The sequence below is a fragment of the Poeciliopsis prolifica genome, unplaced genomic scaffold (genome assembly GCF_027474105.1).
Source record: "Poeciliopsis prolifica strain line A6 unplaced genomic scaffold, Auburn_PproV2 SCAFFOLD016, whole genome shotgun sequence".
Lineage (NCBI taxonomy): Eukaryota > Metazoa > Chordata > Actinopteri > Cyprinodontiformes > Poeciliidae > Poeciliopsis > Poeciliopsis prolifica.
The window spans coordinates 8,649,207-8,790,152 of record NW_026562391.1 but is presented as its reverse complement, the minus strand read 5'-3'; the positions used below and the strand labels follow the sequence as shown (position 1 = coordinate 8,790,152).

Below are 140,946 nucleotides of genomic sequence, written 5' to 3'. Positions count from 1 at the left end.
TTTTAGGGGAAATGGCTGCCTCAAACTGATAGAATTAAGTCTCCCCCTGTCTGACTCACAGCTGGCAGAGGATCCATTACCATGGCAACGGAACACAAAGGGGCCAGCTGATTAGGACTACAAAAACGCATCACTGTAGTTCTAACTATGGCAGAACTCAGAGAAAAAGCTGAACTTTAGAACTGATTGTGTTTTGGGCCTTTTATAACTATTTTTAACCAACCATTGTTACACATGGAATTAGTGTGGAAATTTTAAATTAAGCTTTAAAAAAATTCAAAATAAAAGCCTTGACAATTTTTACATTAAATAAGTGCTCTTTTGACCATTATATGTCTGACTTAACCAAATCACTGTTATACATGGGATTACATTGACCATTTAAAATTAAACATTCTGAACATTTCAAAATAAAAGCCTTAAGATTCGGCCGTGGCTAATGCAGCGCCGCAGGCGCTGCAATGATATTAGCTTGCATTATCTTTTCCTCTCAAGTTAGGGCACTGTCTTGCACAGCAAGACAGTGCATTAGCATTAGCACAAACATTAGCATTTCTCTGTTTCCCACCAGTGCACTGCCGTAGGCAGTGCAATAAGATTATCCTGCATGATCCTTTCCACTCAGGTTAGGGCTCTGCCTTGCGCAGCAAGGCAGATCATTAGCATTAGCCTTTTACCTTGCATGAGGTATTAGCTATTTCCCTTACTTATTACCCATATTTACTATACATGCTTGTGACTCTCCACATTGTATTGATGACATTGCAGCTTTCTTTAGCATGGATGCTAATGTTTAGCATCAGAACGCTGGGTCAAAATCGACGGGCACACTTTGGCAGGCCCCGGTTAAATTTCTTCAGGAATTTTCTAGTTGGGGCCTGCCTAGCAATGCATAAGGAGAGCAGTTACTGACTTGCAAAGCAAGTCAGTAACTGCCTCCATGCATTGCATGGCAGGCACCTATTAATCTACACCCAATAGAATGTCTCTTTATTATTATTCTTTATTTTTCTTCCGCCAGCCGGAATGCGGCTCGTACCGCTGCGAGCCCACCCACAAAAGTGGTATCAAAACGTGCGGCTCGTTCCCGGCATTGGAGCTATTACTTTTGGTGGGATTCGGAGTTACGATAAAAAAGTAAAAAGCGAAAAACCATCAAAAATTTTTGTCAGTTAGAAACTCCCCAAACTAGAGTGTAATCAACGATTCGTTAGAGTGTGGGAAGCACTGCAATTCTGACCCCAAATAAATTTTGAAATCGCCGTCACGCCCACAAATATCGCCCTATCGGTATGAAACTCGGTCATAACATAGATACGCATGCCTGCTCCGGTAAAATGTTTTCAAAATTTTTCTAGGGCTTATGGTTTTCTGTCTAGGGCTTCAGAGCAAAGTGATGCGACAGGATTTCGACTCGCTCAGCCAGGTTCACTTCCATGTATTTCTGAAAAATGTCAGACCTCAGCGCACACCATTTTTATCTTGTCGCTGTTATTAATGTGAGTGATGTACAGATATGAATAGCGGGACTATCGGAGACGAAAGATAGCGCTCTCATACGCTTCAAACGGTTTTCCGATACGTATCACGGTTTCCGAACGGGAAGGAGTTGTTCGGACCGCTTTTTTCAGTGAAAACTGACTGGGTGTCTCACAAAGATAGAATTCTTTCTGTCTCACACACATGACAGTTGCAGAGGATTAATTACCATAGCAACGAAGCACAGCAGGGCCGAGCAGCTAATTAGAACTACAAAAACGCATCACTGTAGTTTTTACTATGGCAGAGCTTTGAGGAAGGTGTTGGCCTTTAGAACTACTTGTGTTTTGGGCATTTTATAACTGATTTTAACCAACCTTTGCTACACATGGGATTAGTGTTAATTAAGTTTAATTAATCTTAATGAAATTAAGCTTAATGAAAATTTCTAAATAAAAGCCTTGACAATTTTTATATCAATTGCTGTTTGGAGCATTTTAGAACTGATTTAACACAATCACTGTTACTCATGTGAATAGATTGGGGCCATTTAAACGAGGCTTACTGAAAATTTCAAAATAAAAGCCTTAATATTCCTTTCTGGCTCATGCCTATTTTAGTGAAAATGGCTGCCTCAAACTGATAGAATTATGTCTCCCCCTGTCTGACTCACAGCTGGCAGAGGATCCATTACCATAGCAACGGAGCAGAGCAGGGCCAGTGGTTAGGACTACAAATACGCATCACTGTAGTTTTTACTATGGCAGAGCTTTGAGGAAGGTGTTGGCCTTTAGAACTACTTGTGTTTTGGGCATTTTATAACTGATTTTATCCAACCATTGTTACACACAGGATTAGTGTGGCAATTTTAAATTAAGTTGAATGAAAATTTCAAAATAAAAGCCCTGAAATTCTTTTATATTATGGAATTGCTCTCTTGGGGATTATGTGACTTTTTTATATACACCACTGTTACACTTTAGATTATTTTGGAAAGTTAAAATGAAGCTTACTGAAAATTTCAAAATAAAAGCCTTAAGACTCTTTCTGGCTCATGCCTATTTTAGTGAAAATGGCTGCCTCAAACTGATAGAATTATGTCACCCCCTGTCTGACTCACAGCCTGCAGAGGATCCATTACCATAGCAATGGAACACAGCAGGGCCAGCTGGTTAGGACTACAAAAACGCATCACTGTAGTTCTAACTATTGCAGAACTCGGAGGAAAAGGCTGGACTTTAGAACTGCCTGTGTTTTGGGCCTTTTATAACTCTTTTTAACCAACCATTGTTACACATGGAATTAGTTTGGCAATTTTAAATTAAGCTTTAAACAAATTTCAAAATAAAAGCCTTGACAATTTTTATATTAAGTAAGTGCTTTTTTGACCATTATATGTCTGATTTAACCAAATCACTGTTGTACATGGGATTACATTGACCGTTTAAAATTAAGCATTCTGAAAATTCCAAAATAAAAGCCTTGAGATTCGTCTGTGGCTAATGCAGCGCCGCGGGCGCTGCAATGATATTAGCTTGCATTATCTTTCCTCTCAAGTTAGGGCACTGTCTTGCGCAGCAAGGTAGAGCATTAGCATTAGCCTTTTACCTTGCATGAGGTATTCGCTATTTCCCTTACTTAATGCAGTAAGTCATGCTTGTGACTCTCCACATGGTATTGATGACATTGCAGCTTTCTTTAGCATGGATGCTAATGTTTAGCATCAGAACGCTGGGTCCAAACTGACGGGCACATTTTGGCAGGCCCCGGTTAAATTTCTTCAGGAATTTTCTAGTTGGGGCCTGCCTAGCAATGCATAAGGAGAGCAGTGACTGACTTGCGAAGCAAGTCAGTCACTGCCTCCATGCATTGCATGGCAGGCACCTATTGTTCTTCACCTAATAGAACGCCTCTTTATTATTATAGAACTTTATTTTTCTTCCGTAGACCGGAATGCGGCTCGCACCGCTGCGAGCCCACCCACAAAAGTGGTATCAAAACGTGCGGCTCGTTCCCGGCATTGGAGCTATTACTTTTGGTGGGATTCGGAGTTACGATGAAAAAGTAAAAAGCGAAAAACCATCAAAAAATTCTTGTCAGTTAGAAACTGCCCAAACTAGAGTGTAACTGACGTTTTGTTAGAGTGTGGGAAGCCGTGCGATTCTGACCCCAAATAAATTTTGAAATCGCCATCACGCCCACAAATATCGCCCTATCGGTATCAAACTCGGTCATGACATAGATACGCATGCCTGCTCCGGTAAAATGTTTTCAAAATTTTCCTAGGGCTTACGGTTTTCTGTCTAGGTGCTTCATAGCGAAGTGATGCGACAGGATTTCGACTCGCTCAACCAGGTTCACTTCCATGTATTTCTGAAAAATGTCAGACCTCAGCGCACACCATTTTTATCTCGTCGCTGTTATTAATGTGAGTGATGTACAGATATGAATAGCGGGACTATAGGAGACGAAAGATAGCCCTCTCATACGCTTCAAACGGTTTTCCGATACGTATCACGGTTTCTGAATGGGAAGGAGTTGTTCGGACCGCTTTTTTCAGTCAAAACTGACTGGGTGTCTCACAAAGATAGAATTCTTTCTGTCTCACACACATGACAGTTGCAGAGGATTAATTACCATAGCAACGAAGCACAGCAGGGCCCAGCAGCTGATTAGAACTACAAATACGCATCATTGTAGTTTTTACTATGGCAGAGCTCTGAGGAAGGAGCTGGCCTGTAGAACTACTTGTGTTTTGGGCATTTTATAACTGATTTTAACCAACCTTTGCTACACATGGGATTAGTGTTAATTACGTTTAATTAATCTTAATGAAATTAAGCTTAATGAAACTTTCAAAATAAAAGCCTTGACAATTTTTATATCAATTGCTGTTTGGAGCATTTTAGAACTGATTTAACACAATCACTGTTACTCATGTGAATAGATTGGACATTTAACCGAGGCTTACTGAAAATTTCAAAATAAAAGCCTTAAGATTCCTTTCTGGCTCATGCCTATTTTAGTGAAAATGGCTGCCTCAAACTGATAGAATTCTGTCTCCCCCTGTCTGACTCACAGCTGGCAGAGGATCCATTACCATAGCAACGGAGCACAGCAGGGCCAGTGGTTAGGACTACAAATACGCATCACTGTAGTTTTTATTATGGCAGAGCTTTGAGGAAGGTGTTGGCCTTTAGAACTACTTGTGTTTTGGGCATTTTATAACTGATTTTATCCAACCATTGTTACACACAGGATTAGTGTGGTAATTTTAAATTAAGTTGAATTAAATTTTCAAAATAAAAGCCCTGACATTCTTTTATATTATGGAATTGCTCTCTTGGGGATTATGTGACTTTTTTTAACAAAACCACTGTTACACTTTGGATTATTTTGGACAGTTAAAATGAAGCTTACTGAAAATTTCAAAATAAAAGCCTTAAGACTCTTTCTGGCTCATGCCTATTTTAGTGAAAATGGCTGCCACAAACTGATAGAATTATGTCTCCCCTGTCTGACTCACAGCCTGTAGAGGATCCATTACCATAGCAATGGAACACAGCAGGGCCAGTGGTTAGGACTACAAAAACGCATCACTGTAGTTCTAACTATTGCAGAACTCGGAGGAAAAGGCTGGACTTTAGAACTGCTTGTGTTTTGGGCCTTCTATAACTCTTTTTAACCAACCATTGTTACACATGGAATTAGTGTGAAAATTTTAAATTAAGCTTTAAAAAATTTTCAAAATAAAAGCCTTGACAATTTTCCCATCAATTAAGTGCTCTTTTGACCATTTTATGTCTGATTTTACCAAAAAATCGTTACACATGGGATTACATTGGCCATTTAAAATGAAGCTCACTGAAAATTTCAAAATAAAAGTCCTAAGATTCGTCTGTGGCTAATGCAGCGCCACAGGCGCTGCAATGATATTAGCTTGCTTTATCTTTTCGTCTCAAGTTAGGACAAACATTAGCATTTCACTAGCATTTAAGATTATTAAGAATAAAATTATCCTGCATGATCTTTTTCTCTCAGGTTTTCTCTTAGCATTAGCCTTTTACCTTAGCCTTTTCCTTTACTTATTACCCATGTTCAATAATTCATGCTTGTGACTATCCACGTGCTATTGATGACATTGCAGCTTTCTTTAGCATGGATGCTAATGTTTAGCATCAGAACGCTGGGTCCAAACCGACGGGCACACTTTGGCAGGCCCCGGTTAAATTTCTTCAGGAATTTTCTAGTTATTCTTTATTTTTCTTCCGCCAGCCGGAATGCGGCTCGTACCGCTGCGAGCCCACCCACAAAAGTGGTATCAAAACGTGCGGCTCGTTCCCGGCATTGGAGCTATTACTTTTGGTGGGATTCGGAGTTACGATAAAAAAGTAAAAAGCGAAAAACCATCTAAAATTTTTGTCAGTTAGAAACTGCCCAAACTAGAGTGTAATCAACGTTTCGTTAGAGTGTGGGAAGCAGTGTGATTCTGACCCCAAATAAATTTTGAAATCGCCGTCACGCCCACAAATATCGCCCTATCGGTATGAAACTCGGTCATAACATAGATACGCATGCCTGCTCCGGTAAAATGTTTTCAAAATTTTTCTAGGGCTTATGGTTTTCTGTCTAGGGGCTTCAGAGCAAAGTGATGCGACAGGATTTCGACTCGCTCAGCCAGGATCACTTCCATGTATTTCTGAAAAATGTCAGACCTCAGCGCACACCATTTTTATCTTGTCGCTGTTATTAATGTGAGTGATGTACAGATATGAATAGCGGGACTATCGGAGACGAAAGATAGCGCTCTCATACGCTTCAAACGGTTTTCCGATACATATCACGGTTTCCGAACGGGAAGGAGTTGTTCGGACCGCTTTTTTCAGTCAAAACTGACTGGGTGTCTCACAAAGATAGAATTCTTTCTGTCTCACACACATGACAGTTGCAGAGGATTAATTACCATAGCAACGAAGCACAGCAGGGCCGAGCAGCTAATTAGAACTACAAAAACGCATCACTGTAGTTTTTACTATGGCAGAGCTCTGAGGAAGGAGCTGGCCTTTAGAATTATAAATTAGAACTACAAATACGCATCACTGTAGTTTTTACTGTGGCAGAGCTCTGAGGAAGGAGCTGGCCTTTAGAATTATAAATTAGAACTACAAATACGCATCATTGTAGTTTTTACTATGGCAGAGCTCTGAGGAAGGAGCTGGCCTGTAGAACTACTTGTGTTTTGGGCATTTTATAACTTATTTTAACCAACCATTGCTACACATGGGATTAGTGTTAATTAAGTTTAATTAATCTTAATGAAATTAAGCTTAATGAAAATTTCAAAATAAAAGCCTTGACAATTTTTATATAAATTGCTGTTTGGAGAATTTTAGAACTGATTTAACACAATCACTGTTACTCATGTGAATAGATTGGGGCCATTTAAACGAGGCTTACTGAAAATTTCAAATTAAAAGCCTTAAGATTCCTTTCTGGCTCATGCCTATTTTAGTGAAAATGGCTGCCTCAAACTGATAGAATTCTGTCTCCCCCTGTCTGACTCACAGCTGGCAGAGGATCCATTACCATAGCAACGGAGCACAGCAGGGCCAGTGGTTAGGACTACAAAAACGCATCACTGTAGTTCTAACTATGGCAGAACTCAGAGGAAAAAGCTGGACTTTAGAACTGCCTGTGTTTTGGGCCTTTTATAACTCATTTTAACCAACCATTGTTACACATGGAATTAGTTTGGCAATTTTAAATTAAGCTTTAAACAAATTTCAAAATAAAAGCCTTGACAATTTTTATATTAAGTAAGTGCTTTTTTGACCATTATATGTCTGATTTAACCAAATCACTGTTGTACATGGGATTACATTGACCGTTTAAAATTAAGCATTCTGAAAATTCCAAAATAAAAGCCTTGAGATTCGTCTGTGGCGAATGCAGCGCCGCGGGCGCTGCAATGATATTAGCTTGCATTATCTTTTCCTCTCAAGTTAGGGCACTGTCTTGCGCAGCAAGGTAGAGCATTAGCATTAGCCTTTTACCTTGCATGAGGTATTCGCTATTTCCCTTACTTAATGCAGTAAGTCATGCTTGTGACTCTCCACATGGTATTGATGACATTGCAGCTTTCTTTAGCATGGATGCTAATGTTTAGCATGAGAACGCTGGGTTCAAACTGACGGGCACACTTTGGCAGGCCCCGGTTAAATTTCTTCAGGAATTTTCTAGTTTACATACTATTCCCGTTTTAATTGAGTTGGGACTCCATAGCACCATTTCTGGACCAAAATTTAGATTACATAAACTGATATAACGTGGGCTGAATATTTTACATTGAATAAAGAATATTTTAAAACACTTTAGTAAAATATGGCTAAGCTTTTTTAATTTTTTTTTGGGCATTAGGACCATCTGTATAATTTTCATACATCACAAACTGTATGAAAACGTTTCGCTATCTTTTAAAAGCAGTTGCTCAAAAGTTGTGATATAAAACATTGTTGGGATCACTGCGGGATGTGGGACCAGGGGCTGTGGCCCCCACCTGGTTGGGGCTTTAGTGGCTTTGGAAGGTGACTCTGGTGGGTTACTACAATGTTACTGACCTGGTAGCTTCGCTGCTCCTGGGTGGATCTGAGATGGGTTAGGGAACTGGAGTCCTGGCTGGGCATAGAGGGCTTAGTTTCTGTTGTTATGGTACCAGAGGATTTGAGATTGTACATGCACTAGTGCATCAAAGGCCTGGGGCCTTCAATCCACTGGTGGGCTTTGGGACCGCTTAAGCTAGTGGAGAGGTTTTTTCCCATCTGCAGGTTCTCTCTCCCTTAGGGAGGGCATTCTGAAGGTGGGGTTGTGTGGACAACCTTGGGCTCTGGGGGCTTGATAGTACTGATTCTGTAAATGGGCCAGGGCCTCACTCCCCTGGTGGATTCGGCAAACGGGGATCTGACTCTGTGGGAGGAAATGTTAACTCCCAGGTGCAGTCTGATCAGTGGGTTTGAGTAAACTGGAGGATCAACACTCCCCATCCCTGGATTCCTTTCTCCTGCCGCTTCACCATTACATATGTAGGGCCTTTGGGTGCAGGTACATCTCCACGGTACATAGAAGTTTCTCCATCTCTGTCCCAGGTTTATTGTACAACCAGGCGGTCTGCTTATGTCCACCTCAGAATTAAGTTATAAAAATGTTCTGAAGGTCATATCGTAATTTTCACACAAACTGAAATACAAAGTACACCTTAATCTATATGTCCCACTTTTATTGAACAGAATTTTTTTAAAGATATTTTAGCAGCATGAGAATTATAACATTACCTAGTTCATTTGGCCTGAATTGAATCATCAAAACATGCAGCTGAATTGAATCATCAAAATGAAATAAGTCGAAATTAATCAAATTTGGCTTTTGATATAATAAGTAAAGATGCAAAGCGATGCCTCTCTGTGTGACGGAAAGCAGAAAGAAAAAAAAAACTTCACAGATTTATTCGGCCCTGAAGTTGATTTGGCTCAAACTCAAGAATTTGACACACTTATTACTAAGAAATTATAAACTGGCATCAGATCTGAAGTATAATTTGGAAAGAGAGTACAACTCCCTGGACTTCTTCCCATCAAAGGGACTTTTAATTTGAAAGCTTTTATATGATTTCCCTGTTTCTCTCTGCTCCGAGGCTGTGCTGCTGTTTCTGGATTGTTGCGGGTGAAGCGGAATGTGACAAATGACACTCCATCAGTCGCAAGGTACTTGATGGATGGGGCGAAATCTGCAGGTTGGAACCAATAGCCTGCAGTGCCATTTAACCAACAGGTCTCCAGTTGTAGCTATGGACTCTCCTCTGCTGCAGCAGTAGTGATTGGACGAAGCATTTAACTCAGTCAGGAGGACTTGGCTGTAAGTTATAATCCTCACAGACTTCCAGATAAAACCCAGGATTAGATTTTTCTCAATTAAAATAAAGAAAAGTGTCCCTCAACAACAGAACTGCTGTCTTGGTATATTGTACAGAATAATCAAGATGATACAGTTTAATCACAGAGTAAAATGAAGTGAGATTATTAATCAAGATTACATGATACCAATATTAGATAAGTCCAGGATGTAATATACTTCACATAATTAAAGTAGAAATAAATCTGGCCAAGTTGATGAGATTATAATTGGTTTAAACACGCAGTCTGCATTGGCAGACAGTGAGCAGAATGTTCTTCCTGCACACGAACCTGTCCACATCTATGGATACACATGCCCCCCGTTCATTAACAGTACAAGTCAGGCACTTACAAAATTGTGATTCATGAAACGGAATAAAGAAAATAACTAAAATTGTGCCTAAAATGGCTTCATCTTCAGCCCTGCAGAACAGAGAACTACTAACTCACTCAATGCTATTCATAGATTCGATGAAAGCTATTGACTTTCTTATTGCTTGAGGACACATTGATTTTTCTCTTTGATTGTGTTTTCCACAAACACTCGGCGAGACAAAGCAGCTTCAGAGCGATGCACGGATATATCAGAGTACCTCCCGCATCGAAAGCATCCAAAAACAGATACCTGTCAGGACCATGCAAACGAGCACAGGCAAGAGAGGAGCTGCAGAGCTGGAGCAGTGGCACGAACCTGTTGAGCGACTCTTCCTTCCTCCCGCACAGCTGCTAGGAGGAGGACACTTGTTTCACTGAGAGAGGGTTTTGATCTTTTCGCATTGGCATCCGCTTCCTCCATCTACAAAGACCATGAAAGAGAATGAGTAATTCATCTATCTGTGTTTTTTTTTTTTTTCCGCACTCGCGCGTGCGCCTGCTTGACCTATTTCTGCGGCCCTGACATGGGGTTGGCATTTCTGCATCGCAAGTATTAACGCAGACAGAAAAGAGCTAAAAATTTGAGCTTGTATGAAATCTATATGAAAGACTTGATATGCGCGCTGAGGTGCACATCTTTAATCTGCTCTGTTTACATCCCTTCATGCATGCAACTACTGATGATGTCACTCACAAATATGTAATCTGTGGAGGGTTTTTTTGTCAGGTTTGCCATGTGCTTTTAGTTAAATGTCAACTTAGTTACATTTGTTTTTGTCTTTTTTTCCGTTTGTATTTTCTGTGGCTGAAAACTACAACGTTAGAAAAAAACTCACGTGAATAGAATACAGTTCACCCCAAAATCCTCTTTGGCAGTTTTGAAGTTGGCAATCTTTTAATTCTCCATCATGTTTCCTATGACTGAAAATAATATTTAAGCTTTGATGGACTTGAATCTGGTAGAAAATCTAGGTTGAGATGAGGGATAGTCACAAAGACTTGGAGCTCAGATTCAGATTTATTCGTATCCTAAATGGTCTATTGGTGTTACAGCAAGTATAAAAACTAAAAGACAAAGTATCAAAGATTAAAATTCCCCCCAAATTATCCCCAAAGATAAACCATCAAGCGTCTTGTTTGCTTTTCAAGTGGAAGCAAACAAAAAGCTGCTCAGAAATAATACAAGGGGTTTGATTTCCGTAAGACTAAAGTTTTTCCACTGTTTATTTAAAAGGTTAAAAATCATTTTTGCCTGAACATTTTTAATGAAGTTTAAAAAAATATATACATGATTTTCATGATCAAATTTGAGACTCAGTCTACATTGTTTTATTTTTATTTATTTTTTTGAGCAAGGCAGTTTCAGTTGTAAAAATCTAACCTTTTGGTTACATAAAATTGAGAATTTGAACCAGAATGTCAAGTATGTTGGTGGAAGGTTATATATGTTTGGGGCTTTGCTTTGTAGCTAGTATCTGGCAGGGAGGTGGTTGTAAGCTGCAGAGTATAAACACACTTATTTTCGTCTTTGCTTTAAATTTTCTAATATAAACATTAGCCAGGATAAATATGCTGCATCATGGGATGTACTTTGTCTGAGGATGTATTTATTTAACTTAGTAAATCTCCAAGATAATCTAGCCTCATTTCAGTGTGCACATCTCCCACGTGACAGGGACTCCCAGCAGACAACACACCCAATTTATTTACTTTAGAATTAAGTGCACATAAAGCTATCATTTTTAGTTATGTAGTTTAAAATCTTATGCAACAGGCTCACCGCAGCTACATGGGAGGCCAAACGTATTGACAGGATTCTAAGCCTTTGTATTTGAAGCTAAACAGAAATCTGCTTAACATCTACTCTGATAAAGCAGGTTGGGGGAAGAAAGAGAGAGTGCGGCACAAGGGAGTGAGGAGGAGTAAACGTCAAAAGGGAAACTGGGAAAACAAATCTGATTCACACAAGAATTGACTAAGAACAAAAAATTGATAATAAAAATCTAAAACAACTAGTAAGAGTGAGCGAAAAAAAATTATTTTGACATTTTTTTTATTACAAGATTTCGTCATCGTGGGATGACATGTAGTCAAACATATCGACGCTGATCAAACTGTGCAACAGCCAGAAGAGGAGCACAGAGGAAATTAAAGGCTGCGGTGCAGTTTTTGGATGTTCTCCACCAAAGCAACATATAAGTGACCACCGTCTGACAAAATCAGATTTCGATACAACAGTGCAGTCTTACAGTTCTTACATTGATCCTTAGCCAGCAGTGGGAAAAATTGTGATTTGCCACGAGAAAATGGGAAACAAGCAGATCAGAAACAAAGAAAAAAGATATAAACCCCACATTTCTGAATTAAGTGGGTTTTTTTCAAAACATACTGGTTGAAGTCATGAAGAAGCTACCATGTCTTTAAAACAGCAGTTTTGGGTGTTTTGAAATGGTAAACTTTGATTTAATTCACCCTGTTTACTCAGTAGATCTGAATCTTTTGGGGTACCTAAAAGCTGATTAACATACCAGGCTTTCTTGGCTCTTTCACATTATTTTGTTATTGATTATGGCCAATAAGATAAACGTTTCAAAGAAAAACATGGCTTCTTTGCGTTTCCACCACAGTGCAGTATTTAGACCCACCCCAGTAATGGACTGTTAGATAGAAAACATCCAGGCAAAGATCCGTTCATGTGTCGAAACCTACATGTAGCCCAGATACACTTTGCTACCAAAATGAATGCTTGGAGAGAAGAAATGAGAATTCTCCACATTGTCGTTCAGCATGTGGATGGATTCCTCAGCAGCAGAAAGAGAGAGTCGGTTCATGACAATAACTGGTCGCCAGGAATACTTTCAGTTTCTCATAAATTTACAGAAGCTGATAAAGTTTTTGCATAACAGCAAATAACAATAGGAGCACAGTCATCAACAGGAAGTGTGAAGAAACATTTCACTGCGAATCTCAGCATGTCAGCCGAACCGTTGTAAAATTTCAATAAAAAAGAAAGCACCACTTTTGCTTCTGTCTTTTAAAAAGGCTCCAGGCTCTCCATGAGCAATGAGATGAGAGGGCTACACAACACATACCTTTAAGTAAAAGCATAATCGCTTTCCATCACAATATTGAAGAAAGATAACGGTTAAGAATGGATCCAAACACATGGTTTGGCCATTTCAGTCTTGAAAGCACACACTTGCAGATGTACCCGGTACTTCACCTTGAGAAGAGGAAGGAGGAAGCTTCTATCAAAGCTTTGATGTGAGGCTAGAGACTGAGGGAAGTTCAAAGGGCACATCGGAGAAATACAAGGGAAGAGTGGGAGACATGGAGGAGGCGAGGGAGGGCGACTCGCCAGGCTTCTCCGGGGGTATAGCAAGGAGACTCTTAATAAGGACACCAACTAATGAGGACCAGGGACATTTGATATGCACAAGCATTTCAAATGGGAGCAAATATTCCCATTTTGCCATCAACACCTCAATGACATTTACTTCATGATCTCATAAAACGAACAGGGGTCTGGATCTGATCTAAAAAGAAAATGCTGATGGGAAAAGCAGGACCATGTGGGGAACATGTTGTTGTTGCCATCGCTCAGTTTCCTTTGCAGTGCAGTGTTTTCCAAAACAGGATGCCTTTTGAAATTATTATGCGGGGGATGTTTGCAATTTCATCTGATCAGACAAAAACAATCATGCAAACCCCTCTCACCCCCCAAAAATGTGGAAAACACAGTCGCAAAAAAACACAAATGATTCTGTATTTTAAATGATTAAATATGGAAAGTCTACACAGACAATTGCTCAGTCAGATTTGGCTGCGTTACCCCTCCATATCACCAGATCTGGTGGCAAAATGATCAAAGTGTTTATGATTTCCTAATGACTGAGATTGATTTCTCTATAAATTTCACATTTTTGCCACAAGGGATGAAAAGTTATTAAAGCAGTCCTTGCTGTCTCCTCCTTATCAATCTGGAAAAAAGACCCACGGGGGAAAAGGTGTTGGGTGAGAATGAACATTCATACTTTCATCCAAGTGCAGAGGGAACGACTGGTTTAAATTCATGGTCATTGCCAACCTCGGCTCCGTCAGTGCATCTGAACCGACTTGTGAGAGAACCAGCATGCTGCAGCTGCAGCTGTGGGGCTGTCCGTTTGTTTCTGCATTACAGCTATTGAGTTTTCTTTTTTTTTTGCTTTTTAAGTAAGAAAATGATTTTGAATTAAGACCATCACTCATGTCTTGCTGGGTTGATTTTCCGCTGTAAATACAACAACAATATTTCAAGCACTTCAGATTGATTATCTGCTCTCCCATCAGGTCTCGTATCTTAGAAATCTGGAATGTGTTGTGGGAAAACCAGGAATTTCCCAATCACAAAAGTTTTTTTTTTTTTTTTTTTAACCAACGATGTCAACCTGGCAGTGTTACTGCACTTAATCTTCAGAAGAGTCTAATATGAAAGCGTGATTAATACTGCTTGTGTGTTTCCTTTTTTGTCGCCAGTATATCCAAGCAAAACTACTGGAAGGCAGGTTAATGCTCCCTTTCACCACAGGATGTTTAATTACCTTTTAGTTGATTTCATTTCTGAACTCTATAAAATAGGTGCAAGAGTGAAAGCAGCGAAAGTCAACAAAAATAGAAATGAAAATGGAAGAAAACCGCAGGAAAATCAAAAACCTTGCTAGAGCGTGGAAAATACAAAGTAAGATTTCAGAAAGAGAAAAAAATCCCAAAATGAAGATGCATGCCAGAATGGTGCATTTGATGAATAAAAAATATAATTCAACTCATTATTATAACTACTTTAGAACATCGAGTGGGACAATATCAAACCGTTTTACCTTTAATAATCAGGGGATCACAATATGACAGGATGCTCTCCTATTAAAATTTCAATAAAAAAGAACAATAATAAAAAAAAAACATCAAAATTGTCAAAAGACAACTGTTGTATTTTTGGCTTCGCCATACATTTTACTTACATTCTTTTCACAGGGAGCTCACTGTCAAAATCTGAGCACAGTAGAGCTTCTGCTGGGTGTCATTTCAGCTTTGACATCTCAGTTCCTTGTTGCAGTTCAACTCAGAGTATAACACTATCCAGATTTATTTTTCCTTACAAAAACACATCCACACTGACACCTGTCAAATTGTCTCATGTGTGTCTAGAATGTCAGCAGTTTGAGTACTGCATGCTTTATTCCAAGAGCACACAGCCTTTTCTGTTTTTTTAAAAAAAGGACATGGTTTGCTGAACTGAATGCATTCAGAGACTATGTCTATTTTAAATGTTTCTTAAAAAAAATCATCCTTGAACTTGATGTGAAAAAAAAAAATTAATGCAATTTAATGCAAGACTATTGCATCAATATGACAACGCCACAAATATTGGATGAATGCCCATTTTTGAGTTATAAAAATTAGCTTGTTGTAGCTTCACGATAAACCACAGTTCCACCTTTACTCTGATGTCTCTCATTAAATGTTAGTGCAACCAAACCAAAAGTCAGAACAGCTGTTCTGTGTAGGACTCGAAGTGTTTGTCCAATAGTCTGACAGCAAAAATTTAGCAGTCAAGTAGAACCTAAATTGAACGTTTTAACTTGCTAAACTCTAAATGTCTGCTCAAAAACATACACTGAACATCTCCGAATACTCTGCCCTTACAATAAAACATGGTGGTAGTGTCATCTTGGTGTGGGGATGCTTTTCTTCAAGAGAGTCAGGGAAACTGGTGTGGCTGCGAAGAGCTGAATGCATTGTGATCCTGAAAGAAAACCTGTTGGAGGTTATGAAACACAAACCAGAAGCTCAGCTTTGTTAGAATGACCCAGTCAAAGCCTGGACCTTAAATTCAACTGAAAGACTTTGGCAAAGCTTGGCTTCCCACTGAATCTTACCAAACTTGAGCTGAAATAAATATTTGTAACATTTTCTCTTAATGTTGGGCGTCACGTGAATAGGAGAAAAGGAAAGCGATGTGAGCTTATATGATCACTGATTATTAGCCGGGACAAAACCCGATTTCTTAAAAAGCATCAGAGGAGAGCGAGTTCTGGCTCCAGCGAGTCACGACTTATTCAAGTTGGAAGAGTTTAATAGTAAAGAAAAGGACAGCACAACAGTACGCTCAACCTTTCAATTAGAGCCCGTAATCATAATCCTGGGTTGCGACGTTTGGGATGGCTTCTTCTTCTCTTACTGTGGCTCTAAGCAAACAACTGCTAACTGATGTGTCAAAGTATAAAACAGATGGACTGAATCCTTTGTAGCGTAGCTCCTTGTCATCTTTTGTGAACGTGTCACACAGAAGAGTTGCCATAGCACTTCTCAAATGTGGCCCTCCTGGGGTTGCCGTCGCCTCCGTCTCTTTCAAGTCCAGCTTAATGGTTTTAATGCACTAAGAAACAGAAGAAAGCAACAATAACAGGAAATACAGCCAAGACAGAAAAAAAGATCATCTTTCAAGGCTTCTCTGCGTCATACTTTTTTTCCCTTTGTAATTTTTGGTTTCTCTCATGTTTGACATCAAAGATGTTGAAATTGTTTTGTGTACTCTGTAATTATTAATCTGCTTTGCAAGGGAACTGCCTATGGGGCAGAGTCAGACACAAAAGGCCCCTCTTTAGAGCGCTGGTGTGGAGCAAAACACAAGGAAGAGGAAGAAAAAAGCCAAAAGTTTAAAAAGAAAAGAGTATAAAGCTGCCACCAAGCTCACTGCGAGTCTGCAGAGAACGGTGGTGAACTCTGAACGACAGTCATGGAGAAATATAGGCAGCTTGGAAGGCGGCAGGCAGGAGTGAGGGTGAGGCAAGACTTAAACAGTGTGATGTTGTTATGACTGAGCTGGATGAGGGAATAATGGCTGTATGCTATAATGAGGTGATCGTGCCTTCCAACTCCTTCAGCTGCTACACATCCTTTAACACTCTTCACAAAACCTCAGCAGATGCGGTGACACAACTCTAAGTGACTGCGGGAGCTTTAGACGACTTCCCCTTTACAGTCAGCTGATAATGCCAACTAGCTCTGATTGTCATCTGTCGGTGTGCATCGCTTTTGTGCAGACTTTCACCATCAGTTCAGGCCAAAGGCGGTGTAACCAAGTCTGTTCTCATTAGATTGATAACAAAGGTGGCTAGTAATTAGTTACATTTACTATATTATAAAAAATACTTACTAGGAGTAGTTTACTGTACTCTTTTTCTTTTACTTGTGTAATATTATGAACACCTGATATTTGAGTAGAAAATATATGTTATATTTTTGGTTAAAATGTAAGTATATTTTAAAATTGATTTCGATTTTTATCATTTATATGTATTCATATATTTAAATTCAATTCAAGTTTATAAATACTTTATTAATTCCAAAGGGAAATTAAATGTTTAAACTAATTAATTTAGATTCTTCAAAGAGTTACTGAAGATGATGATCTCCTGTAGCAGTCTGTACTGCACTGAATTTGAAGAAGCCTCTGACTGAAGATGTTCTGGCTTCCCAAGACAGTCTCGTGAAGAGGATGGTCAGGAATGTCCATCATTTTCTTGATCCTATATAGAGTCTGTCTTTGCATAATCATCTCCGGAGGTTCCAGAGTCGTCCGCAGAACGGAACAAGACTTCTTTATCGGGCTTTTGAGCCTTTTTAGGTCCCTGGCTCTTATGTTAGTGTCATGTTAGTGTTCTTTTGTTCTGGTTGCTCAGAATAATTTATATAGAACGTTAAAATCGGCATAAGAATCAACGAAGGAGCAATAATCTGAGTCCACCTTTTGGTTTTCGCCATTCCTGGTTTAGCTTTTGGCTTCACCCTTCAGGACCAACCAACTTGGAATGCAAAGATGCTACAAAAGTTAGCTTTAAAAGTTATTTAAAAAATTAACTGCTTGCACCTTTGCAAAAAAATTCCACCTACCTACTTAACCACCATGCCCTTAACTTCTGACTCACAATTTGCTTTGCTGCGCATGTTCTTCAGTGTTCATTGCATTCTGCACAACATCTGCTACTTTCTATGTCTCAGTGAACCCAAGCCAAGCTGTTTTACCTTGCATGACTGTAAGAAACGCTACGGAGGAGGGAGAGCTGACATGCTGGCTACACTGAAGTGCTGATAGTGAAATCCCATTAGCTGCCCTCCCACTGATGCCACACTGACATCAATTGGAAGAGCCAGAGCAGGTGGGTGGTCTGTCACTCTTTAGCGAACACACTGGTTGGAGCAACCTTGCTTGTACACAAATGCACACACAAGCACACGGTTTACAGAGCGCTAACGCTGCAGTTGTGCTGTACCTGTCACTGATAACGCCTGTGTGGCTGGAGAGGCATTAGTAGTGGCAGTGGGGTTTTCTGAGTGCACATGAGGTCTTCACTTGAAGGTCATGGCCAATAATTCAGACCGGAAATAAATTTGCTTTCTCTGTCAGCCAAGGCAGAGATGGGGAGAGACAGATAGAAATAAAAGAGCCACAGAAATGAACAGACTATTAAAACAGAGGAAAAGGGGAATGCCAGCCTCTACGTGGCTACCAATTTAAACTGGTTTCTGGTCAGGGGAAGTGGCAGGAGTGGATTCCCAAATTAGAGAGGTCCTGGTCGGATCTTAGGAAACCCTGTCATCCTCAGCGTGCCGGCATTCCAGTGAGCAAGGAGCATGGGAGTGAGAGCCACCCGGGCAATGTTTGGTTGAGACGAGATGGGAGGGCCCTTGCTTCGTGGCGGATTTTCCAAGCCTTCAAAACCACAAGGCAGTTGGGAAGACTGGGGCCCAGAGCCTATCGATTATAGTCGGTGCTGTTTGCTGTTTACTGTCAAACCTTCTGGCAGGGAGGTCCCCATGAACGCTAAAGAGTAATCATTGCTCACCGAGGTGAATATAATCTTTGCCATCATAAAGATTATGTTTTTTTTCCCCTAGATTTTGCATGAAAATACTTGAATGGCTTAAATGTTTCAGGGAAGCAGATAATTCCTCTTGAAATTGCAGTTTATTAGCAGCTTTCCTCATTGGGCTCATTTTTTCTGAAACTTTCAAAAGAGGTGTTCAAAATTCACAACAGATTTGAACTTCTCCTTTCTTCAGGCACAGCGCTTCGCCAAGGATTTAGTACAGCTGTCATCAGTTTGCACAATAATCAATAGCACGTGGCTCATATTGCTAACAAACCGGCTTTCATAATTTCAGCCACAGTGCATCAAAATAATTCAATTGGTTGTCGACGTTTTGCATACAAATCAAGTCCATAAAATGTCAGTGACAGAAAAAATATGTAATGTTTATTAAAAAGACAGACAATGGACATCTGGGAACCACTTATTTTTCAAGTGGATAACAGAAAGCTACCCACATCACAATGGACTAATGTTTTTCTAATGTCCTGTGTACAGCATTAACTCATAATAACCTATAAGCTTACAAAATAAATCTCTCTCAAAACATAAAAATCTGCACCTCCTTGCATTGTTATACTGCTTGACTACAAGCTGAATTAATCTGATTTAGTTTTCTCAGCCCTGGACTGATTTAACGCCACAGACATGGATTATATGGTTGACCCAGTGTTGTGGTTCAGGTGACTAATCTGTAATGTGAAAGCGACCAAGTAGTGGTTTGAAAAGTAGAACCCTTTATATTAGTTGTTTTACAACTAACACTAAACAAGACAAAAGAGACACGTGGCAGCCTGTTGATCTGATGTAATATTCTGGTTTTAAATGTCATTTTTATTGGTTGTTACCAGGAAATCACCATGATTACGGGAAATAAAAGTCTTAAATCATCAGTCTTTGTTTAATCTGCATAATATGTTTCAGTTGGTGATACATTTTCTGAAATAAATAAAAGTTGTCCAGGGATTAGATGTAGATGTTAGCATCAGTGCCTGATGATCTATTTTGGCCAATGTGCAACTTCTGTGTACTTGTTGTTCAGTACATTTTGAGTAACGGTGGATGAATAAAGACGGAGTGACATTTTCAAAACCCTTTGAAATGACTGACTCAGTATTTAAATCATCATGTGTGGAGGACGTGTGTAAGCACAACTCCAGAATTGAAATAGGAAACTCTACTTAATAATATGTCAATCCATGTGCAAAACTGTGTCGGATGTGTAATAAATTAGATTGTTGTTTTAATCCTGTACTTTTATTCCAGCCGCTCTTAGGTATGAGGCTACTTGTCAAAAACAGGATCTCAGGTGACTATGAGGCTTAACATGGAGCAAAAGTGGGAGTGAAAATTATTTGGTTTTAAAGGGAAGCACATGAACATATGGAATCTGCTAAGGGAGCAAGATTCCTTCAGTGTGAACTCATAAAGATACCATAACATTTAAATGAAAGCCAGCTCAAAAGCAGCTAAGGAAAAAAAAATAAAAATAAAGAGATGAGATGAAATACAATTCATGCACAGAAAAAAAAACCCTTAAAAACTGGGGGGGGGGATGTGTTTATTGACTTCAAAACATCTTTTCGTTTTTCCACCCCAAGAGACAATACAGGCTACCACTGTATGCTGTGTAAGTCTTTTGTTTTAAGGATCACAGATGCATACATATATGAATGGACTCATTCACCCAATGGCAATCACAGCTACAAACAGGCCTTAAGAACAAAACCCCCTCACAGCCGCTGAACATTATGTGTCTGACAGCAAAGGTCATGAAAATGTGATGCAAACAGAAAGCGATGAGACTGCTCGCCACAGATATTACAAATCGGATGAAAAGCTGGGGAAGGAAAACATCGCTCCTTCTAACGGACCAAATCTGCCTCCACTTGTTTACAGCTGAACAGCCTTGATTTACTGGTGGATGAGGGCTGGTAATGGGAGAGCGCGGCTGAGGCGGGAGGACGGGGGGGGGGGGGAGGCTGAGAGAAAAGGCGGAGGCTGGGGCTTTGTTATCTGTTAGGCTTTGCCTGTCCAGCGCATTACGAGTTCTGCATCGCTCATTTCATGGCAAGTGTACTGGAACAGATTATCGCCGTCTGGAGAGAGTGAGCAAGAGGAACGGGGAAGGTGGTGGGTGTTGCAGGGTTGGGGCTGCCGGGTCTGGTTTTGTAGTCAGAAGATGAGCAGTAGAGTGTGCGGCTTCCAAATCCCCGATTATGCACACCCCGGCAATTGCTACACATTATCCAGCCATTTATTCACTTTATTTATTTACTCTGGCGTTCAGCAGGTTTCTCTCGCTTCCTCTCTCCACTGTTAGATCACTGCTCTGCTCCTCTGCTTTACAGAACTCAGCTCAACTGTGTGAGGTAGCTTACTTTTTATGACATTATCAAAGCAAGACCTGGTTTAGCACTGCCCCACTGTAAGCTCAGTCAAACAGCTGAAAAGCAAAAATAAAGTTCTACTTTTGTTTTTTCATGTGACATAGAGAGGCAGGTAACTGGGTAAAGGCTCCAACAAGCAGGGACGTCAAAGCCAGATAAAGGTTAGCAAGACATTATGAAATAAATAATAATAAAATCACAAGCCTTATAAGTCACAGAACATTTGGAAAATCAGTAAATATATGGCAAAAACTTATTGATGACCTTATTGACATTTTATTTTGATTTTTATGATATTTTAGTATGTTTGTAACTTTTATATTCACGGCGTCTTGTGTTTACCCTGCTTTTATGCAGCTTTGAGTTATATTGATTTACTCAATCACATTAAAGCAAAATATCAGCAGAGACTGAAGATATCCTCCAATAGGAAACTCCTTTGGACATTTTTTTCCGAAAGTGCTCAAAATTTAACGTCCTTCATTGTTTTAAAGTTCACCTAACGTGTTTATTAGACCTGTCACAGCTTTTCTGTCCTAAAATTTATTTTCTAAGCCTTTGCCATGATTTACACAGGTAGAAATAAGTCATCGATTTGCATAGAAAATAAGACAAACACCGTAACTTCTGGAAATGATGTGGTTCATGCAGAAACTCAGAGAACACTAAAGAGACATTTTTCTGAAAGAGATATTTAAGCATTCAAAGAGGAAGTTGAAAACTAAAACCAATTATTTGCTCAGCTAATTTGGGATTGACTCGTATCAGAGTCCTGGTCCAACTCTGAAACCACCATTATGAGAAGATGCGTTGTTTTGAGGTTCAAAAGTTTACAGTTGCCCCCCGTCCCTTGTTGCATCTGTTGATCCCTGTGGATACTTCCTGCCTCTTGTCTCCTATGAAAGTTGAGAGGACTGCAGACCACCGGGTGTGAATGGGCTGTTTTTACCTCACGTGGAGCGAACAACTGGAGTCGTCTGCTGGCCTAAGCTTATCCAGCAGAAGATATACAGCTGCAGAAAGCACAAAAGTCAAGGATGTCCCCTCATATACTTTCACACTGTCTTCTTTTCTGGACACAAAATGACTCACTTGACAGTTTAGGAAATAAAGAGGTTGTGTGCTGTATTATCCAATTATTTCAGTCAGAAGTTGTCAACGTGCTGAAGGCGAAATGATTGATTCAGGACCAGGCTTCTCATGCAACCCCTCCTGCTAAGCAAGCTTGTGGTGACAGTGGACAGGAGTGACTTCCTCTTCACTAAAAACATCCAAGTAGATCTCCTCAGTGAGAGTGACATAGTCCCTGGAAAATAGTGTCATTTTCTAGAAAAATCCAGCAACTATATTGCCTTAAGTTGAGATAAAAATGTTGTGTCTTAAACACAACTTGAAAGAAATTTGACTTTATAATTTGAGACTTTGAAATTGAGCATCTGTCTCTTTAAGAAACTGCTACTTTTCCCAACGCTTTGCATTTTGAAAGTCGTTATAATAATGCTATTCTATTATGACGTTAGCAACTGTTCGATGGAGCTGAGAAGTGGTTTGTATGATGAGTTTGTCTTGTGTGTCTGTGCTGCACTGCGATGGAGTGGTGACCTCAGTGTACGCTGCATCTCGCCTAATGACAGGGGGAGTCAGGCACTGAAAATCAACCAATGATTCAGCTTTAAATCTCCTTGCAGATGGACTACTGTTTTAGTAAAGTGCATATGTGTAAGGAAGAAGCAACTGTTGTCTTCCTGTTTCTCCATTTCTATGGCTCCAACATGTTTGGGTGTTTCAGTGAACGATCTCTTCTATTTCTCGAGAGGAAAATAATTCAAAGAGAAAGAAAGCTTCTCAAATCAGAAGTCTAACACCAAAGTGAATGAATAAAGGAATATTGTCTTTCACAGGGTCATCAGACACTTTTACTGGTTCTAGGTCATAGGACAACCAGTGGGCTGCATATTTGTGCTGCTGTGTGCCCACTTCATAAGTCTCTCCATGCTGAGCGAGGATAGGCACTGTGGAGTAAGTCGCAACGTTGGAATGCCAATGATGCAGAGTGGAAACTGTGACTGTTTTTGATTTAAATGATTTCAGCTGCTCCTTTCTGGAGGTGTGCAGGAAGAAAACAGCTGGTTCCTCTTACCGTTGTTATTTGGTTTGGAGGAGCCACACAGACAGGGCCGAGTCCTCATATATCCAAGACCCCTCTTACTTTCAAGAATGGCATGTAGTCAGGTAGTTATGTGAATATTTTTACTAGTAGATTACTTCTGAAACGACTTCCATGTTTACTTTATAGCTATTCCAGAACTAAAAACTCAGCGTGATGCAAGAGATGACTGAGTTTGAACAGAATGTCTTTCAACTCTTTTTCCTGTATTCTCTGCGATCCTTCTGTCTGTTCTTAATGATGTTCTTAATAATGAGTTCTTAATAACGGACCTGAGGGAGACATGAGAAAGCCTGGAGCCCTGGGAGCACCACAGCCAGCCCCTGACACTTCCTGCCGTCCCCCGTCCTGAACAGGATTAATCAGGTACAGAAGTAAATAGCCTACACATATTTATGTTGGAGCATAATGTGTCTAATCTCAGTACTTTCAACTGAACTGAGCGTTTTAAGAAAACTTTTGTGAATAGGAGAGCGGAAGGCGTTGTGTTGATATCCGTTTCCATTTGAACTGTTCTCATTTCAAACCGCCGGTTTTCCCATTTTCCTGCGACAAAGTAAATTACTTTAAGAAGAGGAACTATTGTTATGTTCCACACACAGGGAGAACATTTGTTTAGGTGAATTTATACCCTCACACACACACACACACACACACACACCCCCCCCCCCCCCCCCCCCCCCCCCCACACACACACACACACACACACACACACACACACACACACACACACGCGCACACACACCCCCCCCCACACACACACACACACACACACACAAAACCATGCAATCCTCCCTTACCTCTCTACCTGCAGACAGTGTGGAGAAGAGATAAGGCTGCATCAAATACACAGCATAGTATTGATTTCCATGCCAACCAATCTCACCCAATCAAAAAAGGTCACGCTGTGTAGAAATCAAAACGGGCCTTCTTTGTTTCAGAATTGCATGCTGGGTAGCCTTCAGGCAGACAGACTCTATGAGTTAGCTAACCACCTAACACAGCAAACAAAACTGGAAAACAATGATGACGTCTGACTAATGTACCTGCTGCCAGTCCATTGGTATGAAGATTTTATTTATTGATGTGGTTTTCTCCCGTGCATGTTGAATGCACATTGTGAAACATTTCTTTTTCTTTAGGTACGTGCCATGTTTTCCAAACTCAGCCTGCAGTCTACGTTTGCTTCTGCATCTCAGGACATAATAAACAAGACAACTATTTAAAGCTTTGACACTGATGTGCAGCCCTCACATTTCTGTATGTGAGGACATTAAATAAGGGGGAGGGAAAGGGGAGGGATTTAAGTTTTTTTAAAAAAAAAGTGTTTATTTAGCTCCATCCCCACATCCAGCTGATGCGTAATTTCAGGTTGATCTTCAGACCTTCTTTCACATTCTGGCCCTGGTGTCTGCCTTTCGATTCTCCCTCCACTTGACCCTGCAGACCACATCATAGATGCAGGCGAAAAGTTTTTGTATCACCAGCAACAACACCGGCCAAAGTTTTATCTGCACAACGAATGCGCACGTGGCCTTGCCCAACTCACTCCCATCAATCACGCATCCCAGAAGATTTCCACTTGACTCACCCTGCGGTTGCAACAAGCAACAAAATAGTTCTGGAAGATGTGAAACAAAAGCTAAAAATGGGGCAAGTTATACTTCTTTTTATTTATGTTTTTTGTAATGAAACTTCTGATCCTTGGATGTTCTTGTGGTTTTTCCCTTTGAAACATTTTTATAAAAACCTGGGATGGAATCCGGACAATGTTTATGTGTCTGCAAAATGCTGTAGTAACATAGTAACATAATAAAAACAAGACAAAAACAAAACAATTGTTTATGCCTTTTTCTCCCCCTAAGTAAACAAAGTGCAAATGATTGTCATTTGAGAGCAAATAAAAATAAAATCTTTTCTGATGTAGCGTTGAGAAACTACAAAGCAAAAATGAAACAAAACTTCTAGGGGAAATATTCAGCTAAATAATGAATATATTTGGTATTACTATTTTAGATCAGACTGGTCACCTATAGTAACCCTACAAAGGGAGCCCAAACTCCCCTTGTATTTAGTGCATACTCCATAGTACACACACATTCAAGAAATGTTCATTTTGGTAATTCAGTTTATCAATGGAAACATTTTATTCAGATTAAATACAGAGAACGGTATTTTCAAGCCTTTGTTTCTGTTTATTACTGGGAATATTAGAATAATTTATCAGACCAATAAAACGTTTAGAACAGAAATGTGGGCCTAATCAAAAGTATGTTTAATACTTGCTTGAAGGCAGTGTTAATCTGAGAAACGAACCTCATCAGAATATATATTCTGAGCTATAGATAATGTCTGTCCTTTTCAGTAGGCTGGTATTTCTGCTTTAGCAATAGATTTTACATACATTCTCTCTTTTCATTAGATGTAATCTGTATTAATCATGATTAAATCATTAAATACACCAATCTCTGTTTTGTTAACCAGTACAATTGGCTATGTTGACATTTTGAGCTGAATTGCTGAAATAAATCATTGATATTCAAATTGATTGGGACAATCTTTAGAAATATTCACATTCACTTGTGTTGACAACATAAAAAGAAAAAATATTTACTTGCTATTGTGCTTTGTTGGATCACAATCTTCCTACGATCGTTTCAGTTTTTCCCCATTTTCCCCACTTGTTTGCCAAGTCCCCTAAAAAAAAAAAAACCCTAAAAAAAATATAAACAACCCATTCTAGTTTTTTGTTCAGGCAGCCAGCCTGGCCTTCCCAAGGCGCAGTCGCTTTCCTCTGCAAGCTCTCCTGTTTCCTGGTATGTTAATTTCCTGTGATGATCAGAAGGACACATGATAAAAGTGCTTTAAACTCTTTGTAGTTGTGTTGTTGCCATAGGAACATAAAACTGAAGGCCAAATCAATGTGGCTTCTCTCATTTGCATGTGGAAACAGAAACCTTACACAGAAACAGAAGGGGGGGGGAAGCGTCAGAATGAAAAGAGGCTCAGAGAGAGGGGGAAACGATTCTCATCCCACTCTGCCGAACATCACACTTTCTTCAGCGTCATTTGTTTCAACAGGAATATCTACTATTTACGGGAACTGCAGTCTAAACGTCCTCCGAGTGAGGCTGTTCATTTCCTAAAAAAAAAAACAAAGAAAAAACAACCCAAATGCATTTTTTCTTATATGGAACCTGTTAGTCGATCTCTGCAACACCGGAGTGTGGCTCCTATTCTGCACTGTTCACTTGATATGCACCCTGCATGCTGCATGCTCCACTTTGAAGTTGTTCACAGGGTTATGGAGCTGTGATTATCATGCCCTGACAACCTTTCCACTCCTGCTCTGCACCGCATGCTGTTGACTGTCGGATCCAGAGAGTTACAGCCCCAGCCTTGTTCAAAACTCCTCCAACCAACCGCAGTCCAAGTCCCATTCCAATTCAACTTGCGAATGCCTAATTAGTTGATAATTAGCTTGGCTCCTCCATACCCCACTCCCTCTATCTCTAACATTTATCAGGTTCCCAGACTGGGCAGCTGTTAATGATTTAATTTATTCTCCCCAATCTGTCGGTTGCATAAAGATCTAGTTTGTGCAAATGAAATATGTTGCTATGCTCCCAGAGCAGCGAGTCTGAGAAGTAAGTGCAGCACTCCCCCTTTTTTCTGCACATCTTTAGTCTAATAATCATTCTTCCTGACTGACTGGAGGTAGTAGTCTCCTCCCATCCATCTAGTTCTACAACCAGCAGATGTTTGGGGAACGTCACATGAGCCTTCATCAATTTTCCTGCTCCACATGCTGCACCGGAGGTGAGAGGGAGTAAAAGGTTAATATCAGAAAGCCATGTTTGTTTACGCTGGACTCACGTTTGATTGCGAGAGCTTTCACCAGATTTCCTGTCTGACATCTGAATGATCGTAAATGAAATCTGTTGGTGTTGTATTTACCGTGTGGCTGTACAAAGCACAGGACCAAACCTGGAATAGCTATAATTTGTGTTAGTGTCATATGTGGGTCCATGTGAACCAGGCATTAGGTGTTCGAAAATGAAATAAAAAAAAACAAAACATTTTGTTCAGGCTGTTTCTTTGAAACAGAGCTGCTTTGTTTTGTCCCGATGAGTCAATTTCTTTCAAGGCAAATGTTGTGCTAGGAAACTATTTGAAAATCTCAACGGATCTGTCTACAGACTCCAGAGAAGACGCACATACATATTTAGAGTTTTCAGTGTTCAAGTCAATGTTGTTAGCTTAAGCAAATTAATCAATATACTGATTCTATCAAGTTTCAACTTTTCATGGTGCCCTTCGCTTGGATCAGCAGATTGTGAGGCAGTTGAAAACTTTACCTAGTTTGAACAAGTCAAATGTCAGAGAAAACAAAGTAATTCTGGGAATTCTGAGCCTTATTCATACTCAAAGAAAAAAAAAAGTTTGATCACATTACCTCAGCACAAGGTCAACAGGTTGGGCTTTACCATCGAGCATAAATGGAGAGATGCCTGAAATTCATAACTCACGTCAAAATCTTTAGGATGTTGAAAGAAAACATTTAATGATTCAAAACTGGCAGCAGCTACATCAATTCCTCCATCAGCTCCCACCCAGTGGGATACAGCCAAGGGTCAAGGTAGTTTACAAGGAAAAACTAAATCAGGTTTGGCTACATCCCTCGGAAGCACAGTGTTTGCAACCCTGACATATAATTACCTCCCACCAGCCCCCTGTTTCTGCTTGACACAGCACAGAGACATAGGAGACATCTAATGTGCTGCAGCCGTTAATTACATCACCTCCTAAATTGTTTTTCCACCTCCATGTAGCAACGAGTGTTCCCGGAAACGAATCTTCATTCTGAATCTGGAGTCGGGACAAAATCACGCACCTTCCCAGATTGTGAAAGTCATCACTTTCAAGGGAGAAACTCAAGGAATTTTGTCGAAGCAAAGTCAGAAGATTTTGTGGCACAGCAAAGTCTGGGAGTGGAATTCAACGCAGAAAGCCAGAACCTCTTGCCATACTTCACACAAGGGGCCAAATTACTTATGATGCAGTCATTGTTTTCCAAGGCCAAACAGATTATCCTTAAAAGAGGTCCTGGCTGTGGAATCCGCTCGCCAGGCATCTGGATCCACGTGGTAGCTTTGTGTGATATCTCTCAGCCAGGAGTGGAGTAAACATGGAGCAAACACCGACGTCATCTGAGGGAGCTGAGCAGCAGTGACATCAGTGGGAAACGGAGCAGAGCACAGCTTTATGGGAGATGTTCACCCTGAGATGCAGACATGTTTGCATTGATGCAGGGCCTTGCAAAAGTATGAATTTTTCTTAAACTAATCACCGAGCTTATACATATCACTGCAAATTACTTTGGTCATTTATAACAAAATTTGGGCATTCGTCTGGTAATCCAGTGTGTTTCTTGATGTGTCATCTTTCTGTCTGTCTGTCTGTCATGCTGTTATCTTACATGTTATGGTACAAGAAAGGGCTGAGATGAGGCAATAGCTGAACTGTCTGAGAAAAGACTCCTTAAAAACCGTTTTCTGATTGCTTCAGGTCATGTGGGTGTTAAGCTGCATGGTCACCATTGTCTCATCACTGTCTTGCTATGATAGTCATCAGCGTGATTTGACACCACAGAGACTGGGTGTCCCGATGTACACTTTCAAAAAGTACAGCATCAGAGTCTATGACTGAAGAAATCTCTCTTTGTCTACCTGCCATGTGGTTTCATTTTCTTTGTGCGGGGCTTGAAAACGTCATCATCGACTGGGCTCTGCATATTTCGCACTGATCTAACAAGTAAACAAGTTTTACCAAGCAATCACACTTTACAATGACTATTATCACAGTTTCAGAGAGCGCTGCTGCTGCTGCTGTTCTCCATGTGGGGGGTGAGCAGCTGAAACTCTAGACATTACAAACTGTGGCGTTAAAAGCAAAGAGCATGGTTTACTTAATTGGATAAGGACTTTTCTGCAAGTCTGGTCCACACACAGTAAACTGAAGCAAACCGATCTCGAGTCAAACATGACCATCATGGCCAAACACAAATAAGTGAAAGACTGAGATCAGTGTGGACAAAAACATCCAAATCTATCTTTAAGATAGATTTAAAATCTATCTTAAATCTTAAATGTTTTACTTTGACTTTTGCTTGCACTATAAGCAAGCGAAACAAGTGGGTTGTTTGGTTTCTTGATTTAAGCTGCATGTTAATCAAATCCAATTTAATAAAATACAACTTCACACTTACTTACCAGATCTCTTCAATCAGCTGTACTAGAGCAGAGAGGAGGCAGAGCAGGCCTCCCTATTCAAGTGAAATGGCAGGTGTTCCTGCAAGCACAGACACATTTACACACACTCCTCAGTTATAGCCTAATTGACGCTGCTTTTCTGGACATTGACCAGGTGTTACCTTCATCTTGTTCACATACCTGTCCCCCCAGCCACCTGACTTTAGAGAATAAAAGCCTTAGTTAATTTAGGCTGTGGCTTCCTCTTTCAAACTGCCTGCTGCTCTCTTTGATCTGCTGGCAGTGCATTTGATCTTTACTGAGGCTGTTAACAGCGCCAATGAATTAGGCTATTGGCCCCAGACAAAGTCTGTCCTAATTGCCGTCCCCTCAACTCAAGAAATGGCCCAGGCCTCCAGGCCTTTGCAGTACACGGTCCTAAACCAATGCACACACCTTTACACTGACAACCTGAAATAGAGGCGTCGAAACCTATTTTAAGATTCATATTCATTTCATTCTACTTTACACCATTCTTATACAGATTTAAATACTTCCCTACTCTCTCAGTTTATTTCTGTGAAAAAAAGAAACAACAAAAATAAAAAAAAAATTATAATATTTATAATATTTAAGGAGAACTATCTATTGATTAGCGGTACCTTTTGGTTCTCCAGAAACCCAAAGACAAATTCACAACACATCAAAAACATCTTCATAAATCCCATGATTTGTACACCAATATCAGCTTTTTTAACAGAATCTTCTCTAACCTTTTATTTAGTCCACTTAAAACATTTGCATGTTCCCGCTGGGACCTATGTGAATCATAAACTATGCTCTTCAACAACGAGCATGCTCTGTGAACTACATCTAATCTGATTTATGTTGGAACACGGCCTGTGAGTACGACTGCATAGGCAGATTCCCACAAAACACGATGAGGGCGTTTGAAGAGTCCTGCCCACATCGGCTGTCAAAGACAAAATCCCCCAGATTGCCTTGTTCCTTCATCAACCTGGAGCCACAGAGGTGACAACAACAAGCAATGTACTTTCCCAGAAACAGCTGCAGAAATATGTTATCACCACCAAGTAATAATAATTTGGTGAATGTAGAATTTCAAAATATAACATTTGCTTTCATGCGCCACAAATCTGGAACAAACTTCCAGAACATTGTAAAACAGCCGAAACACAGAGTTCCTTTAAATCAAAAAAGAGTTGCCTTTAAAACATTAGAAATGAAACATTAATCCACATTTTGATCTGTTACGACGGCGCTTGACAATTACTGACTGTGTTCAACAACTTTGTGATTTGCTGTGTGTGTTTTAAAGACATAAAGCACTTTGAGCTGCCTTGTTGCTGAAATGTGCTATGCAAACAAATCTGATTAATTTTATATCGAAAACACAGAGCCAGAAAAGAGATGTCGCCAAAACCATTAAAATGAAAGACAAGAACAAACATGAATGAATACAAATAAATCACAACTAATACAAATGCATTTATCTTTAACGTACGAGTATTTACTCTGCAATTACTATAAAACTACACACAAACTAATCATTATCCCACAGTTAAGTACGTTGGAGTAAAGTTGATAAAAGATCAGGTTATTTATCACTAAAGCTGCTGTCACTTGTTCTTATCTTCTTGAGCATGTTGGTGTATCAACAACAATTTTATCTTTAATCCAGAGAAACAAAGAATAAAGTGTGTTGGTTTAAAAGTCACGTCCTGACATGAATGTAAAATGTTTGCATCATTCACGATGTGCACCTGGTGCATACGGATTACTGTGTTGTGTGCGGACAAAGTAAAGCATTTTAGGGATGAATTTCCATTTATAACCACATTAATAAATTCTTAATGCTTTATTAACAGCCTATGAGTGATTCCAAGAGGTCAACATTGACTCTTACTTAGTCAATGCCACCACATTTTCCACACTATTTAAATAAATATATAAATCAACTGTCCAAATATATCAGTGCCAGCTACAAAACAAGGGGAAAATATCAGCAGTGAGATAAGAGAAAGATTTCTAAACAATAATCAGAACACGAGAATAAACTAAGGAACTAAACAATGACATTAATGATCACAGAGAAATAAGTTGAAGACAACAAAACTAGCGAATCAAAATTAAGAAAACTGAGAAAACGATCAAAACATACATCAAAAGCAAAACCCAAACATCCCAGGATCACAACAGGCACAGAGTCAAAGAATTACTACCACACTAACATTTTATGTTTCCCCTTCAACGGAGAAAGATGTAAATGAATCTTATACACACTATCTACCATAGAGGCATAAAAACAGGACAACTAAAAACTTTCGTCATTGTTGTCGATCTCATTTCAATGTGTGTGGTTTCTTTTCTTACGAGTCAGCTGGTTTAATTTCTTCCTCTGAGGAAAAATGACGCGCTTGTATGCAGGAATGAAGTTATTACACAGATTGTTCCTGTCAGTCCTGCTTTTGGTTTTATGTTGTGGGAGTCAGAGACGCCTCAGAGCTGTCTGTGTGGGCACTGAGGAATGTCCTGTCTGGACGTATGGATGTGGTTGATATGCAGACACGCTGAGATCAGCAGCACATGCATGAACACGCACACACACGCACACACGCACACACACACACACGCGCACACACACACGCGCACACACGCACACACGCACACACACACGCACACACGCACACACACACACACACACACACACCCCCACACACACACACATATGATAGCTGCTTTATGGAATTTGGAATGTCCAGGGTTTTTACACCTTCTGATGAATAACTCATTTAATTCGATTTAGAGCTAAAGCTCGGGGTTGATGTTAACAGGAAGCCATTTTTAAAAAAAAATCTTTGTATTTATTTTACTGCCTTTATAATAAAGCATTGACCGGCATTAATGTTGCTTCATTGACCCCACACGGGCAGAAACAATGACTTTTGTTTGTCTCCATTTCAGAAAAGTCAAACTCGCCTCAAACATTATCATTAAGACATTATTGACTGAATTCACAGAGTTCAACACCAAATGGTAAATATGGCTAAATTAAAAATAGCTGTAAATGAAGGGCATTTTTTGCAGAACCTGACCAGCCCTGTATCTACATTATACCATAATAATTCACCCACGGAATCACCCAGAGCTCTGCATTCTTTTATGGTTTTCGTCTCATTTTTATTCACAGCAAGGAAAGATAAGAAGAAGGCGCAACAAAACAGCCAGCAAGCAGATGAATACAGAGAGAACTGTGCAAAGGCAGAGAAAGAACAAAAAAATCAAAGCAAGACATCAAACGTAGCATGCAATGGAACGCCATGCCACAGCTCACTTTAATTGACACTTTGACAACCTCAAACTTTGAATGAAAACAGAGAAATATGGAGAAACGGGTGGATGGACAGGGAGAGCAAGGTAGAATGTCAAATGACAGAGAGATTAGTCTAATCTAACAACAATTACGGAACGGCAGAAGGGCTGGAATGGCCAGACAGATGGGACTTTCATCAGATCATGTGCTATGCATTACATCCTGATTAATCATTAAAACGAAAGACAACCTGATCTTCATCTCTGGTTCTCATTTTACAGCCATGAAAATGCTGTTCAGGTGAAAGAGCAAAGCACGCCCTCCTCTTTGAAGAATCCTCACGCGCGATTTTAATTGCGTTGCTTATTCAGTCGAAGCGTCGTGATTCCAAAATTGTGTTTTTGACATTGGCTGAATTTTCGACCAAGTAAATTCATGAAAATACTGCTACTGACCACTTCTAAGGTCAAGGATTCAAAGTGATTGGTATTTGCTGTGAGAAAGCATGTGTAATTTGAAAAAAAAAAAAAAACCTGGTCTGTAACAAATGTTTCATTCACACAAAGAATGAAATTCTTGTTGAAATTTCTTTGAAAGGGCCAGCGGTCGTCATAAAATAGAAAATGTCAAATTTGTTAAAGTCTGCTTGTAAATCTGAATTTGTTGCTAAACTTGGGAAGGATTGTTAACAGAGCTTGAATAGTTTTGGAGGGAAGAATGAGGTAAAATTTCAGTATCCAGATGTGCAAACACAATTCAGACACGTTCACACAGACCCTGTGCAGTAATTGCAGCCAAAGGTGCATCTGACAAACACTGACTTGAAATGTGGAACTTATTTTGTTACATGTTTTTATTTAAATCTGTTCATCTTCTAAAAACCACTTTTTATATCAAAGTTTTTTGAGGGATGTTTTATTTGGGTCATCATTGATTTGTAAAAGCGATAATAGGGTAAAATATTCAAGGGAGTGAAAACATTTTGTTATGACAGCAGTTGTTTTACTTCCCTCTCTGGAGACAAATGAAAGAAAGACAGAAAATTAATACATAACCACCCTAACCTACATCCTATGTCCCCATAATTTGACCAAAGAGCTGAAATAAGCAAATGCAAACAGATCTTCTCAATTTGAGAAGATGCACCTCGAAGCGTTTTGCACCTCGAAGCGTTTTGTCCGAACTCTCGCCTTTTCACAAACCACATTGTCCTAGCAAGTCCAGTCCATGGCCGCTTCTTTCCACAGTAGAGCTGCAGATGATCTAATTACCGCTGTCCTCAGACGTTTGGGTGAGGAGATGAAAAGGAGACAGACATATTTTTTTATCATCCCTAAGTTTTGAAGTGAGAACACATGATGGCACATCCTTATCGGATTTATCTTCCAAATTAGTAAAACTAAATGAACTGAAGCAGATCAAACAAGATGAAGGAGTCATTTAATTGCATTACACACCCACAGTCCACTTCCTGCATCAAGCTGTCCTGTTTTGTCTGCTGGAATTGACATTTCGATGAGGAGATGGATAACGGCGCTCCCGTAGATTATGGATTTTATCGCTCCTCATTTCCCCAGTCATGACTCTATGCGTAATCCCCTAAATGCTTTTTTCTAAGCATCAACCAAACCCAGTCATCGAAACTTGTCTCAAACTTCACCAATTCTGTAAGAAACTCACTTTATTCTCTGCTGAAAGTTGAGAAGTGTGCTGCAAACTCTAAGACAAAAGCGAACACAGATAATGACTCATGCCATCCTTTGAGGGCAACAAAAAGAAGAAGAAAAAAAAACAAGGCAGATTGTGAAATGCCACCTCGTGACTTTTTGGAGGAGCTAATCTATTCCATTTAATGTAGTTCAGAGGGGCTCGGGCTGCGCACTGAAGACACAAGGCAGGATTAGTCGTCATACGGCGGTGGCAAGATGAAAGGAGATAAACCCCTTAGCCTCGTTCTTGGATGACTTTATATATTTATTTCCCTCAAGTCTCTTCCCAACGTTTGAAAAAGGATTTAGCAGCAAAGACACTTAAGTCTCTGGAATTTAATCTTTTTTCCCTCTTTCAAATAAATTTTGTCTGTGTGAGCTTTTGCGTTTTCTGAAGTTCAGTTCAGGCTGGAATGACAGAGTGATGGGTGCTAACTATGCAGCGTCCTGGAAAAGTATTCATACTGCTTGAACTTTCTCACATTTTCCCAGGCCATGACTGCAGGCCAAAACATATTTTATTGGTACAAAGGACTGTGAAACTCCACTCCTTGAGGTGGCGGTGTCCTGCAACCTCTTGACATGTCCCTGGTCCGAAACATCCGAATCAAATGGTTGAACTGTCTCTTCAGTGTTCAGGCTCCAGAGTCCTGCTAACCGTCTAATTATCTCATTCAAATGAGTTGAAGCAGAGACACAAAGAAAAGTGTCAGGACTCCAGCACCAGAGATCTGGAGTCACACACCCCAATACAAAGTGCAGCATATTTGTTATGTGGAAGTTTTCTTAGACATGGTTTTTAAAGTATTTTACCTAAAACATTCTTGATTAGGGTGTCCATTGGTATTCCTTTGTTTCTGATCATCTCAACCAATGAATGGTCTGTTATACAACACCACAGTAAAATGACTCCATAACTTCTTGTGGCTCTAAAATGACACAATATGGAAAAAGACACTTGCAAGAGGACCATTTGTCATTGAAACAGTTATTTTCTTACTTTGAATTAGTTTCAGTATTATTAGCTGTAGAGTCTAACAAGATAGAATTGTAAAATTAGGACTTTGTTGTTCGGAAAGCGCTGTTTATGTCCAGCTTGTCCGTCTGACCGCTCTGTTCTTTGGCGTCTTCTCTGTTGTCTATTGACTCTGCAGACCCCACATTCTGAGATGGGCCTGCTGAGGGGTGCTGACCTGGAGCTTTGGCCTCTGCACATCAAAGGCTCCTTATAGAGGATGTTAATATTTGCTCAGGTGGATCTCACAAGTCTCCCTCTCTGAACAGAAACTGCTCCAAGCTTATAAATATATCAGAGACCACAGGGACGTCTGGTTGCCTTGTCCCTCTCCGACTGTTTGTGTGTGTGTGCTAGAGAACGGAGGGGATGAGGGAGATGACAAAGTGCGCTGTCGCAAAACACTCGCGGTCATACAAACAGACCCCGCCTCGCTTCCAGTCTGTAACCTGCATTTGAACTCGCCTTTTTCCTTTATTCTTGGTGGCGTCCTGACCCGAGGGTGCCCTCTGCTCATGGGGTGGACACGGAGAGGACAGCTGGGGACAACAGGAGCCCTGTCCCGATCAAATGCCATCCTGCCCCCCTGCTTCGTCCATCCCGTGACCCCTCCATCGCCTTTGAACTTCTGTCACCTAATACTGAAGCAAGAGATGTCCCCCTTGTGATGTTGACTTTACCCAACTCTTAACTCTTTTTTGGGAATAAAACGAGTTAAAATGGGTCCAGCGTTTCTTCTGTATGCACCTGGAACATCTGCCCTGGTTCTATCATCGTTTTACTGACATACCAGAAGCCTGAGCCCCGTCTTCCCAGTGATGCTTACAGCTCTGCTCATTGGATGACAGCTTAACTTCACTTGGCAGAGAGCGCTTGTTTACGCTCAGCTCCACGAATGAGATCTAACCCTCAGCTGCTTCCATCGTCAGCCAACACAGATAGTCAGACGAGGAATCTAGAAACTTCAGCGTCACATCAAAGGAGCTGGAAGCCAGTCAGCTCCACATCTGTGGAACAATCTGAGCTCCGAGACTGATCTGTTTCGTAACTCTCTCTATGACAATCTACAGCCTGCTGAAGACCTGCAGGACTGTTTCTGCTGCTGTAGCAACAGTGTAACCAGGCCCCGGTCCAGCATGCAGTGCGTGTCTAGAGATCGGGATCCCAGGCATCAATGGAGCAATGGTACCGTGACAAATTCAAGCACTTTTAAGAAGCAGCTTTTCTTCCTTCTTTTTAATAAAAAAAGCAATCTGGCAAGTTTTTTTTTGGGGGGGGATACAGTTGAAACCCCTTTGCATCTACTGACAAACAAGAACATTTAGTATTTATTCTACAGAAAGGAATTGTTAATGAAACTGATATAATGTCTCACAAAGGGGGGAAAAAAAGCTAATGTGAGTCGCTCGTTTAAACATGTGCAATGAAGAAAATAGCGGGAATACAGCGATAAAACAAAAATTTTACTTTTCTCAGCAAGAAACTTTGCAAACAGGCAAGACGTACTGTCAGGGAACCTCAGTCATTCCTGCATCAAACTGACCCTTTTGTTTTGTAGTTTGCAATTTATCTGAAATCTAGTGCCAGGAAATCTAATACTGCTGTGGGTTTCATTTCACCAGCAATCTGAACATGTAAAAAAAAAAAAAAAGTTTTTCCACGGTGATTTGGTCTGTCAATCTGCATTTGGACAGGGAGAGGAGCGCAGTGCAGAATGCCATGCTTTGATTGTATCTTTTTCTGAAAAGCCTGTGAATGACGATAAGCCAAACGGGACTGATAAATTTCAAAATATTGATCAGTTGTTCTTATCAGTGAAACACAGGACGCCGTCCTTCCTCCTTCTCATTGTCCTTCACACCTGTGATAGTCGCCGCTTTTCTAAAGATAAAGTTTATTTCAGGGCTTATGCTGCGAAAGTGAGGGAGTCATCTGGCATTGCCGTCTAAAGACAATGTGGTATTGGCTCCATGACAGCACAAACCCTCAGCGGATCCTGATGAACACACTGACTTCACGGTAAACAAATAGTAAAACAGAGACAACGGGAGTCGTCTCGTGAGGTCCTCGAAACATTTCCTGTCCCAAAAGTAAACTTCCTCCCATTTTTTGTGGAATGCGAGGAAGTTCTCCAGCATCTGGAACATCAATCAATCACGTGACTGATGTAGTGTCATAATTCTCAAGATTCTTGATTCTTTCATTTTCAGTAATGAAGATATACATTTTTTTAAAAGAAAGAAAGAAGAAGAAGGCAACCAAAAAGCATCCATTTAGGCAACGTTTGCAGCAGTGGTCACTTTTAACCTTCTAGTTGCTCTGAAGACAGAATATATGGGGTTTGTTTGACCTTTAAACCTTTTGTTACTCAGTGCAAAACCCAGAATAACCACCAAATTGAAGGTTGACGTCTTGAAGGGAAGCACACACTGATGTTACATTTGTTACTATAACAATCATAATATTATAATAATAATTATAATCCATAAAATCAAAAATGAATTCAGGTCACCTGTATGTAATTTTTGTCATTAAGTGGATGAACCTACGACAATGCTCCTCCTTTATCCTGATTCTGTTTAAGCACATTAGCCACATGTATCACCTGAATGAAATTAATTTCTGTTCTTTCAGTAACTTAGACGCCGGATGGTCAGAGATGGATCTCCTGTCAAACAAACAGCAATCTGACAGTTTCAATGGTTGGAGCTTCAGTCTTCGGTTGATGTCCTTACATAGAAGGAAAAGTCACAGACACACAGTCAGGTTTTAAGGATGTGGGTATTCATACTAAATATTGACCCTTCGAAAAGCTAAACCGTCTCCGCGGTGGACGCTCACTAACTCAGGTGACACGATTTTGGAAGGGAACACCGCTCAAAATTGTGATCGGTGAAAAGCGTGAAATACTGGGAGGATGTCCAATAGGTTAATCACAGAGTCACAAGGCCAGGCAACATCTCTGTTTTGGTTTTGCTGTCATAACTCTGATAGTAGGTCACAAACATGTTTCAGTGACTGTGATCAAAACAGACTGCCTCAAGGAAATGACAGAAGTGGAGGAGCCATCTGCTCTGCAGGATGGGCATAATTAACTGCTCATGAATGAAACTGACAATACACTGCAAATGAATCCATAACGCATACATATTAGACCTCTCCATTACTAATAGACCTCTGGCTGACTGAGTAAAGAGATTCAGATTACATGTCGAATTCACACAGAAATATTCAGTTTTCTTATTTTTTTTAATCTACATGCTTCAACTTCACTGCTGAATTGCTGCTGCTTTGTGTTCGTCTCTACAATAATGTCCAGATAAAATACCTTCAGGTTGTTGTCGTGTAAAAAAACAAAACAAAACAAAACAAAAAAACTGTCATCCGGGTGATGACACAGTTATGGTCAATATTGGACCAACATTAGTGCCAAATGGTCCCCCTTCCTGAAAGACAAGCATAAATGTAAATCAGCTTGTAAAAGAAGAGGAAAATTAACTAACTGACTAACTGCAGACTGGATGCTTGTCAAATATTCATCACATCCTTCATCCCTTCACTGTTCCAGTCCAGGGTCAGCAGTGGATCAAAAAGAAAACTCAAACTCCCTCCAGGAGGAAACACATAAAGCCTTTCAATCCAAATTCTGTTAGCACTTGTAAAGAATCAGTTAAAAATGTTAAGCTGCTGTTTATTCATTTTTATTCGAACATCTTTTTCCATCCAGGCCAGCGGTATTCAACTCCGGTCCTGCAGGGGCAGTGTCCTGCAGCCTGGTCCAACAAAACTGAATCAAATGGTTGAATTAGCTCCTCAGCTTTCAGACAAGTCCTCCACAGGTCCTGCTAATGATTATTTGACTCAAATGTGTTGAAGCAGGGTTGCGCGTGTGTATGGAGGCTTTGGTCCTCAAAGTGACCATCACTGGATCACTGGATCAAGTCATGGCCCGACTGACCGCTGCCGCATGTCCTCCCCCCCAGATTTCCTGTCTGACTCCTGTCAAATATCATTTTTTTTCTATATATTTAAAACATCTTTGCCACTGAATCATTGTCTCCTTTCTTTGTTGTCTGTGTTTCTGTGCGTCTCAAACTCAACCCTGAGCGCATGTTCACAACAGTGGCCACAGCATCTTAAAATCCTCACTGATTCTCATCTGATATCGTATCATTTCTTCCACACCCGTCTGCCTGCCAGTCAGGTTGTTGGTGCTATAGATCCCTTATGGCTCAGCCAAAGAAACCATTGAAGCTCTGCGATGCAACCTCTTCCCCCTGCGTTTTGCTTATAGGATCCACAGGCAGACCTACAAAGATGTGATTGAAGTGAAAAGAGTCAAGTCAATCTGTGCTTACCCAATGGTGCATTCGTGTACTCACACACACACGCATACAAAAAAAAAACATGTGGGCGTTTCGTCTTGTAACATCTGAGATTCTTCAAATGCGCGTTTGAAAAAAGTTTCACGCCAACCGCATCAGTGGAGGCGAAACTTGTGCAAAGACCTGCCAAGTAAGTCATGAACACACAGGTACTCCACCCTACCTGCAGAAGAACAGCGTCCTCTCTTCTCTCCTTCTCCTCCACTGCTTCATCCTCGATGCGGTTTTATTAAAAAGCGTCAGCCTGTGTAATGCTCGCCTGACATCTGTTCATTGGGAACGTGGTGGAGCCCCAATCGGGGCTCAGTGGAAAGAAGATAAGTCAGTCAGGTGGATGGTTGACAAGGACAGTTTAGCAGATGTTCCACAGAAAGATGAAATGAATTGTGTGCCCATCGATATAAGCACGTGTTTGAACGTTGGTGTGTTGCTGTATGCGTGAGAAAACACACCGAGAGTCCCTGAGGGAACTCTCCTCCGGAGAGGCTGATTTTCCGAGAGGAAAATCTCCGGAGGAGGCATTTCACACCTTCACAGCTAGGAGCCTTAAGATGTGAGCGACTGACAGAAAGATGGGAATATTCGGGCTGAAGCACCACCTTTCTTAAGCAAGAAGTTACCCTCATGTGGATGGATGTCTGACATCTTTCACTAAAGTTGATAGAGGGAGCGCACACATCTGTGTCCATCTGATGTGCAAATCTGGATTTTTGTCGCTGAGAAATGCTGCCTCTCAGCATGAGATCTGAGACGATTTGGTTCAAATTCCGATTCAAAAGCGCAAAGAAAACAGTTGCTCAGGAATGATGTCGATGTGTTTGTCTCCTTCTGTCCCATCATTTCTCCTCGTCGCTGGCAAATTTAAGCGGCTTTTCAAAGCCTGTGCAAAGGTTCTCATTCAAGACTGAGGAGCGAAAACTGCATGTGATTGAAATGTGAAACTTGAGATTTCATTAAAGAAATATTCAGTTTCTCAGACAGTTTGAACATTTTATGAGGCCGCTGTGCTACAAAGATTTTGAATGCAGAAATCTTACGTTTTGATCGACAATCAAAGTGAGCTTGACAGTCATCGAGGAGTCCGACCCTTCACAGTGAAGGTAAGGCACAAAACATGTAAACTGGCTGTTTAGTTTCATGACAAGCTTAGTTATTCATGCTTTTCTTTCCAGAAAACCTCTATGGGGATTTATACTTTTACAAAGATTTGGAATCAGTTCAGATAGCTAAAAGTACTAACACCTACTTTAATGACAATGACAATGGAGTTGAAATGAACAAAAACAAGCAATTGAGATTTGTTATGTCATAAATGTTTGAGCTTCACAATAATGTTATAATTTACAAATAAATAAATAAATAAATAAACACATAAAATGATCTCCTGAATAAGAATTAAAGGATATGTGGCAACCAAGAAACCTGACTGACACGTATGATGCTTAGATGTTGCATAAATTGTTAAATATATATTTTTTCCGATGCAATGACCTGCTAAAACAGACTTCTGACACAATCTCTTTTGGCCTCGTGCCACAATTTCTTGGTTTTCCTCTAGCAGAGGAACATGAAGGGCTTTTTGAAGGCGGGAGACACTCTAGGTTACTGGATGTTTCTCCACCTGCAGCTTGCTGCAGTCGTACAAACACATATACACACACAGAGGCTTTTCACTTTATCCTGTATGTTAAAAGCACAGCTCAGACACAGGAGGAGCTGTTTGGATGTTTCCAAAGGCGCTGCTTTAGAGAGGCAGGAGGAAAGGTGTAGGAAAGGAAAAAATGTGTGGCCTTTGCCCTGGAAAGGAAGTGATTTATACAGGACTGCAAAGGAAGCCCCCAGGACCGGGCTGTGATTTTGGAGCCATGGCTGCAGTCAAAATCAAGGTAGGGAGATGTTCGCAGGCCCAGAAATACATTTCGACTGAAAAAAAAAAGTAAATAAACACAAAGCGCAAAATGTGGTTGTCTATAGAGTTGCACTAAGAAATCCTCTGGCGAAGAAAATAGATTCGGAACTCTTTCTGCTTTCCTGGATTTTATTATCTAATAATAATGATAATAATAATAATAATCTCTTTTCAGTCAGTAAATGCACCATGCTAAACTTTTTTTATAATTGGAGTTGTGATGTTTCTCTCCTGTTTCTTCTCACTCTCCCTTTCTTTTTGTCGGCTGCATTCTGCCTCCCCTGAATCCGAGAATCTTATCGAGAATCTGAACAAGCCCTATTAGGCCTTTATAAGCTCAGCATGATTCAGTGCCGGAGTTTCATCAACAATATTGGCAATCAAGCTCTCTCTCAGAGACTATCGCTTATGTTTCCAGGAAACCTGCATCTCGAGATGTTCAGTGTTTTGTCTTCAAGTAGTTTGAGCATCCATTACTCCGTTACTCCTACTATTTCTCTTTTAGAGTGTCAAAGAGTGTCAAATAAAAGCCTACAAACATGACTGGAGTCATCTTTCTTTAAGTTTACAGTTGTGATCTCTCTATCTAGAGATGGCAGCTCGTTCAGCTTTTTCTTCAAAGAATCATTAGCAGAAGCTAATAATTGTCTTATCATTGCTGAGCAGCATCACTGGATGAAAATGTAAATGTTATTTCCACTCATAAGACAATAAATTAGTCATCACCACTTGGATTTACATTTTAATCCGCCAGGGGTGCGAATAACTTTGTTCTTAACAGTAAATTATCCAATTACAAAAATGTTTAAGATATAAAAATGTTAATTATAAATGTCACCATGCACATCAGGAAAAGAATCAAACTTTTCGCTCTTAAAAATGATCTTTTTCATGTAAAAAATATTTTTTTACATATAAACCCCTTTTTTTTCCTCTTTAAATTAAATTATTTTTTGTGTAAAAAATACTGTTCTTGCACTTCCACTACTAATATTGTGTTTCTTTATTATTGTCACTGCATACTTGTCAGGAAGATCTTGTACAGTGGACAGAAGTTACATGCTTACGCTTGATTTATACATTGATTTATTTTAGTTGTCACAAAAACTATTCATACTTAGTTTTTGAGATAACGAAGTGAAAATGAAAATGAGAACCTAAAACTGCATTTCATGTACTGGCCACTAGAGGGTACTGCTCAGAAAAGTGTTTTGGGGCACAAATGCTTCACACTGAATAAATGTTTGCACAACTTCCAAAGAGTTGATGTTTTCCTGGGGACCGGAGAGGATGTGTGATGCGTAATTGGCTGAAGCAAGTAATTTTTCAAATTATAACTTCAGTTTACAAATATTGCAATTAATTGCAATGAGTTAGAAATGGTCATTGTATCAGTTAGTTGTTATTACATACATGAATGCGAGAATGTATTTGTTTTATCCCACCTCTGAAGTACAAATCATTACATTTCAAGCCATTTAACTCAGACAGAATACTTCAAAAGATGCCGTAAAACGGTGAGAAAAGTCAGATTTGAGAGAAATAAGTCATGGCAAGCTTGAGAACCTTGAGGATAACATACAAGTTTAACATTGGAAACAAATAATTTAAAAAAAGCTATAAAAACTTTTTAAAAAATGGAGTTTTGGAGATAAAATGAGTGCATTTAACCTCAGGGACCTGTTACTTTTCTCAGCGTACTAAAGCGGCAGCAGAGAAATTGGACGCCTGTGTGTGTGAAACCTATTTTCATTCGACTGAATCGAGTTGAGGCATTAAACGTGAGAACTCCGTCGGCCCTGTGTTCATTTCCTGCCTCTGTATCTCTCTCTCCCTCCTTCTTTTTGTGTTCTGCCCTTGAAAGAGAAAAGGACAGACTCAGCCAGCCTGGGAACGGCGAACTACTACAAGATCCGAGCAGCGCGACATCAAAGGCCACCCCATTTGCACAGCAGCTTACGCACACCCACACATACACAAACATCGGCTTACATATTTGGAGGTGGGGGTGGGGGGGCTGCTTTCTCTGAAGTTCATTACGGATGGCAGAGCTATTACCCTTTTTCTGACAGAATGTAAAATACCAGAAGCAAAAGTTTCACTCCAAAACTGCCACAATTAGCCAAAAAGTTGCAAAATTAGAACTTGCAATTCTCTTATTTCGAGTGCAAGCTTGTGAAGGCGTCTCATTCGCAGGTGAAGCCCAAAAAGAAAGTTATGTACAGTAAACAGCTCTTCTACTTCATCCTCCTGGACTGCTGATTTGAGTTAGTGGAACAAAACTCCACGGATCAGAAGTGGATGGATTAGTGGACATCTCCTCCCACCTCCTCTGATCTTCTACTGCAGCCTCACAAGAAGGAAGCTGCTTTCCACAGTCATCCAGTACACTTAATCTGAAGTGGCAACATTAGAACCTTCAGCCGGTGCCAAGACAAATGCAGCCAGTGCGCACGCTCACTGGTTCCTGATGTACCATGTCAGAGGAAGAAAAAAGGGGGGCCTGCAAGAGAGTGAAAGCAAGTGAGGGAGGATTAACGTGAGAACGTCGGAGGAGTGTACGGTGTGTAGGAGGGACAAATGATGGATGCAAGATGTGTGAAGATCCGTAGACAGGATGAAAGAGTTTGAAGAGTCATGATGAGTTACTAGGGCGAAACGTTGAGCAATATGATAACAGGGGACATTGGTGAAGAGGTCGCCGTGACTTCGCTGAGAAGAGCTTTAATGTGTCGTTTTATCTCACAAAGTGGAGGTAGAAGTTGACCTTGGAAACGTTGGAAACGTGTGAAAGAATAAAAGTTTTGAGTCTGACCGGAGCCCGAGGTAACGCCGGAGAGAGCCACCGACTCCGAGTTCAGCTCGCTGCAGAGCATCTGTTGCTGGTTCGGTCCAACTCTTCTCACCGCATGTTGGAACCATTACATGATGTCATGGTGGTGCAATTTCCCACAAACGCCTCCATGTGAGAGAGGAAGCGACGTCACAGGTCCAGACCGAGTCCTGCAGATGGCACTTTGAAAAGCCCAGGGAAGATGCCATCTAGACTTTGACGATGCGCTTCTGTGGGAGGTGGGATTAAAGAGATGCATCAAGAGACTCGCTGTTAAGCTGCTCTGTGTCTAACATGTCCTGAGATCTCAGTGACCGGTGGTTCGATTAAACTCCTCTGACGAGTCTTACATAAACAACAGATCAAATTACTGTGTGTGAAATGTTCAGAAAGAATTTACACATCTGGAAGCGACTCTGAACTAACAGGGAATGAGAAATTGCCGTTTGAGATTACCCGACAATAGTTTTCCGAGAGCTTGTTGATTTAACAACGAATACCGAGTTCAAAAATGAATACTGAGAAACACACCAGTGTAAAAGGTTAAAAAAACAACTATTTTAGATGAGTGAAAATGATTTAAAAAAAAGGGGGGGGGGGAGAAATGCTCTTTGATTGATGTGCAGGGATTTAACTCACTGATTATACAGAAACCAAATCTATGGAGACATCACGAATTGACCATTTCAGCTGCATGTGAACTTAAAATGCTTAAATTTAGAATAGAATAGAATAGAATAGAATAGAATAGAATAGAATAGAATAGAACAGAGATTATTTATTTTGTTTAGGTAAAAGTGGTAAAAGTGATCCTACACCTCGGTAAAATAAAGTGTTTTCCTGCTTACATCATAATGTTTTCAGGAAAATGTAACTGTCCATCACATGGTCGTAACTTCACTTAAAAAACATCCAGCATTTGTCAACAACAAATATCACCCAACATGATATTTTTCCAGTCAGTGAACGCACCATGACGTAGCATGAATAAGTCCCAGAGGCAAGGGCTCTGGATTCTACTACCAAGCGGGGAGAGTTGATGTTAGCTGCTTTCAACATTAGTATGTAAAGTGACATAACAGGAAACACATAAAACACAAAAACTGTCTTTGCTAAGACACATGGACACATGTTCACTCAAGTTGCACGCTCCTCGTCCTCAATAAAATATATTTTTACTTGGTAAAAAGTAAACGCACTTTACTTTGAGCTTTCCAAGCTAGAAGCTGCATAATTATGTCTGTACCATCTTTTTTTAATATAATTTCTATTGCCAGTGATAATTATAGTGGTTGTAGCAGAGAGAAATAACAAGAAAAAATTGTTCTTATATATATTTATTTTTCAGGTATTTATATTTATAGAGTTTTTATTCACATTTAGTGCATAGTAATTAAGTTTTTGTCTATCAGTTCACAAACTACAAGAGCAAGAGAGCAGTATTTTGTTTAATATGTTGTGATCTTCGATAATTATAGTTCATACGGAATACATTAAATAATAAATCATAGTAATTTCTTTATTACTGAATAAGCCAGTTGGTATAAATCCTGACACAGCAGTATGTGCAGTTCTAGAGAGGAACCATTAGGGGCCAATGCCTCTAATCCTGGAAACTAATCCTGGCTCCTCCTATGGGTCCTGTACTGAAAAGATAAAACTACATGCATTTCTTGTAGTCTTAAGGCTTCTTATAGCACAGAAACTGTTACTAATTGGTTCCTTGGACCTATTTAATCTTTTACAATCACAGTGAATTAAAAATCATTAAAAAAGCTTCAGTCGTGTTGAGTTCAGATCACAATAATCTGCCAGATCTGTGGTCTGTAACCTGCAGCTCCGGAGCCACAAGAGACCATTTAGCTCACTTTATATGTTCATTTGATATATTAAACAATGAAATATTAACCCTGTTTTTTTCTTGCATTCTTTTGCAAACTAACAGTCCAAAAACACGACTGTTAGTTTCACTGGTTTCTCTAAATTCTCCCTAAGTGTGAGTGTGCATGGTTGTCTGTCCCGTCTGTCTCTGTGAGACAGACCGGCGACCTGTCCAGCGTGACCGCGCCTCTCGCCCGAAACATTGCACCTCCTGACCCCACTAGGGACAAGGATGTTAGAAAATGGATGGATGATGGAGAAAGAAATGAAAAAGTGCTCGGTAAACCAAAAATATAGGAAAAGGGAAGCCTTCCTGAGGCGTTTTCATTTCTTAGCAACGGAAAATATCGTCTGAATCTTTAATGTGGCGTTTTAGCTTAAACTGCTAAAACACTTCGAGCAACACTTTGACGTTGATAAATTACAACTGCAGTAACAGTTTTCAACGTTGAACCGTGGCCCCAAAGTGATGAGTTTGGAAATATTACTTTAAAAATCTTTGCTGCCTCAGACTCAGGTGTGAAGCCTCCAAAGCTCAGAACTAAAAACTAATTTGTGTCCCTGATCTTTGTGGCTCCTGGGACCTTGAAACCATCACACTGACATTTCCCTCTTTTAACACGCAGAAAAACTAAGTTACGATAATGATGTGATCTATCAAGCAGAAAAGAAAAGAAGGGCCAGCCCCTATGCAAAGTGATACTGTTGTGCTTTAAGCTCCTCGAAACACATCTGCTTGTCTCCACAACACAAGCCCACTTTTGTTAACCAATCATCTCGCTCGAACGAGACCCAAAAAGATTGTTTAGCGCAATTTAGTAGCTCGGGCTGGAGCTCAAATATCCTACTTCAGATTTAACCTTGTTGTTGAAATTGTTTCTGAGAATACGCGTATACACTCATTACATCTCTTGCCATAAAATTACTCCAGGCCAATGAATAGCTGACAACAAACAGGAGCAAATACACTTTAAGTAAGCTGCCAGTTGTCATGGACATGGTACAAACACGTCAACTGCACAAAACCTCCAAAACAAAGAAAGCATTACCATGTGTCACTAGAGGAGAAAGTGGCCAAAGCATTCATAAAGTCCTTCAAACCACATGAAACGGCGGCAGAAGAAACTCCGTCACAGCTTTGCCAGTAAAGAGCTCTTGGTCAGTGTAAACTTTGGCCTGGTTTGAAGCCACATGCACAGATTAAAAGCCTTCCAACATTAAAGGGCTTGACCACCTGTCTCAGTTCTCTGTCTGTCCGGCCTGAATGAGACCACAGGGAGATCTTCTTCTTCCAGTGCACCACCTGCCACCGCCAGCTCCCTTTAAAGTTGGGCGACTCTTTAAAGGTCCCACAATGGCGCTTTGTGAGAGTGCCCATTCTGACATGGAGGCCGCTTTGCGAAGCGACTTCACACTGTGTTCGCACCGCAAAGCAACTTCTAAATTTGATTCTTAAAACGTGACCTGATGCGGTTTTGTTCACGGGATTCACGCTGTTTCCGTGAATGTCATGAAAAAGATACTTAGAAGAAATGAACTTTATTAGTTAATATGTGCACCTTAAAATAATTTTTACTTAGAGATCAAACTTTACGGCAATGGTCAGGCAGGTGGCCACCAAACTCAAACGAGGCAAGTATTTATCGCATGTTTAGCATTTTTTGGTGTGGACTAACTCTTGCGATGTTTTCTTAATGATAAATTTGTCTGATATAACAAATATACAAACTACACACACCCCTGTTAAAATGGTAGGTTTAATTATTGCAAGAAAATCAGTCCTGCAGATCATTTTCCTCCTTTAAAGTGACACTTATCCTTTGAAATTTAATAAAAAAGCAAACTAATAATGTGATTCAACAAAGTACACATGTAAGAAGGTGCAGTTTTTTAAACTATGTAATGTAATAATAAATGTTCTGACTGCTCTGTGTTTGCGCCATAAGAGCGTAGCTTTTCATTCAGGGATGTGCAGATGTTTGAGAGCCACTCTGTGTGATGTAGTTGGAAGATACGAATGAAAACTGAGTTTAAGTAAATCTGGAGTTTAAACAAAAAAACTGAAAAATTGTGAAAAAAACAAAATAGCTAAAAAACATTAAATTAAAAAGTAGTGATATTTGATTTATCACTACAAAGGACCACTGGTATATAAACAGTAGTTTTTTGGTTTATTGGCAATATCCAGCGCATTGTCATATACAAAAACCAGAACATTATAAAGCTTTGAAAAATGTATATCTTTTGCGTTCAGACTTATTAAAAATAAAAAAAATAAATGGAACCTTTAAATGAAAGCATATTAACAATTCATGAGGGGTTTTCGTACAGACAACTTACTGGATATGACGAAGCAAATTCATACGAGTACAAAAAAAGAAAAATGCTATTGCATGAAGAAGAGAAGAGCTGCACAGTGGCACAGTCGGTAGAGTTGTTGCCTCCTAATAAAAAGGTCTTTGGTCTGATTGGGGAGATTTACTAGTTGAAACAACAAACTCTGATCCCCAATTTGTGCTTTCTGTCATTTTCTTTAATTCTCTACCATAAAAAAAAGAAAAGCAACCCAGCCCTCGACTACCCACTGAAATCGACACGCTCAAGTCTTGACAGTGTGAGTCTTACAGTAACCTGATATGTAGTCAGGTCTATTAAAATCAGTCGAGGTCACCTTTGTGGTGTAATGCTGCTTGTGGATAAGTTTTGGATTAAACTCTGCTTTAAAAAGTAGCCCAATCCCTTTGGCTGCAGCTCGAGCATGTAGAAGTTTATCAAACAGAGCGCACAAAGACCTAACGGGGAAAGAAAAACAAGCTTTATGCCAAGTTGGATCTCAGTGTTAAATTTAATGGTATGAGGCAGAAAGGGCTAAGTTACATCAAAGACCGCTTTAAACAGCAGCTGCCATTTTTCAGCTCAAATAAAAGATAAACAGTCATCATCATTAAATTTAACCACAGATTGTTTTTGTCTGCTTTGGACTCAGACAACAAAAAAAGAAGAAGAAGGGGAAAAAAAAGAGTTATTTATCTTGCTTTGCTCCCACAACAATGCAGATCAAAGTCCAAAGCTGACGTTATATATATGTTTGAGGAGGAAAGGCAGAACTGTTTATACTGGCCCACTGGCAACACTGGCACCTGCTGCATGACACTAAGTTTGGTTAAAAATGCAGAAAACGCAATAGTACGTTATAGTGATGCAGATTCCCCGCTGTCACTCTGACATCAAAACTCTGCTGACAAGTTAGAATAAAAAAATTTGTTTTTATGAAAAAACGGAACCAGAATAAAAGTAAATAAAAGTATTCAAATCTTTATATTTCAGTTTCTTATGTTAAATTTGTTTTTCAACTCATGGCAACAAAAGTATTCAAGCTATTACAGAGTCTAGTTCAACTCAACCCATTTTAAGATTTTACCTAAATGCTGTGGCGTTTTAATGTTAACGATCTTTCCCCATTTTTCTAACATTTATCCAGGAATAGGCGGTGGGGGCAGCTGTTATAGTTAAATACACCTCCTTACACTCACCGGTCAATTCATTAGTCTGCTCCTTTTCTCAGTACTGCCAATGTCAAATCAGCCTCACATGGCAGCATGTTCTTCGGCAACATGCCGAAGTTGAAAGTGACCTGAGGGGAGTCCAAGGTTACACACAACTTTCTTTTGGATTTGCAGAGCGGTTCAAAAGGCGCAGAAATAGAGAGGAGAGAAAACCGTCGTGTCAGCAACCCTAAACTAGTCAAAGGCAACAAGAACTCTGTTGCACCACTGCGTTTTCTCTTTTATAGTCTCTGCTTAGAAATCAATGACCTGCAGATCCTCCCGAAATCCCATAATTACAGTTTTTTTGGTATGTGACAAAGTCAGCTGCTGGTTGTGAGGCGTCGCAGTGACACAAGTCATTTGGCTCTAAAACAAACCTGAGTTCAAAAAGGTCGGTGGCAAGTGACTCAATCAAATGTAAAACTAAATGGGTTTTTAGTCGTTTTTATTTACAAGCTGAAGACCAGGAATTGGCTGAAGTATCAATTGATGGAAAAGAATAACAACAGAGGGGGAAATCACTGATATCAACAAAATGCTTGTGCGTTTCTTTGTACTGAGGAGGAAAGGCTGTCTGTCGAAACAGCACAAAGTGGAGTACTCTATTTGTTTTGCTGCAAAGCTCTCGCAAATCTCTTTTGGCTCCATGGTTGGTGGTATGGCATTTCCCGCCGTGCGTGACCTGAGAGCAAATCATCAAAGAACCTGCAGCCTGTTCCCATGCCTCTTCTATGGGTCTTGCTATTAAATATAAGAAGATCGGGTTAAATGATCAAAGACCACTGGTTTCTGGGGTATAAGTTTAACTCAGTTTCATCAAAGGCCATTAGTCTTTTTAACCCACACTACCTTGAGGTAACATAAAACGGACAGGTAATGGAGCTTTGCGTTTCCTGTAAATACTGTGCGTGTCTTCTGCAGTGGGAACCAATGTGAAAAAGGATATAATGACACAAAATGGAAGCTCCATTTCTCACATTCCTGTAGCCTCCAACAACAAAGGCACCTGTCTCTTTTATCTGCCAAATAAACGGCACCAAAAAAAAAAACCAAAAAAAAAAAACAATACAAGCAGACTTCAAAAGCACATCCGACAGACGGTTGGTTTTTCCTCCACCCAAAGTGTTTATCAGGCCACTCCGGGTATTGTGCTCCCAGTCACCCACTTCCTCGTGCCCCTGCTTGATTGTTGCAACATCTGTCCTTCTGAACAGCAGCTTTGGAGCTATCGGCATCGACTTCCTGTTCAACATATTCTCGTGTCACTGTGGCACTTGTTCCAAATGACCAGCAATGAACGGATTGAAACAAAGAAATGAGTGCATGTCAAGCACAGGTTTCATTCATCATCGACATTGAGGGAGCTTCTTTCAAAGCAGCCAGTCCAGTCCGGCTGCTGTTTTACTTTGACTAGGCACAAACTTGAATGCATCGTCGTGGATTTTGTGTTTTGACTGACACAGAGTTACGTGTGCGATGGCGAAGTGGAAAAATGTGACACCTGGTTTCAATTTAAAGCATATGATTGTGTTTGAGCGACATTGAGACTTCAGTCCAACTGGAGACACCGTTCAGTCAGACTGAGCCTGAGCAACTGTTCAAACCAGAACAGGCAAAAATGCCCACTGGTAGAGACGGACCCCAAAAGAGTCACCGCTCCAATCCCAACAAAATATCGTTCAACACTACAGACCCAGGAGAGACTGGATACATTATAAATATTACCGACAAACCACAACATTTAACAAAAGCAGTTTGAGAAATATTCACAACACATTCAAATGATAAGATCTTCAATGTGCATTTGTTTTTTCTTTAATTCCAATTACAAAATAAGGAGGGAAAAAGTCGGCATCTCGGGCTCTTCCTTTTAGACTTGAAGTAAAACTAAAGTGTTTCTGTCTTTGGTTAGTCTTGCTCTCTTGTCTTCATCTTCTAAAGCTTGCATCAAAGAGAGAAGGTTGATAAAAACATAAGGTCCACACATGTTGCGCAGAGACCGCTTTGTGTCCATTGCATGTCTTGCCACATCATCCGCCTGACAAAACTGTTCCTCTCTGTCCTGGTAGGACCTAGCAGTTTGCCTTCACCTTTGTTAAAACAAACAAACGTAGACCCTGCGAAGTAAAGGAATATATCATAGAGCAGTAAAAGGCAGCGTTGGATTTGAACAATCGAGCACGGCCAAACAAACTAATAAAAGAATTTATTTTCTCGATTTTTCACCTTGAAGATTTATGTAAGGTAGAAGACCAGATGAGATAAGTTTGAAACAAAATGAACCTTCTTTTATTTTATGTCTGCCTTGTTTTTTAGTAAAATAATTATCACCGTTACAAGTCTGGCCTGCTGTCAGAGTGGTGATGCCTGTGGGCATGACTTTCAGGGTTCAGGTTCAGTTAAACTTTGGCCACGAAACTTGGCAGAAAACCGAAGCAGTGTGTAGGATTATTGCTCCATTGATGTTCAATTTGGTAGGCTAATTCTCTGTCTGAATTAATGAGCTTACACTGACCAAGGCAGCAACTTGTGTCTCTGACAGCACAGACAGAACGCTTGAAATATAGCTTGTCAGACTTTTGCTGTCAATTGTTTTTCGTTGATATTTTTGCAAGAGCTGATTTATACGACACTGCATCCGAGTGTGTTCAAAGAAACCTTGTTAGCTGAACTAAAAGATCACGGTGATAAATAGATGTAGACGAGAGCATTTTATTGTATTTGCGAAAAAGATCTCATGTGCAAATGAGTGCCTTATTTTCTTTTGAGCCTTTAACGTAAAACATAACTCTCTCTCGGTTTTGGCTGTATCATTTTTACTGGGGCTCTTTTACAATTTCCCTACATCTCCTGCCAGCTGGCTGGAAAGCCAAGCAAACCTTTTAGGCCTCTTTGAGTCAACAGTCCGTGCAATTTTTTGGAAACGTAGCCTGCACAGTGCTAATCAAATGTCTTCAAAAGAGATACGCGTTTAATTTTTCTTTTTTCCAATAATAAATAACACACACTTTGATTCCTTGTGAGACACTGTGTTTTTCCTACTAATCCTTTCCAGTTTGTGCTGTGTAGTGCTGTACGTGCACCGATCCGTCTCCCTCTCCCCATCCATCTCTTTCTCTCGTTCTAATCCTAGACAAAAGGAAGCCGGACGCTCATTCCAAAATGTTGGATTCGTGAACGTTTAAAGCCCCACTTGTAGGACAGAGGAAGAATCAGCATGAAAACACTGACAGAGAAAGTAAGGAAATGAAGTTTTGTACAAATACATAAGGCCCAGAAACAGACACAGAAGGCCTGGACTGTCTATCCTGCTCTTCCTCCATGTTACTGTCATTTTAATGAGATGCTGAGGAAATTTAAGGAGAAACCGGAGAGGTTTCTCAGCTCACTTTCTCACATTTGTGAATTCCATTTATTTTGTTCTTGTATTGACATACTTTATATTTAGTAAATTATTTTGACCAGAAAAGATACTTTTCTCTTTTACAGAAAGGCCTCAACATCTCCAATCATCAGTTCCTGTGTACGTAATCATCAGCTTTAAGACAACATGTTAGAGGCTTATGAAATAGTATTTAGAGAAATCTTTATTTTGTATTGGAGTTTTGGCCATTAGCGTTAGCCTCCAGGTCCAGGAGATTTGGATTCACACCAAACACTTTAAATAAACATTGAAGGCATGTTTTCCACCAATATCTAAAAGTCAATGTTGGCTCGATTTGAGTTTTTCAACAATTATCTCAGATGAATTGTTTTTCATTTGGTTGATAGGAAGACAAAGCATTCATCCCACTTTGGTGTGACAATCAGCAAGCACCATCGCTTCACTTTTCCTACTCAGCAATCTGTTTTTGTGCTGCTGACATGTCCTGTCGCTTCTACAGGAGACGCCAAAAAGGCACCGTGGTACAAACAGGGAGCTGCTGACAAACAATAATGCGGCCCAGTGCCATCTCCAGCTGCTTCCTCTCTACAAAGACTCTGAGTGAAGTGGATTGTGCTTATTTATTCCTCTTTATAAGGCTAACATAAAAGACAGTTATTTATGTGTGTGTGTGTGTGTGTGAGTGTGTGTCTGCTTAGTTTTGGAATAGGGTGAACCCTGTTCATGTTGAATCAAAGAGTTTTTTGCTCACTTGTTGCATCATAAAAAAGCTACAGAAGACCAACTGTTTTTGTAGGTTTGTTAATTTTTTTTACTTTTTTATGAGTGTTGCATGGAACAATTCTGAGTAGTGGGAGCCAAACTCATATAGATCATCTCAGGTAAAACCTTTCACTGAGTAGAGAAGAACTCATTCAGGTTGGATTGCTACCAATTAAGACTAATCAAAGCCAAAACTCTCCAAGTCTTCGGTTCAAACTTTAGATTATGTTTCGTTTTTTTCTTTTAAAGTCTGATTGAATTAAAAATACTTTGCAAAGCAAACTTGAGAAAATATTAAGGATAACTAGAGCACAGATTAAACAAAGAGACAATCAAACGGTTCTGATCAGAGCTCTGATGAGCTGATCAGCAGTAATCAATACCACGCAGGTTTTTGAGTAAAAACAGAAACATTTACACATTTGACTTTTGCAAAAGTAAAAAGGTGCAGGTGGGCCCTGCAAACTTTCCCCTCGGATCAGATTTTCTCCAAACTGTGATTGCTCTATTATCTACTCCAGATAAGACACTGACTTCCCCTGCACACTCCATATGACTCCACTTCTAAAAAATCCCTTTAGCCATAACGTTGCCCAGCTCTGCTGCTTCTTGTCCTATCAAACTCAGAGTATGAAAAGCACGAACAGCAAGTAGCCTATCCTCCCCCTGAAAGTGACAGCGTCTCCGCCGCAACTGCACCAACCAGCTCCACAGTCACTGGGGAAACTTGGCCATTTCCCAGGCACGTCCCATGAAGAATGGCAAAGCCTCACGTCTGCAGCCGATTAGGGAGTGAGATTAAGGTCTGCCGGGAGAAACCGGGCCATGGTGGAGGTGTGGGTACTGAGAGATGGAATGAATAAAAGACAAGTTCAAACCAAAACCAGCCCTGCTGGGCTTATCCACCATCAGCTGCTGAGTGGTTGAGCTTCCTGATAAAGATGCAAGGAACCATGTGGAGGAAAAGAAGACGGAGGGGAGGGAAATGCCCAGCTATTAAGTTTACATAGGTTTCAGACCCCACCACCAGCCGTTCCCATGCCATCCAAAATATATTAGCTCTCCTTTCCTTTTACCTTCATCTCATCTCTCACCCGACGTGATGGCCCCTTTGAACCAGGCTCATGCTGGCGCTCTGAGCTCTTATCCAGTCTGGCCTCATAACAATTTACAGTAGCACACTTCTCTATCTGTGATAACCCTCTGATGGGAGAAAACAGCTTCATCTCTCTCTGTATTAGACACACGGCTTTGGTTTCGATGAGATCTTCATCTGGATCCTTTTCATCTTTATCCTAATGAAGCTTTGCTTTGAAATGTTTGTTGTACTGTTGGAAATCTACGCTGCACATCTGCAACCACTGTTTTAGCTCAGGATTATGAGGGCGAATGATTTCAGACGAGAAATGATTCACGCGATTGCAAAGACAAGTTTGTGAAGTTTAAATTCAAGATAAAACGACTGCCGAGGAGGGTGAAGTTCTCAACTACAGACAAGTGCTTATAGATAACCTTATGATATGAAGCATCATAAACAAACACAACATTATTGTTGTGAACTGTTTGTGACAATGTACTGATAATGCATTGGGTATTGATACATGCTCTTTGTTTGGTTGTGTCCCAAATCTGATGAGGGTGTCTTTCTAACAGACGTCGCCTGTATAGCTGCAATGTACATAACATAAAATATAACCCTTATTATTGTTTACAGCTGTAAAATAATAAATCAGCACACAGCATGTTACACCAGAATGTGTTTTATAAGGCAGAGCGTTTTTAACAAGTTCAACATGCTTGTGGGTTTAGTGAGAGTCTGAGCTTGTCACTACGTGTTCATTCAGTTAATTTAAATGCCATGCAGTGTTGAATGTTTTTATGTCTTCTCATATCACCAAAAATAACTTCAATATATGCATAGTCATTTCATATAGGCGACCAACACAAAGTAATAATTGTTATGAATTAGAAGGAAAAATATGAGGTTCACCCATTTTGCAGAATAGCTCAAGCAAATGCAGGAGAGACTCTGAACAGCAAGTTTTGGCTCAGATTATGAACATAAATAACATAAATATGCTTAAAATGACAGAATTTTATTTAGAAGTGCCAGATTGAAAGAGTGCAAGATTTCTTTTTGTATAGTTTATGGGTGCTTCAAAGAGGAAACGCTTAAAAACATAATATACATTTTTTTGTAAACCAATAGAAACTGAACCAATTCAAAAGCAGTGAAACTGAAATAAATGGTTCAGTTCATTAAATGTGGCTGCAGCTGTGAACCCGACTTTGGCCTCTGGAACCTATTGCAGGTGTGGATACTGTAAGCTGCTGTTTAGTTTTCTTATGTGTGTTTACTTCCAATAGGCTTGGATTTCATCAAAAGGAGATATTTGCTTCTAAATATATACGTGTCATTGTGTTTCCTAAGATTTGGAAAGGTTCCAAATTTTTCATTTGTTAATTTTCAAGGATAAATCTGTTGCCTCCGTTTGTTTTGGCTCACCAACTCTTTGCCCACATGTTGTAATAAATATATTTCTCCTTCCTACACTCTTCCTGTAATCAGGAGTAGCTCCACCATCTAGTGGTTGTGTCAGAAATACATCCGCTGTCAAAAACATACCCCGATGGCAGTGAAGCACTTTTTGATGCAGTATGTAAAAGACTGTGCATGTTGCTTCAGTCGCAACACAAACAACTCCGAGCCAGTCATCTGAAGTTCATCCATATTAGGATAATGATGCTAATAAGGCTAATGACAAAAAGAGGATGATCTTCTTTTCTTTCATGCTAGCAATGACACAAGAACAACATCTCTGTTCCTTAGGACAGTGCTGAATGGATTGTGGCTTCAGAGGGTGGCTCGTCCGCTTTGAAAATCTTTTTTTCTTTTTTTATTCACATAAGAAAGGAGGCGACTGGAGCTCGTACGAGAAAGCAGGCAAAGGATTGTTTGGAGTCAGAAACACATTTCAAAGGCTTCCCCCAAAACCAGACTGCAAAATCTGAGATGAAACCAGCTAATAAAGCGCCACACAGTGATAAATAATGCAACAAGAGGAAACAACATGAAAGATCTTTTCATCTCCGTACAGAGAGGAAACTGGAAGAAGAAAAGATGAGAATGTGTGTACACTGTTCTGCGGTTATTGGAGTTGTTTGTTGGAGCCGCTTTAAAAGTTTCGGTCTCGAGGAGAAAGGCATCTCTTTTTAACATTCTTGAAGACATAACTTCTTTAAGGTTTACAGAAAGAATGACCAAAGGAAAAGGATATTCTTATTTATTTTGAGCCAAACCCAAAGACCTCCAGCATTTGGCCTCAGTCTCTTCACTTGTATTGACTAAACGTTAGAACTCTTGTGTTCTGGGCTCTGATCTAAGATTCAGATTCATCCATTAAGGGAGCTTTGCTTATGTTTTTTTTAATCAAAGTTCCATCTTGTAGATGATTTTCAAACCATAACTTCCCTGCCCTTATTAGTAGAAGAGTGGAGCTGAATCTTATGACTCAGGGCACTCAAAAAGGCAAAAAAAAAAAAAAAGTCCCCTTGCACCCGCCCAAAATAGTTGTGTCCACCATCTAATGGCCAAGGACGGAGATCAAACCAACCTCAAAGCAGGGGGGGGGTCGAGACAAGAGCAACAAAAGAGTTTCCTCCCCGTTAAAATAGAGCAGACTTCAGTTGGATTGTGGGCTTTGTACAAAGAAGATCAAGTGATGAGTGGAAGCGGGGTTATGATGTTGTTATTGTTATTGAAGGCTGCATAAAGGACTTACAGATCTTAATGCTGCCTGTGAAGGCTGTGTTTGTGTGCTGGTGGAAGAAATTTAGACAAGACAGAAGCAAAATTACAGAAAGTGAAAGAGAATTTGTACAACGCTGACATCTTGCGGTCATAAGTGTGAACATTTTCACAACTAGATTAGAAAAGCGACACTTGTGAATTTTACTTAACAAAATCAAGTAAGATCAAATGGAAATCAATTGAGCTGCTTCATGGAGTTTGAAATAGAGAAATGAGAAAAAAAAAACCTGATGATAGAAGAAAGTAAGGGACAAAAGGAAAGAACCACAGAAGGGCCATCCAAAACTAAAAGCAATTAAACCAAAGTTACTGGAAAACCAGACATTCTTCAAATTACTTGAGGACTTTGCACAAATAATGTATAGGTGTCTCGATCCATGTTTCCTCCTCTGGCTGTTTGTTTACATTTACAGTCGTTTTCAGTCCACTAACAAGCCATTTTCTTTTGGTTGTTTGTTAGACCTCTTTAGACTGGCCTCCAAAGATTTTAGAGACAAAAATGATTCCAAAGCACAAAGGTTCATAAGGCATTATTACTATTGCATTTGCACTGGACAGAGTCATTCAAACCGCTGGCAGGCTTAGGTTTGATCGAAACTTCTACCTGTTAATTATCTTTTGTTCAATCTGGGGTTGGGTTGCCGACCCAGCCATCTCGGCAGAGAGGCCCAGACGTCTTTCTCCCCTGCCACTTGGGGCTTCCGACGGAATCCCAAAGCATTCCCAAGCCAGTTCAGAAACATTTTCCCTCCTGGTGGTTATTCCTCTGGGTCTTCTCCCAGTGGGATGTGCCGAGTCACCTCGGCTGGCTCCTCTCGATGTTGAGAAGCAGCTGCTCTTCTCTGAGTCCCTCCTGGATGTCGGACGTCCTCATCCTCTCGAAGGGAGATCCCAGACATCCTGTGGAGGAAACTCATGTCAGCCACTGGTGTCCATCATCTTTTTCTTTTGGTTTCCACCCAAAGCTTGTGACCATAGATGCGTGCAGGACTGTAGGTCAACCCGTAAATCAAGAGCCAGCCTTATGCTTAAATATGGTGTTCTCTATCCTTGATAAACATAAAAGTAAAAAAAAAAAACTGCTTATGTTCACCTGCAAATCATCTGCAGAAGATGAGCCAGCTGCCAGAACCAAAGATCTGTCCTAACTGGCTGGCAAATCGACCGACATCCATCGTTTAAAAGTGTTTTTTTTTTTTTTGTTTTTAAGTAAATAAGATTCAACATGCCTTTTTATTAAAGCACAAATACAAATTGATGAATCATTTTCAAGATTGATACTTCCTTAAAACGTTTGATTATCCTGTTAGAAATTGCTTTAGAATTCAAATCTGCCAGGGATTTGGATCATTTTGGGTTGAACTAACTTCTAGGCTTGAATGAATCCGGAAATAAACAACTTCAAGTGCGTAGCAGTGAAGAACTATCTCCAGCAGGGGGCGACAAATACCTACTTTCAGTCAGTGAAGCGTTGTGCCATGATGTTATTTTGTGCGAGCGAATCAAGTTGCGTCATTAAACTCAGTTTTCAAAACATGTGTATATTAAACGGCATCGCCTGTTTATAACTCCGACTTTGAACAGACCTCATATATTCAACGCAGACTCCAAAATGTGTGCTCCGCTTGTGTCGTTTTAATGCAAACTTTAACCGGGTTTTGCTTGACAGGGAGATGGAGCGAACAGGAAGAGAGAGAGAGAGAGAAAGACAGAGAGAGCGCGCGAGGCGGAGAGGAGAGATGGGATTGTTGATTGAGAAGATTATCGACGCTTAAGCGCCTCGCCGCGTCCCTTCGCGTCACCTGCCCCGGGACCGACGTGCGGACTACCGGACGCTCCCTCTGATTTCCGCCGGAGGATGTGGCGCTCTGAAACCCGCAGGTGACATGGATTAACCGGCTCCTTCGCTGACTGAGGAAGGTGCGGCTCTTTTGCGGCGCTTCTCCAAGTTGTTCGCCGTTACTGCGGCCGGTCGGGACGGCCCGCCCTGCGCCCAGGAGGGGATTATCGGACAGGAACAGCCGCTGCTCGGTAAGGTCTTTAACCCTTGTTGTTGCACAGCCAATTGGACCCACTGTCCACAAGACAGAAAGTGTCTGAAATAGATTATGATGGACCGCGATTGTGTTGGTTTCCTTTCAGCGCATCTCAGTAAGGGAAATGACTAAAAAAAAAAAAAAAAAAAAATTAAGAGTAAAGACTACATTTAAGTTCCCAATAAGCTTCCGCCGTTGGTTTGCTGGGTTGCACGGTGATTCAGGTGATGGCGATGTTTCCTCGCAGCGAGAAGGTCCTGGGTTCGAATCCCGTCCTGGAGTCTCTCTGTATGGAGTTAACATGCGTGGGTTCTCTCCGGGTACTCCAGCCTTCTCCCACAATTAAAAAAAAAACAAAAAAACATCAACAATAGTTTGCAAGGATAAACAGTAGATGTTGTTCTGCTTATCAAAAATGTGACTAGGCGTTTATTGTGAGATGTATATGTGCATTAAATGACAAAACCTTTCATAGAGTCTCCCTGTATGCCACTCTTTTATAAACCGAAAAGTGCTATGTTGACTTTTCATACTGAGGAACTATCTGACCGGTCAAACTATTCAGTTCAGTTTATATAGTACCAATGTGCAAACGAATGTCTTGAGATAACAGGTCCAGTATAAATTAATTTACATACGGTATACACAGGGGTCCTAATTGAATGATACCAATTTATTCCATCATATTGTCAAATTTGAGTGCATTTTCCTAAACAAAAGTGAAAATAAAAATTATAATTTGAGATCAACTGAAAACAGTTATATTTTTGAGATGGAGTTTAAAAAATACTAAATAAAAATAAAGTAAAATTTCAAGAGAGAATTTGAAACTAAAGCACTGAAGTTGTATTTCACCTCCCTAGTATCTGACACTGACTTCATATTGATATTATCAATATTTTGAATTTATCCACCCACCTGTAGTATTAGACACCCAAAGGCAAATGCGCCACTCACTCCTTAACCAAATCTAAGTAAAAACTTACTTTTAGTCTTTATGCAGCTCCTCCAGGTTTCTGATGTACCTTCAACCAGAAACAAAGAAACCTGAAAAGCATGTGATGCTACAAAATCCCATGGATGCCCTCCAAATCCAGCTGCTGTTATTTAGTCCCGTCAACTCTAGCAAAACGAGAACACTCTGAGGTGGCAATACCTAGCTTGTCTTAAGAGATAAAACCCACCTACCATGTAAAGAAAACATGATCAAATCAGCTTGCTTCCTAATAATCATCTAATCAAATCAAACTAGCCAGAGGAACTGCTGTGCATCATGCAACATCTTAGCTGCATTAGTCAATTTTTTTCACCTCACAGTTCAACTCGCAAGAGTTGAATTGACACAACAATGTCTGATGAAAAACAGACAATAAAGTAGAGAATAATTAAACTGGATCTCAACATCCATTAAACGTGTTTTTATTAGATTTAATATAGAATGGTGCAAACAAGCCTACAAACAAATCCAGGACTGGACGCTCACATGATCACAACTGGGCCCTTGTCAATATCTTTATCCATTTTCTAAGAACACAATGCTAACTTAATCAGTGTTAGTCACGTGTCAGGGGTCATAATGTCATGCCTAATTGATATAGTTGTATAAAAAAACACTAGAAGTCATCATGAGGGTAGATCTGCATCAGTCATTAGATACAAAGACACTCAGACCACCACTGGCGGCTCTCGCAGCAAGCGAGTCAGTCATTTCACCGTGTGCCACCACTGCTGAAGAATTGATGAACAGAGTCATAGTACATACATACTCTGTGTGAAATGCGTTTTACTAATGCATTGCCGTGCATTCTCACACACTCACCTACAAGCACACGCGTCTTATGATCACATTGTTTTTGCTTCATCATGCTGGAATACGCTGCGTTGTTTCCACTGTGTTATGATAAGAAACGTGATCTCATGCTCTGCATGAATAGCTCGACTCCATCTATACACTGGCTGTACGTCCCAACCTCAGAGGAGGTGTTACCATCCGGTGCTTTGTGCAGGGATGTTAATGAAAGCTGAGTCCTGACACTCAAGAGATGGAAACAGAAGAGCGAGGAGACAAGGCTGCGTTCTGACGGCCCTTCCTGCTCGGCTTTTACTCATTTATGATGTTATTTTTAGATTGGGCTACATTTTTGATGCTTCTTATTTGTCAAGTTTAATACTGAGCAATAACTGGATGTGTGCACATCAGACCCTTTGTTCCTCTGTGCACAAGCGTTCTTGTGCTTACCCATCATCAAAATGCATTTTTGCATATTTTATCTGTCTTTTGCCAGCATGTTGTTGTTCATGGTTACGTTTATATCTGTGACTGTATTAAAAAGCTGTTGGACTTGTAGCATTAGGCTGTGCATTAAAAGTAGAAACATTCTAATCTTGAGTCTTGCCAATTTGCATTTCCCCCCTTCTGTTCCCTCTGCAAACTGAGTCTGGCTCCTCAGGTGAGTCCTGGGTGGTCCGTTCAAGACCCCCATCCAATCAGAGGTCAAAACTCCAGATTAACACCAACCTGCATTCTGATCCTATTTGCAGTTGCTTTGGATGTCCTTCACTTGTAGATTTGTTTTCCATACAGTGAAATGGATAAATTCAGGTTCTCCAAAGACTTCTTTAAGTCTCTATCCAGGCTCATAACCTGCTCCAATCCTCCCTCTGAAAGCTTCAGACAACTCTTTTGATCTCACCATGGTGTTCACTCTCACTGCAACAGTCCAGAGCACACCGACTGCTGAAATGGTTGTTAAATATCTGTATGGCTGAATATGTTAGAACACACAGACTTTTCCTGGAGCTTTTATTTTCACATGACTGCATGAAGAAAACCTTGTTTTGAAATCTGACTTTTTGGGATGCCTTAAAAAAAATCTATGTTGAAAAACTGGAATGTGGGCTTAATGAAAAGCATGTTTAATGCCTGCTTAATGGCATGTTATTTCCAAATCTGGCAGCCAAGCCTTATTGGGATGTGTAATTCTAATTTATTGAATATGACTACTTTGAGCATGCCTGGAGACGAACCTTTCATTCGCCTCTGTGAGGCTAATTCAAGAATAAACACGCAGTTCACAGTGTGTACCGAACAAAGAACAGTTAAGTGCTGGAAAGATAAAAAAAGAAATCAGTGTCATTAATGGACTGGAATTAAAAGAGCCAGTCTAATCGCCCACATGTTTGTGAGTCTACACTGAGCTATTATTCGTGAAAAAGTCAGAGGCGTTTTGGCTAGGAAAACCTTTACTGGAAGTAGTTTACAGAGCCATTTGTGAGTTGAATAAATAATAAAACAGTTTGCAACACTGCTAAGCTGAAAAGGCTGTGACTGGATTTATAACGTTTCTGAATATGCAGATATTTTTACAGATTAAAAGTGTATCTAGCTGTGGCCTTTAAATTGAACTCACAATCTTTTCCATATATATATTTTTTCATTAAGTAAACTAAATAGTCAGCAAACAGCAGGAGGTACAATGGAACAGCTCAGACTACACCGTGTTCCAAATTACCTTCTGTAGCAAAACCATCTTCATGCATGACAATGACTACCACTGTGTCATTGGCTGCTATTGGCATTAAAGGGGAGAAACTCATGGTGAGGTCACCGTCCTCCTCTTACCTCTGACCCTATTGAAAACCTTTGGAGTTTCCTCAAGCAGAAGATCTGAGGGAGGAATGCAGTTCATATCAAAACAGCAGCTCTGGGAAGGTATTATGATATCCTGCAAAGAAATTCAAGCAGAAACTTTCCACAAACTCACAAGTTCAATGGATGAAAGAATTGTGCAGGAGACATCGAAGAAGGGGTCCTATGTTAACATGTAACTCAGTCTGTTAAGATGTTTTTGATTGAAATAGGTTTTTTATTTTAGTACACGTGATCACTCTATGCTGCACATTCAAAGAATGACCGTTTGCAGTTGTTTATAATTCATAAAATGTTTAGAAAATCTGCTGTGCATAATAATTTGGAAAAGTGTATTTTGAGTTTTTTTATTTTTGAAAAAAAAATATACTGATCTCATGGGGAGCTTTGTTCAGTAAAATTGTATTGTAATAGTTCATGACTTGAAAATTATACTGACCATCATTTGCATTGACCATTTAAGAAAATCTGAGAAAAATATCACTTGCATAATAATTTGGAACATGCTGTTCAAGATTCTGGTCAGAGTAAACCAGAATCTTGAAAGTTTATGTCTAACCTGACTGAGCAAGTATTAAAAATTTCAGTCGGTAGATGTACAAAGTTGATTCCCCAAAACATTTCAAAATATATTTGCAGAAATTATTACTTCCACCAGGTAGTGGGGCTGAATGCAAAAGCACTCAGCAGTTTTTATTGTTTACATAATAAAAAATTATCTTTTTATTTCACATTTACAGTATGTGCTGACTTGCCAAGTAAAACCTCAATAAAAAACACTTTGAAGTCTGTAGTTATAGCATGAATGTAAACATGTTAAAGCATTTTGAATCACATGTGATGGTCACGTGTCTGCAAAATAATCAATCTGGCGAAATAAATAGCTCAGTTTTTGTGCACTAGTTTCTTTAAAATCTATGTATTTCAGCAAGGTTAGGACAAACATACTGAGACAGAGAATTAGTTTCTCTATGCATTCTGCTGTGTTTGGTTGGCGGATGAGCACCAGCCAAAATCCAGAGCCGATTATTTTCTGTATATTTGTTGTTCAAAACCGTAAGACAAAAAAAAAATTGTTTTGTGGCATAGTTTTGTAGCTTGTTCTGTTTTTCCCCTGATTCTTGCTATTGTAGCAGTGAAATGTGGAAGTTGAGGGCCACACAGGCGTTGGCATCTTCAAATGATCGCGAGCTCAGTATTTACTGGAGTCTTCCACCAGTAAATGTCATTAGGTGACATGGATTGTGTGTGTTTGTTTGTGTGTCCAAATGGTGATCTCCTAATCGGATTGCTACCTCTAAAGATGAACATAGTCAAGGTGCAGTCAGAGGTCAGGGGTAGACCTGTGTGTTGATTGCGGCAGGTGCCCTGAGTTGGCTTTTGTTGTCCACTTGTACCACATAGTTCATTTGTATGGGACTCTTGCAATCATGTGGAAATGTGGCGTGTGATAAAACAAACAAAAAAAAAACAAATTAAGATTGTTGAAGTCCAAGTAAAATCTGAATTGCATTATAATTTGCCTCACGTTTTAACCATTTTCTCGTCACGCATTGCATTTTTCCCATTTCCCCATCTCATCTTTCCATTTTTTTATTTATTTTTTTGCTGCCTCATGTGTCTCCTCTCTCTCCCCCTCCGCGTCTCCGTCTGTGTGCATCGGTATGCCTGTGAGTTGTCGGTACAGCGAAGCGGTTGCATTATCTGCATACATTATTGATGTGAGCGGCACACTGACTAACGCACACAAGCTCCAGCCGCTAACCGGGATGATAAAAAAGATACTCTCACTCCGGACATTAAACACACAGTGTTGCACGCACATCATCAAATGAAGCAAAATAAATAAATAAACTATTTATTTTTATATGTTACTGTACATCAGAAATAGAAACAAAAAGTAGCAGGCATTCATCCTGTTTGTTGATTTCTCAGGAAGCAGATGAATTTATCCATCTCTGAGGGTTAGGGCTTTGTTGGCAGCTCAAGTGCCTGAACGTATATCAAACCATTAACTTCGAACAAGAGGGTAAAATAAGTTCTTAAAGAAAGGAGTACTGAGATGAGGGTAACTGAGAGGATGAAGGCGGAGAAGGGAGAGAGGGGATATATAAGAGTTCCCAGCATCTCTTTTCCCAGGGCTTTGTAAGGGGCTCGTTAATAATGCATGGTGTTTAGAGCAGAGCAGGGAGAAGTGGGACTCCACAAACAGCTCAGCCCGACCTACCCCGCCGTGATGATGGAGTCCCACTATATTTTTTGACGCTTTTATTCCCCCGTCCTTCTTCTTCCCCTTCCACTCCCTCCCCATTTTCCTGCATTGTCTCCCTTTTCATATTTCTGCTTGTTTATGAAATATCATTTTGCACTCTGCCTCTAATCCTTGCTTAGCGCGTTGTCTCACACTGAGCGTTGCCTTTTCCTGCTTGTGAAAAGTACTTAATCGTTGCATTTTGTTTGCTGAACAGCGGAGCTTTTAATGTTCATTTCCTTTCACCTCTTTCAGAAGAAAAGATTAGAATATTAAATAGATGTAAATAAATGCATTGCTTTTAATATTTTCACATTCTTTCACCTTAGAATCAAAAAGTCCATTGTGTTTTGTTGGGATTTTAACTGAAAAACTAACTAAAAGGAGTACACAGTTGTGAAGTAAAAGGAAGCTGATGATTTCAAAAATGTTTACCAAACAAAAACTTAAATGTTTGGCACATTTTTAGTCTGTCCCCTTTACTCTTAAAGAAATGATGAGATCATCATCATCATATGGAGTTCACCTGCATGTCATCAAGTTGGACAGAGAATGTCTTCAAACATCAGTTTTCATGTGTTGCCACAGATTCTAAATTGTACTGAGTCTAGACTTTGATTAGGCCATTATGACAAAAGACTTTGATATAACCATGTCATTGTAGCTTTGGCTGTATGACCTGCTTCAGTCTCGAGTCTTTTGCAGCTCCTGGCAGGTTTTCTTCCAGGATTGGAGTGAATGTCGCTTCCCTTCAAAGGTTTCCCTTTACTTGGCGTAGAGCAGCGACTCCACAGTATGATTCACCGTAGAAACAATGTGCTCAGGGTTATGTGCAGATGTAGCTTTCTCTCTCACACACAGCTCTTTGCATATTGGTGACAAAGTTTCATTTGAACGACTTTTGCCATGTTTTTGCTGTGTCGCCTGCACGGCCTTTGTAAACTAAGAATGAACCGTTTCTGGTTTTTCTTTACTCAGTAGCTTTCTTCTTGCGACTCTTCCGTAAAGCCCAGATAAGTTGCATGCACGACTAATAATAAACATGTTGACAGACTCTCCCTCTCGAACTGTGAAGCTCCGCAGCTGTTTTAGGGTTGCACTGGGCCTCTTGGAGGCTTCTCTGAACAATACCCCGTTTTTTTGGTAAGACAGTCAGCTTGGCGTGACTCCCATCTGTTAGTAATTTTGGAGTTACGCCACATGATTTAAATTTAAGCTCACTAATGTTCTTTAGCAAGCCTCTTTAACCTTCAGAGTACAGCTGGATTAAGTTCCACAAAATTACTAATTAGGTGGCATCTGAAGAGAGCTGGGTGCGTTGTTTTTATTCAGTGTTATACCAATGCAATCCTCACTTTTCAGACCCATCCATGTGAAAGAAAATTGGAAAAAAAACATCATCCTTTTCCTTACATGTCACAATTCAGCACTACTTTGTCACATACAATTTATGTAACGTAAATATAGATGTTTATGTGTATAACAACATGTGAAATGGGTGTAGATACTTTTGCAGGCTCTGTGTGTTGCCACAGTACTCTACATTTGTCTAAAGCCTCCCTTGTCTTGTCCTTATTATGTCGTGCATATCCCCAGGAGATGAAGGTACGTCATCCGGCTCCCCTTCAGCCAGATGATGGACGAACCGAACGTGCAGCGTGACTGCTACCAGCGCCTTCAGGGAGCCCTGGCAGAGGGGGTGGCGAGCAGGTGACTGTTTGCTATTTCAGGCAGATTTGTTTGCACATGTGATGAGTACGTTTAGAGAAAATAAAGGTGATGATATTAGAGGATCAGAAAAAGTGAGGGATAAAAGTGAAAGTGAGACAAACGGGGAGACTGAGTTGCAGCTTTGCAGTTTGTCTTGTAGGGTTGGACTGAAGCTCAGTTTAATCTGGCTCAGCAGGAGTGACGCACAAACTCCCTGCCACAGGCTCCAGACACACTTTCTAATCCCATTTGCCTGCGCTGTTCATGTCTCAGTGTGTTATGCAAAAGTTGGACGTAATCTGTGTCTCACTGTACCAGGATGTTGAATTCACAAAATAAATAAACTAGATTAACACTAGGTTTCACTTTTCCAAGCTGTAGAAAATTAATTCATCCATCCATCTGCTATGCCCACTTTTCAAGAGGTGGGGGGCGGCATTGATACCCTTTTATGGAGTCACATTGCTGCCAAAAAACTCTGAGGAGCATATCAATCACATTAGTGCATATGTTAATCAAGAGATCATAGCCATTCCATGTTTTCGTAGGCCCATGAACGCATCACAGAAAATGATAGATGCTGGTTGGCATATTTTTCCGTTTAGGTACCTTTGGTGACTGATGTGACTGGACAAACCAACATGAACTCATACCTTCACTTCTAAGCTCAACCCACTTAATTAATGTACATGTATATTTCTAGACTATGAAATAAAATCATCTGGTAAAAACTCGCGCATTAATGGGGAGAACATACAAAATCATAGTCATCCAAGACTTTACTGCTGCAAGGCAACAAACATGCAGCCCGGTTGAAAAGTCATGTTTTGTCTTGTAAACTTCATCCTTCATGTCTTTTAGTGCCATTTAAATAGAACACTGGGTGGAAATTGTTCCATTTTGTTATTCGATTCCCTTTTATTCTTCTTTGTCTTTGTAAGTTTGCATTTTGATTGGCGTTGGAAATCACCTGAAACAACAACTCTGAGGTCTCTTTTTGGACCCTATAGGTTTGAAAACATTTCATTCACTCGTTCACCCAGCATCGAGCGCAGTTATCTCCTACTGTAACTTTTCATCCTATTGTATTAATTTCTTCTTCTGATGTTTTTCAACCACATTTGTTCCTAAATTGCATATTTTTGAATCTATGCAGTGTCTGAAAGTTGAAAAAATCTTAGTCTGAATTAAAACTTAATGAGCTTTCACAGTTTAATCATTTTATTTATCCACATCTCTCTCTCTGGGTGCTGCTTTATAGAGGCTCCTTTACTCAAGTGCTCACATTAAAATTATGTGATTAAATATAGACAAAGAAATTATACGACAAAAGGAACATATGAATCTTAATATTAATCGTTACTATAGATGTACACAAATAAAGTGTTTAAAGTGGAAAATAAACTGCAAGTGCTGCTGCAGCCCCATTAGTCAACTGTGAGAGTGTGTGTGTTTTTTTTTTCTGCAGCAGTTGTTATACTGCCCGGCTCCTGTCTCAGCAATAAACAAAAAGCCAACCTTTCTGCCTGAGATGACTCTTTCCTGCAGCAGTTGTAGCAGGATCAACTTCCACACTGCAATATTTGTATTAGGCATTAAAAATCATCCTTTTTAAACAAATGCTTTATTAAAGGGAAAAGCAAATTTTGATCATGTTGTACATTTAGAGGATTCTTATAAATGAAGTTTTAGGATCTGTTCTGTCTGGACTGGGAAACCTTTCTTAATCAGCCTCCCCACAGGAAACATGCTTCATAACATCAGACAGGCCGCTTGAGTCCACTCAGATTATATACAGTATTCTTGTTTTGTTTATTGCCTCACACACACTCAGCTGATAGCAGCTGGAATGCATTACAATCACGATCCAGACAAGCAGAGTTTTACTGTCATCCCTTTGAGAAAATGTTACATTATCCACCCAGAAGCACATGGTAGAACATTTCTCCCTGGTCATTCTTTTCTTTTAAAGTTTTAATATATGTTTTTCTTTTCTATATTAGTCTACATTTTCTTTAAATAATCAATCTGTTTCACAGAAATAGGAAACCACTCAAGCTTTATCTGCTGTTACTTTACCCGTCTGTTGGCCAAGCTAAAGCTACACATAGAGGTGGGAAGAGAAGTTAAAATAATGATATGGACCTGGATGGTAGGGGTAGAGAACTTTTCATTTATTAGTTTTCTTTACTCAGGCAGGACAGATTAAAACTGATTTCACCAGACCTCTTGAGAAAAAGGAGCTACAACAGCAAAGAAAAAAAATCTAATAATTATATACACTACAAGTACAATTTCATTTAGCTTTGACACGGAGAAAAAAAAAATAATGCTGCGATAAAAAAAAAAAAACATTTCCCAAGATGCTAAACAACTACTAACTTTTTACTCTTACTTGTTTTCTTGTGACTCTGTTGTATTCAGATCCCACTCTGTATCATCCAGGTGTTTGTAACAATGTCTTAATGTTGCCAGCCTAATTTGTCAAAGCATTTATATTTGGGAATCCTGGCCTCTGATTGGTCGTTATAAGCAGCATTGCTAACTGTAGAGACACAGGCTCGTTCAGGCAGGATTTACAGACACCAGCCAGTAATATAAAAAGGACAAAGCTGCAAGCTATGTCAATAAATTCAGATGCAAACATCAATTGTGACTGAAGCTGTACGTCTGCATTGATCCACCCCTGCTGTTTGATGAGTGGTAATAAAACAAACGGCGTGAGAATAAGAGACAGGTGTTTTTTTTTTCCTGTGGTAATCTGGTGTTTCCTATGATGAAGCTCTGCGTTTTTATTCTTCTGTTTTCAATAAAGACTAAACATAACTTTTAATTATTAATCAAGATTCATAACTCCAATTGGTCTCCAGTCCCACCAGTCACGTGAAGTTTTTGGTTCTGCCACAGCAAAGGGTTTCAGTCTGAATGGGTTTTAGGCTAGCATTGGTCTCGATTTAAAAGTGGATGTGTTGAGTGTGTGGGCGCAGACCTGATGATGCAGCTGTGATATATCTACATTTTCACCAAGCGGTGATTAATCTCGCATTTATTTCCTGATTCGACAAGAATCCGTCTGAAAACGTCAGGGAGTGTGTAAGATTTCCTCCAGTGCTATTATTACACCTGTTCAGAAAATAAGCTGACATTTCCTCTCTGATCCCTAATCGTGAATGCTGCCACTGCAGAACAGGAACTGCAATGCTGCTGTGGCTGATTTGATTTGCTGGGCTTGAACTTCATCTGAGTACTCAATCAAAGCCATTCTGGAAGGAAACACACGTATAAAGGGGGCAGGTTGTAAAGGAGCACTTTGTCCCAATATTTTTATTGACTGAAAAGTGCAGACATTTGGCTTCAAATCAATCTGTTCTGGAGTATCTGATTTCGTAGAAAGTAACCTCGGAGGAAGAGTGTAAGTGAAGAGATTGTATCTATGATTTTGGCAGCCTTCCGTTTAGTAGTAAGGTGGCACGAATATCATGGCTCTAAAAAAGTCACACTTTGCATTGTTTTAATAGAATATGAGAAGTGCTTGAAGGGAGCTGCAGCAAGTGAATATGAAGAACGAGATGGGTTAAAGGAAGTATTGCAGGGCTAATATGAGGAAAGGAACGACAGAGAGGATCAGGAGAGGGGTATGTGCTGCCAGATGGATGGATAATGTGCTTATAATCAAAGATCCCACAGGAGACGCTGCTGTCTGCCTGCGTCACTCAACACGCCTCCGCCTTTCTCAACTTTTATCACACTTGTCGTCTGTCATCACCTCCCTCAGTTGGCTGTTTTTATCACCTATTTGCTCTTTATCTCTGCTTTTTCTCCCCTTTTCTTCTGTCAGCAATTTGCTTCCTGTAATGGACGGTGCTAATGTTCAGCTTCTGTCTGGAGGGAGATTCCTTCCTGTTGCTGCTCACTGAGGGACACATCAGACCAGCTGAGATCATTCACTCATTCATTTAATCGATTCCAGTGCTGTTTCTCAGTAGAGCATTACAGCCGAAGCCTCTCATTCATCTCTTTATTCTTGTATTCAGTGATTAGTCAGCAGTGAATTAGTATATTAATTCAGTCTGCACAAGTCTGGAATTTGATTCCAGCATATTTGAAATCTGGATTTTTTTCCATCCATCTGTCCGTGAATCACTTTGGATTTCTCTAAAACAAAAAAAAGAGCTAGAAAAGGGAGATGGAAACATATGTGGCTAATGGGTTCGAATCATCGACCTCACATGATTGATGAAGTGTTGCTTTGCTGTCCTTTCTCCAGTCTTCGTGTAATTTTGTCAGTATTAGTCGACATAACAGAAGAATTACAACTTGCCCGACAGTAACACATTGTGAAATTACACTTTGCGTCGCGGGTTGGTTTGCTCCAAACCAGTAGAAGGAAACAAAACGTATTTTCTGTTGAAGACAAATGTGGAATATCTCCTTTTGTGAAACTAGCCGGCCACTCAGTTATCCTCATCCAGCCACAGTCTGTACATTTTTAATAAGCATGTTTTCTTGTAAGCTGATATGTCGCTGTCTAAAATGTTGCCCAGCTCCTCAATGCACCATTAACCAAACCCTGTAGACGCCAAGTTGGCCCATTATGTCCTTCCCACCAACCACCACAGGCTTTCAGCGTTCTCATTTGTGACAACTACGTGCTTCACAGATACACAGCAGGGACTCGTTGTAAGGAAAGTGCGTCATTGTTTAAAATGATGAACTACTTTTATTGATTGCTATTGAGACTTGTGGGCAATATTGCATCAGGTGGTTCATAAATCAGGCTGAGAGACCATTAGGCGACACGATGCCAAACCCGACGCCATTGTTGGGCTGGGGGCAACGTAAAATCCAAAAATGTCACAAAGGATCTTTGGACCTCACCAAACAATATCAGCTCATTTGAAAGCATCGTCCAAAAAAGCAAAAGGAAGATTTTTCCAGTTTTAGCTTTTTTTATTTCTTTATTGTATTAAAATTGTTTTGTGTCCGTCCAGTGCTTTTGTTTTAGGATGGTGGCGCTTACACCATAGGTGTGGTTGGGCTCTTACATTAATACACATGTAGGAAACAAAAGCATCGCCCCTACGCTCATCACAGAACTGTTCTGTTTAACAGCTTGCATTTCCTAATTTAGGACTAACATTGATGTCAGTGGAAAAGAGCATTTCTGGACTCTTGTTTACCGGATTTGTGTATCATCTGTGTCTTTTGTTGGGCCAAAACACCCAATATTACTATGTGTTTAAATTCTTGCCCTGTTCATTGATTTGCTGTAAATTAAATTTAGCTTGCATTAAAATACATCTCTTGTAAATATTGTAATGATGTAAGTACATTTTCCTTTAATGACAGGTAAATGGAGTCTCAGGACAGGAGTCGCTCCCCGTCCCGCAGAACCAGCCGAGTGGAACAGGTGGTGGGACGATGGCTGAGACGGTCCAGAGATCTGGGCAGCCGGTCTCACTCTCTGGGCAGGTAAACTCAGAGAGGGAGGCCTGCTCACTCTCTGTTTTCATTTAGATGCAGTTGTTAGGTAATCAAATTTCTCTGACTTGACTGTCTTTTGATGTGGAAACTGACCTGTTCAACATCAAGACCTTGAATCATCTGAATTTTGTCCTTGGAGTTCTCAAACAAGATCAAAACAACTTCAAACAAATCAATCAAATCAGAGTTTGGCAATTAAATATTATGTGACCAAGAAAAAAAGTTTAAATATAATGAAAGACTTAAAAAAAGATTAACAGCTAAGACCGTTTCTTCAAAATAAAATTTCTTCATAAAAAAAATAAACGAAGCCGACACAGCTATCATCTGAAGCTCCGAGTTTAATTAAGATGGAACGATGTGAATTCTTTCTTCTAGTCTAATAAGTCAAAAATCAGAAAATCACTTCAGTAATTACTGTGACCATGAGGTTAATAGGGGCTTGTTGTCAGAACTTAAAAACTAACATCTGTATTGGTAACAGAGATTGGAGGCATTGTCATGGTTTGCGGTTTGAAACAGTGAGGAAGATGCAATAAACCAACGTTGTTGAGTGAAAACGATGAATTAATGGTGAAAAATCCAAAGTCCAGGCAGCACAGAACGAGCAGAAGGCAACAAACAACTGATGGCAGAACAGACAGACGGCTTGATGAGACAACTAGACGAGGACCCAACAAGGAATACAGGTGGGATTAAATACACAGAGGGTAATCAGGGAAACGAGACACAGCTGGGAACAATCAGGGAGACTCAATAGACACAGAAACCGAAACAGGAAAAAAACAAAACCTTACAGGCACAGCGGCTCACATGGCAGAGATGACCTGCTTCATGCTGCTTGACCTCTCCAGGTTTTAGAACAAGAAGTGTTGCAAACATTAGTCATTTTATTTTTAAATCCTTGTATTCTTGTTTCGCTTAAGTTTTGGAAATTACAATTTTTGAAACAAAATCACAAAAATTTCACATAGAATCTCCAGCGACATGGTAAGACGTCCTCCTGATGCTTTGCAGAGATCGTGCCGCAGTGGATGGGAGAACAGGAGAGTCCGGTAGCTCCGATCAGAGAAATTACCCGTTCCGATTCAACGTTCAGATCCAAAAGGACCCTGACCTCAACTCCCATGGCCTCACGCTTTCCAGCCAGATCCCCATCCTGGTGCAGGAAGTCACTGCAGGTAGGACAATTTCCTCAACGGCAACATTAATTATAATTTTGACAGGAAATAGAGTGCAAAACTTAATGTCTGTTAAATAGAAGCATCACAAAGTTTCATCATTAGTTTGTATCAGATATTTCACATAATTATGCTCATCTGGGATGTGCATAATTATTTCTCCACCAGGTCACAACATCCTATGCCAAGGGGTAAATTTCTACAAGGAGCTGCAGTATTTTAGTTTGCTGAATAGATGCCTTCTGCCCCAGCACAATGTTCCCTGTAATGAGCAAACTCTTGGGTGTAAGTTAAAAAGCACCTATATCTGTACCCTTCTCAGGTATTCTGACAGAACAGAAAAAAAAACACTTACACTTGGTTTCTTATTTAAAATATGTTCAAATTTAGAAGGATATTCTTTGGGTTTCCTGCGCTTTCAATTGCAGAAATATCTAAATTGCTACATGTGCAAAATTTTTGTTATACGTTTTCCAAATAATCAACTTTTCATTATGAAATAGATTTATTTTGCAGTAAACCAAGATCCCTGCTGCAAAACACTGATTAATAGTTCTTGTTATCTTTTGGCAAATACTGTCGTATTAAAGAGAAAGCGTTTGTCAGCCTTTTTTCACTGTAGTCTCCGGTACGCTGTTTGCAATTTGCATAACAAATGTCTTCCCAGCAAATTAAAGCGCGAACCTGCGCCAGACCTCTGCAGACCTTTGGTCGGTACAAACTGACAAAGTAAAACCTCCAGCTGGGGCTGCTGCTGTATGCTGATGCTGCAGAGATGCACACAAAATTACATTAACGGAAGGAAGTGCTGCACGGCGCTAATGTCTTTGTTTGTGTTTGCGCATGCATTTGTGCCTGTTGTGAAGATGCGAGATAATGTACATACAAACAGCCAAAGGTATGCCTGAGCACCTCAACTCAGTGCAAGCACTTCCTCCTGACTGAATTATTTAGCACAGACATGTGTCAGAAGAAGTGTAAATGCAGCTGAGTTTGTAAGTACTGCAAGGGAGATTTTGTGACCATACTAACCATGTAATTATTAATTTACATTTATTAACAGTGCTACGATAATCTTTAGAGTTCTTTCGATGAAATTTCATTTGACAAACCATCACAGAAGTAATGCAAATTGGTGAAGTATAAGGAAAACCTTTTAAAAGTTTTTTTTTTCTTCAAATAGAAATCTGAAAACATGTGAGACCCAATTCATTATTCTTTTTAAATTGACATTTGATTGGTTTTATTTTTTTTAGGTAAAAAAAAATTCCTTTTTGAACTTTCATATGTGCATTCATTTATTCACTCGTATTTTGAGGCTTTGTGGGTAAAGGGTTAATACAATGAGAAAAATGCTGATATTAATGAGGATTAAATAAATCCCAAAAGGGCAATAAATGAAGCTGCAAAAATGTGTTCTCTTTCAGAAAATAGAACTGTATCTCAATATGACTTGATGTGAAATCTCAGCATGCAATATAAGTCTGAAAATCATCGTCTGCAGTGGTCTTTCAATATTAGGTGCTAAATACAAATGCATGCTACATTTTGTTTAGATTTCCATTGGTAAAATATGTTAAAAACCAAGAGTATTTTTATACTCTATTTTGAGTTGCATTTATCTCCTAAAATACCAATAACATGCACTAAAGTTTGTTGTGAAATGCCAAAATATTTGAAGGTTATGAATACTTTTGCAAGGTTCTGTGTATTTTTGTGTATTTTTGCAAAATAGTTAAAAACTCTAAAAACTCCAGTTTTTAACTCTAGTTAAAAACTGGAGTTTGCATGTTGGAAACTAACAAACTGGATCCCTAAAAAGGGATTAAATACTGTAAGTCATCCTTCCACAAAGATGCTAGAACATGGAAAATCACCTAATGACACAGAAAACATTTTAGTACCGAGCTGTGAAATGTTTTTATTGAGGAGCTGAAAGTGCAGAGGAACACAGATCTGAATCCCTCTGAGGTTCAGGGGCACATCACTGAAACTTTTCACTCTCGCGTCTGCCTCAAGTTCGTTCTGTCACCATCTGTTTCTACCCATGACTCTCACACAGACACATACACACACACACACACACACACACACACACACACACACACACACACACACACACACACACACACACACACACACACACACACACACACACACACACACACACACACACACTGGTCCTCACACCACTAGTGGCCCCTCTGAGTCTTGGCTCAGTTTCACTACCCTCTGTCTCTTTGTATCTGGCAGGTGCTGCAGCATCTTGACAGTGAAATATGAATCCTTTATTCAAAAGCATTTTCAGACCTATCAGTGTCACCGGCTGCTGCCCACATTGTTTTTAAAGACAATATCAAGTGATGTCTCGTGTCTGAGAGCTACCTGATATTGCACGCTGAAGAAAGGCAAAGTGGACAAAGCACAAACTGGAGGAAAGCCTTGATACCCATGGTCAATTTATATATGTATTTTGTTCATAAACAGACCCACATAATTTCCTTTGATTTATATTTTAAAAACTCTTTTATTACTTATTCACATAATATAAATTCAGACCATTTCTTTATGTATTCAGCGTGATAGCAGACCACAGTTTTGGCATCTCTAAGCCTTCATCTTATCTAATAAGAGCCAAGTTCATTCAAAATGTCAGCTTGTTCATTTGTTTCACTGAACGCGCTGCATAATGCTTTGTGTAACAGCTTGAGTACAGGACAGAAAGACGTGTCCAACAAGGTGGCAACCAGGAGAAGTATCTGTAATCAATTCACAACTCTAAGAGCTGCTAGAAAACCTATCAATTAAGCAGCCAGTCGATTTTAAAAACAGCCATGGAGACAAAAATGTGAGTCTGGATGATGGTCTTGAGGAAGGAGAGAAAGATTCCTGTTGCCGTTTTGAAAAGATTTAATTTTGTTCTTCGAACAGCGCGTTGCAAAAGTGTTAATGCATATGGGCCCTCTGACCAACACCAGCAAGCAGGACAGGTGAAGTGTCTTGTCTAAGGACACAATAGAGACGGGCAGAGTGGGGGCTTGGACTGGGTTGCCAGTTCAAGCAACCCAGTTTGCTTGTTTGTCTCTTGCATTCAGCAGAGAGATACGCAGTGCAGTGGCTCTGGCTCGCCATGCAGGTGTGGGGCTTCATGCAGAATAAAGTTAGGGACCCCTCTTCCTGCAGAGAACATCACCACCACTAGACACGATATGCTCCAGGTATATGAGAAAAGTTAGAAAATATTTGTGACCAGATGATCATCAGTGGGTTTTCTTAAAGATAAACATCTAAATGTTGTTGAACATCAATACAGAAATAATCAGAGCGAGATTAGAAGCAATAATATTCACTTACCGTTCCGATTTCTCCTTGTCTTTATTGTAAGTTGAAACTTTGTGCAGACTAAATTAGCTGATAAATTACAACAAACATCCAAAAATCATCTCAGGTATTAAAATTGGGAGATGGGAGATTTCTGTCGGCGACTGTAAAACACTAAAGAACAATTAATTGACTGCTAATATTCATGTTGTGGGACAGCGAGCTCTTTAGAGAGCAGGGTGGAAAATATTGCATTGGAGTCAGATGAAAGGAAATGACTAGAACACAAGCTGCTGCCTGTCATCAGCACTCATGAGCCGTTTGAGCTCAGACCAATTGGAGGCCCCTCAGGAATGACGACACAAGGACGTTTTGTGTGTCCAGGTGGTCCTGCAGATGGCCGGCTCGTCCCTGGCGACCAGCTTGTGAAAATCAATAACGTGGCTGTCGATGACCTGACCCCAGAGCAAGCTGCTGAAATAATCAGGTCTGCACATGCAAACACAGGCTGACATATCTGAATGTTGTTGCTTTCAGTGTATTTAGTCTGTTTGTGACAGGTGTGACCATAACAACCAGACCTTTTGTGTTTTTTAGGGAGTGTCAAGACACGCTGACCATGACTGTCCTCCGAATCATGCATGTGAGTCTGCTGGTGACCACTGAATGTGGGGGCTGAGTTGGACTGGTTGGACCAATTAACCTACCAGTCATGTTTTTTGTACTTTGGGAGAAAGGTGGAGGACCTGGAGAGAATCCACGAATGCACTAGGAGAACATGCGATCGCCATGCAGAAAGAGCAGCCCTAAATGTTACACTGACGGAAAAAAATGCAGCTTGCCCTCATTTCCTAGTGTTTGGGTATAAAATATTAATGGACACAAAAATCTTTGCAGGAGAATAAAACACTCTTACTGCACAGTTCAGTGGAACTCCCTGTAAAACATTTTCTTGTGTTTGCAGGTGCTATCATCCTGACAGTTTCATAGAAAGGTTTTATACTGCTTCCTTCCGTCCTTCCTTCCTTCATTCTTTGCAGACAATAGTTCTTATTTTATCGACACTGATGCAAAATGTTGTATAAAAATGACACCATGGAGCTGCCTTAGTTAACTGTAACTGTGTTGTTTAACATGGTCTGTTTCTCCACTTGTTTATCATTTTTAATTGATTTTATTCATGTCTAAGCCGTTGAAAGCTCTTGGATTCCTGAACAATTTTTGTCTTCAATATTTACCTCCCCAAACAGGATTTAAAATAGAGCCGAGGATCAATATCCAGGAGAGATTTGTGTCTTGTTGCACTTCTGAGTAAATTAACCAGCATAGTGTGTTTCTAGTACAGCCTGTGCAATTCAGTGTCTCTATCCACATGGGATTCTGAAATGCTGCAGTCAGCAGAAACATTAATCAGGCTCTTTCTGCATCTGAGCTTGAGGTGTACAATCCACTCACCCAGCACACAGCACTTTATCAGTGTTGGATATGACGGTAGGCTAAACCCACAGGAATTTCCCCACAACGAGATCTACCTTGAAAAGGACGAAGCTCTTCGCAGCTCATTTGTTTGCTGCCTGAACGTGCATCTCACTCTGCGTCTGTGAAACTGAGGTGTGTGTTTGCATTGAGATTGATTTGATTGGATAATGGTGAATGAATGGCTGCTGCTCAGAGAGTCTCATGAGGAGTTTTTGCTGACGGAAACACTTTATCAAGTGATTCGTATCTCACTTCTCCTTTCAAGAAATCATTACTGAGATTTAAGGAATCTCTGTAGATCAAGTTTTATGAATGTGTTTTCATCCCAGGGCCCAAAGTCGTCGTTCATCACGCCTGAAAAGAGGGCCAAGCTCAGGTCCAACCCTGTCAAAGTCCACTTTGCAGAGGAGGTGGAGGTCAATGGACAGTCTGAGGTAGGTTTTAGTTACCTCAGACATAAAAATGAGGGGGATTAATCTTTTCATGTGTGATTTGTACCAGATACAGGGGAAGACAGTCAAAAGATAAAAATAGTAATCGGTTAGACTTTTGTTCATTTTTAGAGTTACAGAGGTGTTGTCTTCCAATCAGCTTGATTCATCTCAGGAGTCTTTATTTTTGGACATACAGTTTGTTTGTGTGAGTTGTTGTCACTGTAAACATGAAACTCCCTTGATCCCAAACAGACTTGCAATGCAGACACAGGGGATCCACACACAGTTTCATAAACACTTCAAGATTTTCATCTGCTTTTTAAATGAGACCAACTTCAACAGTACCAAGCAAAGAGATCATTTTCAGATTTTACTATACAAATAGCTTTTGATGCTGATTTATATCTGTCAGTATAATTTTATGTATGCAGTTTTTTTTTCTCTATTTCCTCTATTCTTGCTGGTCCACATCTTTGTTGTGGATTTAAAAGCAGCTGCAGAAGGAAAATGGCAGAAATTGGAGTGTCCATTAGTACAGTCAGAGGAAATGTGGATCGATACCTAAAGCACTCTTCAGTCCTAATTTCTGCGATTACAGGACATGTTTAGATTGAAAGGGAAAAAGTAGAGGGACATTCAGGGGAGACGAAGCAAGAGAGAAAGCAGAGCAGAAGAGGCTGGAGATGGGAGGGATCTAAACTCGACTGCTCTACGTTTGAACTTAAAACATGCCTGCATCAATGTTTCATAGCATCACATTGTCAGTGGAGGAAAAACACTTTCCAAAATCATAGGAGAACAGGGATGACTCACTGCAGAGAACAAGCAGGGCAGACAGAAACAGGCCAGTGTAATGCACAGCAATTCTTTGCAAGAAAAGCCAAAGAGCAAATGTTCTGTTTTATTACACCATGACATGTAAACAACGTTTTGTTTTTAATGATGCAGATTAAGAATCTTTCCAAATTTAAACTAAATCATAAACACGTCACAAAAACTTCAACAGTTCTATCTTGCCTTGCAACATTTTGCTATGGAAGTATTCATACCTTGTTTCTTCATTATTTCCTGTTTCATCTTTGAAAACACAATGTCTATGTTGAATTATAGTGGTGGTACAGTTACGCTGTGGGATTCCTTTCATTTAATCACAACAGGGAAGCTGATTGTTGGGAAGTTCAGGACAGTACTTGAGGAAAACCTGTCAGAGGGTGTGAAAACATTTGAAACTAAAAGATTAGTAAGGAGGCCTGGCTTGCAGTTTGACACAAGGCATTTAGAAGTCTTTGCAAATATGAGCTCTATGAAGTGAAAAACTGAACTTTATGCAAAGCACAGAGCTGTGGCAAAACAACTATCACTGCATATCACCCAAAATGAGCAGGTCTTATATGAAATATGTAACTGGCAATATTATGCTTTAAGTCCAGACCTCATGCATGCCACAAAGACCTCATGCATAAATTGATGCACTTTATGCATCAATTTGTGTTGATCTGTCACAAACAGCAGAAACATCATAAAATGCATTAAGGTTTATAATTGTAATGCTGTAAAAAGATTCAAGATGTGTTACTTTATACATCTTCATGCTAGCATGTCCTGACCCTGCTCAACCTTTTTTGTCAAACGCTTTCGCTGATCTCTGATGTTCTTGTTTGTTCACAGGGGAACTCGCTACTCTTCCTGCCCAATGTTTTGAAGGTGTATCTGGAGAACGGGCAGACAAAGGCTTTCAAGTTTGAGACCAGCACAACCGCCAAGGTATTTTGACATGACTATCTACAATCTTAAAGCCTGACACGAGATGGTTACGACTGTGATTCATTGTACAGTCCACATGTGCGACTGGTGCACAGAGGGATTTTTGTGAAAATAATCTGCAGCTTCAAAGAAAAACATGTCAAAACAACATCTAAGTAAACATTATTTCTCTCTCAAGATGGCCCTTTTGTTTCTCCACTGTAGGATATTGTGATGACACTAAAGGAAAAACTTTCACTGAACCGAATTGAACACTTTTCCTTGGTGCTCGAACAGCAGCACAACAGCAGCAAGCTGCTGCTGCTACATGAAGAGGAGAGGATACATCAGGTATTAACACACCTTGGGAAACCTTTTATGCTTTCATCTGCTTGTGCAAATATATGTCTGATATGATGTATGCATGCATGTGCTCAGGTGGTCCAGAAGAAGGAAGTCCATAACTACAGGTGTTTGTTCCGTGTTTGTTTCATGCCCAAAGATTTCAAGACGCTGTTGCAGGAGGATCCCAATGCCTTCGAGTATCTTTACCTTCAGGTGCAGCTCCTAGGGAAATAAATGATGCTTGAATATATGTGTGTGTGTGCATGTGTGTGTGTGTTTTTTGTTAAAGTCTATATTTTTTGGAAGCGATTACTATTCATATACCTATGTAAAATGTAAAGAAAAACTGAACTAAACATAACTAAACTAATATGTTAATTCTGATAAAATCATGGAACTCATTTCAGATGCAAACATAAATTCTACCAATTCAGTTATGTCCATAAGATTAGTAAAATAGTAACTCCTTCTTTCTGGAGAAAGATTGCTGAAGGACTTATTGAATTAGTGAGGATGTGTGATATTTTCTGAAGTGCTATGATTAACTTAGCTGACAAATTTCAATCTAATGTGGAATAAAAGCTCAACTTCATCAGAAGAAAATACAACCTACACTATTGTACTGTTTTTATGATGAGATACATAAAATTGAAAAGCTGCTGCAAAACCATACAATAATATTCCTTTAAAAAAAATTTCAAGTTAATTTGCCAAATCAGATTTTCATCAATTGTGTCGTTCCGTCTTTAAGGGGGTGAACGATGTGCTGCAGGAACGCTACGCCGTTGAAATGCGGTGTAATACCGCCTTGAGACTTGCTGCGCTGCACATTCAGGAGAGGCTGGTGAGCTGCGGACTGTCCCCCAAAGCCAACCTGAAGATGATCACGTAAGCCATGCATCAGAGTCAAAGACACATTTTATGATAAATATGATGCAACCTTAAGCTATTTAGGATATTTCCTCTTCAGTAGATATGCAAACAAGTTTCTGCAGTTTTGTGTATTTATGTTTATAAGACGCAAAGCTGCCTAGCAGACGAAAATCAATGATCCCAATAAAAACTAATCTTACAGCTTTTTAAGGGTATCAGAAAACATTCGCTCATTTAGCAGATGCTTTCATCTGCTCGGAACCGTCATTCAGGTTTTAGCGCAGGAGGATGTTCTGACATCGGCAGAAGAATAAAATTGATTGAAAAGTGTAAGAATGAAAGGTGAGGAATGCAGAAAGGAGGTGCTCCGTGCTCTGACAGTGTTTGGTATTTTGTTTCATTATATGGCAAAATGTGGAAGAAGAATCCGAAGTCAGACTGGTTTGAATGAGAGATGTCAGTTCCTGACAGAGAATCAGGATCATATTTTGGTCTTGCAAACAATCTCAGGTCTTATTTTATTCCTGGAGTACTGAAGCACTATTGATTACACTTTGATTTAAGTTTATTTTCAGTTTAAGCTGAAAGCTGTAATCCAATGCCCAGTACACAAATTTATATCTTTTGATTTTTACAACAACAAATTAAATATTTTTATTATGTTAAACCAACATAGAAAGTGTGAGTTTCTACCTCTCTTTATTAGAAGCTTCCACATAGCATGATGCTGCCACCACAAAATGTATTGATGGTAATGCAGAGCACAGTTTTTTGCGCACAGATCAAAAAGTTCAGTTTTGGTGTCATCTGGCAAGATTGCTTTCTTCCACGTTTGCAGCGCCCTGGTTGGATTGTGGCCAACTGCAAAAAGAGTGTGTTGCATCTTTGTTTAAAAATTACTTTGGATGCATAATTGTCTGTTGATAAATTTTTCCAAATATATTAATTGAGTTAGCCTTTGGTTATAGTGGATTTTATTAGGGAAAACATTACAGGTTGTGTTCTAGGGGACAATAACACTTTTGAAAATCTGTTCACGTCATTGATAGAGATACTGGATGTTTGTATCATACAGTTGCTTTCTAATGAAAGCAGATGTGAAGTTGTTTTTTTCTGTGTTTGCTCCAGGAAGACTTGGGGCATAGAAAATTTTGTGTCGTCCACGTTACTGAGGAACATGCGAGAAAAAGATCTGAGGAAGGCGATCGGCTTTCACATGAAGAAAACCCAGTCCCAGCATGATCCCAAACAAAAGAGCCTGTCAGTAGATCAAGCACGACTCAACTATCTAGAGGAGCTGAGTGATCTCAAGTCCTTTGGGGGAAAGTCCTTTGGTGCCACATTGATGGTAGGCTTTTTCCATCTAAATAAAAAAGGAAGAAAGTAAAATAGACTAGTAAGATTTTTTTAATTAGTTTGTTGTTTTTATTTTTCAAATAAAATGTTCTTAGCTGTGCTGTTTTCTTTTCTCTTTCTGATCTCCACCGGGCTTCTAGCTTCAAGACAGGGAGTCAATGGTGAGCCTGCTGGTTGGCGCGCGTTTCGGGGTGAGTCAGGTGGTCAACCACAAGCTGAGTATCATGACGACCCTTACAGAGTTCAACAGCATCACTCGCGTCGAGCTGCTACCGGAATCGGACAAAGTCAGCCTCGTCAAGATTTACCTGCAGGACATCAAGGCAAGTCCCTGGAGGACTGAACACACCAACTTGTTCATGATGTGCATGATTAAAGGGCATTTTTATCCAGTTGTCTTCAGGCATGTAGCTTTTTCTGTCTTTGTAATTGAGACTGAAAAAAAGAACATAAACACTAAGATTTAATTGAATGTATTCACTTTAATGCATTAAATAATGGCTTCTCATAAAGAAAGTAGTGACAGTGACATCAGTAGCTCAAACTTACAATTTAAGTTTATAAGTAGAAGATTGATAATGTCAGCTCATCCAGTGAGAAAGAGGAGCTTTTTTAAATCTAATCCATGTTTTGATTTTCTTTCTCATAGCCCATCACATTATTATTGGAGGCTGGTGCAGCAAAAGATATGTCTTGCCTCATAGCAGGCTACTGCCGTGTGTTTATTGACCCTAACCTCAACGTTTTCCCCTGGATAGATGACAAGAAACACAGAGTTTCTGCTGAGGAAGGTACAAAAGCAAAAAACAATTTAACAAGATTTCATTTTTAAACCCTTCTGTGTTTTCCTCAAGATCCACATTTAAAGTTCACGTTTTTACAAGTTAGGCAATCTGACCGTATCTGACATTTAAACATTTAAATTTCTTCTGACGTTTTAGAAAGGTACTGCTGCTGATTATAAAACCAATCAACTACAGACTTCAGTCTGTTTGTTGGGTTTTAATGTACTAATTCAACAGAGAAGTTTATGTTTCTGATGTGGAAAACAAGGAATGGAATCAATATGTTCATACTGTGATTAAATTATAAATAGTTACTGTGTTCACTCATTGTAAGACTTCTGCTGGAGATTTTGATTTTGTAGTTATTGAGGTGCATAATAGTAAAGGTGATCAACTTTTCAAATTTGTAGTTGGGTAGAAAATGAAAATAGTGTATCTTTTTATTTCCACCTCACAATATCCACGTTTTTTTTGTTGGTGATTACAATAATGTTGGTGATTGTAATTCTGCTCTGTTGTAGCATCGAATGTCAGAAACAAAACTTGTCACATGTTGTGACTGACTACTGCTTTCATATGGGTTTACAGGTTATGTGTCAAGACGTGCAAGTGACTCAGAGGATTCTTCAGGCTTGGATATGGAGCCGCTGTACGGCGTGGCGTCTCAAGATGACAAACCCCGCCCTCGTGTTAGATCCCTGTCAGACTCTGAAGGAAGAAAGAGGAAGGACAGGGACCGGATGAGAAGCAAAGACTGCAGAGACAAGAGAGATGCACCTGTGGAGAATAAAAAACCAAAACAAGAAAAATATCTTGATACTCCAAGAGAGTCAGCTTCATTAGGAGACGGTAAAGAGGGAAAGAATGAGGACACATTGAGCAGAAAGAGGCCTGGTGCAAAAATACAGATTCAAATAACTGCCAACGATTCAGGGGGTCGTAAAATAAGCCCTGGAACTGTAGAGGAAGAGCAGCCATCTGTATCAGAAGCATCAGACTCATGTCATACCGATTCTCGCGTCCTCACCAGTCCCTCAAGTGACTCTCTTGATGCTCTGGAGGAAGACGATTTAATTTCATGTACCTCCTCTTCTGTCCAGACTCAAGCTCTCTCACAAGCTCATGTCTGTGTCCACTCCCCTTTTCAGCTTCACCTCCACTCTGACAGACATGTTCAGCCTCACCTCCTCGCTCCTCCACCACTACACTCGCATCCCCTCATTCACCTCACAGTTGTCAGCTGCGCCGGAGAATCAGGAGACAGAGGAGACTGCAGGAGATCTGGGGATGGAGCCGATCCCAAACTTGCGTCCACCCCATCCCAGAGCCCCAAAGGTCAAAAACGTTCAGGGGAACTCTGCTCAGCAGACAGCTCGCTGTGTTTCGCTGAGCTCTCCCGTCTCGCAGATCTCCTGCCGAGCCCTCCTGAGGCTAGCGAGGATGATGACGTCGAAGATGACGAGCTGAGGCGGAAGGGAAAGTTACAGAGCAATATAAGTGTGACACTGAGAAACGCAGATGAAGGTGGAAGTGTTGGCGAGCATCCTCTCGCCGCTTCTCTATCATCCCCGTCATCCCACAAAGACTTTGTTTTTAATTTTGACCAGAGCGATGCTCGCTGCTACTACAACCTATGCTCCAACATCACCCCTGACAGCGCTCGCAGTCTTCCAGGTCCTCAGGATCCTAACATCCATAAGGATGAAGCGAAGGCTAATGGATCTGAGCTGATTCCCATCCTCCAGCCGCCCCCTGGATTCGGGGACAGCAGCTCAGACGAGGAGTTCTTTGATGCAAGAGATCGCTTCACCTCACCTGAAGATCCCACAGCAGGTGCTGTCCGAAGAGGTGATTTATCTTTGGTCAAAAATCTATTGACATGTCCTTGCTGCCATCTGCTGGCTGTAGAATTTAGTACACAAATGGATTGAGTAATAAGTTGCAAAGCAAGATTTTCTTGCACACATTTAATCACAAATGAAAATGTTTTTTATCACCTTTGTACTTTTTTTATTTCTTGCAGGCAGTCAAACAGAAATGAAGCTGGACAACCTGAGCATTCTCAGCCTTAGTGATATAAGAGTCTCTGTAATGGACACAGAAATGGACAGACAGGAAGACCAAGAGGAAAGAGAAAGCAAAGAGTCAACATTTCTCCTCCGGAAGAAGTCCAAAAAGCGACGCTCCTTCATGGAAACAAATTACACTTCCAGAGTTACGTATCCAGAAATTGATGTTGAGTCAGAGTCCAATTTAAACTCTTACAGGTTTCTTACAAACATTCTGACAGGTCCAAATGATAACCCAATACTAACTTTAGATCCAGAACCCTCGGGGCAAACCCAAAATCCCAGCCCCACCATCTCCTCTCTCACTCATTCTGAAGGAGAGCCAGCTCAGCTCGAGTCCAAGCCCATCCTGTCAAAGCTTTGCTCACATGACCCAGGCTTTCTCTCTGTGTCTGAAAAGAACAGGAATCTAAACCCCGCCTCCAGAACCAGGAAGCAGGAAATGGAGATGGAACCAGATGCAATGGAATCCAAATCAGTGACAGATTTGGTAAAGGTGGTTCCTCCTACTATCACCGTCGTCCGCTGCCGGGTTGATCCAGATGGAAAAGAGAGCGCAGATCGGAGAGGTGACGGAAAGGAGGAAGGGGAAGATCGGGAAGAGATTGGTGAGAAAACAGAAGAAGCGGAGAAGGAAAATCCAGTGGGTTTGACAGGAAATGGACTACTTTCTAGTCATACATTTTTGCCCGATACAATCGAGGAGCACGGAAAAGAAGAAAAGAAAGAGAATGGTTTTGACTTATCATCCAGTTTAAAGAGACCCCTTGTGGGTGCAGAAATACCAGAGGGTGCAATCATAATGCCTAATAGTTTTACAGAAGTGAATGAAAGGTTGGTCACTGCACATATAAACAAACATGTTGATAAGAATTTCCTTTCACTGACTTCACCACCTCCTCCTCCACCATCACCGCTTCCCCCTCAAACACCTCCTGCACTTAAACCAGAACCAGAGCTTTTGATGAAAGAGGCAGAAATCTCCAAAAACATACCAACAATTAATCCTATTGCGGTAGCTCCCAAACAACAGAGTAATAACTACAGTGGCTCTGCTAAATTTATAAAACAGGCTTTAATAAGTGTTAATGATAAAGAACTCATTCATGAATCTACAGAAAGCTCTAATTCAGACAACGTTTTTGACGATGATGATGATGTAGATGCTAGTAATTCCCTTAGTTACACTTCAGGTAAGAAACCGAAAGACAGGACTGCAAGTGCAAACAGCTGCCTTGGTGATTACTTAACCAAGGGAACTACAGATGAAACACACATCAGTTTAGACCTTGAACTCCAAAATAGGGACCATTCTGTCAATGCTGATCACATTCTCACTTTAAGGTCAATTAGGGCAAAACTGGGAGCTGCAACAAGCATCATATCCTCTCTTAACTCAGGAACTGCACTGAAAAACACAGTTACACCAAAACCAAAAAGTGACTCCAGCTTGATGAGTAGTGGACCTGCAGAGAGTCCTGGCATTGTGATGGCAAAAACTGCCACACTGAATGATCTCTCCAAAGAGCTTCCGCCCCCATCTCATTTTATCTTACAGACTTGTTCACCGAGCATCATGGGCCGCTTATCTGCATCAACGCTAAGAGGAAAGATTCAAAACTTGCCCCTTTATCTATCACGCTCCCAAGAAAGTCTTACTCAAGCAGGGGTTGGGAGTTCTGCGCCGAGTCCAGCTGGGGAAGCAAGTAGTGACGATACATGTACCACCGACAATGTTCCCGACGTCACACAAACCCTTGACTTAGAGACAGGCAGAGCACCTGAGTCAGTCGAATCAGATGATTCTGATGCAACGCTGACTGGGTCTGAATTGGATGGGGAGTTTTTTGTAGAAACAGCAAAGAGATCTCCTCTGACATCTGAGAAAGAAGAAGTTAGTTGTCAGCTGCCTGTACAGACTGAGCCCAAACAGCATCATCAAACTCTTTGTTCCAGACCCAACGACAACACACCAGGACCCATAACAGAGCCTCCTGCATCCATAACAAGCCTATTCCAAAGAAATACTTCTGTGCTTAACACCAACACTCCTGGACCTGTTACAGATGCCCCAGAACTAAACATAAAAGTCAACAGTCTACAGGAAGACATCCCAGGTTACAAAGGGAGCAGTCAGTCTCCAATAGTGGTGACCACTCACAATCTGAATGGACCACAACTTGCTTTTCATGGTCAATCTCAAAAAGCAAGGACAAGCAGTGACAGACCTTTGATGGGTCTTTGTAGTCCCTTGGAACAGACTCCAGACCCTTCAAAAGTGTCTTCTGCTGGTTGCAGAGTGTTCACCATCTGTGAGGATTTGTCTCAGACAAGTACTCCAGCTGACCTGGTTGCCACTACGTCCCTGAAATCGGAGTTTGGTTGCAGTTCTATACTTGCATCTGGGTGTGAGTCGGTAGCAGAGGGGGTCCAGGTGCCCCTGGATGCCTGTGGCTGTCCAGCATCATATACAAACTGCTTCGGTGGAGAAGATAGCTTTGATGATGAGCTTACAGTCTATGAGTTCTCCTGCCGTTCTCAAAACAGTGGCATTTCTCAAACTCCCAGAGCAGGTCTTCATCTGATTACATCTCCTCCTGTTCCCTCCTTTATCTCTGCCTCCTCCACCCTCTCCCCATCTTTTCCTCAAACCATCCTTTTCTCCTCCTCTTCCACCTCTGAGCTCAGCCCTCTTCTCTCACCCCACTCAGACACCTCGGAATCCTACTTGTCTGAAACCCACAAGGACACTCTCACTCGTCTGGGTCAGCAGCACTACCCAGAACCTCCTAAAGGCTTCCAACTTCTTCGCAGAGATGTTGATAAGCTTTTATCAATTTTGGAAGGCAGCGGTGGCTCTGATCGTTCTGTGGCAGGGCTTGGAGGTCGGCACGCGAGGGACACGTGCCCGGCACACTTCACAGAGAACAGACGGGTTCTCCAGTTAGAAGCTCGGCGGCTCATGTCTAGTTGCCAGAAGGTAGCAGGGACTGGCCAGAACCCAGAGGAAATGCTCCGGTTTTTGGCTGACAGTTTCCGAACCTTGGTGGATCTGGCCACCATCTGCCTCTGGTTCTCTGGTTGTGAAAGGTGCGATCGGAGAAACGCAGAGGCAGTCGCAGGCCTGGCAGATGTTGCCCGCTCATTCAGGGACTTCTGCTTGGCGGCGGAGCGGGCAAGCAGCAAACGCAGCTGTCAAGACCTGAGCACCAAGCTGCTGGCCAAACAGTGCACAGCACTTACCGCCTCCGTCTTCTGCCTCACCCAGCTGTTTCGTACCCTCACCGCACTGTGAGAGAACAACCTCAGATTTGGTGTCGTTGTCCAGCCCAAGAGCTGCTCTAGACTTTTATCAGCTGGAACAATCAACACGACAGAGCAAAGTTTGATGCAGTTAACAGTGATCATGTGTAGAGGTGCATGTGATGACGTTGTTTATGCTGCACAAGTTTTGCTGTCCACAAACGGTGGATTTATTTAGGAGCTGATATACTTGAATGTATTCTTGATCTAGCAAGTGTATTATTTATTTACTTATTTATTGAAAGGGTTGCTGCTGTGTGTCTGAGGAAGCGTAGAATGCCAGTGGCAGAAGCAATGTTTACAAACTGCATTGTCAGCAGGAGAAACACTGTGTGTAAGTCCCATCACACACAGTAAATGGTTTTGATTTACTCGTTCGCAGGCCTTTAGTTTACTCAGCGCTCTACATTAGTATAACTTGGTGATCTTGAGATCTGTGGTTTACTTATTCTTGCATGCAGTGCCTTGCAAAAGTTTTTTTTCTTTTTACATCTTTGCCACACCCGATTGCAAACTTCTTTTTTTTTTTTGTCCCTTTAGATTTTCTGTGACCAACACAAAAGACGATGCATAGCTTTACTTTGTGATAATGTATCACTTAAAGTTAAAACATATTTTAAGTTTGGAGTTATAAAAAGTGTGGACAAAGTTAAAGAAGAGCAAATACTTTTGCAAGGTGCTGCATATTTACATAACCCCGTCCATCTGGGAGGATCTTTTTTGAATGTTACTGTTTACAAAACCTAAAGTTATGCGATTCGAGGAATCGAACCGGAAGTTGTTTGCTGTTTTTATACATAGCAGAGGAATGCCGGCGTATGTGCATTACATGATCAGTTTGAATGAGCTGCATTCAGTTCGGTGCAAATTTGCACGAACCTTTGGTATTATTTATGAAAAGTTAAATACAATGAACAGCTTTTGTCTTTGTTTATCCAACTTCCTCTTTTTGCACCTGTAGTTGAGACTTAACCTTCCTATGCATTTATTTTTCTTGGTACAGACACTAACTTTCAAACACGTTTCTCCAAATATTGTCAATAATATATATATATATATATTTTTTTTTTTTTTTTTTTATTTATAGTTGTGTGGATTTTAAGAGTCATGAGTTGCATACCTCGTTTTCAAGACAATGAAAACCTGCACAACTGTGTTTGAGCTCGGCACACAGTCAGAAACACCTGTTCGTACTTACCTGTCCTTTACACCAAGTGCTTTCTTACTGCGGTTGACAGCAACGAGCAAGAGTCCAGTCACAGCAGAATCTGGCCACAGATATCCTATCTGAGCATAACCCCAGGTTACAGGGATGATCATTGACTGATTGAGCTTCTCTCAGCTTTTCGTATGTTTTGTGGGCAGTTCACTGAAATCTTCTCACCAGTCCAGTCTATTTTGAGATCCAGTCATCAGAATTCATCAAATTCCAATTACATCTAGCACAAAACCTTGTACTACACCGTCTTACTTAAAGTTTATTAACCTTGATAAGCATTTTCACTTGGAATGTTTCTTAAAATTGAACGCCTTGAATTACACGAGACTTGCATGTGCACTGGAGAAATATTAATCAGGAGTACTTCTACCACTTCGGTGCTGGGAAGACCAGTTATGGCAGTCAGTGTTTCTGTTTATTATAAAAACAACCAAGGCTTTACTTACTGACATGTACTGTTGCATTTGGTTGCAGAATAATATATTTTACTGAACTTGATTTCTACTTTGCCTCAGAAATAGAACCAACTCTCTTTTTATTATGGCCACAAAGTGAAGCTTAAAGGAGTTCATCTGTCCTCACAAAGCATGCTCATATACAATACAGTGTTTAATCAGGGATTTAATCTGTGAATGACTGAATTGTGATCTCTGCTTCTTGCTTTGTAATGCTCAACTTCCACTATTAAAAATTATTTTATGAAATTGCATTTTTGAATGAGCTCTTTAATGGTTTTGGGGTCAGCACACAAGGCAGTTTTGTGTTTTTTAATGTTTTGTTTTGACGAGGAGAGTTTGCATTACTTAGCAATTATTAAATTAACATCCACAAAGTAAAAGGCAGTATGATTTCTCTATTAATGTAAAAACATAAGGTAGAGCTCATGAATTTACGGCTTCTAACTTATCACACCCCAAAAAGAAGCATGTTAACACCACCCTGAAAATTTAACCCAGGGAATATTCACAGCTCTTTTTAACTGGAAGTAAAGTTGATCTTCTCAGAAATGCAAATGTCCAAAACATGAAAAAATCAGATCAAATTAGAATATGGGTTTTGATGTTGAGGCTGAGAGATTTATTCTTACTTTTGAAAATAAAAGCAGGTAGTAAACATAATTTTCTTTCAGCAGTTTTTTTTTTTTTTTGGTCTGATGAAATTTGGATGATGCATGAAATTTTATTTAATAATTAACAGGTTTTCAAACATTAATCTCTTTAATCTGAATGTGTTTCATTCGATAATGAAGTTCCTAAAACAGATGTTTGTTTTCTTTTTGGTTTTTGCACGTAATTTGATTCATGATGTATCAAGTGTACTGTCCTTGTGATTTGGTGACGTCAGCGTACTTAAAGGAGCAGTTGCACAGGTGCCACATAGTGATTTTTTTTTTTTTTTTTAAGGAAAGCAAATGTTGTTCTGCATATAAAATAGTTGCGTTGTACTAAATAGCTACTGTGCCAAAGGTCAGTCCGTTTCCCTTTGGCAGCAGTGTCGTCATAAACATCATATCCTTTTGGGAGCGCGAGGAGATCTACTGTCTGCGCTTCGTCAAAAAGCTCCGGATGATTTCAGTCGCAACGAGCGGAGACCGTTTCTGGAGTCCTTGTGTATAAAGGCGCGACATATCTGGACATGGACTGTTCAGAGGAAACCAACACTGTCGAAGAGCCGGCTGGCAGACGACCGACTGACGCTTCCTTTGTTGAGAGCGAGGCTGAAGGCTGCGGACCGCGTGGCGTCCAGGCGGACACGAGACACGAGCTGCTGCGGCTCCTTAAACTGGCGGGACCTGTGGTAAGCGCTCCCACACTGAGAGGAAGCTGGTCCACTGTCTGTGACTCGACCGGAAACAGGAAGGGTTGCACAATAAAAAAAATATTTAAAAATCCTGTTTTTTATTTATTTATGTATTATTATTAATGCAATTAAAATAGCAGTATTAATTCAAACAACAACAAAAAAAGTCAATATTGTTTTAAGAACTAAAATGTTTAGTCTATGTTGAATTTACCATAAACATATAAAAAAAAAGCTCTGAAAAGTGAAACCTAAAAATTACAACAACAAAATAAATTAATTAATTAATACAGTATTTGATAAGTTTATGGATGCTAATTTATGTGGACAAAGCAAACTGAAAAAGACCATAGCTGGGGTCACAGAGGTTTCAGAAAGCAAATATGTGTGGTTTAATACTGCATTTGTCTTTAACTTATAATGTTTTAAAAATAAATTTTAAAAAATAGCCTGTATTTTACAGTTGATCGATTCTTTTTGTAAATGCTACCTTCTGAAGGATGTTGTAGCTTTAGAGGCAGATCTATTGCCACAGATCTGGGTGTGATGAAACATCCTAAAGAATACTTTCTGTGTTTATGGGCCTTCTAAACTAATGTTCTAAAATGCCTTTGAAACAAAAGCCTTGTTTAATTTTTCCTGAAAGTGATGCTGTGTTTGCAGGTCATTTCCCAGATGATGGTCTTCCTGATCAGCATCATCAGCCTGGCGTTCTGCGGTCACCTGGGGAAGACGGAGCTAGCAGCAGTATCACTGGCAGCTGCGGTGAACATAATTGGGCAAACGTGATGCATTCCCAGATTGTCCTCTTTAGAGCTGAGTTGATTCTTGAGCTCTTTTTTTTTTTTTGCTTTCTCCCATGCAGGTGGTGAACGTCACTGGTATTTCCGTCGGCACGGGTTTGTCTGCATCTTGCGATACCCTCATATCTCAGGTGGATAGTCCTTGTCTGCGGTTAATTCAGCAAACAGCCAAACAGTGAAAGATTTGCATCAGGTGAGGATCAAATCTGTTTGCTCTGTTACATGCAGACCTATGGGAGCGGTAACCTGAAGCGTGTGGGTGTGATTCTCCAGAGGGGGGTTCTGATTCTGCTGCTGGCCTGTTTCCCCTGCTGGGCCGTCCTCATCAACACCGAGCCCCTCCTGCTGGCGGTCAAGCAGAGTCCAGAGATTGCCAGGTCTCTTTCAAATCCACCTTAGCAAGTGCATCTCATTTCCCTTAGACCTTTTCACATTTAGAAATTTTATGGACGTTCAATGGAGTAAATTGTATGCATGTCATACAATTTAGATTTTTGTGTATAAGAAATTTAAACTGATGCTGGTCATTTATCAGAGTCGGCTTTATTGGCCAGGTTTTTGCACACAGACCAGGAATTTCGCTTTACTTCCACTTTACTTTCAGAGACATTTAATCATGCATATTTAAATTGAGTGGAAAATTAAAAAAGACTTTTTAGATATTTAAAAAACAAAACAATATAATAAACAGTGCAAAGTTGGATTATGACATAAAATCAAAGTAGGGTGAATTGTAGTTTGTAGTTTGACGACATGTGAAAAAGTAAAAGGGTTGGAAATGTCTTCAGTTCATAGTCCTTCTTGTCAACAGTGAGTTTTTATTTTGCAGTCTGTCCCAGCTGTATGTGAAGATCTTCATGCCCGCTCTTCCTGTGAGTTTGATGAGTAACTAAAATTACCTTTCCAAAGGAAATGTAGAAAATTCCATCAAAACTACTTTACAAATATTAAAAAAGGAAAAATAGATGAACAAAAACAGCTTGACTGATTCAATAAACCTGAAGTTTTCCTTCTTTTTTTGTCATGATCTTCAGGCTGCTTTTATGTACCAGCTGGAAGGGAAGTACTTACAAAACCAGGTGTGTCTCTCAGAGGAAATTTGTGACATGGAATGTAAAAAAAATATCCAGGCCTTTTAGAATTAAACAAATATAATCATGTGCTTTAAATGTCAGGGAATCATGTGGCCTCAGGTTGTAACTGGAGCAGTTGGGAATGTCCTCAATGTTCTCATCAACTATATCTTCCTCTATCATCTGGAGCTGGGTGTCGCGTGAGTTTCTATATCACTAAAGTTAAAATAAACAAAAATTATTGCGACTTGGTTTCAGACAGCTTCATCACTAGACATTTCTGAATAACAATTTGTACCATATCTTATGCTTATGTTTATGTCCTTCGTGTGGTTGCTCTGGGTTTAACATGAAGGGGATCTGCAGCAGCCAACACCATCTCTCAGTACGTGCTGGCTTTGTTCCTGCATGTTTACGTCTGGTGGAGGGGTCTTCACAAAGCCACATGGGGAGGTCAGTTCAAGTCTTAGAACCAAGTCAACTATACATGTTTGCATTCTGGATTGTACTCTAGCACTTTGGCTTTTTTATTACATACATTATACTTTTGTAAGAATCTCCTTCTGTGTTATTATCCTTGTTTATTGTCATCACTGGTCAAATCCTTTGTATATGTGGACTCACAGGTTGGTCACTCGACTGCCTGCAGGAGTGGGGTCTCTTCGTAAAGCTGGCCATTCCTAGCATGTTCATGATCTGCCTGTCATGGTGGATTTTTGAAGTCGGAGGATTCCTGGCTGGTGTGATCAGCGAGGTTGAACTGGGGGCTCAGTCTATTGCGTACCAGCTGTGCATTGTGGCTTACATGGTGACGTATCTATAGATCACACACACTGATGCTCACTGCACATAAAACACTACCTGCCTATCAATGATCCGAAATGTGTTTTATTAGATCCCCAGGCTAACACTGCATTAAAAAAAAATCTTAATTATTTCTGTGTTCTCTTAAATGTCCAACATTTGAACAGTCCTTGAGATCCTGGAGACAGAATAGTCTTTTTCTGTTGTGAGAGGGCAGGTATTAGTATCTCCGCTTAAAAAATATACATAACATTTTGTTCTCTTTTGTGTTGATTTTTTTCTAGAGCCCTCTTGGATTTTCTGTTGCTGCTGCTGTCCGGGTCGGGAACGCTCTTGGTGCTGGAGACATAGAGCAGGCCAAGCTGTCGTGTAAAGTCCCAATCATCTGTGCATGTAAGACTCATTCCACAGCATATGTGCTCATTCATAATGTTAGGTGTTTAATTCAGAAAACTGGAGCAGTACGGAGAAAATTGCTTTGTCTTTAAGCATTGCTATATTTGGTCTATACATAAGCCATAAGATTAAAAACCAAAAGCTCTGACAACGGGTTCTCTGTCCCTGATTCCAGCTCAATAAATCTGAGCTAGAATCATTGGATCCTGCAGAATTCTGACTCGATGGGCTCTTTGCACGTCAGCTTCCGTGTTTGGGGAAAAGCGGCTCGTTTTTTTTTTCCGGTCTATTAAAAATGTCATTTTACAGTAGGTGTTTGCAGGGCTTGCCAAAGCTAACAATTAACGATGTCAATCGCATTTGTAAGACGGGATCCAAAGCCCCATCAAGCAAACTGGAAAAAGGTTTTAAGATGCAAGTTTCGTCAAACATTCGTGGTTATGAAACTTCGTAGCTAACTTTAACTTTAGCTTATGCTAATAGGAAATATTCTCAGGCATTTTACTAATACAATTGTCTTACTTAAATAGGCTATCTAAATATTCATGTTATTTTCTTACGTTATTTTGTTATTTTACATATTAAGAAACCAGAGTTGGGGTGAGTCACCCAAATTTTAAAAAGAAAAAGATTTGTTGCATTGTACAAGCTATCCCTGCGAACCTTTGTAATCCAAAGGTAGATTGGATTTTCACTTCTTCGATCTGGTTTGTTAGGGCTTTTATTTCTTCTTTTGATTTCCCTTTTTCATTTATTGCCATGACCAGTCCACAGGGCTATAATCGTGATCTGCAGAAGTGCATCGCACAGGCGGATCAGTTGCTCGGCTGTCCGGCTCTGGTCTGCTCACTCGTTCCTATACACCGGCTCTTTAAGGCTGAACACAGAAGTTGTTCCATTGAAATAACACAGGGACGGCTCCTTTATTTACCATTCTTCTCCCACCAGCAGTTTTAGGCTGAAGAAGCTGATCTGGAGGGAAGTGCAGGCTGCAAATTTAGCTTAAATTTGTCACAACGAATATTGATAAGCCATTGTCTTTTTAAGTCAGCATCGCTTGGAAATCCATGAAAACTTAAACGGCCGTCATATTTGAAAGACGCTGTACCGTGGAACACAACAGTGTTCATGGTATTACTTATATTGCTTTTGAAATACGGTTTTGTCTTTCCTTGCGGTCATGGTCACTCAAAGCGGGAAAAAAATGAGCCGCATTTGCGCCTGCGGATGTGATGTCAGCGCTGTATGTGCAAAGAGCCAATAGGAACGTGGCTCGTTTGGAGAAATCTGGCGTGTTTTCTTCAGGTCTTGTAATATTTGAAAGTATTTCATAACATACAATGTTATGATCAATTTCATCAACCCAGTTATGTTTTTATTGAAATGTTAAAGTTCTGTGTCTTGTATTTCTACGATAGACTGTTAAAGGAACATTTAAAAAAACATTTACTTTCGCAGCTTTTAAGTGGAAACTGAAGAGCTACCTCCGTTACTGACATTGCTTTTTGCGTGTTTTGCACAGTCATTGTTGCGTGCTTTGTTGGAGTTTGCGTCAGCATCACCAGAAACATCACTGGATTCATTTTCAGAGTTCAGAGAGTTTAAACCCCAAACTCAGTAAATGATTCCTAAAACCCAGCCAATTTAAGGACCTTTGATTGCAGCTTGTTGCATGTGTCACAACAGGATTTTTTTTGTATTCAGACAGAAGACAGTCATAAATTAATAAATACACAGACTCTGTAACTGTTTAATGAGCTTCTGTTTTGTTTAAAAGTTCTGGTAACAGAGTTGGTGTATGCTGAATAAAAAATTGTTGAAAAAGAAAAGAAAAAGACTAGTTTAAATTGTTTTTCATGTTGGTAGCTTAGTAATACCACATTATGAACTAAGTTTGGCGTATTAGTGGTAAAATGTTAGCCCATCAGCGCCAAAATCATCTAAAGTCAGTTCCAGCTACTGAAGACGAGCTGAAATCATTTACCTTGTTACCTCACTAAAACAGTGAATCATCTCCTGTGCTTTTTAATGTTTCCTGCTGGTAATTATTTACAATCTAAGGGAGTCTATTCCTGTGTTCTTTTTTAGGGACATAATTCAGAAGGTTGCAGATGTAATGCTCATATTCAGCTTCATGCATGTCAGTGATGCGACTGCGGTGAGAACGACTTTCATTCAATCAAACACCAAAGTCTGAGACAGCAGGTTTCGGCACACAAGTTGTAATCAGATGTGCTTTTGTTACTTTTAGGGTGTAGCCGCAGGAGTTCTCAGAGGAGCTGGGAAACAACTGGTTGGCACCATTTTTAATATAGTGAGCTTCTACTTTGTAGGGTTTCCCATAGGCGCAACCCTCATGTTTGCTGCAAACATGGGGATTACTGGTGAGATAAACAACAAATGTAAAGTCGTTAGCGCAAGAAAGTTTATTTATCTAATAAAGTTGAATTCAAACCCTAAAACTACTCATAACAATCAGAGGAATATGTATTTCCTCTGATTTGTTATTATGGTTTGGGCTTAGAGCTGAAGAAAAACCAAAATTGAGCTTGTCAGAAAATTACATTGTTGATAAAACCAAGAAAAGGTCATTTTCATTGTAAATAAAGTCAGACAACTTCACAGTATGTCCATGAACTGTACAGCTTTTGCACGTAATAATTGGTTGGGGCTCCTTAAATGACTGATTGCAGCTTTCAGTTCACCTACATTATTGGCTCTGGTGACTTTTCTTCCTCCGACTCCCAATGAGTCTCATTCTACCACGGTTGTTTTTAAAGCAGGTCTTAGTTCTTTTGAGTATGGAGCAGGTGCCAAGTTCTGGTGGAAAATGAGACCAGCGTGTCTTTAGTGTTAGTCAGGAGAGGAAAGCATGAAGCGCTCTAACATTTCCTGGTAAACAACCACATTTACTTTGGAAATGATTAAAAAGCACAGACTGAATGTGGAAGCTTTCTACAGAACCTCAAGCAACAAGATTCTGGGCCTTTCTGCTCTTTGTCAAAACTTTTACTTTCTAGTCGGTTTGATAATAGTTTATGGAATATGGCACTCTGTGGACAGCTTGCTTCTTTAGCTATGACCCCTGGCAGCTTACCCTCCTTGCACAGATGGTCTCCTTGAACATCTGTCAAGGTAGCAGACTTTACCACATTTCTAATTTCCTGAGGAACTAAGTTTTTTTTTTGAGCCCTCATCCTCACACCAGGATAAACCTGTCAGTGTTATCAGTGCTTGTAGGTTTTCAGTTTCGCTCTTTGAAATAAATTTCAGAACTAAAACTTTTCATCAATAATTTGTTTTATTCTCTTGCACCTGTACATTGTCTCTTTTCATCTACTTGGTGCATCATAAAATCTACTTTCTCCCTAACTACAACAGGACTGTGGACTGGACTTACAATTGCTGTTTCACTACAGGCAATTTTCTTCATCACGTTTTTGTGCAAACTTGACTGGAAAAAGGCTTCAGCAGAGGTTAGAAACTGAATTACTGAATTTTTATTGAAGATAAACATGTTATTGGCTAATGTATTTCATTATTTTTTCCTCTGTCTGATCAGGCTCAAGTGAGAGCAGGAGTTCAGTGCGTGGAAGAAAAAGAAACATTTAATCTGGAACAATTAGGTGGGAACAGACAATTATCACTGTCTATTATTATTCATTCATAAATAAAAAAAAACATGTCTGATTTGATTCTCAAAAGCTTAATTACTTGTTCAACATTTAGAGTCAAGTCAGAGCCAGGTCCAGGTTGGCTTTACTCCGACCAGAGGTACCAACAAGGAAGAGGGTGTCGTCCAGAGTCCCGGCCGGAGAGAGTTCGCCATCTCCACAGTGGGAGACGTGCTGCCGGTTAAACAGCTGATCTTACGACGTGGACTGACTCTTTTGATCATGATCGTCATTCTTGTGGTTGGAGTCATCAGCAGCAATTTGATTGTCACCCTGTTTTGATGATTTTTACAGCAGGCGACGGTGTGGAGCTTGCAGAAAGCTGGTTCTGTTCTGTTTGTTTTTATTACCAAAAAAATCCTTAAGGATCAAAGTAGGACTTTAAAACAGTAAGCCTGGGACAAAAAGAGAAGTGCCTTACGCAATAATGGAATCTTGTTGTACTAGTTCAGATTTTATGACATTGCAAACCTCAATATGTTTAATCTGGACAAAGAAGCACTTTGACAGATGAAACGAAAACGATTTGTGTTTTTTGTTCGCATGTATCCAGCTTTATGTGAGTCAGTATGATGTCTAGAACATTCAGAAGCAGAAACATAAATATTTCATGTTTACATTTTAATTGGTCTTTCCTTGTGTGATTCATTTCCTCATTCAAAATTCAGATGGCTGATGTGAAAAAGACTGAAACTGGGGACGGTCAAAGTTGCCCGGTACATGCAGACTGAAAAATTGGCTGAAAGGAAATTAAATATTGAGCTTGTCTGAATAATTGCTTTACAACGAAGCATGCAGGGGAGCTTACACACTTTATTTTCCTAAAGAGGAAATGCAGTAGATAAATTAAGACTAAAGTTTTGACCATGCTTAGAATGATAGATAGACTACATGAGGAGGTTAAAAGACGATTCCCCAAAAAATCTATTTATGAGAGCATAGTGAAATATAAAAATGAGAATACAAATCCAGAGTATTGATTATGCCAAGAAGTCACGAAATAATCAATACAGTTATAGTAGGACAATATTTCTGGTAAGTTTTTGTTTTTTGGTGATGTATAAACTTGCATACATGCGCCTTATGGTTTGCTACCGACACACCCAAATATCTGTATTGTGCGGCAAAGGATTTCTATATTAATTGAGAAGTAACAAACCATGAAAGTGACTGTTTCGAAAATCCAATATAATTTTACAGTCAAATAAACAGTGTTGATTTGAACAATGAACTTCAACAAACAGCGTCTTGAATAGAAAACTCCTTTATTGTGAGATTTAGGCAGAAAGAGACATCACAACTTTTACCCAACTGTTGAAAGTCAAGTTCTTATGTGTGCTTTGCCACATAAGAACTTGTAAAAAGGAAAAAAAAATCTAGTCAGGGGTGTGTAAACATGGCATGAAGCTATTTGCCTTTGGTCTGGTCTTCAAACTTTCTCCGCTTGGAGTTAAAATATGGCAGAGTATGTTTTCTTTTAAACAACTTGGAGTAAATTCTTTTGGCATTGATAAAAAAAATTGCACTAAATGGAGTTGATTTTAATCTGTAATTTCATCTTAACTCTATTTAGACTCGGACCAAGTGTTGTCTTTTTTAGGGTAACATTTTTTTCAAATTGAGCAAATTTTACTCCATGGCTGTTGATGGTTTTAATGATAGAGAAACACAATCCAGGCAGCACAGGTGAGCAACATCAGTGACTCTCACACTGATGGTAGTATTTGGCATAAGGCAACAACATGAGACACATGAGAAAGAAACACATTTTTGGGAACCACTGGCGTAAGGAATCACACCAACATTTTCTAATTAATTAAAAGTTTTGTTATAGAGGGTCAGCTGTGCCTCTGTGCTGAACTGGGTCAGAAAGGACATCTTTTGAGGGTTAGGTTTTTAAATACCGTATGTTCCGGACTATAAATCGCAGTTCTTTTCGATTTATACTCCGGAGCGGCTTATAATCCGGAAAATACGGTACGTCATTTTGTGAGCTCTTTATATTGTTTTTTAGTTCCCGGTTAACTTGACCCCGTCGCGCGCGCGCTTGAACCCACCGTGACGGCAGCAGCAGCAGCAGGGGGTGTCTGACTCTGAGTGCAGCCGTCCACTCACAGCGCCGCTCCGGCCCCTCCCGCGTCTCACCCTCCTCTGGTAAAACATCCCGCTCTCGTCTCCAGGGCTGCTGTCCGACCACCGACACCCGCGGGACAGGAGTCAGTCCAGAGTTGGTCAGGCTATGGACGGTCCGGGCAAAGCAGCGGCCGCGCACCCCGAGGGAGTGAAGGCGGACCCGAAGGCGGCTGGAGCAGCAGACCCCGCTGAGGGCTGCGGCTTCTGCCCGGGGAGAATGCGGGACTGTGTCCCGCAAAAGTACCGAGACGAGCTGGCAGAGCTGTTCAAACTGACGGGACCGGTGGTAAGACTCAGTGCGGTGTTCACTTTTGTCTAACGCCGTAAATGACAGTAATTAGTTTTGCGCGTGTTTCGACGGCTGTGTTTATTATTTAAGCTGCGATATCAGTTTTTTACAACGGTTTTATGTTTTTCTTTATTTTTTAAAAAAGCTTCAAAATATTAAAATGACGGAAAAAAATTCTGTTTACATTTGTGTCTCTCAAAAGCTCAGTAATTAAATATTTGCGCAAGTTTTATTGGATTGCAAAGGCCCAGAGAGACCGTGGTATGTACATCAACATAACTATGTACAAATAAAAACCTAGAATGTCTGATTTTGTACACTAACAGGTTTTTAGAGGTTTAGTTTAGTTAAATTATATTTAGAGCAGCAATTTTCCATTGTTGCCACTTACTGTGGACTGTGATTATGTCCTTGTACCAAATGAATATGCATTGCTCTAACAGTTAGAGCAATGTTTATGTTGTTCTTCAGAAAGGTGAACTTCCACCTCTGTCTTATACCTTTTGCATCTTTTAACAGGTTTTCTTCCAGGATAGCCCCTTAAATAGACTGTTTTTCTGTTTCACGAATATCAACAAATGCACAGTTGATAATTTATGAAAATATTTAACTGTTTTATATTTATTCAAATTTGCACTTGTTCATTTTTATAAATACATAGTTTTTCTTACTATGTACATTTGACCTCATTGCACTGTGTCTTATTTTCTTACTTTTCATTATTATTATTTTCAAGTGTGTCTGTCACTTCTTCTTGCCTGTGACTTTACTGCTGACATCCCCACATTTACAAAAGGAAGAAAAATAAAGGATCATTCTATTCTATTCCATTCTATTTCTCATCCATATACCATCACAATCACGCTCTCTATTTCTATTTAAAACACTCATACTCAAAACTGAGCTAAGTATGTTAGTTTTTCACATTTTGCACATAGGCCAAAAATGTAATCATAGTCATGATGTGACCAAAGAAACTTGTTGCACATGTTTCTGGTGTCCTCTGGATGACAGATGCATACCAATAACCATTTTCGAGGAAGAAGTTCAGAGATGTGCAGTGTAATGTACATAGAAATGTACATATCTTGTACATTTCCATTGGAAAGACATTTTTTTCTCCCCTGACTTAAACACCCCCAGACTTTACCAAATTAAAACTGGGTTTCTTATTATTTTCTGTTCTCCAAGCCAATCTTGTAGAATCCCACATTTTAGATGTAAAATGGTTTGAAAACCCACTAAGTTCTTGCTTGAATTTCACAATTATTTACAGTGCACCTGTTTCTGTTTCCAGATGATACAGAAGAGCATTCTGCTCAACTACTGCATTCGGGGCATATCTTAAATCAAATTTATAAATATTGCATCCGTATAATGTTTATTGTAAGTCGAAAACAGTCCAAGGAAGAAGGTGCAGATTAGAAAAAGACTGGGCTGTCCCACATGCAAACGGAGAAGCGTTGCAACATGTGGTATGACATGAAGGAGACTGAAAATTATTCTGAACATTTTATTTCAGGTGATCTCTGCACACGTTGCAACAAAAGTTAAGTTGTGCATAGTCAACATTTCAAAGTTATCTAAAATTGAAGATTAAAGGCAAATGAAAAATGTGGCAAATTTGACAGAAAATTAATGTGTGCAACCAATTCTCTAAATGTTTTGTTTACTTTTAAAGTGACCTACAGTGACCTAGAGATATTTCAACATTTAACAAAATCTGTTGAGATTTTCACTACGTGAGATATTTCTTCATTTTTATTCATTTCATCCAGTTATATATAAATATGTGTTGATATATTTCAGCTCATTTCCCAGCTGATGGTCTTTCTGATCAGTTTTGTCAGCATGGTGTTTTGCGGCCACCTGGGAAAAACTGAGCTAGGCGGGGTTTCATTGTCGATTGCGGTAAGGAGACTTTCTGGAATCCTGGTTTCTTTTTGTGTTGTTTCATCCAACCTTGTATTTAGCAATGTGTTTTCTCTACCTTGCATTCTGTATCTTTTTTGTATTTCTGCAGGTGGTTAATGTCACCGGTATTTCCATTGGCACCGGTTTGTCATTAACCTGCGATACGCTCATATCACAGGTACTGTTCTGAACAGAGGTTGTTCTTTCACTTTATTTACGTAACCGAGTCAGTCCCACCAGTTACAGCTGGGTTCCCAGGTTTTCCTGGAATGCACTTTGAAACAGCTCAGCAGTGAGCGTTTGGATCAAATTAGCTTTCCAGGATCTCCTACACCTTTTCTTGTTGCTGCAGTCTTGGTGTTCGCGCTGAACGTCTGTCTGCCTGTTTCACGCAGACCTATGGGAGCGGTAACCTGAAGCGTGTGGGCGTGATTCTCCAGAGGGGGGTTCTGATTCTGCTGCTGGCCTGTTTCCCCTGCTGGGCCGTCCTCATCAACACCGAGCCCCTTCTGCTGGCTTTCAAGCAGAGTCCAGAAGTTGCCAGGTTAGCTCTCTGCAGCACCACATGCAGGGGCACATAATGAATCCCTTTAATCAGCAATTGTTCCTTTTCAGCATTACCATTTCTGTTTATTCATTACCTCTACTCTGCAAAGTTGCACAATCTCTTCTGTAGCAAAAAAAGTCCTCGGTTCAAAAAGCTTTTGCTTCATAGCCACTCAAATAATGAAATATTGTGGTTATTTAAAAGAAGTATTCCATCTTTCATATTTGTTTTCTAGCAAATATCTAATCACAAAACATGCAAATATGTTTATATATTTTTTATACACATTCTACAGCTGCTATTCCCAATCTATTACATGCAGCAAAATAAACTGATACTCAACCTTGACACTTAATTCTTAATTCTCACTTAATTAATTAAAGTCTTGAAACAGGGTGAAAGCTAATAAAACATTGGTACAAGTGGTTTATGAGAGTCCCACAAAAATAACAGATCTCCATTTAAAAAAAAGCACAGGTTACCAGTGTGTAAAATAAATGTCTTGCATATATAGTTGCATTGAAACTTTTTTGGGGGAAAGGAAGTAAGCAGATTTTCTATCACACCTTTTTCTTCTAACATGTAATTTGATTGCATAGAGCCTTCTGAACAGTGAGCCTCTCTGGCAGCGACTTTTTGTTGCTGCTTACCCTTATCGTGGCAGGGGTCAGTGGCTCTTAGGTATATATGAATCTAAATAAAAGAACAAACAGACAACGTAAGTGAATTTTATGAAAGCTTTTGCAAAAGGAGAGAACTCAGCAATCTGCTGCTTCAAGCCGTCCACTGAGCGCCCTGGCGGCCCCTTGTTAGGCTTTCTCTTTTATTACAAAGCAGAAAAGGAATGTGGAGGGAGGCAGATAGGAGTATCCCAAAGATACAAGTAGATGCAGCATCAAGGTCTAACAAGTACGAAAGCTTTTCTCAGGGATGTGAATACTAAATCTGTTATAACTGCAAATGTAAGAATGATAACAAAACATAATTATTCTAACAGTGGCTGTCTGCAGGAAAGATGTCAAGGCAACCAGTATTATTGCGCATGCCACAACAGAACATTCTGTGTTTCAAATCCTGATTTGAAACACAGATATGTTTCAATTTCTAAGAAATTAAATGTTTTGTATATTATCCCCAAAATCTTCAAAAATAATCTGATATAATGAATAAGACTAAATCACTCTGTTATTAATGAAATCTCGTAGCATATGAGTCTTACTGTTTCAACTGAATTACTGAAAAAAGTAGTTTTTTTCAAATAATATTTCAATTTGTTGAGGTGTACCTGTCTGATGTTGTTATCTACAAATGCTGACTTGTTTTGCATATTTGTCAGGGTCACTCTTCTGCTCTCTGTTTTTTCTCATGAAGACTCTCCCAGATCTATGTGAACATATTCATGCCTGCTTTACCAGTGAGTTTCACTACTCAGTTCATTTAACCTTCCCAGACAAAAGTTTGTGTCTGAAACTTAAAATACTTGACCTGTTTTTGAGTCACAATTACTAAAGCTTCACCTGTTGCAGGGAAGTTGTCCAGTTGCTTAGTCAGTAATCTTAGTATTTTCCTTTTACATGTCAAAGAAGCTTTAATATAACACTGTGGTATTTTCTACAGGCTGTCTTTATGTACCAGCTGCAGGGAAGGTACCTCCAAAACCAGGTACGGTTTACTGAAGCACACAGTCCTAACAACGTTATTGAAATCAAAGTCTGTTTAATAAAAGTAACTCTATGAATACGTTGTGATGTTTACAGGGGATTATATGGCCTCAAGTTATAACTGGAGCCATCGTAAATGTCCTGAACGCAATAATCAACTATGTGTTCCTGTATAGTCTGGAGATGGGTGTTGCGTAAGTTTTTGAAAAGCTTCCATCAGTTCTGTCAAACTTGATTGGGCTTCTTCATCATCCTGATATCTTTTTTTATTTTGTATCTTCCAGTGGGTCTGCAGCAGCTAATGCTATCTCCCAGTATGTGCTGGCTGTGGTCTTGTTTTCTTACATCTGCCTGAAGGGTCTCCATAAGGCTACATGGGGAGGTCAGTTTTTTACTGCTTTTTTGGGGGACAATATAAAAGCAGGGCTTTTTTTGTTTGTTTGTTTTTTGGTGTTTTTGTAGACCAAAAGTTTATTTTTGGCCTTGTCTGACAGGATCTTCTTTTACATGTTTGCAGTAAGTATAAAAATAAACAACTTATTTATTTATTTCTGTTTATTTATTGGCTTTCCAATATAAGCAATAAATATATGATGTGCAGAATAAGAAAATCGAATCATAAGTGGACTCACGTAACCAATTATATGACTTTTGAACACCTCTGGATACATAGGATTATCTTCACCGGGTTAAATGTAGAGGGAACTGGGTACAAATGCAAACCACATTTTCAAAACTTTGTGTAGAAACATTTTTGAAACCCATGTATTGTATGCCCTCTACCTTACAATGGTAAAGTAGACAACATGACTGAAGAAGAAGATGTCTTCTTTGTCATGCTGAGGTTTGTGTTTGTAATCTGACAAAATGTGAAAATGCTGTAGTTTAAAAACCTTTTCCAAGGTCCTGATAATCCTTTGATAAGTTTGTTTTTCAATCAAATAAATGAAAGGTTTTGACCTTCAGGTTGGTCGCTGGACTGCCTCCAGGAGTGGAGACCGTTCATCCAGCTGGCCATCCCCAGCATGCTGATGCTCTGTCTGGAGTGGTGGATCTTCGAAGTGGGAGGATTCCTGGCCGGAGTGATCAGTGAAGTGGAGCTGGCAGCACACTCCGTCATGTACCAGCTGGCGGTTATTGCTTACATGGTAACTCCTCCGAGACGGTTCCCTCGTTCCGAATTTTCTCTCATTTCAGTGTCATGGTAAATTAAAACATAGCTGAAAGACTTTTTCTCTTTTAGAAATTGAAGTGCACATCTTTTTCTTCCAACAGTTTCCTTTTGGATTCTCTACTGCTGCTAGTGTCCGTGTTGGAAATGCTCTCGGTGCAGGGAACATTGAACAGGCCAAGCTGTCCTGCAAAGTCCCCATTGTCTGTGCAAGTAAGAACAATACACGCACATTTCACTCGCCTCTGTTACATATAGTGTGTAAAATAAGCACTAAACACTCAACCAGATTTCTAAATAAATATGTATGCAAAAGCAAATAAATTCTCACCAGATGTCAGTAAAACCCTACAAAATTTAACTGTAGCTTCAACTGTGGTTAAAATATAGCGTAATGCCATCTCACATAGGTCAGCTACACATCTCAGGGTTTATAATATTTATTTTTCCTTGTGTTTTTAATCTGCAAACTTTTAACTCAGTTGTCTTTTGCTTATTTGATGTTTTTCAGCCATAGTTTCATGTGTTGTCGGAGCAATTGTTGGTGGCTGCAAAGACGTCATTGGGTACATTTTTACCTCAGATAAGTAAGTGAAGCTGTTGATAACACTGTTAGCCTTTATCCCGTTCCACTTGCCTGAGTGCTTGAAGATTTACAGAAGTCGAGACACTCCATGCTAAATGGCAGACTAAACAGAGCTAAAATAATTATTCAACTCATCTTTTGGGTTCTATTCACCTTCGTGATTTTTTGTAACTTCAAGTGTTTCATTTACACTTTGTGTTTCACTGTCCAAAATATTTTGCTCTTTTTTTTTATCCGAGTCTGTTTATCAGATTTTCTGCTTTTTTTGACATGTTTTTAGATATAAACTCATAAACCGTGTGCTTGTTTTTTTTTTCTTTCTTCCTGTAGAGATACTTTGTTGAGAGTTTCTGACGTCATGATCATCTTTTGCTTCACACATCTGTGTGATGCTGTCGCAGTAAGTGATGGCTTCCCTGCAGAATTTCAAGCTAGTATTTGCATGTGAAAAATGCGACTTGACCAAATCACCATCTCCTCCTGGAAGGGTGTTACTGGAGGTATCCTCAGAGGAGCTGGTAAACAGCTGATTGGTGCTCTGTGTAACCTGGTGGGCTTCTACGTCATCGGCTTCCCCATTGGCATTTCCCTGATGTTTCCAGCCAAGTTGGGGATTGTAGGTAGGAAATCAGTCGCCGTGTGTTGTATTGAAATGAACCGTTAACCTTCAGCTCAGCGCAAACTCTGTTGTCTTCTCTCCTTAATTAGGGCTGTGGACGGGACTTACAATTTGTGTGTTGATGCAGTCCATTTTCTTCGTCATATATCTGTGCAAGCTTGACTGGGAGAAGGCTGTGAAAGAGGTGATTAAAAGATTTACCCAATTAATCTGCAGCCATATAATTAGATAACAAAATGGTTGATTCTATCTTCTCTAGAGAATGGAGTAATCATTTGTATATTACCCACAAGAGCCGGCAGCTAAAGTAATCTCAGTTTGGACAATCGGGCAGGAAGTCATGGTGGAGTTAAGCAGCTGCGTACAGCACGGCCCGGTCAAAACTCGATCTGTGTCATATAATACAGAGCTGCAGAGATTGGCTGCCTATGCAATAAATGGAACTTGTCTCATGGCTCTGTCTGCACATGATGGCAAAAGGAGTGAGAAGGAAAAATCCACACAAAATGTAAAATATATGTATGTTGCCTCTTTGAGCCGTTTTTTTGCGCTTTCCATCACGCCTCCTCTGATCTTCTTTGTCCTCTGCACTGCTCATCACTGAAGGCCAGTGCTTGAAGATGGTAGTTCACAAGAAAAAGAGCATTCTACATTGACACCATAGGCTTAAAAATGTTACAGCTTCCCTCGGTTACTAACCTTCCTGCATTATTCTGTTCGATTCAGATGTTGCTTATTGCAGTCTGGACTTTCTCCTATTGACTTGGATTTCCTCCATTAGATTTTATAAAGGGGCAATCAGGAAAACGAAGGAAAAGTTGTGAACAATGATGTTGATTTTTTGCGCTGTTTTCCAAGCACGGTCTGCCTGTAGTTTTAGCAAAGGCAGCGGAGGAAATGGAAGAAGCTGTTCAGTTTGCGTTGGCCGCATATTCAGGTTTGCTAGATTCCAAATACTGAATATTGTTTAACGTTAACAGCTATCTCGTTAACATTAAACAGTAAAATCAAATCAAATCAAATTTTATTTGTATAGCACATTTCATCAAGGCATTTCAAAGTGCTTTACATCATAAACACAAGAACACAAAGTCATGCAACATATAATAGACAATACATTGTTACATATTACATTTCAAAAACAATTCTAAACAGGTGTGTTTTTAATTGCGATTTAAAAGAAGTCAGGGTTTCCGCTGTTTTACAGTTTTCTGTCTTAGCAAAGAAGGATGGTTATTTATAATGCAGGCAATTTCCGCTGAGCTTCATAATGTCAAACTGACTCATCAAAACAAATCACAGTCAAACATTAGCAATTGGGTAACATTTCAAATATCAACAGAACCCACATCTCCAGGAAGTAATCGTTTCTACTTAGGGGGAGGCCAACTAGAAACAAAGCAAACCGTAGTGCAAAGGAGTGGTTTTCACCAGGCTACTGGGTTTTCTAGACACTAGACTACATGTACAACACCCTTCATCACATGCAGTCAACTGCTATATCAAGCCTGAGCATCGGAGCCGAATATATTTGCTGTTATTGTCATGGCATGAACATTGCAAAATATTTGTCTTATCAGCTCTGTGAAATGTTTTGTTATTGGACCAAGAGGAGGATGATCATTCCTCTCTGATTTCATCATCAGACCCATGCCAGTCAATGTCGCCCCCAAAAAAATGCTGACGATAATGAAGTACAACCAAAACTCCACGGACATTCTGTACAGACTTCCTGTGAAGTCTTGTGCTGCCTCATGTGTGGGAAAGGCACTGCAGAAATGCTCTGTCAGATCCTCAAAAGAACCATCCACATTCTGTCTACATGCAGTCTTGATCAGCCTTTAGGGTGCGTTAGAGAGACAGAACAACTCTTAAAGGATTAAGCTGCAAAGATGTGCGCAAAGCTTGCAGCATAAAATATTTCTAAGAAAATGATTTAAAAATGTGATCCACACTTTTAACAAAAAGCTTCATGTCTTTGCTCAGGCTCTTGTGAGGGCAGGAGTGCAGAGCAACGAAGAAAAAGATACGACCAAGATGCAAAATTTAGGTGAGCTGGAAAACACAAATCTTATTACCACTTGTACAAGTCAGAGAGTCTGATGTGTGGTGCTGTTTCTCGTTGGACTGTCCTTTGAGCAAAAATAACATGGAAGTAATAATGTTTATACTGACAATGTCAATAGGAAGGGCTAGTTTTTGCACCTTTCCTGTCTGGATTTTTGTAATGTGCGTGTGGAATTTCCTCTGCTAAGACACTTCAAACAGAAATTACATTCAGCTGCGTGTAAGTTTTCTGGAAGATGTTAGTGACATGTGGTTGAACCACTCTGAATGTGGTAGAGTTTTTCAGATGTTAAGCAAGCATTGGCTGCTGGAACATGTTTGTCATCTTGTCTGGTACGTTGTTAAACACAACTTCCTGGCAGAGCGCCACCTCTCTCAGGGAAATTCATTAGAAATGTAAATTTCAAACATATTTCATTCAAATGTGTTCCGGTGGAAAATCGCAAAGGTGCATAATCCTGATTTCTTCTGTATTATTGCCTACTGAAAATAAAAGCTGCACAATTTTTAGTAAAATTACCCTAGTTGGTGTATGCTAAATGCTGGGGATTAAATAAGCCCTTTACATTTATTTAGGCCAAAATCTTGGCATAAATTTTATGCTTACATATTTTAAGTAAATCAAACAGTATATCTATGTTGCACTTTTCTAGTGATACTCTTTCACCCAAAGTGCTTTTACACTCAAGCCACAATTACCAAGCCACTCTTAAACTTCTCCTTCCGTGTTTCAAAGATTGTTCGTCACATGGTGGCTTTTTTATACCTTTCTAGTTTTGGTGGTTTCATGCATAACTTTTTGGAGTGAAAAATACCCCAAACGTATTTTTGCATTGTATAAATTGCCACACACGTGCCATATCTCAGTATTGACCCAGTTACATCCATCAAGGAATCATTTTGTAGCTACTTTGACAGCTGACAAGTTAAGCTAGGTTTCTTTGTGGGGAAAAGTGACTATCACTCTGATAGACAGCATCGACTAGCAGATCTCTCACAGCTAGTTTGGTTTGATTTAGAGTCGTCATTTTTTTATTTCAACTGGTCCAAACATAGAATAAATTTGAGGTTTGAACATTTTTACACTTATCTCTGTCTTATGAAAATGCTTGATTACAAAGACAGATTTACTAACAAAGAAAGGATGAAGTTCACAGGTTTCTTTACAGGTAAAAAACATAATAAGAAAGGGACAAAGCTTCAACATGTAGGTGGTGCAAATCGTCAAAGAAGAGAATTGAGCCCATGAAACGATCAAACCAGCACATTTGATAAGTGATTTCAAACTTGTTTCTTTGAACTTGTGTCCTAGTACAAAGTCTCTAAACCTAAATTCTGAATTTCAGCCTGCAACCAGAGCCAGGTTGGTGTTGCAGCATCTCGTGATGGGGAGGACCATGTGTACCAGGAGGCCCACCCTCCAGAGCAGAGTAAACCCACCACCGTAGTGGGGGATGTCCTGTCGGGGACTCAGCTGGTTTTATGGCGAGGGCTGGCGGTGCTGGTCATGTTCGTCATCCTGGCCGCGGGGATTGTGGCCTCACACTTCCTCACTGAAATGCTGAAGTGATCCCTCCTAATAGTGTCAAGTTAGCAGTCAAATTCATGACTGTCGGGGTCTGACGTGACAAAGTTTAGCCGAGTCTTATTTTGGCTAAAATGGCCTCACTTTCTCTGGTGAACATCTCAGTCACATGCTGAACAAATGTAAGTGGGGTCCAACCAAACCAAACTCATTTTAGAAACATCAGACGAGTGTCTGCTGTTTTATGAGCCTTAAAATGTTTCAGTAAAAGCTGGTCTTTAACATTAATGAATGATAAGCCTCCAACATGTACTTGATTTTATTGTGTATTTTTAATTTTAGAAATTTGTTCTAAAATTGTATTTTAAAAAGTGGTAGGGAATATGAGAGCTTAATGCTGCTGAGGTTTATGAGGTTGATGCCCTGGATTGTGGCTTACTTATTCTGGAACATGTTAAAGATCTGGTGGCCTGCTGACACATTGCTGACTCACCAAAATCACTTAAAAGCAAAAAAAAAAAAAAAAATTCTTTAACATGCACAAATAGCAACACAACTATGCATTTAAAGAATGCGAAATAATTTAGCAGACTTAAAGTCAAATAGGGTGGTACATCCTCACTGCGCAGTTGAAGCCAGGTTTATGAGTAGCAGCTTTGATAAGTTCTAATTATCACACACCACACAGGCTGACAGGCATTTATAGAGCCAGCAGTGTTTGACAGAAGAGCGCGTCGATGTCATGTTGAAGAGTCGATGCATAAAATACAACCAGAGACGGGAGTAAAGTGTGTGACATAAACATGACTCGATATGCTGTAAACCTGACATAAAGAGTGCCTTAGCTGACAAACAGTATAGATTTTAAATGTATACTGCGATAATTAGCTTGATGCAAATACTTCATTTGCAAAATGTTTGAGACATTGTATGAAAAATAATGAAATGTCTTGAAGGAATTCCATCTCTTCAAGTGACTTCAATGATTTTTTTTTTAGTCAAACTTAGTTCTGGGTTCTGAATTAGCCATTCAAAAATGTAAATTAGTTGTAGATACTATATGAACTTCCGCTGTCTAGTAGACACCTGAATCTTCTTGACCAAATCAATCTGGTATTTGGAAGTGATCCTAATTTTATCCATCTTGACAATGTTCTTCATCCCATCCCATTGAAAATAATGCCAAAGCCTGATGCTGCCACCCCCATGTTTCACTGTGGGTCTTGTGCTAATTTCGTATGATGCATATTATGATTTGTGTCATGATACTTTTTAGAGTTAGGGCTCAATATGTTAACTTATCAGTCAAGCCTATATGTTTTCTTTGGAGGAAAATGTTTTATTCTTATTTCTTAGTCTAGACATATTAAGAATACATATTGTTTTCACATGTAGAACAAAGGAAGTAGTTACCAGAAACCTTAAGTTACATTAGTGTTCCTCTGTTTGTTTGTTTTATGTATATTTATCTTGGATAATGACTGAGCTAATTATGATGTTTTCTCTGTGCAATTGCTATGTTATTAATATAATGTGGAATTATTTTGTACCCTCCTCCTGACTGATATCTTTCTACAGTAGGTAATCTTGTATAACCTTCCTAGAAATTATGGCTTTAACTGAAGCAAAAAACTTTATAGTGAATTATTTAAATGCACTATGACTGATATTAGGTGTGCACCCAAGAAAACTGAATGCTGAAATTCAAGTGAAGATTTCTCAGCAATGTGGAAACTTGTTCATCAGTTATTGCAAACATTTTATATTATTTTTACCAAAGGAATTGTTTCTCTTTTTTTAGCTGAAGTGTACAAGATAAATGACACATTAAAAGTGGAAAAAGTTTGAAGTGATTTTTTTTTATTGTCTTGCTTTTAAATATGGCTTTTTAATAACTGTTCATACTTTTCCATAGTACAAGTTGAAGAGACACTGCATGAACTAAAAAGTCTAAACACAGTGGCCTCTGTTTCTTGGCTCCTTTGGTAACCAGAGGAACTTGTTTGGCCCCCAAAGTTCTGCTTTTAAGTGCAAATATCTATTAGTGCGTAAAAGTCAGCTGGATCAGTCATTAACCAAATGCAAGAGATTAAACCTTAACAGTGGACAGCTGCAGCCAGTAAAGTGTCGTGTGGTACACTGAGTTACTGTATACCAAGGGGTAAATATATTCATATATGTGCATATAAAATAAGTGTTCAATGCGTTTTTTGAAATGCAACCCTTTTATTCTAAAGTTTTTGACAGTTGTCTTTTTTTTTACATCAAGTAAACAGCGTTTCTGATTCTGTGTCCATATTAAGAGTAAAATATTTTAACTATTTTTATAAAACATCTATAACTGCAATTAAGTTTGTCTGGCCTAAAGCAGAGTAGAAAATGTGTTTAGTAGGAACACATTTTCTACAAAGATTCTACATTTGAGATCCCATTCTTCCAGTGGCCACACCTTGAAAAACAGAGACAAATGATCGTAAAATGTCTCTACATGTCTTAAAAGTAATACAGTCCTGTTCTCTCCTGATGAATTTTAAGAAGCGTATTGTGGATCATATAAACAGGGTACGGTGAAAGTCCACATTTTTCAATATAACAGTGATCATCGATTTTAAAACAGAATATTTTTCATTTTTGCCTTAATAAGGCAATGACGTCTACCACTCTGGCTTCAGTTCATCTTGGTCATTATGAACTGATTCCTGTCAGTTTCTGAGGCTTGAATTTTTCAGTGATTCTCACAGTTAAAGTGTATTTTCACTTCTAAGAATTCTTCAGCTTGAAAGCCTTGTGCCTTGACTGGTCTTTACCTTCAAAACCTCTGACAGCAACAGATTAAAATTTCATTGACTGGAGTGGTTCTGAAAATTCACTCCAGAATTTTCTCCTTTTTTTTTGTAGTTGTAGATTAGATTTCTCTTTCTGATTTAGTCTTGCAATGAAATGCTTAACTTTTACTGTAATTATTTTAACATACAATTTGTGATTTAAAAAAAAATTCTTTCGACTCATGAAACAGTGTGAATACCATTCTATATGTACTTATTTGTACATATATGTACTTTATATGTAGTTTATAATTGCCTTTTGAACCTGCTGCTGCTGATGGTCTGGAAGGAAAAGTATTGATTTGTGGTTTGCATTGTTTGTTCGTATGGTTGTCGTTAATATTGCTCTATGTAGATGGGTATTTACCAAAGGTTCACCTAAAGCAACCATAAACCAAACCTGGTTGTAAAAGGTGTTTAGGAGAGACCAAACAAAATCAGACCAACTTCTGCTCAGCTAAAATTTGAAGTGCAAAGCCTTACTTGCTATATCAGTTTGTGTCCAGCAGAGAGCGCTGCGGCTTTGCAAATGGAGAAGTTCCAGAAGCTGCTGTGAGTTGATCGTTGGCAAATTTATTCAGCTTTCACATGTTAGGACATCATCCTACTAAGAAAAAAAAACATTCTTATCATTGCCTACTAAATGAGAAAGTACTTTGTTGTCTGTTTTTGTGATTTAAACCAACAAAATGTTAAGTGCATCATTGTGGGAAAACAAGAATGCAAAAACAAACAAATCCACTGCCTTTTGAGCCACTCTGTCTGTAAATATTATCAACTTGTGTAATTTAATCTCAGTATAAATCCAGTGGAGTGTTCTTTGAGGATCTCATAGGTTTGTGAGGAAAGTGAGTTAGATCGTAGAATAGTCTAAGATAAGAAAAATCCAAAGCTCAGTGTAACCCGGGGTTAAATCTAAATCTGATAGAAAAATTTGCAATAATGTTGCCTTACTATATATATATCATTTAAAAGCACAGTTCCGATTTGGGTTTATAGCAAAAAGTACACCCTGGACAACTCACCAGTTCATCACCTGATGACACAGAGACACACAGGAGGACCAAACATGCAGAAACCTTCATTTAAAGTGACCAATTAACTCAGCGGTCAATTTTCTTGATCTTTTTTTTTTTAATGCTGCCTTTTAAACTAATGCCACCAAACATGTGACGACAAAAGCTTAATGCATGGTTCTTATTAGATAACATTTATCACAGTCCAGACAGGTAAGTATTGACAGCTGTTGTTCACATTCTGGTTTATCAAACTGCAATGTGTCCAAGAGCTCCAGCTGTTTTACTACAGAAACAGGAGGAAACAAATCTGGTTTTGCACCTGCTTGTATGAAAACAGGCTAAAAGTGAGTTATTTGCTCATTTACTATTAAAAGCTATAAAATGTGATTCACCTCTTTGGAGCTGAATGAAAAATGTTATACAACTTCACAAACAATGGGATGTCTCTTAAGAGTGTCAGGGAGCAGGTTGAAAGGAGGCAGTAAAAACAAACACAATTGCGCAAAAATATCTTTAGAAGATTTATAAGACCTCGAGGTATCTTGAACAATTCACAAGGAAGTCAGACTCTTGGGACGGTAAAGAAGAAAACGAGGTGTGGTCCAGGGCTTTTTGTGCATTATTGTTGACCCTCACAGGGGGCATGAGGGCACAAAATTTTCCACTGCTTTCACTTCTCACAAACTGACTTATTTTTCCCATATATTTTGCGCCCTCAAATTGTCGCGATGAACAATTTGAACTGCTTGGGTAAACGCCGGAGGTCGCAATTAGCTGTGTTCACTGCCACAGGGAATAGAGCACAGAAATGTTGCCCCCGTTTTTGGAAGAGTCCAACAGTGTCTTTCAAACGCGTTTCAACAGAGCCTTTCATTTATGACAGCTGATGAGACGAAAATTTTCCACACCCACGCAAACGCAGTTCCTCAACGCGTCCGTCAAATAAGGCGACCAATGGGCGTGTTTTCTCACTCGTGCAATTATTTCTGTTTTGTCATGTCTTGGACTTTTGCTAATCTAGGTGAGATGCTTATTGTAACATTCTTCTTGCATTGAATTCTCTGGATAAATTCTAGATATCTGAAGTCTGATGTCGTATGATTGCGCTTTCTCACTGCACATATTGAGGCTCAAGAGTCCCGGATCAGAGGAACGAATTAACGAGCTAAATCAAGTTATTCCTCTTTTTAATTCTTAACAGTCTCTACCAGCTTCATATGTACAGATTGACTTTTTTCCCCTTTCTCCCCTCATCTGAAGGTGTCCTTTACAGTTTTCACTATATGACTAGGGTTGTTCTCCATGACAAACTAAACCTCGGTCTTTATCAACTTTATGTCACATGCTATGAGATGTAAAGACACCTGACCGGCCAGGTTTCCGTGGCCGGTTAGCTCAGTTGGTTAGAGCGTGGTGCTAATAACGCCAAGGTCGCGGGTTCGATCCCCGTACGGGCCAACTATTTTTTCTTGTTGATTATTTATTCTTTTTTTTATTTTAATCACTAATCTAATTATTTAACTATAAACTAGTTGGCAGAAGACGACACTATATCGGATTGAAGAACAATATGTCGCTAGGATTATGAAACTATTACTCAAGGACTACGCAGATCCTACCTAAAAGAAAACGTGGTGAGAGATTATCCTGTTACGAGACTTTGAACAGAAAATAAAAGATATCACAGTTCTACTGGTGGTAGGTTAAATTCCACTGGGCGATGTCATGCTTTCATAAGGGTTCCATGGTGTAATGGTTAGCACTCTGGACTCTGAATCCAGCGATCCGAGTTCAAATCTCGGTGGAACCTGACTTTTTCTTACTTCATCTCGTCTATCGATACATTGGTAAATAATGTAGGTACTCTGTGCATTTGTAAAACTTTTTTCTTCTTTTTTTTTTTTACCCAATGAATGAAAAAATAATAAATGTCTGATTTATCTGTATGATTAATAAAGTCTTGGACATAACTTATGTAAAAAATATATTTATTGGCGCAATGTTATTTTTCATTGCATCGCAATGTCATTCTACATATTTTTCTTTTCATTTTACGATGCACTCAGATCAACTACTCGACGAATCACTTTTTCTTCTGTTTCCTGGATGTTCCTGCCCCCTTCTGGCCAGAACTGGACCCTGTAGTTCTAAAAAAAAAAAAAGAAAGAAAGAAAGTGAAACCAGCATCCGAAACATTTTGTTTACTTTCTCCGCAATGACAAGGAAGATTAAGTGCACTTACTTAGGTTTTGTTGTTGTCTCAGGGTAAAGGATGACCACTTCCTCCTCCTCTTCATCACTATCTAATATCTCCACGACATCCACTAAAAGAAAAAAAAATCTATGACATGATCTGAAACATTTACTTGTAACAAAAAAAGGTATTTTATAAACAACTTTTTTATCACTTTTGCACAATAAGATGCAAACCTGCTCTGCTCTTGTCTTGTTGATGCTGTTCCACATGCATCTTTGTCACTTCCTCCACACTGTCCCCTCCACTGCTCTCCCCACCATCATCCTCCTCCTCTTCTTCTTCTTCCAGGCCCCACGTGTTGCGCAGACCCTCCCCTACCTGTCCGACCCCTGGGACTGGCACCAATGGGGATGGCACCCTGATGTGGTTAAAGAGGCCAACTAAAAATATATAAATATGACTCGTTTGTTCTTATTTAAGATCAGTTCAGGATACGTTTGAGGTGGGCTTTTGGCTGTCCGGACAATGCCACTGGCTGTTTCGCTGACATCGCTCATCTCCACTTCTGTCTGGTCCGTTTTCAGAGCTGTGATTCGCTCCTGAGGCATGGACTCTGCAAAACCACACCTCCCACCTGCTTTCCTGGTGGGTTACAAAAACACAAGACACTGACACAATTACCTCCAAGGATTTTCCAGAGCCGGGAACAAGTCACCGCTTTGCAAATCGCATGCAAGTTTCAGGTCTTTCTACCTTCGTCTCAAGTCAAATCCAAAGTCAAGATATGCAAGCTGTGAGTAGCGTCCGGGTCGTACAAAACACTTCATTTGACAAAATATTCAAAGTGATCACAAAGTAATGAATCAACAATTGGAAGAATGTCTAAATTACCTGATCCAGATCATACTCACGACATAGGGACTGCATGCCCAAACATAATGAACAGAGGAAATCGTTCAATTTGAAGGAAATATTGAAAAATAACTTTAATATTGTAAATCTAGCAAACAAATCTTTTTGGTAAATATCTAAGGAGGAATATGCAACCATTTGCCCATGTGACCATTTGACTAAGTGAGTTTCCTGACTATTATTTAATTTGCTAGCAAAAAAGAGCAAAAAATAGTAATATGTTAGTCACTACATTTGCTATAAATAATTGAGGAAGTTACATGCTGTTGCTTCCATTTAAAGTTTTCAGGCAAAATGCTTTACCCGGTTAAATTAATTTCCTTTAGACTGCTTTATAGAAATGAAATTCTATTTAACTGTTCTTTGCTGAGTTAAATCTGTGAATTATGACAAGTTACTATGAGCTGGCTGGAATTTAATGTTAGCTCAAAGAGATATTTAAGGAACATTCAGAGCAACCCCTTGAAACCACAAGAAAATCCAGTCATTTGTTCCAACACCTAACTTGAGTCCGCATCTCTCAAACTAACTATATCACAACCCAACAGCTCACCTGGCAGTCTTGTCGTTTAGCAGAGCTTTGTTGATGAGCTCTGTGATCTCAGACACCTTGACGCTGGCGATTTTACTGCATCTCATCACCTTCAGCAATAGAGGGACAAAAAAAAAAATCAAAAAAATCGCTTTAAACAACATGGATCAGTGCAAACGCAGGCACATAACGCAGAAATGATCACAAATCACAAACATTTGATAGTTTTCTGAACAATCCTGAGTGGCTGGATGGAGCACTGTGCAAACAATTCGACGCATTAAAAAGTAAACGACAAAAGTTCTCTTCTAGTCTGCTCGCCTGTTCTTTCAGCAGCATGATGCCCCCGCTGGACTGGATGGAGCAGATCTCTCTGTGTTTGTTCATGGCGATCATCAGAAGGCCGTCCATCACTCGCTCCTCCCGCTCACTCGGGTCAACCAGCAGGAAGGTTCTGCAGAGAGGACAGCGTTCACGCGGCGGGACTCCAATTTAGCTTCTGTGTGTTGCGTAATAAAGCGGCAACACCGTCAGAAAGATCGGTTATTACAGATCAATAACGGTCGCTGTAGCGGCAATCTGTGAAAATCGCTCAAAATGACATATAGATGGAGAATGTTCAGAATCATTTCCAGCGGGAGAACGACACCAAAATATATGTCTGTTTAATTCTACATCTAAAATGTCAACTATTCTATTCTAAATTCTAAATTTAAGTTACTTAGAAATAAATTTGCCAAACACACACACAAAAAAACACCACATTATTCTATAGAGACTGAAGAAAAGTTTCTTTTTTTAAACATAAAGGAGCGAATCACATAGTGAATTTGATTATTAATAAATAGTCCAAATCAGTATTTTGGAGCATCTCTCTGAAGAAGTAAGCTAACTGTGTCGGGATTCATTTCCGATATTCTAAATACAGAAACAGACACAAAAGCGAGTCCTCACCCCTGCTGGAAAAAGGCGAAGCTGACGCTGATGGGCATGTGGTAGATACTCAGAGGAATGGGGTCTCTCTCCTCTGGACTGTACTGCAGACAGAAACAAACAACAACAACAAAAAAAACGCTGTGATGAAGACCTCAGACTATAAAGCCTGTCCTCGTTGGACCTGGGTGACTCACCACCGTGACCTCCTCCCCCTGGATGCTGACGTCGGGTCGTCTGAAGTGACACAGGGCGCCGATGGCGGCCACGCTGGCGGCGTCCATCAGGTTCCCATCGTTGTTCAGCGTGCGGACGTCTACTCTGATCTGCCACACCTGAATCGTGGTCACACGGAATACACGGCTCTTTCTAGTTGTTTCGTGGGGCTCAAACATTTCAACAGCTCTGCCAGTCCAGGTGGTCTGTGACCGCGTACAACTGGACCTTATACGTTCCTTTCAGAATAAAAGCCAAGGTCTTATTCTGAAGGGAACATACGAGGCCTTGAGACCCAACTGTGGTCATCACTGCTTCAAAGGTTTCAAAACACATAAAATGGAGACAGTGCCACCATGTGGGTAAACTTGAATATTGCCATTCAGAAGGTAAAGTTTAAAGGCGGCTCATTTAATGTCTGCTTTAACAATTCACACAGTCGTACTTAAACCTCTCTGCACAACCTCTAGTGCTCTCCGCACTCTCTAAATGTTTCTATATATTTCACAAAAAGTTCATGGTGTTCTGTGTTCATACAAGTTGCGAAACCTGTCTTTATTAGAAGATGATGCCCATATGTGTCTCGGTCTGCTCCGGTCTCTGCAAATTGTTCCAGTTGCTTTTTAGTACATTTTTCATCAAAGATGTCATTAACTGGGCTGTCAACTGAGAACTGAGTGAAGTGAATATGAAAAAAGCTGCAAACTATTCGGGTCTCTAAAAATAAGCATGAAATAATCTGGAGCCTAAAATGAATGAAAATAAGAAAAAAAAGTGCTGTCCCTGCCTCCTCAGCTGGGATGCGAACAGTTTAACTGCAAGTGTTGCATTTCAGCTCAGGAAACGTGCGTCTCGCCGAGTGCGTCACCTTTTCTCCAGACACCACACACAGGGACTCTGTATCGATGCACTTGGAGTTCCTCAGGCATCTCTCCAGCTGTCTGTTCAGCTTCACCGACAGCTCCGACTGTCTGCAGGGACGACAAAATCCCACAAATGATTTTCTGCTCCAACAGGCCGACTAAACTCGTTAAGGCGTAATGGGAAGCAGAGGGTAAACAAGAGGGGATGAAACGCCGCGGCGTGAGCCCGATCTGTTCGCAGAGTGAAGCCGAGTCCTCGGGCTGGCCTCACCTTCCCTGCTCAAAAGCCGGGGAGGCCATCGGCGACAGCTCCAGGTTGAAGAACATGATTCCCTCGTTCGGACGACTTTCCTTTGGCACCACCAGTTCACACGACACCTGGGCCATGACCCTGAGAAGCAGAGACACATAACTCAATCACAAACCGAGTCAATAATGTGTAAAACCACCTTCTGCTGAAATTACAGCTGAAAGTCTGCCGGGGTGTGTCTCTACCAGCTTGGCACGTCTAGAGGCAGAAACCTAATCTTTGGAACATAATCACAGAACTATATAAAGGAAACAATTTCCAGTTGCAGTGACAAAAGGGGGAATACTAAACATGAAGAAAATATAGAAAAGATTACTTCAGCTGTAGTTTTAAAAAAAAGTATAAGAGAAAACATACATATGATGATTGTAAATAGAAGGTAACCATAGTTTCCAACAAGAGCAAAAGGAATCAAGCTGAAATTGATACAATAATAGACATCCTGAATCTGACAAGATTATTTTCAAAATTTTGACAATTTGGATTGTATTTTTGCTTTTGCCAGCTGCAGTCCACCATGATGGATTGGCTCCAAAGACAGTGACCATGAGAAACTCTGGACCAAACCGATCACATGTTGGTGTACCTGAGAGCTCAAACTGGTTTGCATTGGTTCCTGGTTCTAGTACTGACCACACACTCACCTGGTTTGTCCCAGATCCACGAAGCAGCACCCATAGTCAGTCCCAAAAGTGATTTTTATTTTCCTGTAATCATACGTCTGTCGCCCATCCAGGCGCTAGAGGAAAGAGACAGCAGGAAGATTAAATTGCACATCTTAAAGCGCTCGTATCTATCCTGGGTGCCCGGTGTTTTTCTTACCAAAACACCACCGACACACTGTTGCAGGCACTATGAGGTTTACAATCAAGATGCATTGTTACAGTAAGATATACACCAAACACTATGGTGCTAGTATATTTGACCTCCAATCCAGAAGCAAGTAAAAGCCTCTTTTTGGGCAGAACAGTTTACTCCTGCTGTATGGCTTCTCACCTTCCTAAAACATCACATTCAGTGAGCGAGGCAAATATGAAAGGGAATTTCTTGACAAGGGGACTAAAGGATATACAATAGAAATCAAATAGAAATTAAAATAGAAATCAAAACTATATGCACAGATAGTGCATATAGTTTTGCACAAACGCAAACATATACCACACTTAGGGTATATGTTTGTACCATTTCCACAACTAATAATTAATAACTACTTTTTGAGATAAGTAAAAAAGAAAAAAAAAATGAAAATGACCCATACAGCCATTCTCACAAACCAGCCAAGTAAATCCACTTATGTGTCCTCCTCACTTCTCCATAAAAACATGTGGGGAAAGGACACAATCTGGATGTTTTTTCAATTTGATTCCCGTGTTGGTTGCAATAAATGATGGCGGCGACAGCGTTCATACTGTGTTCTGGCTTCACGGGTGGACGAAATAAAAGGATTACAATAAACACCTTTTTCTCCTCGATGGCCTTCAGTATGAAGTCCCGCTCACAGTTGGACAGTGGCGTGTCCTTCATGCCGACGGTTTCTCTCGTATATTCTTTTATATCACCTCTCAGGAAACCATGCGGAGTCCGTGTTTACACGTTGCGAGCATGCGCGAGGCAGAACGATTTACGGCACTGAAGCTCGACAGACGAAACGCAAAAAAATATCAGCTGAACTAAACGTTTGATCCTTGGCGTTAGCGTAGCACTTCCAATTGAGTCAGCTGCTGAGCCGAACGTAGCCCACATTCACTGATCCAAAGCCCAAATATAGCTGATTTTGTTTTGCGACGTATGCTGCTTTCACTGTAAGCAGGAAATGTGGGACGTCCAAGCTCTACAATGGTCTTCTCTCGAAATGCAGAGCAAAGGGTTTTTATTTTGGGGAGAAAATATAATCAAGATAAAGCGTAGATTAAAAACTAAAGCCACCAAGTAAGCTTATTTTGTTCTGTTCAGATTCACATGTTTGCACGGACCGTGACCTTACGGTTTCCCAGAGGATTTTATTAATGTAACTTAACGCTTACTAAATTATTAAACATAAAAGAAGCACCAAGATTCAAGGGCTATACCAACGCTGTGTACATCCACAGAAAAAAATGTAGCAAAAAAAAAACAACAACAACAAACAAACAAACAAATGCCACAAAACACCGAGCTTCTTGCTCTTTTGGTGTGATTATAAAATAGCTTTGCCGCGCTTACTGTCAACAGGCGCCGTTTTCGCTTGTCCATGAACGCATCACTTCAGTTAGCCTGGCATCACCGTTATTCGGACCAAGCTGTCACTCACGCTCCCTCACATATCGTCTTTTCCCCGTAACTGTTCCTCGCCGAACCTGAAGCAGGACAACAGCGCAAGATTCTGACACATAGAGGCTGACTAAAAAGATTTTTTTTCCCTCTCTGCGGTTACAACACCTCCAAAGGTAAGTGTTTGGTTTGAATGAGTCTCTACATCCCTTATAATGCGACATTAATGCTAAGCTAGCCAGCTAGTAGCCTCTATTCATTCATTTTTTTTATTTTTTATTTTTAAATTTTACGGCAAAAACAAACCCGTTTTGCTTCCAATTAAAATATCGCGGCTTTCCCATTGAACGCCAGCGCGTGTTTGGTTGTGGTGCTGCCTGTCTGAGCTCATTAGTTTGATCTGCTAAGCCCATGTTTTGCAAAGGTCTGCTGTCTGCGAGTGGCGCTCCGCGCTGTTAGCATCAGGCAGCGGAGCAGGTGCTGCGGACACAGCCGCTCATCCTAAAACCGTTTGGGCCACTGCGGTGCTCTGTGGCCGCCATGTTGGCTCCACGGCCACGTTCCGTTTGTCCGTGTTTTATCGCTGCCAGCGGCGCTGTAACCGTAAAAGAATCTGCGAAGCGTTTTTATAACGAACGAATAAGAACGGGCGACTGTTTGTCGTCAGCGACGTTGGACAGATGTTTGGATTGTTCTAGTAAAATCAGCTGGAAGGATGATCAGTCTTTTTGTGTACTGCGTAAGGTTAACGCACCTGTTGATCATCTGATGACATCGACGACCTAAATGAAATCAGTGCAGCTTTGATGCATTTCAGATTTAGGTCAAACAAAAGCTTTAGATCATCTCCCTTGACTTTATATTTTTGTCTTGTGTTTTTTTACGTTTTGTCCAGTATTTCAAACTTCTTTTCAGCTGTTGACTGTTTTTGGTCAGATTTCCAGTTCCATTTGTTTTTTTCTTTTATTTTTTTTCTGTTTAAGCCACTTTCTACTTCACTGTAAAACCTTAAACTTGTACAAAGAAAAAAAATAATCTGTCCTGCTTTTCAGAGAGTAATACTAGGAGTATGACAAAACTGCGTATTTGTCTGTGTTTTTAGCTAGAATGAGAATAAATGTAGTTTTTTTATTTTAGATTTTAAAAAAGCTATTACACATTTTAATGTAAATACAGTAAAATCTTAGTTTGCCAATGTGCACAGAAAGATTTTTGAAATGTAGTTACAAAACCCCAAAAATTGAATTTGCCATAAGAAGAAATCACTTGTAAATAGAAAACGGGATATAATGAGTGTATCCCCAAATTGATAATTAAAAGTTAAGAACTGCTTGTCATGTTGGTTGATCTCTAACTGTAATCTTTTTTTTTTTTTACTTTTTTTTATTCACTTAAATTCTTGTCACATAAAATCCAATCTTAATCTTGGGTTTCCTTATAGGTCTTATGGTTTTTATGAACATCCTCCGTAGTTATTCTGTGTAACACTGAGCCGATGGAGGTGAGTTCCCGACAGGTTCCTCATTTGTGGAAAAAGCAGATAAGCGTCACAGTAAAAAAATATGATATATCAGGGGAAGCATGGTGCTTTGCCTGCATCTACAGTGAGGACTTTAATTTCCTGCTCCACAACAAAACAGAGCCAGGCTGAGCAGATCCAGATGAAGCTACTGATATGCTATTATAGGTCTCTCAGAGGCAATATTGAGCAGATTTTTCTGATTGTGTTTCAATGCATGTGGCTCCTGCATCTATACAGTCATGAAGCCAGAAATCTCGATGAGGTAAACTGCAGTTGGCCACAGAATCTTTATTGTTTCTTAGAGATTTTCGTTTCTTAGCTTCTGGTCAGCTTTTTACAGAAGTGTTGACTCTTGTATGGATCTTTTAAAGTAATAATTAAGGTGCATTATAAAGATATGAGACTTGACCTCTGCATCTCATCCACTCACGCTTCCATCATTTTATGCGCTTGTCTTCTCTATTTTTATCACCGACATGACATGAACAACTCTCCATAAATATAATCTGTGTCACTCCACATCTCCAGCTCCTTTGTTCTTCCTGCTCAGGTTTGGTGCAGGTGCTTGAAATCCTTGAAAGCGCTTGAATTGCAAAATACTTGTTTTCAAGGTTTGGAAAGAGCTCAATAAAGTCCCTGAAAGTGCTTGATATTCAAACTATCCGGGTTTGTAATTAAGTGCAATCAAACATTTGATTCAAAACCTAAATTTGGAACACATTATTGACATTTGAAACCAGATATTTTCATACGAATAAAAAGAAAGACACATTTTTTTTCTCATTGTTACGTCAGACTAAACTTTAGTTGTTTTAGGTTCTTAGAATTACCAAATCATCACTACTTGCTAACAGACTGAAAACCTAGCAAGAACAGCTTTTATTTTAATATTTGTTATTCCCACGTCCCCCCCATCGCTCTTCGTCCACCCGAACCTTTCTTCTCCTCTCTCCCCTTCAACCGTTCTTCTCTCCTCCCATCCGCCTCAGATGAAATTAGGTGGAGGCTGGGTGTGGCGGCTGCTGTTCCTGTCCTCGCTGGCCGTGGCGGCCATGGCGTCCAGCGACGAGCCTTCTGAGGTGGACGTTCTGGACGGCGATGGCGACGTGCGCCTGGACGAGGAGGAAATGCAGGTTCTGATGGCGGACGATGACAAAGAGGAGGAGGCGATGGTGACGGATGAAGAGCCGTTTGATGAGGATAAAGATGCAGATGAAAAGTCTGAAACTGACGCCAATGTCACCTTCCAGGTCGGAGACAGATCCAGCGTTGAGTGCGTATCTGGATTTTCAAACTTTGATCTTAAATTATAACATTATAATCCCGTTAATCCCAGGTAACATACAAGACTCCCGTTCCCACTGGAGACGTATACTTTGCAGAAACCTTTGACGATGGATCACTGGACAGGTAAAACCGGGTTTTAATGGAAACTGGTAGAGCAGCCCTCACTGTCACTGTATGGTTTTCCATACCTGAGATATTTTTTGGATGTTGATCTGGGCAGATGGCAGCCATCAAAAACAACGAAGGAGGATGCAGATGATGAAATCGCCAAATATGATGGTTTGTAGCCTTTTATTCGTTTTATTTTTATACAGTACAGATCCACAACTCTCAAAGTCATTTAGACATTTAGAGCAGTCTAAGCCATTCTTATTTCTGACAAAATTTTATTTGTCCTCTCCTGTCCATTCGCAGGAAAGTGGATGGTGGAGCCGCTAAAGGAGAACAAGGTTCCCGGAGACCAAGGCTTGGTGCTCAAGTCCCGGGCCAAACACCACGCCATAGCAGCCATGCTGGACAAACCCTTTGTCTTCCAGGATGAACCTCTGGTTGTCCAGTGAGTTCACATAAGAACAAGATGCAAGTTGTAATGAAAAAAAAAAAATCTTAAAAAATCTCAGAGTTGAGTTTTTTTCTTTTAAATTGCAGGTACGAGGTGAATTTCCAAGATGGTATTGACTGTGGTGGAGCGTACATCAAGCTGCTGTCTGACTCTGGCAGCCTCAGTCTGGTTAGTATTTGTGTTTTATATTCCTTAAAGTTTATGCATTACCGATTTAGAAATGTTCATTTTCTATGTACAGTTCATATTGGATATATTTCTTAACATAATGGCCACCCAAGATTTCAACATTTCAGACTGTGTCTTTTTCTACCTCTGGTTTTTTTAGTAGGAGTTTTAGTCTCATCTGGCTAGAAAATATTAGTCTGAAACATTTCTTCATATGCAACTTTTATTCATTAAAAAATCAACTTTTTGCATCTGTCTAACCATGTCATGCTTTTTCTGCCTCCTACTAATTGTTTTCTCATTCATTTTAACCCTTGTGTTGCTATCTGGTGTTAGGCAGCTGCTGGGTTGTTGGTTGTCTGACATTGCCCCAGGAGATTATTTCCATTTTCAAAATAGCGGAATAATGTGCTGCAACCGAATGCAAGATCTTTGCTGGTGTTTTTTTTTCTTCTAATTGGTGCAATTAAGTTCCAGGAAATGTTCTCCATATGAGGTTTTAGACTTATATTTTGCAACAATCTGCAGTAACATTAAGTAGGAAGGGACGACACAACCGTTTCCATTAACTTTTTTTCTTTATTGTGTTTTGTTTTTGCGTTTTTTTTGTCAGGACAAAAAAGAGCAAGCAGCATCAACCTAACTGATAATTTTGTGGCTTCAGTGAAATGTTGGAAAATCAGTAAAGTTATTGATCATATTGATTTCCTTCTTGTTTTTGCATGCAGGAACAGTTCCATGACCGCACACCCTACACCATCATGTTTGGCCCTGACAAATGCGGAGAAGACTACAAACTGCACTTCATCTTCCGCCACAAAAAACCCCTGAACAAAGACATGGAGGAGAAACACGCCAAGAGGGCCGACGTGGACCTGAAGAAGTTCTACACCGACAAGAAGACTCACCTCTACACTCTGGGTGTGTGGCTGATTGACGAGCTGCGTTTAGTGTTTTGATCCTGTGGGTATTTTTTTGTGAGTGTGCTCTCCGTCCTTTTTTCTGCTTTTAGTCCTGAACCCAGACAACAGCTACGAGATGTTTATCGATCAGTCGAGCGTGAGCCGTGGCAACCTGCTGTACGACATGGTGCCTCCTGTCAACCCGCCAAAGGAGATCGACGATCCAAATGACTCCAAGCCGGACGACTGGGACGAGAGGGCCAAGATCCCAGACCCCGAGGCTGTGAAGCCTGATGACTGGTGATTCATTTTCGTCTCTAATATCAACAGGCAGAAGTTTCACCAAATGTTCGGGCCACATTTAACATTTTTAACTCAAATATTGGTACAGTACACAACCACAAAACTACATCCAGAGTACAGATTGTTTTAATTTATTAAAAATGACACAAAGATTAAAACGGTTCCTTGACAAACCGTTACATGGTTTTTAGAATTTTACATTAACATCTAAGAAATGTGCAGGAAATCAAATTATGCCTCATAATCGAAGTTGAAGATCTTTAAAAAACTAAGAAAGGGGGAAAAAATCAATAAAAGTAGATTTATACAAAAAGTGTTTTGACAAATTTTAAAAAATAAGTCAACCAACACTACATACATACAAAAAGTTAAGGAAAGTATTTTTTTTCATGTTTTTTTTTTTTATTTTTTTTATTTGAGTCCACGGTTCTCAAACTTGGTGAGAATAGTGAGACTATTAATGAAAACACATTTAGTTTCTAGCCATCAGATCCTGGTCAGCAGACTTCCTGGACCAGCTAATGGAATATTCATGTAAAAGTCTTAAGAAATAAAAAGTTGGACTTTGTCATCTAACATAAAAACAAGAGTCAAAGCAAAAGAATCCAAAGGACAAGAAGTTTTTATGACAAGAGGTAAACATTTCTGGAACCCAAACGGTTCTTTCTTCAACAGACTGGAGAAATTATTCAGCCATAAACGTTTCTACACATCATCTAGAAAGCGGTGATTATAGAACGTCTTTAAAACACTCTGGACGTTCTGAGCCTCAAATAAAACCTGTAATTGCATTTCTCTTTGTGTTCCAGGGACGAGGATGCTCCTGCAAAGATAGAAGATCCTGACGCCTTGAAGCCAGAAGGATGGTTGGATGACGAGCCAGAGTTCGTTTCCGACCCAAATGCAGAGAAACCAGAGGACTGGTGGGTCCTTGAACTGACCGGCACCAACAATGTGTGTTTACTAAAGCAGAGTGATGTGTTGGTCTGATTGCTGTTTGCTGGGTGGGGGGGCCAGGGACGAGGAGATGGACGGGGAGTGGGAGGCCCCGCAGGTTCCTAACCCGTCCTGTGAGACGGCTCCTGGCTGTGGCGAGTGGAAGCGGCCGATGATCAACAACCCTCAGTATAAGGGCAAGTGGAAAGCCCCTCTGATTGACAACCCCAATTATCAGGTAACGGGAACTCTTCTCATGAACGGTCCGTATTTTTGTGACGTTCCCGTCATGAAACCGCATCCGCTCTGCAGGGAGTCTGGAAGCCGCGCAAAATGCTGAACCCAGAATATTTCGAGGACCTGCAGCCGTTCAGGATGACTCCGTTTAAGGCTTTGGGGCTGGAGCTGTGGTCCATGACCTCAGACATTTACTTCGACAACTTCATCATCACGTCTCACAAGGAGGTGGCTGACCGCTGGGCCTCAGACAGCTGGGGGCTGAAGAAACTGGTGGCCAGCGCCAACGAGGTGAGTGGAGGACGGTTGGGCCGATCGTGTACTGTCCTGTTTCTGCGAGGCTCATCTCTGGTCTCTTGTTTTTAATCCTAACAGCCGGGGATATTTTCTCAGCTGATGATGGCAGCGGAGGAGAGACCCTGGCTTTGGATAATCTACGTCCTGACAGTCGGATTGCCCGTCGGACTGGCGGTTCTCTTCTGCTGGCCGAAGGTGGCAAGAATCTCCTGATCTTTTCCAACATGAGTCCACCTCACAGGTCCTACTTGACTCGGCTGTTATCATTTCCAGAAACCAGTAGATGACTACGTGTACAGACGGGTCGATCAACCGCAGTCTCACATAGAAGAGGAAGAAGAGGAGGAAGAGGAAGCAGAAGCAGATGAGGAAGAGAAGGAAGCTGGAGCTGGAGAACCAGCAGCAGGTGTGACAATTATCTGCTGGTGTTTCAACTTCGCTGCGGTGTTTCCCTTCACCCTCATCATCACCGCCGCTGTTCTTTTTAAAGCACAAGACGACGGGGAGAGGCAGGAGAATGACGGACAGGGAGACAATCAAGTGGGGGATGATAATGAAGAAGAAGAGGTGGAGGAGGAAGAGGAAGAAGAATCGGAGGAAAACAAAACTCCAGAAAGTACATTAGAAGATGAGGTGAGAGTCTCATGGTCTGTTTGTTTGTGGTGAATCTTTTCGTAGGCATGGAGGCTGGAAATACTTTCCCACCGAAACAACTTGTTGATATGATGATCTGATGTTTCATATAGACTCCAGAATATACAGAAGATGAGTTAACATCAATATCAATAAAGATTAGTCTTTCGGAGAGGATGCAAGACTAAGGAGGTGTCAGATTTTTAGTTTTGAGATTTTGTTTTAAATTTGTCTTGGAACAGTTTAGGTTTCAACAGCTGCTTACCAGGGCTGGGTAACATGCGTTTTAATACCATTAACCACTCCAAGACGTTAAGTTCTGATATTAAATTTAAAACTTTTATGACTTTCTTGTAGTTTTTAACAAGAAAAACTACAAGGAGCTGTATAATACTGAATCACAGTCCTAATTGCGATATCTGTCATCAATTTCACAATCACACAAGGCAGCCAGGATCAGTAGTTAGTTGCACATTATAATTCAAGTGCCATGCATTCATAATACCAGCTGCCTAACACTATAACAATCTTACTTTCTCTTCTTTGATACTCCTCCAATTCTCCAAGCTGAGATTATTTTTGTCTGCAGGTAGGATATTGCTGAACTTCTCCACAGAACCCCAATGTAGACAAACGTTAATGTGGCACACACTTAATGCTACAACCAACGATTATTTTAGAAACTGATTATTCTGAGGATTAACTGGATTTACAGATTGACACATTCTACAGATTTTTCATTTAACCACATAAGCATTTTTACACAACAATAAAAATACATTAGAAGATGCAAATAAATAATTTAATTCCTCTTTAAAATACAAAAGTAAACATTTTAGTGCTTGAAATACAATATATAGTATTCCTTTAGTGAATCTGGGGAAACATATGTACAGGCAGGTGTTCTTATCTTAAATGTATTTCTGGTTAATAACCAGAAATATGGTTTTTCTTTTTGTTTTGTTTTTTTAGCAAATGGCCTTTTCTGAGTCTGTGCTCCAGTTAACTATGAATCAATTTCTAAATCAATTGACAACTATTTCAATCCGATCAAGTATTTCAGCTCTACAAACATCTGAGCTTTACGGTGTCAGCACTCCCATTACAGCTTGACCAACAAGGACAGAAAAGTGTAGGTCACTTGAGGATGATCCACGGTGAAGACAAAACTCGCCCCTCGGTTTTGACTGGGTTAACTGGAAGTGACTCAGTTGTCAACTGCAGCTTCTCTTTTGTCAAATCACCCAACAGAAAGATGGAGGCGACGTCACTGGAGAGAGCCACAAACAAGCCATCAGAAAGAGGAGGGTACGGAAAGACTGAGGCGATTCCAACGTCTGCTGTCTCTTCCTCTCTACCGGGGGGGAGGAGGTGAAAGGGGTCTTCTCTGTTGTAGCTGCTCCCTCCTCCCTGAGCGGAGCAGCACGACGTTTCCTCCAACCCCAACGGTAGCCTGCAGTCACCTGGCTGCCCCATCTGTGTCTCAGCTCCACCCGCCCCACTCTGCCCAGGTTTGAAGCCTCACAGACCTCCGCACCCCGTCCCACGCTTCTCCTTCCTCCCGCCCGCTCAGCCGGATGAGCTTCCCGGAGGTTCCTCCGCCACTTCTAGCTTCCATTGATAGTTGATTTTTGTTTTTTTTTCTTTTTCTTTCCCCCCCCCACAACCTAATTCTGTTCCAGAAGTCGTCAAAAAGTCGGCATCTTCCTCCTCTGTTTTCACTATCTCTCTTCATAAACCATCAGTTTATGAAAGCAGCAGAACCCCAACAGCGCTGATCACTTTTTTTTTTTTACCGCATATCGAAGGGGCCCTCTCTGAGGTTATTCACGTAAATCCTTGATTTGAGGGGGAAAGTTTGAAGAGGAAGTTCTTGTTTTAAAAATGTTCGAAACTGAGGGGAGCGCGAAGGTTAACAGATTCCAGATAAAATGCATTGCTGGTCTACATTTTAGTTAGTTTGTAATGAGCATCTGTTTATTTTTTATTTAGTGTTGAGTTGAAATTTTGCTCCGCTGTTCTATTTATTGGTTTCGACTTGACTGTTTCTCACCAGTATGAATAAAGGTTTTAATGGTAAAGTGTTTTAAGGCTTGAGGCAACTTTCCACAAATACGTGCCACTGATGTGCTTACTGTGAGCAGAGGTCTGTGAAATATTTAAATTGAAAATAGGAAACTGACAGTCAATGCTTGCAGCTAAAGTAGCATTATTTCCTTGCCTTGGCAGGAAATAAAAAGAAACGCAGCAGTGCTTTCCTGTTTGAGCTGGTGATTAAATCTGGGAGACACATCGATCTTTATTTTTTATCGTCGTCCAAAGCTTTTGTAGTTCACCCTCCAGCCACATGTTGGCACTTAACCCCTGTTTACATTTGTTTGCAACTTTACATTTGTTTGCAACTTGTACATTTGCTCTTGGAAATAAAACTATTTAATACAAAAAGAAATCGGATGCAGTGCGTCTGTTTTGGGAAATATTTTTATTTTACTGTAGTAGGTCTGTGCAGGTGATAAGACTTGGAGTGGTAACTGTGAGATTTTATGAAACAAAAAAAAACATTTAAAGGCAAATCTGGACACAAGGCATGACCAGCTAGTGTGTAAAAAGGAGGACATTAGCATGACACATAACTGCTGAAAGTATAAAAGATAACCTTGAAAAAAGCCACAACATACCCATTTGAACTTTGACTTTTGGCTCGATAAACTGACAAAGTCGGACATGAAAGAAAAACAGTTCATGGTTTACAAAATGTTACACATCTGAAAAACACATAATGTTTAACATAACAAATAATGGCTGCTGTCCTCTATGGTCTATCACATATACAATCCGATTAAAATACATTAAATGTGATTGAAGCTGTTTTTTGTACAGCACCGTGTTCATCCACAATTTTGAAGCAGCATCAAAATCCAGTTTTCATTCACATTAATCTTTTCAACTCCCCTTTTCTCTGAGGCGGCGGACGGCTCGGACACGCCCTGTCTGCCGCTGCACACTGATGATGCGTTTTAACGCCCGTCTCCTAGCAGGCGATACATCCCAGGCCAAACCGATCGGATCAATAGCACTCAGCCCGTCTTGCTGCTGCTCTGAAAGTATCTCTTTCTTCCCTCATCATCGTGTTACTCGACCCGTTATGTTCCCTCCATCACTATTAGAGGAACAAGGAACCAAATCTCGGTTGCATTTCCATCTTGAAATACCTAAACAAAATTTTAGTTGCAATGAAAACATAACTGATGATGTAAGCTTTTAGCCTCTGCGCTTTCCTTATTGACGCCACGCTCTGCAAACTTCCTCAGCCAGTTTTCTGCTAAATGTAGGGACATTTCTTTAGATATGTTTAGATATGTTAATACATGCCGTTATTACACATTTTTCATTCTGCACAACACTGGTCAGCGAATCAACTGCAAGCAAAGGAAAATAGTTGAGCATCATGAAATACAAGACCAACTGAAGTACCAGATCCAGCTGTCCAACAACAGAAAATACAGAAATTAATTAAATTAACGCTGATAATAAGGTTCCTGGTAACTTGTTTGACGTCAAACTCATTTTAGAACATTCACTTTAAACTGAAGCACAACAAAATGTCCCGATGTCGGTGGGTTAAAAAAAGAAAACAAAAAGTATTTTACAGACGTTATTTTCATATTTACATTTGTTTAGTTCTGACTCAGGTAAATGGTTACGGGATCTCCAACCACCACCTTCTGCTTGACTCCGCTTCACTTCCGCTTGCTCTTGGTGTCGGTGGTCTGGAAGACGCTGGAGGCCGACATGAGGTTCTCGATGTACTGACCGAGCACCTGATTCTCCGACTTCAACTTCAGGTTCTCCTCTTTGACCGCGTCGACTCGAGCCGACAGATCTGAAGCAAGATCATCAGACTTAAAGTTTGTTCGGATGTTACACCGGAGACCTTGCAACAAGTTTCTGAAAACTATTCGCACCTTAATCTTTTTCACTTTTGTCGTTACTGTGTTACATGTGATGGACTAACCAAGAGCAATTGAAATGGAAGGAAAATACGAAGTAAAAGCTAATCAGTAAATCGAGTTCATATGAGAAATTTAATCTCATCCAGCTATTCTGTGAGCAACATGGTAACTCTGGAGGAGCTGCAGTAACTTCTAAGCTGTGTACTGAACAAACCTGCCCTTTATGCTGGTTTGTTAGATTGGGTATACTCGCATCCAACAGCAAAAAGTTCATTTTACAGTGTTCTGGTTGGTTCTGGCTTTGTAGCATCTCTTAATAAATGTGACGAGCTCCCAGCCGGGATAGGTAAAACTCCCTGTCATTAAAACGTAGAGCGGAAGCTTTCGTCTACCTTCCAGTGTGTGCTGCAGCTCCAAAACCTGGTTTATCAACCTCGTTTTCTCCTCCATCTCAGCCTGGTTCTCCAGGTCTCCTGAAACACAAATTTATGGCGTCACAATGAAACGTCCAGGGAATATAATAGTTCTATCTAATGCAAAACTGGCATGAGACGAACCATCTATGTCGCAGTTCATGATGAAAAGCTCGTCTTCCTGTTTAGTATACAGGGCTGCAGATCCTCTGTCGGCTAAGGAGAAAAGCCAGAGATCAGGGTGGTTTCCAACAAACTCCAGATAAAACGGAACGGTTTGAACGTCTTTTAAAACTATTGCCAAATTTATTTGCATAGCACATTTCAACAAAAAGAACATTCAAAGTGCTTTACATTAAGAAAATATAAAACATTGTGGTGGTATAACAGGAAAGCAATAAAAAAACTGGATATTTAAAGTCTTGTAGAAAGTTTCCTCAATTTTCTTAAGGTTTTTCATCCAGTATAAATGGGATTTCATTAATTTTTTATTCATTTGAATGTTACTTATTGCTCAGTAGCCTCAATGCCAACCATTGAGTCATTTCGGCATAAAATTGCTGGTGATGAGCCAATATTTTGCAGTTTTTTCTCCTTTACTCGTTTGGTTTGGTGCAAAATACCAATGATGACAAAACATTAAGATGATTCTCAAGCAAATCTTATTATACGAGGCTGAAGTTGGTTTCTGATTTATTTATTTTTCCCAATTTCTGATGTCTCACAAATGGGAGAAAGGTTTAAAAAAAATCCCAACATGGTTTTACATATTCTACTATTAGAGCAGAATAATGCAGTCCAGGTTTGAAGTGTCTAGGCGTTGTAGGTTTTTTTTTTTAAACTAGAGTATATTCAATATGGTGAAAGTAGTGGGAAAAATAAGGTGGAATCGCCCTTTAGCCTTTTCCCGATTCAGTGGCCAACTTCAGCTGCGTGACCACCAGCGCGTGCTGTCTTCAGACGTGTACTGGTCACCGCCTATAATCGAACAAGCCACATGATTGGCTGCACAGACCGGATTAAAGACACCGCAAAAACCTTCAAAAAAGTTGGCAATTTTAAGATTCAGACCGCTTTGAAACATCTCCAGAAACAAAACCTACATGAAACACTTTCTCCCCCCGTAATAAAGTAAACGAATAAAGAGACTGCGACCGGACACTTTGTATCAGAAAAGTTGAATAAAACAAGGAAGGAATACAGTGGGTACTAAAAATGCCGTGAGAGCCCAGAAACCGGAGCCCAGGTGTCTCTGCTCTGGTGGAGTGACGATGGGGGAAGACACCGCGCCCTGGATGCGAGTCCCTGTCTGCTTTCTGCGAGCACCATTCATTTCACCACTGAAGTCACCATTTAACGAGCCAGGACTGTGTGTGTACAGCGGATGATTTGTGAGAAATGGCTGCATTTAAGAAGAGCAATTAGACACCACGACACCTGAAGAAGGCGTCATAATTTTTAGGCCAACCGAGCCAAAGCTAAGGAGTCTGTCCGATAATGGGTTTCTGGAAGTTAGCTCTTTTAGCTAATTAGCTTAGTGACTAGCCAGGCTAACCGCTTCCAGCATCAAATGCGGAGTAAATGTGAGGCGAGAGCCGCGGGACATAAACCGTGTTTTCATGTGGAAGAGACTCGGATGAACAATTTGAACGCTGGGTCTTAGAAACAAGCCTCCGAACTGTTTTTGAGGTATTTTCTGCCGGTGGCTACATTTAGCTTCGTATAGTCCAATTTAAACAGCCAGGTAAGAGTTTTCTCCTCGTCGTTGTAGGAAACAGAAAGGACACTTACTTACCTACAGTTAAAAAAAAAGAACCACCTTTTCGCTTAGCTTAATTACTCTATGATGTTACTGTACCGCGTCGATGATAAGGAGGATGACGACAGCTGACAGATATAAATATATAAACCTGAACCATGTGTGTAACAACATCTACCGAAAGGGGGCGCAACACCAGCAGCTCACAGACATAGGTAAACTATCAAATCTCAAGCAACGAGTCGAGCAGCCCTTGTGGTCGGATCTACTGGAATAAGTGAGGCAACAGTGGTATAGCCGGACGATTGAGGCATTTATATGATACCTTTTATTCCAGAAGTATTATTTCTTCTGCTGGTTCGCTCGTTCTCTCTCTGCGTTACTGAAAAGAACATTTCACTTTTATGTTCTTTTGTCAAAAACTGTTGATTAAAAAAAAAAAACATTTTATTCTCTTAAGAAAGTAAAAATCAAATCTTTGATCAAATTAGTTTGTAACCTAATAAAGACATGGTGTACAATTACGGCTGTACAGTATTCGAACATCTTGTGAGGGTGATGGTAAATGGTGAATCTAGCAATGATAAAATCAGTTGCAGTTTATGCATTTTCTCTTCTTTCCTCTCTTTCTCAAAGTGCTTCCGTAAGGTGACCTTTGCCATTTTGGGTAATGTCATTACACCCGATGTGAGCTTCTGCTGTCATGAGACATTGTTCAATTAAGTTCATAACACTTGGGTTATTGTCCAACAATAACTGCTCTCCAGTCTGTCATTTGAGATTTGAATATTGTGCAGGCTGACATTGAACAGTACTGCCTCGCAGTACATTTCATATGGTCAGAAAACCTATTTATTTTGCATCTAAATGGCATACAATTATACAACGTACACACACTGTAAGGTATGTGAATTTATGTGTTGAGCAGTAAAGTTCATTCTAATGGCAACACAAGTTATTTACCAGACTTATGAAACTAATTCTGTTCTTGCTGCTGCAGGAGTCCTGACCAACCACGGATAACATTACGGCATTTCTAAATCATCGCACCGGAACCCTGTTTGTCAAAAGATATTCTTGGTTTGCTCTGTGAAGCACTAAATGGTTTGAGGTTAAAATCCAATACTAAGTTGCAGGTCAAATTCAAACAATTGGTGACCCCTCAGGTCTTCAGAGGCGTTTTTAGCTATTCATCCTCTTAGAACAAACTCCCTGTTGTGCAGAAACTGCTGTCTCATTTAAATCAGAACTGAAAATATGTTTCTTTCCATCAATATTGTTTGCCTCTTCACTGATGAGTGATTAATATTTTTCTTTTCTTGTGCTACATCCTAATATCTAACATATAAAGCTGTCTTTTATGCAAAACATTAAATCATCCTTCAGCTTTATTGCCTTTTAGCGTCCTGTGAAACGCTTTGGACAGTCGGTTTAGTGAATAAACTTGCCTTCTTGATATTTTACCCAATTTGTCTTCATTTTTATATCACAAAGGAAGCAGCGTGTTTCAAGTGCTTCCTCTGATATTTACTCATTTAAGTCAAATGTTGTGAATTAAGCAGAACCGTACAAAGCGGCTCTTTAAAAAATTATCCTGGCAAGCTTTAGTCTCATTAGGTGTCCAATGGTGAGACAAATGCCTATATAGATTAACGCAGTCACATTTATTCATTTGGGCTGTGATCTGTTCTTTGGAAGTGGAGAGAGGTTGTAGATGAGAAAGTTTTAACTGGATGAAGTATCGTTAAGAGCTACGCATTCATCCTGTTCCTGTCAGAGCACACCCACACAGCCACACCATCTGTCTCATGGCCCTTTGTCCCGTCTATCAGGTGTGTAGTGAGCTGAATGTAGGACAATTGTTAGTTTATGCAAATGCGGACAGTTATGTCACACTCGTGAATCACTCGAGAATTTTCCATGCAAAAAAAAAACAAACAAACAAAATCTAGCTGAATTTGAAACCGGTTCCAGAGGAAGGATCTGGTCTCTTTAAGAGATCTTTAAAGGTTGAAAACGACTTCTGTACCTGAGTCGTCTGCCAGAGAGATGGTCGTGAACGTCCCATCATCCATGTCCACGTTGGCCTCGAGGGCCTGAGTCTCTTTGTCGTCCTCCAGCTTGGATAGTTGTTTGTTTGTTTTTTTTTTCTATCTTTCACAATCCATTGCCGTCAGTGTTTCCAGGTTTCTAGCTCCCTCTTTCCTCCTACTTTCTTTCACTTTTGTCCTTCCTGCTCACGCACCTGCTCCTCGAATCGTCCGTTCAAGCTTGGTTACCTGTCCTACCTGACTGGCAGCTCAGGTTACACTGCTGTCATGGCAACACCCGAGGCGCTACAAGAGACGATCTGCAGGAAAAATACCAAGGGGTCAAAGATTAAACTCCAGAAGGCTCGTGTGAAACACGCTCATAAACGTGTACTTAAACTTGACATTAAGAGTGCTTTTAGTGACTGACATGTAAACAGTCTGCAGCTCGGCGGACGGGGCGGGGAGGGTTACCCACCTGTGATTTAGCTTTGTTTGAGCTTATTTAAGCTGAACGCTGAGGAGTAGAGCAGCAGATGACTGCAGTTGGTCTGCGGGAGCGACATCTGCCCTGCTGGTTAACTCTGAATATTGCAGGGGAGAGACAAACTCCGTCGTGTTTCAGCCGAGAGCAATCTGGAGAGAGGATTCACGCCGATCCCTCAGGTACAAAACATCTGTAACAGAAGCAGGCTGATTCATCTGAAAAATAACTATTGAAAAAAACATTTTGCAAAAAGTCGGTTAAGGACAAACATGATCCAGATCACCCAGATAGCTTTTTTGTTGTTTGTTTGTTTTTAGTCAGACTAGTTTTCTCTGGTGCTACAATTCATTTGATAGTCTGAAACATTAAAAGCAACAAATGAAAATAAAAAAAAGTTTGGTCCTTCATGGGCAGATTTGGTTTGCTCAGGTTTTTATATCTGATTAAGCAAACAAACACGTTTCCAGACTCAGAACTGGAAATGTTTATTGATGTTTCTTTTCTTAGCAATGGCTCGTTATTAACTTTACGTGTGTGTACTCCTTAAGTGAGATTTTGCATTCGTCTGTTACGCCTTTTGGGTTTTTAACTTAAAACTGAGGTGAGAGTTGCAACCAAAATGTCTAAACATCATCAGAGTTGATGTGCTAAAAAAAACCAGAGGAAGCCTTTTATTTGCATTTCAGCAAGGCTTCATCTCTGCAAAACAGATTTCCAGACACAAACTCACACTCAACACCGAGCATCCTGCAGAAGACGCAAACATGCTGATGTGCTCTCTCTGCGGCGGAGACGGGCAGATGGACGAGTGCTCTTTTACAGCCTCTCCTGCTCTCGGTGCGCTAATGTGTCTGCACGTGCATGTGTGTTTGTGCGCCCCCCCGCGCCTAACATAACGCTGGCAGCGAGTCGATGCCAAAGTGGGCATCTGGTCTGTGGACTATCACAGGGGAGTGGAGACAGAAAGGGAACGAACAATCTCTTCTCCTTGGCTCCCTTTTCACACAGATC

The 140,946-nt window shown here is 40.1% G+C and overlaps 6 protein-coding genes and 2 non-coding genes across 11 annotated transcripts; 6 read left to right on the top strand and 2 right to left on the bottom strand.

Annotated features, from left to right (window-relative positions):
* Positions 1-59,835: 59,835 nt before the first annotated feature.
* LOC129367352 (FERM and PDZ domain-containing protein 1) lies at positions 59,836-92,034 on the top strand. The gene is made up of 16 exons (XM_055041724.1): positions 59,836-60,120; positions 67,622-67,735; positions 73,085-73,207; positions 74,237-74,400; positions 78,106-78,208; positions 78,319-78,364; positions 79,530-79,634; positions 81,303-81,398; positions 81,603-81,728; positions 81,816-81,935; positions 82,474-82,610; positions 83,724-83,943; positions 84,092-84,274; positions 84,601-84,742; positions 85,325-86,584; positions 86,760-92,034. Exons 3-16 carry the CDS (start codon positions 73,089-73,091, stop codon positions 90,098-90,100), a joined length of 6,162 nt encoding a protein of 2,053 aa, XP_054897699.1. The 5' UTR covers positions 59,836-60,120; positions 67,622-67,735; positions 73,085-73,088; the 3' UTR covers positions 90,101-92,034.
* A 780-nt stretch (positions 92,035-92,814) lies between these two features.
* On the top strand, positions 92,815-100,502 carry LOC129367355 (multidrug and toxin extrusion protein 1-like). The gene is made up of 16 exons (XM_055041728.1): positions 92,815-93,124; positions 93,791-93,892; positions 93,993-94,061; positions 94,159-94,307; positions 94,760-94,802; positions 94,965-95,009; positions 95,106-95,203; positions 95,359-95,456; positions 95,630-95,811; positions 96,092-96,200; positions 97,726-97,793; positions 98,269-98,361; positions 98,455-98,587; positions 99,585-99,679; positions 99,766-99,829; positions 99,933-100,502. The coding sequence occupies exons 1-16, from the start codon at positions 92,963-92,965 to the stop codon at positions 100,157-100,159; spliced, it is 1,737 nt and encodes a 578-aa protein (XP_054897703.1). The 5' UTR covers positions 92,815-92,962; the 3' UTR covers positions 100,160-100,502.
* A 1,203-nt stretch (positions 100,503-101,705) lies between these two features.
* LOC129367354 (multidrug and toxin extrusion protein 1-like) lies at positions 101,706-114,238 on the top strand. The gene is made up of 16 exons (XM_055041727.1): positions 101,706-102,296; positions 104,109-104,210; positions 104,323-104,391; positions 104,609-104,757; positions 106,132-106,174; positions 106,378-106,422; positions 106,518-106,615; positions 106,706-106,803; positions 107,388-107,569; positions 107,697-107,805; positions 108,104-108,179; positions 108,509-108,578; positions 108,666-108,798; positions 108,887-108,981; positions 110,784-110,847; positions 112,211-114,238. The coding sequence occupies exons 1-16, from the start codon at positions 102,117-102,119 to the stop codon at positions 112,432-112,434; spliced, it is 1,737 nt and encodes a 578-aa protein (XP_054897702.1). The 5' UTR covers positions 101,706-102,116; the 3' UTR covers positions 112,435-114,238.
* Positions 114,239-117,617: 3,379 nt separating this feature from the next.
* On the top strand, positions 117,618-117,691 carry trnai-aau (transfer RNA isoleucine (anticodon AAU)). Its single transcript has one exon. It is a non-coding gene; the product is annotated as a tRNA-Ile (tRNA).
* Positions 117,692-117,971: 280 nt separating this feature from the next.
* Positions 117,972-118,043, top strand: trnaq-cug (transfer RNA glutamine (anticodon CUG)). The gene has a single exon. It is a non-coding gene; the product is annotated as a tRNA-Gln (tRNA).
* Positions 118,044-118,204: 161 nt separating this feature from the next.
* On the bottom strand, positions 118,205-124,527 carry exosc9 (exosome component 9). 2 transcript variants are annotated; one of them, XM_055041347.1, is made up of 12 exons: positions 124,399-124,527; positions 122,841-122,935; positions 122,158-122,277; positions 121,892-121,994; positions 121,005-121,142; positions 120,829-120,911; positions 120,196-120,328; positions 119,896-119,984; positions 118,926-119,072; positions 118,664-118,848; positions 118,476-118,557; positions 118,205-118,380 (listed from the first exon to the last, which is right to left on the bottom strand). In XM_055041347.1, exons 1-12 carry the CDS (start codon positions 124,426-124,428, stop codon positions 118,317-118,319), a joined length of 1,269 nt encoding a protein of 422 aa, XP_054897322.1. In that variant the 5' UTR covers positions 124,429-124,527; the 3' UTR covers positions 118,205-118,316. The 2 variants fall into 2 exon arrangements, with proteins under 2 accessions (XP_054897322.1, XP_054897321.1); XM_055041346.1 differs by lacking the exon at positions 124,399-124,527 and adding an exon at positions 123,655-123,952.
* Positions 124,508-133,674, top strand: clgn (calmegin). Its single transcript, XM_055041345.1, has 15 exons — positions 124,508-124,622; positions 126,958-127,218; positions 127,305-127,378; positions 127,476-127,534; positions 127,670-127,811; positions 127,904-127,985; positions 128,714-128,906; positions 128,998-129,187; positions 130,000-130,113; positions 130,208-130,364; positions 130,439-130,654; positions 130,739-130,855; positions 130,934-131,066; positions 131,151-131,293; positions 132,545-133,674. Exons 2-15 carry the CDS (start codon positions 126,958-126,960, stop codon positions 132,614-132,616), a joined length of 1,953 nt encoding a protein of 650 aa, XP_054897320.1. The 5' UTR covers positions 124,508-124,622; the 3' UTR covers positions 132,617-133,674.
* An 82-nt stretch (positions 133,675-133,756) lies between these two features.
* On the bottom strand, positions 133,757-139,741 carry scoca (short coiled-coil protein a). 3 transcript variants are annotated; one of them, XM_055041618.1, is made up of 4 exons: positions 139,448-139,741; positions 135,804-135,875; positions 135,639-135,719; positions 133,757-135,176 (listed from the first exon to the last, which is right to left on the bottom strand). In XM_055041618.1, the coding sequence occupies exons 1-4, from the start codon at positions 139,491-139,493 to the stop codon at positions 135,034-135,036; spliced, it is 342 nt and encodes a 113-aa protein (XP_054897593.1). In that variant the 5' UTR covers positions 139,494-139,741; the 3' UTR covers positions 133,757-135,033. The 3 variants fall into 3 exon arrangements, with proteins under 3 accessions (XP_054897593.1, XP_054897592.1, XP_054897594.1); XM_055041617.1 differs by lacking the exon at positions 139,448-139,741 and adding an exon at positions 137,518-137,593; XM_055041619.1 differs by lacking the exon at positions 139,448-139,741 and adding an exon at positions 137,455-137,588.
* Positions 139,742-140,946: the final 1,205 nt, after the last annotated feature.

What these genes read in the sequence shown, in the direction of transcription:
- LOC129367352 (XM_055041724.1), top strand. Translation starts at nt 73,089, where the DNA reads ATGGAGTCTCAGGACAGGAGTCGCTCCCCGTCCCGCAGAACCAGCCGA. An exon ending in AAGAGGAGAGGATACATCAG is followed by an intron (nt 81,729 to 81,815) that starts GTATTAACACAC and finishes GCATGTGCTCAG; the next exon opens with GTGGTCCAGAAGAAGGAAGT. An exon ending in TTTACCTGCAGGACATCAAG is followed by an intron (nt 84,275 to 84,600) that starts GCAAGTCCCTGG and finishes TCTTTCTCATAG; the next exon opens with CCCATCACATTATTATTGGA.
- LOC129367355 (XM_055041728.1), top strand. Translation starts at nt 92,963, where the DNA reads ATGGACTGTTCAGAGGAAACCAACACTGTCGAAGAGCCGGCTGGCAGA. An exon ending in ATGTCAGTGATGCGACTGCG is followed by an intron (nt 98,362 to 98,454) that starts GTGAGAACGACT and finishes TGTTACTTTTAG; the next exon opens with GGTGTAGCCGCAGGAGTTCT. An exon ending in TGCAAACATGGGGATTACTG is followed by an intron (nt 98,588 to 99,584) that starts GTGAGATAAACA and finishes TAACTACAACAG; the next exon opens with GACTGTGGACTGGACTTACA.
- LOC129367354 (XM_055041727.1), top strand. Translation starts at nt 102,117, where the DNA reads ATGGACGGTCCGGGCAAAGCAGCGGCCGCGCACCCCGAGGGAGTGAAG. An exon ending in CAGAGTCCAGAAGTTGCCAG is followed by an intron (nt 104,758 to 106,131) that starts GTTAGCTCTCTG and finishes TTTCTCATGAAG; the next exon opens with ACTCTCCCAGATCTATGTGA. An exon ending in AGTCCCCATTGTCTGTGCAA is followed by an intron (nt 107,806 to 108,103) that starts GTAAGAACAATA and finishes GATGTTTTTCAG; the next exon opens with CCATAGTTTCATGTGTTGTC.
- exosc9 (XM_055041346.1), bottom strand. Translation starts at nt 123,720, where the DNA reads ATGAAGGACACGCCACTGTCCAACTGTGAGCGGGACTTCATACTGAAG. An exon ending in GTGTGGTGTCTGGAGAAAAG is followed by an intron (nt 121,143 to 121,891) that starts GTGACGCACTCG and finishes ACCACGATTCAG; the next exon opens with GTGTGGCAGATCAGAGTAGA. An exon ending in AGGGGGAGGAGGTCACGGTG is followed by an intron (nt 120,912 to 121,004) that starts GTGAGTCACCCA and finishes TTCTGTCTGCAG; the next exon opens with TACAGTCCAGAGGAGAGAGA.
- clgn (XM_055041345.1), top strand. Translation starts at nt 126,958, where the DNA reads ATGAAATTAGGTGGAGGCTGGGTGTGGCGGCTGCTGTTCCTGTCCTCG. An exon ending in GACGATGGATCACTGGACAG is followed by an intron (nt 127,379 to 127,475) that starts GTAAAACCGGGT and finishes TGATCTGGGCAG; the next exon opens with ATGGCAGCCATCAAAAACAA. An exon ending in TGAAATCGCCAAATATGATG is followed by an intron (nt 127,535 to 127,669) that starts GTTTGTAGCCTT and finishes GTCCATTCGCAG; the next exon opens with GAAAGTGGATGGTGGAGCCG.
- scoca (XM_055041617.1), bottom strand. Translation starts at nt 137,578, where the DNA reads ATGGTTCAGGTTTATATATTTATATCTGTCAGCTGTCGTCATCCTCCT. An exon ending in TCCTCCTTATCATCGACGCG is followed by an intron (nt 135,876 to 137,517) that starts GTACAGTAACAT and finishes TTTTCTCCTTAG; the next exon opens with CCGACAGAGGATCTGCAGCC. An exon ending in GCTGCAGCACACACTGGAAG is followed by an intron (nt 135,177 to 135,638) that starts GTAGACGAAAGC and finishes ATCTTGCTTCAG; the next exon opens with ATCTGTCGGCTCGAGTCGAC.